At 45.3% G+C, this 136,790-nt stretch overlaps 2 protein-coding genes across 2 annotated transcripts; both read left to right on the top strand.

Moving 5' to 3' along the window:
• The first annotated feature begins 1,454 nt into the window (after positions 1–1,454).
• Positions 1,455–19,638, top strand: LSM1 (LSM1 homolog, mRNA degradation associated). The gene is made up of 4 exons (XM_060250559.1): positions 1,455–1,678; positions 4,961–5,029; positions 17,855–17,970; positions 19,106–19,638. The coding sequence occupies exons 1-4, from the start codon at positions 1,474–1,476 to the stop codon at positions 19,274–19,276; spliced, it is 561 nt and encodes a 186-aa protein (XP_060106542.1). The 5' UTR covers positions 1,455–1,473; the 3' UTR covers positions 19,277–19,638.
• A 5,583-nt stretch (positions 19,639–25,221) lies between these two features.
• Positions 25,222–125,601, top strand: LOC132580446 (G protein-coupled receptor kinase 5-like). Its single transcript, XM_060251254.1, has 16 exons — positions 25,222–25,306; positions 91,805–91,900; positions 99,521–99,633; positions 110,624–110,701; positions 111,283–111,383; positions 111,662–111,754; positions 111,857–111,920; positions 114,798–114,938; positions 115,985–116,175; positions 116,906–116,943; positions 118,371–118,460; positions 119,056–119,264; positions 122,528–122,665; positions 123,479–123,616; positions 124,040–124,171; positions 125,036–125,601. The coding sequence occupies exons 1-16, from the start codon at positions 25,255–25,257 to the stop codon at positions 125,123–125,125; spliced, it is 1,764 nt and encodes a 587-aa protein (XP_060107237.1). The 5' UTR covers positions 25,222–25,254; the 3' UTR covers positions 125,126–125,601.
• The last annotated feature ends 11,189 nt before the right edge of the window (positions 125,602–136,790 follow it).

The following is a 136,790-nucleotide window of genomic DNA, read 5'->3' as shown; positions in this document are numbered from 1 at the left end:
CCTATTTATTTACTTCATTTAATACTCAAGTCAAACTGTTCACAGGTGGCTCTGCAGTCCTTCTGGTCACTCTCCCTCCTGATAATAGCTGTAGGGAAGGAGAGATACTGATAACGAAAAATTTCTCCTGAAATCTCTTCCTGGGAATAAAGTTTGGAGATACCTTCCCCCATAGTCTGAAGTGAATTCTTTTGCAATCCTTTTTCTAAACTCCCAGTTAATTTAAACTTTCCCAGTATGGAAAACACTCCAATCCTGATTGCTAGGGTTAACTTTTCTGAAACTTTTCCAGTACTATTATCATTTTACTGTTGGACCTTGCAATCCTGGAGTAACAGGACACTGGACTAACCTTGGACAGGATCACACTGGGAGTAACTGCATACAGTGTTCTAACAGTGCCATCCTAAGAGCATTTTCCTAGCAGCAAGCTCCACTGAACACAAGCAAGTAGGATTCTATGTAGCCCTGCTTACGATGGCACTACTTATGTGGTTGTGTTGTGATAATCTACCAGCACCTAGGAGTACAAACCCTTTACCACCATATGTATGTCATTTCAGAAGCAAAACTGAATCCATTTTTTTTTTGTGCTGAATGTGATTATGGGATGAGTTTATGGGTGTGTTTGCCCCGGACACACAGAAATATGCCTGGGGCCCCAGTTATGATAACCATTTCATTTCTAATCCCAATTCCCACCAGAACCTTTCTCCCCTGTCAACTATGGCTACTCCCACACATCCTTCAATGGACTGTATCATACACACTAAACAATGCAGTTTCAATACACTTGTACTTTCAAACTGGATTTTGCCCGTGCACACAGTTAAATCTGGTTGGAAAGTGTATTGAAAGTGCATTATTTAGCATGTGTGATCGCAGCCGATACTCTGCATCACAGGACCAATTCGCAGTTGTATGCCCCAAATTGGAAACACGGTGGTGTGATGTTCCATCCGAACAACAGCTCGATAGTCCACTGTGTGGGTGCCCATGTACATTTACTTGTGAGCAACAGACACACACTGAACTCCTGAAGGGGGGGCGGGCCGGATTACTTCCAAATTAACAAACCCCGGCTTGGCTTGTACATGGGGCTGATTCTTAGGCAGCAATCACACACACTAAATAATGCACTTTCCAGTTGGATTTTGCCAGTTCACACACAGTAAAATCCAGTTGGAAAGTGCACCAAAAATGGGTTGAAAGTGCATTACTTAGTTTGCGTGATCACAGCCATAAGTAAGCACGCACTCAGCTTCAGACCCCAGGAAGCTTAACCAGGCATGCAGGGGATGCGGCGCGCAGTCCGTTTCCTCCAGCATGAGCCGAGCCCCCATCGTCTTGCCCGGGGCGCGCTCCGCTCTCCGCAGCAGATGAAAATCAGCTTTGATTTCTCGCCCAGGTGGGCGTCCCCTCCGCAGCCCATATAAGCCTGGGCCTGGCGCTTTCCAGGCCTTCCGGAGCTCCATGCGCACGAACCCACCGGACGGTCGAAACCTCTCCGCCCCTTCTCCCCGCCCCGCCGGAGCATGTGCTTCCGGACTGGGCGGGGAGAGGGCAAGGGGAGGTTCCGCTTCTTCGAGGGCAGATGCTGGCGGCGGAGCTTCCGCTGCGTCCGGGGGGAAGATGAATTATATGCCCGGCACCGCGAGCCTCATCCAGGATATCGACAGTGAGTGAGCTTCTCCGCCCCCCAAATCGCGCCCCGGAGGAGCCTTTTGGATGCACCTCTTTTCCAACTGGCTGGCGCGGTTCCTCTGTGCAAGCAGAGCGCAGGGCCATCCGTTCGTTTGTCTCGGGCATCTTTAGCCTGTCCTTTCTCCAAAGGGAGCTCGGGGCGGCATGTCTGAGTCTTTCCTTCACGATTATATTGTCACAACAACCAGGTGAGGTAGGTTAGGCAAAGAAAGCCTAGTCTGACGCCTAGCTCATACATCGCTTTCTTGTACACCTTTCCAGGCTGCTACTATTCATCCTTTAAAAACAACACTTTTGTTTGCGGGGGTGGGGGGGGGGGAGATATTAGAAAATTAAGGCGTCCGTTTTCTCTTGCAAGTGATGTTTTAATGAGTGCTTGTTTAATGCCCACAGAGCTGTTAAGGAGCATTGCAAGATCTGTATTAAGTAGGTAGATTGCTTTGGCACAAAGGCAAATCCGTTTGCTTCCTATACTGGTGGAGGATGACTGTTTCCCCTTTTCAAAGGAAGGGGAAGAGCCTTTGTATAGATGAGTTGGTCTGCCAATCTGAAGCTTGCTTTTAGGCTTCTGCAATTCTCTCCACTGGAATTTGCAATTTATATCTGTTGCATTTTTGATCTGCTTTTCCTCCAAGTAAAGAAGGGAAGTGTCGGTTATGACTGGAACATCTAGTAAGCTTCATGGCCAAGTGGTGATTTGAACCCAGGTCTCCTTGCTGCAGCACTGTAATAATTCTGCATTTGGATTCTTGTGTTTTCATAGGCTTAGTTTTGGGGTAGGGCCTGTTGGAGTAGGGTTGTCAATTCTTTATCTAGCTGTTGTTGCTGTGCTGTTAATTGCAATTTGAAATGTGACAGCAGGTGAAGCTTTTCATAGAAAGTAGATCAGCATTCTAATATCACAAGCCAAGTCACTCTAAAAGGCATCGCAACAGGGGCCAGTTAGGTAACTTTTGCTATAGCTGTTGATTCATACTTTGATAAATAAGTCTTGGTACAACATAAAGACTAATGAATTGATTGTGGCATAATGCCATAATAAATTATGTAGCTTTTAAAGTACCATGGTTTGTGATAGAGAATTACTCATAAGTTTTATTTTAACTGTCAGTTTATTCATGCAGTGTTCAGAAGGCTTATGCATCCTGAATTTTGGGAAAAGGCAAAATGGGGACAGTGATTTTTACAGTGCCACATGTCAGCAAATAGGACATCTCTCCTATAAATAGGAAGAATATGGGTGGATATGTTTCATCAGATGCATAACATAGGCAGGGGCGGTAGAGATAGATAAATGTCAATTTGAACATAGTGGGAATCAGTGCTTTTGATGCTTGCTTTTAATGCCAGGATCCAACCCTGGAACTTGCAATGTGTAATAACAGTACCTCTGAGCATATATAAAATGCTCCCTACCCCACAGTCATTTTCTTCCCTATAGTGTTTCTTGTAGCTTAGACCCAAATTAATTTTTAATTTTAACGGCAGTATCACTAGATAAAATTTTATTTGATCTCCCCAGCCTGCAAAATACAACTGATGCCATGCTTGACTAGGAATAGAAAAGTCAGTATTCTGCAGTTGGGACAGAAGAGTTTGGATAGTAAAAGTAGCTTGTGTGCTGTAGTGATTAGAATGTGAGACAGTAAATGTAGCCAGTGTGCTATAGTGGTTAGAATGTCAGACTGGGAACATTTGGTTTTCAAATCCCTACTCTTGAGACACTCACAATTGCTTTAGACTAACCAGTCTTGCAGGCAGACCTGGTCAGTTTCTCAGTGTTTATTTGCTTGGGTTGGTGACTAAATGTTGGCCCACTAGCAGCAGTGGCCCATGGTGTACAGAGAAGAGCTGTAGGCAGGCATTAAGGAGCTGGCTCCTAAGTTTTAGCCAGCAGCTCTTAGATCAGGACTGTGTTTGTCCATGCCTACTGGCAGGCCTGTAGCTACAGGGGGGCCAGGCCCATCCTTTCAAACCCCCTTTCCAACTGTCTGGCCCCTCCATTGGAGGGCCCCCAATCTGTCCCTTTTGCTCACTGCCTCTCTGAACAAGTAGTAACATTGCTGCTGGTCTTTTCACTTTTTTCTCCCCCCTTCCCTAACACAATGCGCAGAGCAAGGGATGGGGGGAGTCAAGAGGTCTTGTCTTTCTGAGAGAGGGGCTCATAAGAAAGGGGTGGGGGAGCAGAGCTAGTGTGACTGCCTTGGCAAAGGAGGGGTTAGCTTGTGGAACTCAAGGCAGCTTACATTGCTGAGAGCCCAGGGCTACCAAACTGGATGGCCCTGTGCCCCCCCCCCCAACAACAAATCCTGCTGTGGGCCCCGCCAAACATTAAATCCTGGCTATGGCCCTGCTTACTGGCAGATCTGTTAGAATACATGAGGGTGGAGGTCATCACCTGGAGTGCCTTGAGATGAACACCTTGTGCATCTAGCTTCCACCAGCAGCTGCTGCTGCTGGCCATCTCTGATCTCTTATCAGACACATGCTTCTGGAGTTGGCAATCTGGGGAAGAAGGCGGGTAAGCCCAGTGCGATGAAGAGTAAGAAAGCTGCTGGGGGTACAGATCTGACTGCGGATGTTGTATCTTACAGGTGAATACTGACAAAGCTTTTTCTGGCCAACAAGCCAGCAGCAGCTGTTCCAGCTGAACTAAGTCTGGCTTTCTTTCCCTCCAGTACTATCAAACTTGGGCATGGCCAGAGGTATGACTTGAAAGGCAAGAGCCAATGGGGTTGTTAGCCCATGTGACTTGCAGCCATTGTCCTTTGGATGATCCAGCTATGGAGTCTCCTGTTATAAGACTACTTAACTAATACGCAGAATACAGAGTATTAACTTTATTATTATTATATTCTGCCCATTCCCCCATTTGGGGGCTCAGATTTCATAAAATCATAGAAGAGAAGGGACCTCCTGGAAGCTGCCGCAAGGAAGTCCTCTGTCGTGCCTTAATCAAGTTGAGCTGAAACTTCATCTTTTGCACAGTTAATTTCCATTTATAGAGGGCTTATGAAGGTTTTCCTCAAGTCATTTTGGGAAATAGTGTTCAGCTGAACAGCAAGAAGAGACACAAGCCTGTAATACCTTGGCTGGAGACGTGTTTGGTTTGGGAAGTTCTGAACTAGGGACCTCTGGCTTGGGAAAAACCCCTCACAATCACCACTAAAAAAAAAACCCTGCCTACTTGGTGCAAGTTGTATTGAGCTGATTTGCAGGTGACTTGACTACTAATCTGGATTTTTCTCTCTCCCAGAGAAACACTTGGTTCTCCTCCGAGACGGCAGAACGTTGATAGGATATTTACGAAGCATTGATCAGTTTGGTATGCTTACTTTTGCTTTTTTTTGTTTCGGTTGAAGCAGAGGGCACTGAATGTGTCCTGTAATATTTGACAACATCTCAGGATCCAAAGAAAGCAGAAAAGTATTAGCACCCCTGTCTTGGTTATGGATTTGAAGGCTGCCAAATAAACAGTGCCATTAAAAAAAAAAACTTGCCAGAGCCCTGATCTAGATAGCTCAGGCAAGCCCAATCCTGGAGGCAAAGCAGGGTTGACTCTGGCAAGTACTTGGATGGGAGGCCTCCTTGGAATACCAGAGGCTGGAGGTGTGAGCAGGCTTTATTTAGCCACCTCCCTGAATATTCTCCAGACCTTCAGTAGGAAGTCAGTCATCAGAGGTCGCCATGACTTCTAGGTGCATACGCACACTCTCATGGACACATGCATATATAAATAAGAACAAACAAACCAAAAAAGCTTGCCAGAGAGCTGCTGGGTCAAAATCAGAGGCCTGGATCCAGTTAGCTTTTGTACTGATGAGAAAGGATGGAGGCAGTGCAACCTCAAAAAGGCAATGCTGAGAATCCTGGAATCTGCAGATGTAAAGGCCATGTAGGATGAAGGCTGTAATATGGAGGAGAATTGAATAAGATTGGAAAAACTGACTGGATCTAGCCTGAGATGGTTCCCTTCCATCTGGGTATGTTATCTTCTCCCTTTCTGATCTTACTTTGGATCCTGGTCCAAATCTTCTGCCTGCTCTAAGTAAGCCACTCAAATTCTGATTCATAGCCAGGGTTTTATCCATCCTTTGTGCGTGTGCGGGCATGTGTTATTCATGGCTCATTTCCTGGGTGAGGAGGAGCTAGATTAAGACAGGCTAGAAGATGACACTATGATGTAGAGACTTGACCTAAATCAAATCTAATTGCTTTTGTCTTTGCACAATTTTGCGTTTAAGCAAATGACTGTTTGAAACTTTCAGCTGCACACTGATGCCCTTAGCTACTCAAGATGAATGCAAACTGGGAAAGCCACTGTGTTTGTAATATGATTTGGATAGAAAAGAGTCAGGCATGTAGGTGACTTGGAGATATACCCAACTGAGTTTGTTAAATGCTTTGGGAGTCTTATTGCACTTGGAAACTAGACAGGATGTTTTTATACAAGTCAGGTGGGTTCTCTGGACCTGACTCACCTTCCCTGCCACCACATGGCAGCTGTAGGAAGCTCATTTCCACAAGTGCCGAGGAGCCCAGTTTGGCTCAAAAAATGTCATGAGCGGGGAACTGAAGTTCCTTCTCTACCCACACCATGGTGGAATGTCAAATCAATCCCTGAGGCACTGGGGAAGTAAGTTATTCACAGCTGCAGTGTGGCTTCAGGAAAGGTGAGTTGTGTCAGGGGAACAACAGTCTGACTCCTGCAAAAATGTTCTGTCTAATTCAGGTTGAGTTCCCTTAGCAATTTAATACTTTGCGATGAGCAAAGGTGGAGATTTCCCTGGCTCTTGCTGGTGATTTGCATCAGTGGACCTTCAGCTTCGCCTGAAATCATGTAGTTATGCATATTAATTAATATCTAGGAAATGTGATTTCCTTAACTGTCCAAGAGATGTTTATTACCTATTCAATAACCATTGCCATTAAAATAATGTTAATTTTCAACTTGGTAAGAATCTGTCTAAAACCAGTAGTTCTGCGGGGGAGGATGTCTTCTGGGCCAGGCTGCTAGAAACAAATGCCGCTGAGGTCAGATGCGACAGGATTGTGAATGTGTTATTCCTGTTTCATAAATCCATTTCTGTAAGACTGAGCTTTTTTCCTGGCTATAGAATTGTGGAGACCTTCTGGTACCTTGGAAACTAAATAGAATTGAACACCAGATTAGTTTCTGGATTTCTCAGTAAATCTCAAGCCTGAAGAAATGGATGTGTGAAACAGGAATTACACGTTAACAATCCTGTCACAATCTACAATTTTTGGGATTTGAAGATATATTTGTTCTACTGTGAACCATACCTGTGTGAGACATTTTTATGAGACATCTGATTTATTAAAGATTTTGATATACAATACAGTCTAGTAATTTGGATCACATATACCTTTAGAGGTTTTTGGTTTGCCTATTGTTCATGTGGTTTCTCTTCTTGTTTTTCGTTTATTGGGGTGGGGGGCATTTTTATGGGTTGAAAGGCCCCCCCAAAGGATAGGTCTATCAATAGGTAATAGCTATGACAGCTAGATGAAACTTCCACATTCAGAGGTAGTGGTCTGCTGAATATCAGATGATTAGGAGAGCAACAAGCAGGGGTCATGTCCTATGGTATGGTTTTCCAGAGGATTTGGCTGGCTGCTGGGTGAAACAGGATGCCACACTAGATTGGCCATTCCGATCCATCTGTATTTCTGTTATGTAGTGTATCTTCAGTGGATTCACTCTCCCAGTTGAACTTTATCCACTTGCAAAGCCATCCCTGATGAAGGGCAAGTGAAAAAGCACAACGCATTTTGAGCATCGGTTGGCTTGTGCCTGAAGAACTGGGCTCTAGAAGAAGAAGCCTGGTTTTTAGTCCTCCGTTTTCTCTACCTTAAAGAGTCTCAAAACAGCTTTCAATATCCTTCCTTTCCTTTCCCCACAACAGACACTCTGTGAGTTAGGTGGGACTGAGAGAGCCCTGAGAGAACTGTGACTGGCTCAAGGTCCCCCAGCAGGCTTCACGTGGAGCCATGGGGAATCAAACCTGGTTCTCTAGAGCAGAATCTGCCACTCTTAACCACACTGGCTGTAGCCTCTGAAAGCTTGTGTAGGTGCTGCAAGACGACCATTTCTTAAAAGTGTGCTGCTTATTTTTAATGCAGCAACATTTTTATGCCAGAGGTAGAAATAAGGCCTGAAAATAACACAATTGTTAATGTTACCAATGTGGGTTTCCATGTTGGTATCACCAATGTGGGTTTGCACACTGCAATCACATTTTCTTAATTATACAGTTCAAGATATTTGTGGATGCAGGTTAAAATGCCACAGGTCTGGTGATCTCCTTTACCACTAGAGGGAGCCAAATGTTCTGAAATGACCTTCTCAGTTCTTTGTAGGGTGCAAGTGTGTATGGTCCAGCCAGTATTTTGTTGAAGTCTTTCAAAAAACAATTAGGAAAATCCTTGTGTAGGCTTTCTTGGGCCTTTTACCTGAGCTCTGTTCTTCACAACCATATACAAATGGCAGTCTACAGAGGAAAGCTTCATTAAGTTGCTTTTATAATATCCCAGCTTTCACCTTTTCTTTCTGGTGATGGTGCCAGTTTGGTGTAGTGGTTAAGTGCGTGGACTCTTATCTGGGAGAACCGAGTTTGATTCCCCACTCCTCCACTTGCAGCTGCTGTAATGGCCTTGGGTCAGCCATAGCTCTGGCAGAGGTTGTCCTTGAAAGGGCAGCTGCTATATGAGCCCTCTCAGCCCCACCCACCTCACAGGGTGTCTGTTGTGGGGGGAGAAGATATAGGAGATTGTAAGCCGCTCTGAGTCTCTGATTCAGGGAGAAGGGCGGGATATAAATCTGCTATTATTATTATTATTATTTTATACAAGCCTGTGGGATTTAATAGGTAAAATGTTGGAAATTGGCTCAGCAGATCTAGTTTTAAATCCTGGCTCATTAATAGAGCTCCTGATTTGTTTGCTGAACAAAAAGAACATAAGAGAAGCCATGTTGGATCAGGCCAATGGCCCATCCAGTCCAACACGCTGTATCACACAGTGGCCAAAACATACATACATATATATATACATATATATACACACACACACACACACATACATACATACACACATACACACATACATACATACTGTGGCTAATAGCAACTGATGGACCTCTGCTCCATATTTTTATCCAATCCCCGCTTGAAGCTGGCTATGCTTGTAGCTGCCACCACCTCCTGTGGCAGTGAATTCCACATGTTAATTACCCTTTGGGTGAAGAAGTACTTCCTTTTATCCATTTTAACCTGACTGCTCAGCAATTTCATTGAATGCCTACGAGTTCTTGTATTGTGAGAAAGGGAGAAAAGGACTTCTTTCTCTACTTTCTCCATCCCATGCATAATCTTGTAAACCTCTATCATGTCACCCCGCAGTCGACGTTTCTCCAAGCTAAAGAACCCCAAGCATTTTAACCTTTCTTCATAGGGGAAGTGTTCCAAGCCTTTAGTCATTCTAGTTACCCTTTTCTGGACTTTTTCCAATGCTATAATATTCTTTTTGAGGTGCGGTGACTAGAATTGTACACAGTATTCCAAATGAGACCGCACCATCGATTTATACAGGAGCATTATGATACTGGCTGATTTGTTTTCAGTTCCCTTCCTAATAATTCCCAGCATGGTGTTGGCCTTTTTTATTGCAATCGCACACTGTCTTGACATTTTCAGTGAATTATCTACCAAGACCCCAAGATCTCTCTCTTGGTCAGTCTCTGCCAGTTCACACCCCATCAACTTGTATTTGTAGCTGGGATTCTTGGCCCCAATGTGCATTACTTCGCACTTGGCTACATTGAACCTCATCTGCCACGTTGATGCCCACTCACCCAGCCTCAACAGATCCCTTTGGAGTGCCTCACAATCCTCTCTGGTTCTCACCACCTTGAACAATTTAGTGTCATCTGCAAACTTGGCCACTTCGCTGCTTACTCCCAACTCCAGATCATTAATGAACAAGTTAAAGAGCATGGGACCCAGTACTGAGCCCTGCAGCACCCCACTGCTTACCATCCTCCATTGGAAAGACTGTCCATTTATACTCGCTCTCTGCTTCCTTTTAATTAGCCAGTTTTTTATCCACAAGAGGACCTGTCCTTTTACTTCATGACTCTAGAGCTTTCTAAAGAGCCTTTGATGAGAAACTTAAGCATTATTAAGCTGCACCTTGCCAGAGACTGAGCACATTTCAGAGATCTCTGAGAGAGAGCAGATAAGAAGTGCTGTAAGGGTGAGGTTTGGCTTTCTAAACAGCTGGGGAAGTTGCAGAGAATTTGAGTTTGTGTGACTGTGATTGCTGAAAATTCTGAGTTTGTGGTTGCTGGGGAACTGCTGTTTGTTTGGTTTGAGTGGGCTGAAGGTGATTGTTGCTGATTGATTAGGAGTGGCTGTGTTCCTGGGGCAAACTGAGGCCCCACCCTCTTTGCATTATTAAGCTGCGCCTTGCCAGAGCTAAAGGGCTCTTGGCCTGGGGGCTGTGTAAGGACCAGGAACGCAGATCCCTATTTTCCTTGCGTTCCCAATAAAGTAAGTAGACCCTCCAGAAGGAGAGCCACATAAACAAACAGGATTTAAAAGGGGACTGTATATTTTTAAAAAAGCTATCATGAAGATAGAATGCCAGCAGGGGGGTGGGGGCTTTCCAGTGTTTTGCACTGAGTGTCACATGTATGACTATCTGCCCACAGGACAGAAGTCTTGGGTGTGTGCTCGATGCAAGGAGCCCCTCGTCCTCAGGGAACGAGTTCGTACCCTTGAGGCCGAGGTGACTGACCTGGAGAAGCAGAGACAGTCAGTTAGGCACTTGGAGAAGACTCTCGGGGACGTATTAGATGAGCCCCACTCTGAACATGGCAGCCCCGTTGCTACCAGGGAGCATGAGGGTCGAGAGGGAACAGGGCATCGTGTTGAGGATAAGGGGAATGCGCCCTCAGAAGGGACCTCTCCTTCAGTTGGTGAGTGGGTATCCTTTCACGCCAAGGAACCATCCCTGGGCAGGGAGAGGGGGGTTCTTGGTAGTTGGTGATTCGATCCTTAAGTAAATAGACAGCTGGGTGGCAAAACCGCGTACTGACTGTATGGTGACTTGCCTGCCTGGTGCAAAGGTAGCGGACATTTCGCGTGTAGTAGATAGGCTGATAAACAGTGCTGGGGAAGAGCCATGCTCATGGTGCATGTTGGCACCAATGATGTCGGAAAATGCAGTCGTGAGGTCCTGGTGGAAAAATTAGGCTGCTAGGCAGGAGACTTAAGGCCAGGACCTCCAAGAGCCTTCTCAGAAGTGCTACCTGTTCCACATGCAGGGCTGGAGAGACAGGCACAAATTAGAAGTCTCAATGTGTGGATGAGATGATGGTGTAGGGAGGAAGGGTTTAAGTTTGTTAGGCACTGGGATGCTTTCTGGAACAAGCGGGAGCTGTACAAAAGAGACGGTCTCCACTTGTCCCCAGATGGAACCAGGCTGCTGGCGCTTAAAATCAAAAGTGGCAGAGCAGTTTTTAAACTAAATCTTGGGGGAAAGCCGACAGGAGATGAAATATCTCTGGTTCGGGAGGACTCATCTCAAAGAGATGAAGGGTTAGCTGTTACTTTTCTATCGGGTAATGGATCATAGTTGTCCACTGAGATGGTGACAAACAGTATGGATGGTCTGCCAAAGTCTCGAGGCAGCAGAAGGAAGGTTGCGGGCCTAACTTGCCTGGGAAATTATAGATGTTTGTATACAAATGCTAGAAGTGTTCAAAGTAAAATTGGTGAGTTGGAATGTTTAGTGTTGGGGGAAAACATAGACATTGTGGGAATTTCAGAAACTTGGTGGAATGAGGAAAATCAGTGGGACACGGTGATTCCTGGATATAAGTTATATCGGAAGGATAGGGAGGGAAGGGTTGGAGGTGGGGTGGCTCTGTATGTCAGAGAGGGTATACGGTCCAGTAAGACTGAGGTCAGAGAATTAGATTCCCTTCTAGAAATGCCTTGTGTCGAAATAGAGGGCCCAAAAGGAAATTTAACTATGGGAGTTTTTATTGTCCACCAAATCAAAAGATAAAGGACGATTATAATATGATGGAAGAATTAAAGATAGTGGCTAAACATAAAAACTGTGTCGTAATAGGTGATTTTAACTACCCACAGATTGATTGGGTCAATATGTGTTCAGGTCGAGGGAAAGAGATTGAATTTCTAGACGCTCTCAATGACTGTGTTATGGAGCAGATGGTCACAGAACCTACCAGGGGTGGGGGGCGATCCTGGTCCTAAGTCCTAAGTAATGCCTGAGACTTGGTGAGAGATGTAAAAGTGATTGCACTGCTTGGGAGCAGTGACCATAACGTTATTGATTTCACCATTTGTATAAATAGGGAGTTGCCCCAAAAGACCAGCAAAACCACGTTTAACTTTAAAAGGGGTAAATTCTCTGAGATGAGGAGGCAAGTGAAGAGGAAACTGAAAGGAAAGGTAAATACAGTCAAAACCCTTGGGGAAGCTTGGAAGCTATTTAAAACTACAATCCTAGAAGCTTAGATAAAATATATACCACAAGTTAGGAAAGGCACAAACAGGTATAAGAAAAGGCCTGCATGGTTAACAAAGAAAGTAATGGAAGCTGTAAAAGGTAAGAAGGATTCTTTTAAGCGGTGGAAAGCATATTGATGAACACAAGTTATTGAGGAAGACTCAGCATGGGTTCTGTAAGGGAAGATCTTGCCTTTGAGGGTGTGAACAAACATGTGGATAAAGGGGACCCAATAGATGTTGTTTACCTTGACTTCCAGAAAGCTTTTGATACAGTTCCTGGGACAATCCAGGGTCAGTTCCCTAGCATCTCTGGTTAAAAAGATATTGAGTGTAGCAGGTGATTGAAAAGAGGCTTTTCTACACAGTGAGCATCTGCCAGTCAAAAGACTGCACTGCGCTGGGTGGATCCGGAGATAGATTCCTTTGAACATGGTTGCTTGGGAAGGGGCATAGCCTGATGGAAGCAAATGTGCTTTGCAGGCTTGGTCTCTGGCATCTTCAGTTGAAATGTCTTGCATAAATGGGTGTTGGGGAAGACCTTTTTTCTGGAGAACTGCTGATAGTGTGAATGGGTCTGTGGTCTGACTCATTGTCAGATAGTTTCAGATGTTTGCATGGCATTGAGTGAGTCTACCAGCCCTCCTGGGGTATTCACCCACAAGAATAAAAGTAGTCCGGTGAATAAAAATGAAAGTGGTCTCAAAGTAATTTGGGGTGTGGGAGGGGAGATCTGAAGCAGAAAGGGTTAGGGTGTATTGGATGTAGCTGTGCCTGTATCACTTGCAAAGAAGTCTGGGAGCTTTCAGTGCTGTAGAGATGGCATGAAGAATAAATCTGGGTCTTTTCTAAACATGAGTGATAAGGCTTGTCAGTGTTGAGGCTGATACAGGAATGAGCAAAAAATAAGCCAACACAAATGGAGAAGCCAATATTAATTGCAACCTTTTAGGAGATGGAATGAGGTTGACAACATTTTTTAGATCCTTAGACCTTCTGATTACTGGTGGCTCACAATGTCATCTTGAAAGCAGACTGGGATAATAAGGGGTGAATGTAACGTGTGGGTCTGGTTAATGGAAGCATGTAGTCATCCAAGGAAACCGGTAGTGGAATAAGTCTTTCCCCGACGCTCTATCAATATTTATAAATTAAGACATTTTATATTGACTATAAAAGCAGGCTAACGTCGTTAGAGGCCTATTAAAGTTTGAATTATGGCATCTTCCATGCAGCTGCTCTAAGGAACTTCTAAAAGGAATTTATAGTACACTGCTATTAAATAGCTATTCAGAATAGTCTCTCCCATTGCTTAAAAAAGATTGAAGCAGTGCATTGGTGTAACTGCAGAGAATAAGTGACCATCTATCCAGACATGGCGTGACTCATTTTATAGCTTGAAATATGAAATGGATACTTTTATCTAAGTGGCATTTAACATCAGTGAGGTTAGGTTGGGATCATCTGGCACATTTAAAGTATTTTTCTATTCCATTATTGTGCCTTTCCTTGTGCAGGGTAGTGTACGTGGCTCTTGGCACTTTTGTTTTATCTTCTCAACAACCCTGTGAGGTAGGCTAGGGCTGAATATCTGGCTGGCCTTAGGTCACCCTTTAGATTTTTCATGCGGAGTGTGGTATTTGAAGCCAGGTCTTTGCAGATACAAATTTAGAACTGGGCTACTCATTCTCTCCTAAGCAACTGCTTGGCATAATCTTCTGTTAAGTGCAGATTTGCTAAAAATTTTAGCAAGAGTAGATGCAAAACCCAACTGTTGCACAAAGCATCCAGAATAATTGTCTGTGTTCACGATCAGCCTTGGGCTGCCTTATCTTAAATAATCTTCCACTTTAGTTTACAAAGCAGGAGCTTCTGGCTTTCTTCAAGATAAGTGAGTTTATAATTAAGGTCTTACTTGCCAAAGATTTATGCAACGTACATAATAACGGCACACAAAAACTGCTCTGGAACTCTTAAAAGCCTTGTAAATGCTGAAGATAATGTGTCAAGATGTTCTCTTTTTGGCTGGCTAAAACTTCTTGAAAAGGTATCTAATAGGTCTTTTTAAACTCATTTTTTTTTTAAAGGCAGCGTTGCCTTGGATCATTCTATCTTAGCTGTTGGCCCTAGGAATAAGACTGAAATTTCCCTTTGAGAAATCTTTGCATCTCCACCCCCACATCAGCAGTGGGGTTTACGCATTTCCTTCTCCAGTTCTTGACTCTCAGTGGTTCAGGTCAATGAAGTTGGATGTTTGGCATGACCAGTCCCTTCCACTGTTCCTAAAATGTCTTGCAACTAATAGTCACGCCTAGCTGTATTTTCCCTTGAGGAAATGGAAGTGGATCAGTGTTTGGCCCTAGAAGTCAGATGCTCTGTTAGGCTGTTGCATCTTTGCTGTAGCTGCACTCTGAACCACTTGCCAGGAAAACCATCATAGAAGGAGGAAGCAGCCCTACAACGCCTGTGCTCTTCAGTATTGGTATCTTGCAAAGCAGTTCCCAGGACCATCCATTCCTTGCACTGCTATCTAGATGATGTCTGTAAAATGGGTGGTGACGTGACTTTATTTTTGTGCCACTTTCCCCTTGGCTCATCATGGTTTCCAAACATATCAGTAAACAAACATTCAGCCACAGGCAATTCTACGAAGGTCTGCCTTGTGCTTCCCCCCTTTATTTTATCATTTCTCACCACTGGGAACCCAAAAGAGCTTCCATCACTCTCCCAGCACCCTTTTTATCTCAACAACCCTGTGAAGCATGTTAGGCTGAGAGTGTGTGACTGGTCCATGTTTATTCAGTGGGCTTCCATGGCAGAGTGGGGATTTGAACCTGGGTCTCCCAGATCCTACTCTGACATTCTGTTGAGCCATGCTGGCTTTCTTTCTGATGGTAGAAAGGAAGGAACAGTCCTCAAACGAGATCGGTTGGTGGTCCATTCCAAAGGGATGGAGCTGCTGCTGAAAACATTTTTTTTGCCTAGCCTGAAACTCTGTAAGTGTCTCAGGTCCTGGTCAAGAGATGGTAGGTTCCACCCAGGCTTATCTGTTGGTTTATTGACAGCTCTGTCTTTGGGCAGAGGGAGACTGGGCATGAGCTTGGACTCCCTTTGACCCATTGCAGCTTGAGATCCACTTGAATCACAAGACTGCCTAACACTGAGTGAGACCATTGGTCTATCAAGGTCAGTGTTGTCTCCTCTGATTAGCGGAGCCTCCCCAAGGTCTTGTACAGTTGCATAACTTACAAAATCCTTTTAACTGGAGATGCCAGGAAGTGAACCGAAGAGAGACCTTCTGCATTCCAAGCAGATGCTCTGCCACTGAGCTGCAGCCTCTTCCCTTAAATTGCATCTAATGCTGGAGATCCCATATGGGTTGAGAGGCCCAAGAGATGCAGAAGGGATTGTTAATCTCCCCTCACCATCACTCATCTCAGTGTAAAGACTCCCACCCCAGTCTGCTTTAAACCTGCAGAAAGAAGAAAGAGAAGTACATATATTGAGACTGTCTTTTTTCTTTTCTCTGCCAGTGCTTCCCTCAGTCTGGAGGGAGCCATTTTTGTTTTAGGAAATGACATATGGGTTAGAATACCCCTCTCTCCCCAGCACTGACACACTGGTCCATATTTCCCTTCCCCATCTGCTTTCCTTTAGCAGGAACTCCTTTACATATTAGGCCGCACACCCCCGATGTAGCCAATCCTCCAAGAGCTTACAGTGCTCTTATTATAAGGCCTACGGTAAGCTCTTGGAGGACTGGCTACATCAGGGGTGTGCAGCCTAATATGCAAAGGAGTTCCTGCTACAAAAAAGCCCTTCCATCTATAGAACCAAGCACTTACTAGATAGTTGGGGAAAAAGTGATGGCATGAACATCATGTGTGGTATGGCTCTTATATGCCTTGGGTTTTCTGCAGAATGGAACTGGTTTAGCAAGCCATTAAGATTTTCTTGAGTCACTCAGAAATGCTGCAACCCTTCCCAACAAACTTGGATTCTGCCCACACCCCATTCATCCGGGAATTTCTTTTCTCATTCATGCATTGCCATTGAAACAAATGTGGGCATTAACCTCCCAAATGACTGACAAATGGAACTGTAGCAGGGAATGCAGATCCACAAGGACTTGGACAGGCTTCCAGGTACCTGCAATCTGTGTGACATTTGGGAGAGAGGAGTGAGCATCTTACAACCAGAGGCTGCACCCTTCAAGTCAAGGACAGATTAATAACTTTGCAGTGATATACAACCTGTAGGACAAGGTGGGGCAGTTGCTCTAAGGGCTGGGTGCCTGACAGCCTGCCACACTGGAGTGGGCAACATGGCCTTTCTTTATGCACTGCTTTTGTTTGTTACTCTCTTCCTTAGAGAAGCAGCAGTGATCCTTCCCCACCACTAGGGGTGCTGTGGGTCCTGCTCTAGCCTCCCCAGAGCGGAAATGACTTCGAAGACTATACCTGCCTATCTTTTCTGAATATCTGTAACCATTGCATGCTCATAAAGCTCTCGCTGCAGCTTAAATATTTATTTAAAAGAAACTAAGTACCATGAATCATAAATGAGTAAATGCTTCTTACCCCCCCCCCCCCAATTATCTATTGAAGAAGAAATAACTATACAAGCCGACTAGGTCTTGGATTGCACAAAGGTGAGATCTTGGGATCTGGGTAACTCCGAAGAGCTGGGAACAGTGTACACTCTTCAGAGAGCAAAAACACATTCAACTTTTGTCCACATTTAAGTGTATGCAAGTGTGCTCTTGGGGAGCCAGACTGAGGAACAGTTACCCAATCACTCATTGCTCTTCAACATGTACGTTTTTTAAAAAATCACAAACAGTTCAGATGTTGTGAGGAACCATGGCTCAATTAAACCACGGTTCAGCTAAACCATGATTAGTGTGATTATCCGAATGTGAGCCTCTAACTGTGGTTAGTTGGAGAGGGTCCATCCAGCCAGGATCTAGAGCCATGGTCTGAAGCCAGTTTCTTGACCTCAGTGGGTTTGTGTGTACACACACATGGCCTAACTTAATCCTGGTGTCACCCTTTCCACACTGTAGGCCAGGCTTGGGAGGCAGGGGAGAGAGAATGCAGTGATAATGGAAACTAGCATTTATCAAGGAAAGCCAGGGCTTGAGTGATCATGAAATCAAGATTCCATTTGAAGACTTAACACTAATTGAAATAAAGCCATAGCTCTGTGTTAAGTCTGTGCACAGTGGTGCTTTTACAGCATCTATTGCAGGTTTTGACATCTCTAAGAGCAAATTTTAATCTTGTCTTTTGGAGTACATTTTTATCCAGCTTTCTTTAGCAGGGCGATTCCTGTTTTATTATGCTGCTATAGACTAGCATGTCTGTAATTGCTGCTGGAACTGAACAGTAAGCAGGATCTAGCTCGAGGCCATCGTCCATCAGGGGCAGGCGCACACACTGTCAGGCGGCTCTCAGTCAACCTCTCAGAGCACCACTGAAGAAAATCATGCATTGAAGGTGGTTGTCCATGTTTGTGAGAGTTCTCATGCCTCTCCTGCTCCTGCATTTCAGTCCTTTCTCTGTTCTCTCCCCTCACCCTGGAACTTGCAGCCAACTTGGTGTTGCACCAGACAGTGGAGCGCATTCACGTGGGCAAAAAGTACGGTGACATCCCCCGCGGCATCTTTGTGGTGAGAGGCGAGAACGTTGTTCTTCTGGGAGAAATTGTAAGTAAGCAACTCCCTCACACACACACTCCTCCATTTCCCAGCTTTGTGGCTCACAGGGCTTTCCTCTGTGTCATTGGAGATGATTGGTTCTCAACTGATATTCCTGTGGTCAGTTTTTATTGGGGTGACACTGGTCCCAGGCAAAGGGAGATTTCAGATTTCCTCTTTGCTTTTTACCTGCCCTGCTTTTGTCATCAGTGTTTCTCATGGCAAGTTCACACCTTTTTTTTAAATTGCTGTGGCTGTTTTCACATAGACACTCCCCCTGGAGTGGAGTGGAACGATGTCTTTGGGAGCAGCCACATGCCATTCTGCAGTCTTTCATGAGCCAGGTTTTTCTTTATCCTCAGAATGCTCTTCCTCAAATCTGGTTTCCTGCAAAAACACAGTTGAGGTGCATTAACACACAGGGCTTTTTTTTGTAGCAGGATCTCCTTTGCATATTTGATCACACACCCCAGATGTAGCCAATCCTCCCAAGAGCTTACAGGGCTCTTAGTACAGGGCCCACTGTAAATTTCAGGAGGACTGGCTACATCAGGGAGGTGTGTCCTTTTGAATTGCAGTTCTGAGCTCTCATGTTAAATGTTTATCTGCATGGAAAACCTCTACATGCAGAAAGCTAGTGTACCAGGGTAAAAGCTAGACTTCAGTGCTCCCTCTAAGCTGAGTTAGTGTGTGAGCTAGCTCACAGGTATTTTAGCCTCCATTTTTGTCTTAGCTCAAGTGGCTCCAGAGCAAACGAATTTATGCAGTAGTCAAATCGCTCACTCACAATTTTAAGACCGTTAACTCACAAAGTAGAATTTTTGCTCACAAGACTCCATGGCTTAGAGGGAACATTGCCTCCGGAACCTGCCTTGCTATGCTAGGTCTCTATTCACTAGGAGCTCTCCTTGTAGAGAAGGGCATCCCAGGATAGGAGCCTCTAGCTGGAATTGTTTCAACCACAGTCTTGCCATCTCATTAGGACCCAGGCCTTCTTTTCCAGCCATGTCATCTGGGAAGCATTAGTGGTCCAGGGGCTTGTGAGTTGCTATGTTGCAGTTTGTGAACCAGCACAGCTGTTGGCAGTGTTCATTGCACCTTGAATATGATTTTTGAATAGGACTTGACCTTTATTTTGCCACAGGACCTAGAGAAGGAAACTGATACCCCATTGCAGCAAGTGTCCATTGAGGAGATCCTGGAAGTACAACGGGTAGAGCAACAAACGAAGCAGGAGTCGGAGAAGCTAAAAGTGCAGGCGCTGAAGGAGCGAGGCCTCTCCATCCCCCGGGCTGATACCCTCGATGAATATTAGACAGTCTGTTTGGACAGGCAGCTGCATCCGTGCAGCATTTGAACTGATGGGGTTTTGTGTTGATCTGTCCTTATGACCAAGGACTGGCGGTTGTTTTTTTTTAATTTGTGTTCTTTTTGGGGGGGGAGGGGGTGCAGGACACAAGTTAATCATGGCTTTTTGCTTTCTCATTGCAAAATCATGGTTCCTGACGACCTAAGCACTGCTGGATGTCTCATGTAAACCAAATGTTGATAGAGCAGCTATATGGCTTGGGATAAAACTTCTTTTTTTTAAGTTGACTTTCTTTATCTGTGTCACTAGAGGAGGTGGAATGACACCTCCTGACATGTAAATAAAAAAAAACCCCGCAGTGATTCAAATGCTGGTGTTGCTGAGGCTGGAACACTTTTGAGAGTCCGTGCTTGCCTTTTTCATCAAAGTGCTTTCCCTCCTCTAGCCACAGGACAATAGCTGAATATCTCTAGAACCGATGTGGCAAAGAGGCTAGTGGACACATAGACATATGAAGCTACCTTAAACTGAATTAGACGTTGGTCCATCACAGTCAGTATTGTCTACTTAAACAGGCATTGTTCCCTAGAGTCTCAGTCAGAAGTCTTTTACATCTCTTGCTGGTCCTTTGAACTGAAGATGATGGGGATTGAACGTTGACCTTCTGCATGCTAAGCAAATGCTCTGCCAATGAGCCACAGCCCCTCTCCTCAGAAGCATGCGGAGAAGAGATAATGGTAGTGGGTGGAATTGCCAGTCTGAGATGTGTCACTCTTGGGGGATGAACAGGGTTTAGTAGGTTGCAGTTTAGCAAATATCTGAGTGGCTGCATTATTATTTGATCTCATCTATGGGTGTTGCTAAGTGATAGCTCATCTCTCCTGCAGTTCCTACTGGTAATGTATGTGTTGCATTTTTAATTCTTTCCTTCCTCAAAGGAGCAATTAGCTGCTCAGCAGGGGGAAACAGTCTGATGGACAGATCTTTGGTAGTATTAAAGGGCAGGAGAATGCTGCAAAGATAGGAGTCCTGCTGGATCCAGACCATCTAGCCCAGCATCCTGTTTCCCTACCGTGGCCACTCAGGATGCCCTGGCACAGAAGCTGAGTTCCCTGTCCTTCTTGTTGGCCCTTAGCAGCTGTATTCAGAAGTACAGGGTTTCTAGATTTTTATACCTTACATGGGTATCTGAATAGGAAAAAAGTAAAACATCTTGGAAATGCTTTTATAGTAGCAGAAGCCTTTTTATCAGAAGCAATTCAAGTAGCAGTTAAGCTATTAGAGCCAGCATGGAGTAGTGGTTAAGAGCAGCAGATTCTAATCTGGAGAACTGGGCTTGATCCCCCATTCCTTCACATGAAGCCTGTCAGGTGACTTTGGGCCTGTCACAGTTCTCTCAGGGCTCACTAAGCCCCACCTACCTCACGGGGTATCTGGTGGAGAGGAAGGGAAATTGATTGTAAGCCACTTTGAGACTTTTTAAGGTAGAGAAAAGCAGGATATGAAAACCTCCTCTCCTAAATATTTCTCTTACCTTGCTTAAAGTGTTAAGCAGGGCACAGTAAATAGGTTTGTCTAGATCTAAGGAAAACTGAAGTTGCATTAAATAATTAAGGTCCATTCAATAATTCTGTTGAAAAAAGTATGTATGCTGAAGAGTCTACTCCTTCACTTGCAGCTGCTGGAATGGCCTTGGGTAAGCCATAGCTCTCATAGAGTTATCCTTGAAAGGGCGGCTTCTGACAGAGCTCTCTCAGCCCCACCCACCTCACAGGGTGTCTGTTGTGAGGGAGGAAGATAAAGGAGATTGTGAACCACTCAGATTTGGAGTAGAGGGAGGGATATAAATCCAATATCATCATCATCTTAGTTCACCTCATGATTTGGGTGGCTCTCCAGGGTACTTTTATGTAACAGGGTTAGGTAAACCTGTAAAGTATTGGTTCTGCATAGCTGGGGGAGGTCTGTGACAGTACTTGAGAAGCTTGATGATCTTCAATTTGGTGAAGGAGGGATTCTCTGGTTCTTTTCTGCCTTGTTCTCTGGCAAGCTGGTGGTGGTTGGTGCGCTCAGACAAAAAACATACCCTGAAGGGTGGATTTGTGGGCTATTTGGATGACATCACACCAGTTGATATTGTGTGTTCAAAGTGTTTTGCCTGAGGTATTCTCCCTTTCCCACATTCTAGTCTTGGAGAAACCATGCATCATTTTACAGAAGCACAGGAAAAAATGACAGCTGGCGCATCATTTCCTTAACACACAGCCTTTGTCTTGGAGTCTTTGAATTAAATGCTCATTTTTTAAATAAAAAGGCGGTTCTTCCTGCATTGCATACTATGACAAGTAAATTATGTGTCTGAAGGCAAAACCACAAGTGGATTCTTTGCTTCTGCTGTGGAGAACTGAGTTCTTTGAGCAACCACCTGTTTGGGATCGTGGCATTTTGCACTCAAAAAATTGCCCTGCCATATTTCCTGCATTGGAAGAGATTCTGGGGATATGCGTTTGGTTAAATAGTCTTTGGGGGGGGGGGGTGCACTGAATGCTTATGCGATTTAATTCAATGATAAAATAGTACAGAACAGATGTAAAAAAAAGTTCAGCATATTTCAGGAAGATCTCATTGCTCTCAAATGTCTTATTACCCTAGCTTGGGAATCTCATACTTTGCTATACAAAGACAAAAGAGCATATTTAGTTTGTAAACAGCTTTGGATCAGGCTGAAGGCATATTTCTACCGCAGCACTCTGTTGTTAATGGGCGCTCATCAGCTTCTTAGGAACCTCAGAATAAAGATACTTTGAAGATAACCATTTCCTATTATGACTTACTTTTCCCCCATCTGTTACCATTGCCCTGTACACTGCTAGCTAGCAGCAACTGAATAGATCTATCCTCCAAGAATGAACAAACTCTTTTTCTTGTTCAAGTCTTCTAAAGTAGCAGCCTCTACTTGGGGCAATGAAGATGCCTTGATTTGAGAAATGCTTCCTTATTTACTAAATTGATTGGCAATCAATTTTGCTGGAGAGTCAATACTAGAATAGCTTCTGAGTCACTCTGCTGTGAATGTGGTTCTCTTTTGCTCTGAGTTTCTGGGCTGAGCAAAAAGTGAAGTTAAATGCTTTTATGTCCCCTTGGTTTTCAGATCTCTGAGTTCCCTCTTTGAAACCAGCATCACTTAGATTTCCTGAAAATACTAAGCATTGCAATCACTGGATCTTAGGTGCACAGATCTTGACTGAGCTAAGCCCCACTATATATGTTTCACAGTGTGCAGTTTTTAAACAAGTTGGTCAAGTCAGAGAAATACATATATCACCTGATCTGTACTCTTCAAATTTTGGGATTCACCTGTCCTTAAGGATCACTAATAGCTTGTTTTAAAAAAAAAACAGTATATGACAGAAAGTTAGGTGAAGCATGTCAAAGCAACCCTTTGCTATCCAGAATTCTTAGAACAAAGTGGAATACTGGGTCAGAAAGCTGTTGAATTCAGATCACTGAATAAAAGCTGCTCAGGGTTTTGCATGTCATGTGATCTTTTAAAACTTGAAGAATGCAAGCACATCTGTACATAAACTGCTACTGTGCACAATGGTTCAGGTACCAGAGACCAGTGTAGAGGCAAAGTGCTTTCCTTTCTTTTTTACCTGTTGTTCTCCAGTCTCTTAAAGTAGCTGGACAATGTCAACAGGTAGCCATGTTAGGCCATAGTGCTGCTGAGTTGAGCTGAAGCTTTGTTAATGTAAAAATGCTGTTTCCATGTATTTCTATTAAGACTTAAAATTATGTATAATTGAATTCTTACCACTGCTTGCAATGTGCCTTGTTTCTCCCACCACCTTAAGTCTACATTAGCACCTCTTTCCATTTAAAAACATCTGCATTTCAGAGCAAGATGGAGAAGGCCCAAGTCTGCAACTTGTTTTTTCCTGTCTCTTTGGGACTCAATATTCAGTGTGCTGAAGAGTTCTGTAGAACTCAAAAGATCCCTCACTTTTTAATGTTTTGGTTGTTTCTTCTAAAGATAGGATTCCTCCTGTTGAATGCTTTTATGACTTGGCTCAATGTGCAGAATTTATAAGGACCTCACCAGAGGAAAACACAGGGTTGAACCAACTGCAAGTGTGTGGGAGATTAACTGGGCCACTGACATCAGCTCTCAGGTGCTATACCTCTTGTGAGTGTATCTGTTGTTATGGGCAGCCATAAGCCTGAGTAATTCCATCTATTAAGTTTAAGTTTTCTATAAAGGGTAACTATCAGCTTTCGTTCATAATAGGGATGTGAATGGCATTTCCAGAGTTCAAAGCACCTATATAAAATCTTCCTATAATACCAACGATAAAGCTTATTTAAACTTCCTATAATACTATCAATAAGGTTAAGGCTTATTATCTTGATAATACATATTTTTGTCCTAGAGCCCTTTGAGTTGTTGACCAGTAAGATTTGAATTGAGACCTCCCAATGCATTCACTTTTGCAGCAAAAACTACTGCTTGTTGCTGTATATTATTGCTGCTGCGGCTTCTTTTGCTCTTAAGGCCCATGACTAGATTTACCGAATTAGGTCTGAAACTTGAGCTTTGCACGTTAGCTGGAAAGTAAGCCTCTCTGAATTCCAGTGAATAGATTAGTAATCCTGTTCCTACCCACCTCCCAGAAACCAGAAGGCGTAGGAAGGCGGTAGCCACTTTAACGAATGCTTTTATATGAATGCGTATATCTGAAAGTGAAGGGGTTTTCTTATGAATGCGTATATTTGAAAGTGAAGGGGTAATGTTAGCAAAACTGCCGTTATGGGCTAAAAATGTAAACCGGATTAATGAGATTGTATGGGTTGGTGGGTGCAAAGGGTTGGGTTTCAGTCCGAAAGTGGATGTGTGTGCTGATTAGGGAGAACGCTTGCAGGGGCCTCACTCCCACCACTGTTATAATGCAGATTTTCACACTCCACTTCAGACACTATTGCAGAAGGTGGGCGAGCGACAGAGTCCCTGATTTTTTTCTCTCCTCGTCGCCTTCCTTGGAGGGGCTCCAGACTCCCATAATCGCGGAATGCCGAAGGAACTACATTTCCCAGGATGCATCCGAAATCCCATTTTTTTCTCTTTTGGGGGGAAGGTGGGTAAAGGGGATTACATAACTTCTAGAGCGTTGACACCTCTCGGGCCCGCCCCCCGCGCAACGTCACTCGGCCGGGAGCCCCGCCCCCATGGAACGTTTTGTAGCCAGTCACTTTCAGATTGCTACACTCTTGTCCTGTTCCACGCTATTTCCTGCTACTGCCTTGGGGGAGAGCAAGAGAGAATTCCGGCGCTCTTTTTCTGCCTGCCCCCTCCACGCGTGGGGAGCCGGGTTGGCTTTCCTTTAAAAATCCGGCGTAGTGAGCAAGATCCTGCTCCTAAATTTAGCCTGGGCAGCCTCAGAAGCGGGACTGGAGCATTCTTCTCTCTTCCACCCCTTCCAGCCTGGGTTATGGTGTGTTAAGGAGGAAGGGGCGTGCGGGGGCTTTTTCTTTTCCAGCGCCGCCAGCCCCCCCTCTGCCCCCCGATCTTCATCCGAGAGGCTTTCCCCCCGCGCCGGAAAGCCGTTTACAGGCTGTGTGGCTGTGGAGGGGGGGGGGAGAGAGTCTGAGAAAGGGGGCGGGTGAGGGGATCCCCCCCTCTGCCTGCATTGCATTGCGGCTGTGCTCCAAGGGGAGCGGAAGGTCTCTTCTCCCCCCCCCAACTCGCTGGCCTTGATCGTCGCGATTTCCACTTGGAAAAAGGGGGGAAAAACCACCACGGGTTTTTTTGTGATCTAGGGTGCTGCTGATTCCCCCTACCCCCCCAGCTCCCAATTGGGAAAATCACCTCGCAAGCTGGTCCTAGAGGAAAGCAGCTTTCCCCCCGCCTCCCCTGTTTGGGGCTTTTTTGCATTTTTGTCCCCGGACTCCCACCCCGTTCGCCGCCGCATCTTGCAAGCTGGATCATTATGGAGCTAGAGAACATCGTGGCCAATACAGTCCTCCTGAAAGCCCGAGAAGGTAAGAGAGCCGCCGGAGGCTTCCAGCCTCTCACTGTGAGCCTGTGCTCGGGGTGGAGGGAGGAGGCGGCGTCTCGGTCGAAGGGATCCACCTAATGGTTTCAGCAGAAAGTTTGGGGGCCCTGCCTGCCTGCATCCGGCATCTGGCCTTTACTGTGCGCGGACGGGCAGCTTGCTCGATGGGGAGAGGAGGCGGGGGGCGGGGAGAGAGAGAGAATAGCTCTGCCCTGTGAAATGCGGTTGACTGGCGAGAAAGAGGGGAGGGCGGCAGCGTGTACTCCAGCAGCGTGGTGCCGATCCGTGGGCGACGGAGCCTTCCTTTAGGGTCGCCCAATGGAAACAAGAAGAAGAAATAATAAAGGGCCATCACCACTCTGAGGGGACCGGGTAGCTCCAGAGGAGCGCTGATGCCCAAGTCAGTCCCGTTGAGTGTAATAGAGCTTCCTTCCGAGTAAGTGAGCCGACTCAAGGCTTTTGTCGTGACAGTATTTGATGGGATGAGCAACAGAAGAGAGGTTCTTTAAACCTTAAGGTGGCCTTTCCTGCTCGGATCCCTTGCTTCTAGGTATATCTTTCTTCATTCCAGGGCGTGTTGTATGGTTTCAGGATCACCCTTTTGGCCTCAGTCCCTCCACCTTTAAAATGGACATCTTACAGTGCAGTGCTATGCAGAGTTACTCCAAACTAAGCCCCTCTCCAATATCTGTGGGTTTATACTGTAATTACATGAGAAGTTCCCTTTTGATAACCTGACCTGTTGTGTCCTTGGACGTATGTCTCCTGTAAAATGTTTTGCATGTTAAAGATGAAAAATGGATTGTTTCTAGCAGATAGATTTGCTTTCCTGACTGGACTTTTTTTGTTGTTGCAAATAGAAGCAAAGGCTAGTGTTCTTCTTTGGCACCAATATGGTTCATGATGCTGGTTCCTGTAAGATGTGGTCCTGTCAGCAGAGCACGGCTGGTTAAAGCCACAGGTCAGATGCCTTAAATTGGTCAGGATGACCATAGTGAAGAGAAGTAGCCCAGGAGAAGTGTAAGCGTGCTTTCTTTAAACACACACATATACATGTAGATAGATCCAGGTGGGCAGCTGTGCTGGTCTGAAGCAGTAGAGCAAAGTAGGAGTCAAGTAAGCACCTTTAAGACCAATGAAGTTTTATTCAGAATGTAAACTTTTGTAGGCATGCTTACTTCTTCAGACCATTCCCACCTCTGAAGAAGTATGCATGCATACAAAAGCTTACATTCTGAATAGAACTTTGTTGGTCTTAAAGGTGCTACTTGACTCCTGCGTACACATGTAATTATGGCTGATGTCTGAGGACAGAGGTTTCAGATAGCTGTACAGATCAGGAATGCATTGCCATTGGCATGAGTGAGCTAGAATGTTAGCTATCCTTGCTTCCTTTAGACAGGAAGCTTGGTGCATGAGATTGCTTGCTGCTTAGCATTCATTCTTTCTCTAAAAGCTTGTAATGGGGGCGAAACGGAGAATGCCTTGCAGAGGAGTGCTTTTGATGAGCCTGGGAAAAACTAGATAAAAAAGGTGAAGTGACTTTCACCTTCTGCCAGGGCCAGGCCTGCCACTAGGCTAACTAGGGAATTGCCTAGGGCGCTGGCCTTATGGGGGCACCAAATCAGGCACCCCCATGTGATTCAGTGATGTTATCAGTGCAAGGGGGGGGGGTCCCAGAAATTAGCCTTGCCTAGGATGCCAGACAGTCTAGGGCTGGCCCTGCCTTTTGCATTTGAATTCCAGAGATCAGTCTTGACAAAATTGATATGTAGATCCAATTCAATTTGCCATGCCTAAGCATGGGTGATGTGGTGGATCTAATGGTTGGGGTTTTTTTTTCAACTCTAGGTGTCTGGAACAGATACAGATGGGTAGCCATATTGGTCTGAAACAACAGAGCAAAATTTCAGTCCAGTTGCACTTTTAAGACCAACAAAGTTTAATTCTGGCTATGAAGGCAATGGCAAACCACCCCGTAAAAAAGTCTACCATGAAAACGTGAAAGGAATGTCACCCCAGAGTCGAAAATGACTGGTGCTTGCATAGGGGACTGCCTTTGCCTTTATAGGCTTTCATGTGCATCTGGAACAGAAATCCTCACCTTGGTAGGTTTTCCGGCCCAGCAGGACATGCTGTTACTAGGTTCCAGTGCTGCACTTTATGTCTACTCGTGATGCAACAATCCACATTAGCCCAATAGGAACATTGTCCCAACCATCTGAATGAACGAAGTGCAGGAGGCAGATGTGATTCATTGCTGAAATGTTGGTTGTCCTTACATAACCTTTATTTTTTTAAAGACACTACAGTTTTGGAATTCCTAACCTTTTTGTAATTGGGCTCAGAGCCTTTCAGAATGACTAACTTCATTGGGAGTCAGAGCCATAAATTCTGTCTGGTTGCATCCCGCCAGAACAAGGAATAATTTTCTAGGTCCAAAAGATTCCTTGCCTGGAAAGCCGCAATTCAAGTGGTAGAATGGGAGCTGGGTTGAGTAGGGTGGCATCATGTCACGAGGTCTTGGACTGAACCAGAAAGCAGCAGCTAAAGCAGATTTCTACAAAAAATAGATTTTACTTTGCTTCTGTAATCCAGATAGCAGTTCTGTTCATTCATTGCCTGAATGGATGACTTGTCCTTGGGGATGTTCATGCATGACAAACTTAATGGTGATGTGAGTTCCATGTAGGGAATTGCATATACCCTTTCTTGTGACTCTTTTGCCATGTAGTCATTGTACGGGGAGCATTGATGAGCAAAGATTCCTCAGTGAACATGCTGGAAAAGAAGATACATTAGCACATTTTTGTAAGGGTTTAGAAAGTTATAAGCTGCTTCCTTGAGAAGCAAGATATGGCTACAGTTTTGCATACTAATCACTTCCTGATTAGACTACTGCAGGGCATTCTCTGTGGGGCTGCCTATAAAGACTGCTGTTTTATGGGCAGTCTTTGTAGAAACTTCCACTGGTTTAAAATTCAGCAAGAGATCTGCTGGTGGGAAATGATTATTGCTCCAGTGATAAATCAACTCCATGGGCTGGCAGATTGTCTCTGGGCAAAATTTAAAATGCTGGTGCTTTCCTTTAAAACCCTAAGGCACTGATACTCCCTCAGTGACTCTGGAGCCACATGTAGCTCTTTGACAATCCACCTGTGGATTTTCTGAGTACTGTATCCCAGTGTGGCACCTGCTCCATCATTCAGGTAAGTGGGCAGTGGCCTAGCCTGCCAGGGCGTGTAGTTGGCACTTGGTCCCAGGTTTGAAATAGTCACTGCCAGAGGAACAGGTAAGCTGGGAGCCACTCTGAGATGCAGGCCTCGTGACAGGGATGGAAGTAAATGTGTTTCTTTTGGTAGATGGTAATTGTATTCATGGCTCTCAGTGACCCACAGAGAGTAAGCACCACTGCCCTAAAGGGTCTACATCCAGGATGCCTGAGGGAATGCTAATCCAGTGACTAAAGATTCTCATTAATGACTAAAGATTTTCATTTGTTTCTCTGTATTCTAAGGTGACAAGGATGGTCAGTAAGACAGGATCTTTTCTGTTGTGGCAACTCCTCATTTGCCTGGTGTCACATCTGTTGACTTTCAGTGCCAAGTAAAAAGGCCCTCCCCTTCAGTCACAGAGTTGTTTCTGAATTCTGCTGTTATACTTTCAGTGTTGATTGATTTTCACGTCTTATACTTGACAACCATTGCTATCATAGATGTCTTTTAAATAATGTAAACTGCAATGTAAACTTTTTAGGTTGTGGATTATTCTTGGCTGAAAATATATATATATATATATATATATATATATATATATATATATATATATATATATATATATATATATATATATATATAAACATTATGTCACTGCTTTGTTGCACTCATTTTGCTTTGACTGTTTTTGAACTGTAATCTGTCCCAAAACTTTTGATTTTAGAGTACAGCAAAGAGATCCTTTTTAAATAATAAGTTTTTGACAGATCAGTGTCTCTGATCCACCCACTCCCATAACTCACCCATGAAAACAGAGAATAACAGTTTAAGTTCTAGAAATCCAGACAAATTAATGAAAGAAAGAGTTCTATTTATTACTGTGAAAGCTAAGCAGAGCCTCCATGTTTAGAGACGGTATACCTCTGAATACCAGTTGGTTGGAGACAAAGGGGAGATTGACGTCACTGTGATAGTCTGTGTTCAAGCTTCCTGAAGCAATGAGTTGGCTACTGTTGATAAAGTACAGGATGGGCTTTGTTTTGACTCAAATACATAATTTTTTAATGTTCTTAAGGATATATGGTGGATTAAAAAGGTACTCCAGAGAGCACTACTATGCCAGCCTACTCAGAATCCTACTTAGGTCTGTTCAGCGGGGGCTTACACTCAGAAAAGTATTTTCAGGATTTAATTGTTTTCTCTTAAAAAAAAAAAAAAAGGTCCCCTGTGCAGGCACCAGTCGTTTCCGACTCTGGGGTGACGTTGCATCATGACATTTTCATGGCAGACTTTTTACGGGGTGGTTTGCCATTGCCTTCCCCAGTCATCTACACTTTCCCCCCAGCAAGCTGGGTACTCATTTTACCAACTTTTTAGGAAGGCTAAGTAAACCTTGAACGGGCTACCTGAACTCAGCTTCCGCCAGGATCAAACTCAGGTCATGAGCAGAGAGCCCGGACTGCAGTACTGCAGCTTTACCACTCTGCGCCATGGGGCTTTGTTTTCTCTAGGAAGGTGAAAATATTGCAGGCCTGTGGTTAGTAAAAATCACCCCCAGCATGAAAGTTTTACAAAAGTTCCTTAATTTTAAAAAAGACCATTTATTACTGACAGAAGCCCTTGTGGGCAAGCAGACCAGTATCATTTTTTTTTTTGGCAGACAAATACTTTTCATAGTTTTATCTGTGGCCATCATTTTACAGTACTCTAGAACTATTTACCCTTGTTGTCCCTTTCAAGCATGCTGAAGGAAACTGCAGGAAACTACTGCTGGATCTGTAGTAATGGAACACCACATACTACTGGCCATATGTGAATCCTAACTGTAATGCAGGCAGGACCAGCTGTAAACATCTGGCAGGAGTGCTGTGGGTTGGAGACATTTAAAGACTTGGACCAGGATCTAAAGAGGAATGCAAAGGAAACAGAGAACAGCATGTATAAATGCAGCTGAATCATCTTGGATTGGATTCAGCCTGCTTTTCTACTCAATATCACTCTGTTCCCCTCCCTCCCCCCCAGTATTCCAGTCCCCATTCCATAAGTCTTTTGTACATGCAAGTTTCACCTTTGGTAGTCAAAGAGAAGCCCTCTTCCTTTTTCCACCAGTATAAAAGCTATCAAAGATTTCAGGTTTTCACGGCTGGTAACATCATTAGGGTTTGTAGAATCTTTTGGGATCAAGTGCCGTGTTCTACTGGAGAAAGTTTTCTACTGGAAAAACTTTCTCCAGTAGAACACGGCACTTGATCCCAAAAGATTCTACAAACCCTAAGTATAAAAGCTGGTTGGATCTAACTCAATGCCTTGTGTGATTGCTGAACAAAGGACAGTCTTTTCCCACCTGTCCTGCGATGCTATCTGTGTTTCAGGTTTATATGTGTGCACATGTTATCAAATGGCTGTCAAGTTATGATGACACCAGCAGCTTTCAAGGCAAGTGAGAAGTAGAGGCGCTTTGCCGTTGCCTTCCTCTCAAGAGTCTTCCTTAGTGGTCCCCCATCCAAGTACCAACCTTGCTTAGCTTCCAAGATCTATACCAGCGTGGCCAAACTGGCACAGGAGCCACATGCGGCTCTTTCACATATAGTGCGTGGCTCCCGGAGGTCAAGGAGGAACTTAACGCAGGCTTATTCTCAAGTAAGAATGCCTAGCATCAGGACCTCAGTCAGCCTCTGAGTGCTGACCCATAGGTAGGTGACTATATCTGCCATGTGTGAAACGGGGAGGGAGGGGAAAATAGGTAGGCTTGCAAGCTTTTCTCTACCACAGAGGTCACGTGGAGATCTAGAACAGAGGAAGAGAGCACAAGAGCTGAGGGAGCCACTGGAAGGAGGGGTGGAATTAAAGAGGGCAGTGCAGGGTTCCCCTTTAGTTTCATAGCTTTTGTAGAAGCTGTATGTACTAACCTTGGTGTCAAGGCAAAGAGAACTGCATAATGATGCAAATGGTGGTCAGTGATTTATATAGTACATGTATGTGTCCTTCTCCCACTGGTGCCAAAAAATTAGTCCTTAACCTTTCCCTATGCTGGTCTTATGATGACTGTTATTCCCAGCTTTTGGTTTTGGGGTTTTTTTAAAAAAGTCTCCTTCAAGCTTGGTTATGTTGTAAAGTGCACAGATATGTATTTTATATTTGCGTGCAAAGAAAGTATTAAAAGTTTTAATAAAGATATATGTGTAAAATTTGTTCATTTCTTGTGGCTCTCAAACGTTTATTCTATGTGGCTCTTACGTTAAGCAAGTTTGGCCACCCCTGATCTTGGTTTAGAACAGAGCTAAAGTTTATTTTGACCAGGCTGAATTTTTGTTTGACTGGGGTCTCAGAAGCTCATAAGAAAGCACCCTCACATTATTCAGGTTCTAGTGAGTCTTGTCTGTTTGGAAACAACATTGATATACAACATACATAGCAGTGGGGATGACTTCCACTGAGCAAGTCAGCACAAGGAGTAATACTCGGCTTTATGGTGTTTGATGGAAACAGCAGCTGCGTGTTCTGATTGGCTGGTGCTGGCTAAAACAAACCAACTTTGATGGGGATTTTCCAGGGTTGTAAAGGTTCCATTTTAATGGATAATGTAGATGTGCAGATCTTTTCAATGTCTTTGGTTACATTTCTCTTAAGAAAACTGGATATGCCTTTCTTTCTTCCTATGTTTCCTCAGTCACCCATCTTTGTATGTCAGGCTCTGTATAGCTCCTCTGAAACTCAGCTGTAGCTTCCATCTCTGCATCGATCTAATTTTTAGTTTAAAAAGGTAAAGGTAGTCCCCTGTGCAAGCACCAGTCATTTCTGACACTGGGGTGACGTTGCTTTCATAGTGGTAACGCTGCAGTACTGCGGTCCTAAGCTCTGCTCACGACCTGAGTTCGATCCCGGTGGAAGCTGGGTTCAGGTAGCTGGCTCGAGGTTGACTCAGCCTTCCATCCTTCTGAGGTCAGTAAAATGAGTACCCAGCTTGCTGGGGGGAAAGAGTAGTTGACTGGGGAAGGCAATGGCAAACCACCCCATAAAAAAAAGTCTAACTAGAAATGTCAGGGGAATGAATTTGGCACCTTCTATGTGCCAGGCATATAGAATAATGGAGTTGGAAGGAACCTCGAAGGTCGTCTAGTCCATCCCCCTGCACAATGTAGGAAATTTACAAATACCTCCCCCTATACACACACACACAGTGACCCCTGCTCCATACCCAGAAGATGGCAAAAGAACTTCTGGGATCCCTGGCCAAACTGGCCTGGAGAAAAATTTCTGTCTGACCTCAGTGTGGCAATCAACATTTCACTGGACATGTAAGAAAGGGTCATGAGAACTAAGCACTGGTGCAACTCTTTCTGCTCTCCTTCTCATCGACTGCCGAAGTTCACAGAATCAGCATTGTTGTCAGATGGCCATCTACTCTCTGTTTAGAAACCTCCAAAGAAGGAGAGCCCACTACCTTATGTTCTGCCACTGAGCCACAGCCCCTCCGACGAAATTTCTTCCCTCCTTACAGTGATCAGACTAGGAACATGTAGTGTTTGACGTCTGCATCAGACTGCTCTGAGCTCCTTGGAGGAAGGGTGGGATAAAAATGTATGGATTTTGGTGAAACGAGAAGGGGCAACAAAAGTCCTGAGATTTAATTCAATTAAATAGCCCTTCTCAAGTGGTAGTTCTGAATTGTAGCACTTAAGAGTTGAATAGTAAATTCTAAAGAAATCTGATATTATAAAGGAAATGTCTTGATCAGTTTCCAAAATAGAGTTTCCCAGGCAGATTCAGTGAATGAAGATTTATAGACTACAGGTGTCTATAAATCTCCTAACAGCCACACGCTCCATGGATGATTTTTTTTATCACCCTGGGACGTTAAACTACCAAAAACTTTGATAGCTTTCTAAGGTTCTTGGAAGGCTCCAGATGGAGTAGTCAAGTAGTCAAGGAGAGCCAGTTTGGTGTAGTGGTTAAGTGTGCGGACTCTTATCTGGGAGAACCGGGTTTGATTCCCCACTCCTCCACTTGCACCTGCTGGCATGGCCTTGGGTTAGCCACAGCTCTGGCAGAGGTTGTCCTTGAAAGGGCAGCTGCTGTGAGAGCCCTCTCCAGCCCCACCCACCTCACAGGGTGTCTGTTGTGCGGGGGGAAGGTAAAGGAGATTGTGAGCCGCTCTGAGACTCTTCGGAGTGGAGAGCGGGATATAAATCCAATATCTTCTTCTTCAAGTGAATCCAGACCTGTGTTCAAATCCCAGTGCAATTACACATTTGCTGGCTTTGTCCCATAAGCCATTCATTTTTTTTTTTTTTGCACCACTGAGATAAAATGAATTAGCTGATGCAGATTCTGCTTTCCCCCTCCTTGTCTCAATGGATAGGTCACTGTTACCACCAGTGCTTATCTGAGGCATGGTTATCTCTAGTTGCTGCTTATCAGTAGGCTTGAAGCTACTTAGAAATGAATGCAGCAATCAGCAATGATGTGACAGCCAAAAGAAGGCCACTGGGTTCACAAGTCTTCAGGCCATTTGCAAGCTGTGAGGAGCGATGAGCTCCATTTCATGGCTTATGTAGAGAGTGAATGAAATGAACGTTCTGAATGCTTTGCATAGCACTATGGAAACGATGAAGACTGTCTTAAGGCCATTTTGCTTTCTAGGCAGCAGGATCCTGCTTGTCCACTAAAATCGTGAAAGCAACACTATTGGATCAGGCCATTGGTCCATCTATGTCAGCATCCTGTTTCCCTTACTAGCCAGACAGATGCCCTGGAAGTCCCGGAAGCTGTGGCACAAAGGCCAAAGTTTCTATTTGTTCTTGCCCTCTAACAGCTGGTGTCCAGAGGTACACTGCATCTGAACATGGAACCTCCATTTATCCATTATGACCAATACCCATTGAAGGACATACCCTCATTGAATTCTTTTGTGTCTCGGATGGCAAAAACCAAATTAGCAGTAGATGTACTGTGCTCTGCAAAGGCCTAGATTAATTTGACTTGTTAATTGGTTTGACTGTTTATTCCTGCTGAATTGTATTTTGCCCAGAGGAGCACTCGGCTCAGCTCTCTTGGTGGCCTGTGAATATCTGTGCTGCGTAGCACAACTTGAGTGAGGCTTTCTGTGGCTTTCAGTTTTTTCCCCAAACATGTCTGGCCTGAGGGCGGTGCCTGCCCTTTAATTATGTGGGCTTGGAACACCCAGCCAGAGCTGATCAGAAGGTGACCATGCACCAGGATGTCTGAAAAGTCTTCCTCTGCCAAACGTTTTCAGAGTATCGGCGGCTCTTGTGTAACATTCAGATAATTTGAGCTTGCCTTTCTGCAGAGGCTATCACCCCTTCCCTCACCTTGTGAAGACAGCATGCACATTGTGCTGTGTAAAATAATCACACTTGCAGAAACATTAAATCCATGTATTTTTCAGCCATCACGAATTTGCATCCTTGCTTGGTTTGTAGAACTTTGTGCTTATTACCAAGCGCTGTTATGGTGATGGGCAGTGTGGAGTTTATGAGGGGAGGGGTAGAGATGCCAGTTTCAGGTCTATCCTGGGAAATGAGACAGAACCTTAATAAGACACAGGGACGAATTGGGATGCTATTCAAGAACCAAAATCCATATTTCTCAACTCTTGCAGCTACAAGTAGGGAGGTTTTGAGGCCGGTGTGATATAGTGGTCAGTATTGGTTAGCATACCAAGAAGTTCTTGGATTGATCCTGCCATTGCCCTGTGTTGGGTAGAAAGAAAGCATAGATATGTTGTAAAAAAATATTTTTAAAAATATCTAATTTTTATTCCTTAAATGAGTTGGGTGTGCAAGTTGCTCTTTTCCATTTTATCCACTCAACACCCCTGCAAGCAATGCTTTTGTGCATTGTTGCAAAGATTAAGGGGCTGATGTCCAAAACTAGAGACTGGGGGTGGAGCTGGGAGCAAGGGTGTGGCAATCACAATTGAACTCCAAAGGGAGTTTTGGCAGTCACATTTAAGGGGACCGCATGCTTTTAATTGCCTTCCCTCCATTTGAAAATAATGAAGGATAGGAGCACTTCTTTGGGGCTCATAGAATTGGACCCTCTGGTCCAATCCTTTTGAAACTTGGGGGGTGTTTTGAGGAGAGGCACTGGATGCTATGCCGAAAATTTGGTGCCTTGACCTAAACAAACAGCCCCTATAGAGCCCCAGATACTCACAGATCAATTCTCCATTATACCCTATGGGAATTGATCTCCATAGGGTATAATGGATTGCCCTGCAGACATTTCCCTCCCCTCCCTTCTTTCTGATAACCCTGAAATGGGGGGAGGATCTCCAAACCAGGGGATTCCCCTGTCCTCAGCTGGGGATTGGCAACCCTACCATGAAATCTTCATGAATATCTCAGGCTAGAGTTGGCAGCCCTACAGGTTCATTAGGATGCATCTTTTCTTCTGTGCGCTAAAAAAGGAATACTGGGGACTTCATTGTTCATTGGTGTACTGTGTATTTTATTAAAATATTTTTATCCTGGCTTTAGGCATGCTGTGCTTTTAGGGCAGTTTGGAAAAATATACAAGTTACATGAGTAGAGAGTGTGGTGTGCTGGAGATGCGAAGGCCCAGCAGGATTTTGGCATTTTTCTGCTACATATGGAACAAACCTTTAATCTGAGCCCCTGCACACACATGAGCCCATACATTTTATCTCATTTAGTGGTCAGTGTTGGATTAGGGTCTGGGAGCCCCATGTTCAAATCCCCCACTCTGTCATAGAAGTTCTCTGGATGACCTTGGGCCAGTCACACACTCTCAGCCATCATAGACTTCTTGTTGGGAAGTTAAAATTAAGGAGGGAAGAACAATATTGTTTGTCAGTTTGGGTCTCCACTGGGGAGAAAAATTGTTTAATTTGAGGTGGGTAATGGGCTTGTAGCGTGGTCTCTCAGACCCTGTAAAATGAACCCATCTCCCACCCCACCCCATGCTTGGGTCTCTTGGGTATAGCGCAGCCTATACCTGCGTTCAAACTTTATTGCTGTAGTGAAGGGCTGTTACAAAACAGGCTAAGATTATTGGTCAGAATCAACTATTTCACATACTGTCAAGTCAAGCTCATTAATGAAAACATGCACATATATTCACATGACTCAGAGGCATTAAAATAAAAACAGCATGTTTGAAGCTCCCTCTCCCCCACACATACCTTGCTCAAATTTTGTTTGATGCAATTGCAAAAAATGCCACCTTGAAAGATATCCTTTTATCTTTTACCAAGCAGGTATCTTGCAATGACCAACCAGAACATTGTGAAATTTCCCTCTTGGGAAATCATACAGTTGACCTTAAGTCATGAATTAGATCTTAATTAGATCTTGGGAGGGACGGTGGCTGAGTGGTAGAGCATCTGCTTGGGAAGCAGAAGGTCCCAGGTTCAATCCCTGGCATCTCCAAAAAAGGGTCCAGGCAAATAGGTGTGAAAACCTCAGCTTGAGACCCCGGAGAGCCGCTGCCAGTCTGAGAAGACAATACTGACTTGGATGGACCAAGGGTCTGATTCAGTATAAGGCAGCTTCATATGTTCATATATGTTCATAACCACTTTAATGTATAGACAATCTTTAATGAGGGAAGTGTTGATATCTGTCCTCTGAATATGCTGTAGGTATATGTTGGAATCTCAATTTGGTTAATATAGTTTCAGGTGAACAGCTGTGTAGGTCTGTAATAGCAGAACAAAATTTGAGTCCAGTAGCACCTTAAAGGCTAGCACAATTTTTCAGGGTATAAGCTTCCATGAGTCACAGCTCACTTTTTCAGAGATAAATAGAAGTTCCATTAGCCCTTATATTCAGCAGATATTTATTTAAAACATTTCTGTGCTGCCTTTCCAGCCAAATAGTTTCCAAGGTGGCAAATTTGAAATAAAGTGAATTTGAAATAAAGTGTGTAAACAATAATTCAATAAAAACATATACATTCTCATAACCCTACAAACTAGGGAGGGGGGCAGTAATGGTTATTGGGGGGTAGGCCAAACAGAACAAAAAAAGTCTTTATCCTCTAGTAATAGAAGGCAACAGTAGAAGGAAATTTATGAATTCCCTGGGGAATGTGCTCCAAAGATTTGGTGCTACAACCAAGAAGTCTTTTTTTCAGGTTGCTAGCCATCTTGCCTCCGATTGCAGTGGCACCCAAAGCAGGATATAAGGGTTGCTGGATAGCCATTCCTATTGGTATCTGACTAAGTGAATTTTGTCTCACAAAACCTTATACCCTGGCAAATTTTTGTTGGTCTTTGAGGTGCTACTGGATTCAAAAGTTGTTCTCAATTTTGTGAACGCTTCCTTTAAATTTGCAAAAGAGGTGTTGTGGGAATATGATTTTCCTTGTTTAATAAAAGCTTGCCAGTAAAACTGGTTATTACTTTTATTTCCCTTTCAAGCTGTATTAATTCATCCACCTGCGTTAGTGTGTCATTAGATAATGTGATATTGGATATGCCTCCCTCCCCCCCAAGCAGTATTCAGCGATGTATATATGGCCACACTGAGTGGACTGTTTCCTGTATTAGGTGGAAGAGAAGGTATTACTAATAAGCCTCATAAGTAGCCTAATGGCTGACTTCCTGTGGCACGTCAGTTGTTTCCAGATGGACAGGTTAGGAAGGTTTTGTTTTTGAATTAGAGAATTGGTAGGCCATTTTTTCCCCATCCTCCACAATTGGAAGAGGAGGAGGAGGAGGAGAAGGAGAAGGAGAAGGAGAAGGAGAAGGAGAAGGAGAAGGAGAAGGAGAAGGAGGAGAAGGAGAAGGAGAAGGAGAAGGAGGAGAAGGAGAAGGAGAAGGAGAAGGAGAAGGAGAAGGAGAAGGAGAAGGAGAAGGAGAAGGAGAAGGAGAAGGAGAAGGAGAAGGAGAAGGAGAAGGAGAAGGAGAAGGAGAAGGAGAAGGAGAAGGAGAAGGAGAAGGAGAAGGAGAAGAAGAAGAAGAAGAAGAAGAAGAAGAAGAAGAAGAAGAAGAAGAAGAAGAAGAAGAAGAAGAAGAAGATGATGATGATGATGATGATGATGATGATGATGATGATGATGATGATGATGATGATGATGATGATGATGATGATGATGATGATGATGATGATGATGATGATGATGATGATGGATTTATATCCCACCCTCCACTCCGAAGAGTCTCAGAGCGGCTCACAATCTCCTTTACCTTCCTCCCCCACAACAGACACCCTGTGAGGTGGGTGGGGCTGAGAGGGCTCTCACAGCAGCTGCCCTTTCAAGGACAACCTCTGCCAGAGCTATGGCTGACCCAAGGCCATGCCAGCAGGTGCAAGTGGAGGAGTGGGGAATCAAACCCGGTTCTCCCAGATAAGAGACTTAACCACTACACCAAACTAGCTCTCCTAGCTATATGAGATAGATATGAGAAGATATGAGAAGATGAGAAGAAAAATCCCAAAAAATAACGCTGTGAGTTGTGTTAAAAAATTACTCTCTCTCTAATGCTGGCATGAAGTTGATGTCCTGAGGTAGCAGCTTGCCCATCATACCTGAGGTAGCTCTGTGAGGTAGGCCACAGCTGTTCCCATTTTACAGGAACAGCAGTCGGAAGATTCAGGTAAGTAAATAAATAAAGAACACTGTGCCTTCCTTCCCAGTGGGGCCCCAAAGTGGCTTAACAGTCCTGTAGCCAGAAAATTTTGGGTAGAGTGACCCAGGAGACCCCATGGAGCTTTGCTGTTTCTTCCCTCCATTGGCCAGCCCACCCAGCCCCAGCTCTCTCTCGCACTCACTCTCTTGCTCTCCCCTATCGCTGACACTCTCCAGCTTTCTCTTGCTGCTGCTCTCTCACTCTCCCCCCTCTCTCACTGTCACTCTCACTCTCTCACTGCCATTCTCCCCCTTGTTGTCACTCTCTTGTTCTCGTGCTGTCTCTCCCGCTTTCACTGGCACTCTCTCATCTCACGCTGTTTTGTCTCTCTCTCTCACACTGCTGCATGCTCTCTCTTTCGCTGCTGCTCTCTCTGCTGCCGCTCTCCTCCTGCCTTTTCCTCAGTTCCTGGAGGCCCTCCAACGGAGGGGTCCTACAGAGGGAAGGGGCTTTTTTAATAGAGCAGCCTTCCCCCCCCCACCCCCCATAGATACGAGTCTGCTTATATTGCTCTCCTCGCCTCCCATTTCATCCTCACAACAACCCTGTGAGATAGGTTAGATTGAGAGAATTTGACTCACCTGAGATCACCCAGCAAGACTCCATGACAGCAGGAATTCAAACCTGGGTCCTGGTCTGACATTCCACCCACTACAGCACATTGGCTTGCCCTAGTAGGACCCCTGTTGAGTTCATGGCTGATGAAGCACCAGAACCCTGATCTGCCAACTCCCTGTCTAGTAATTACCTTATTTACCTAAAATGAAGACGGCTGTGAATGTACAATGATCTCCCCTAAAAGTTTATACATCCAAAAATGTTTTCAACTTAACTGTAGCTTGTATGTGAATGTAAGCCAACCCTCTTCCTTTTATGGCAAACCTGAGGAAAAAAACTTTGTCTTGCATATGAGCATACACAGTAGGTCATATCAATGTAAGTATTTAAATTGTTGAAAGGAGTCAGGGAAGTGACATGCCAGTCTTTCTGGTGCCTTTAAACTATCATTGCTTTTTTTTTTTTTAAAGGGTTTTATAGGATCCTAAAGCTGAAATTTGAGAACACCAACACCGATGGCTGCTGAGAGCAAGCATGGGGTATGGTGGGAGGGAGGGAATCATCTCTGCAACATTTCCTGTCTTGTGGGAGCTTTGAGGCAAACGTGACCAGCGTGTACAGCTGTGCTGATATCATGAAACATGCAGCCTGGAAAGGTGGTTCCCCCCCTTTCCTCATGTGAGCAGGTTTGTTGATACAACAGATTGGAAAATGCTTATGCCCTGCCATTTGGTGCGTAGGCTTTTTCTCCCCCTTCCCCCCAGGATAATGGTTTTATTTTATGTTCAACAGCTTGTCTGCTTTCACAGGTTACCTTTGCAGGGAGGGAAGGAGTTGATGTCTTTATTTGTGTGTTTAAATTTTGAATAACATACAAGCTCTGAATAGGAGCAACCATTGATGGGGATGAAGAAGAAGAGATTGGATTTATACCTCACCATTTACTACCTGAAGGAGTCTCAGAGTGGCTTATGATCTCCTTTCCCCTTCCCTCCCCACAACAGACACCCCTGTGAGGTAGGTGGAGCTGAGAGAGCTCTGACAGAAACTACTATTTAGAGGAACAGCTCTGTGAGAACTTGTGACTGACTCTAGGTCACACCAGCAGGTGCAAGTAGAGGAGTGGGGAATCAAACCTGGTTCTCCCAGATAAGAGTCTGCACACTTAACTGCTAGGCCAAGCTGGCTCTTCTTAACCACTACACCAGTAGGCTTGAATGCCACTGAACTGTTGTATTTATTGCACTTTCAGCCTCTGCACCTCTTGAGGTGCTTTGGCTGCCCGGTGCCTGTGGATCTCCCTCATTTTATCATCACAGTGTTGGGAGAATATGAATTGTCCAAAGTCACCTAGTAAGCTTTGTGGCAGCAGGGGGATCGAACTCATGTCTCCCATGCCTGAGGGCAAGGGTCTCCAACCTGATGCCCATGGGAGCAACCTGCTGCACATTTCATGGTGCCCACCAAGGGTTATTAGAAAGTGGGTGGGGCTGGATGGGGCTTTTGCCTCACTATGCTTCTGATTGGCCATTGGCAATTTAATTGGTTCTGCAGATTTTTAAAAAATGCTGTTTTGGCAGCTACTGCCACCACAGCACAAGAATCTTCACTATTTGACTCTTGGTAAGCTGTGGCAGCCATATTGTGACTGACTCCACCTCCTGAAGAAGCCATTTTATGACTGCGCCCACCACACTGCGTCAGAATTCCAAATATGCCCACAGGCTTTCTATGGTTAGGGATTCTCCCCCCCCCCCTTTAGGTTGATGCTTTAACCACTGGTACACACTGTTGTTTAAGTGGATGAGCTGGCGTTGGCAATGTGTTAACTCAAGTGGTTTCCTGCTCTTGTCCACCATCTCTTGAATGAGGGTTTTACTTGCAGTGGATTATCAGTGCTGTGCTCAGAGAAATGACGACAAAAATGCCACCTCCTCATGCCCATCTGCTCCATGGGTGTGCACGTGGCATCTCTCTGCAGGCGACTCACTGCAGGGAACAGCTTGTGGGAGTTCAGTGAGAGGTGAGCAAGCTGGATCCTCTCCTCTCACAGCTGCCTTCCAACTGCAGGATCTCACACAAAAGTGATGTCAAATACAGGGGGGATTCCCTGTTTTCAGCAGAGATGGGTTGCATAATTTGAAAGCCAATCACTTTGTGCGAGTTTTGGGGTTTTTTTAGGGGGCAGGGGTGCTTGCAAACTGTCATACTGAGACTAGATTAATCATAAGGCTGAATACATTAAAGATCAGGGGCTCCAAGCTAAATGGAAGTTCTAACTGTAGTCAAACTGGGTTCATTTATCACAGTGAGACCTAGCAAGGCATAGCAGTTAAAGTGTTGGAATAGGATCTGAGAGACCCAGGTTCAAATCTACACTGTACCATGGACACTTACTGGGTGAACTTGGGCCAGTCACATATTCTCAGGCTAATTGAGCTCACAGGGTTATTGTGAGGATGAAATGCAGGAAAGGAAAATGATACAGGCTGCCCCCTATTAGGGAGAAATGTACGCTATAAATGAAATAAATGCCAATAAAATAAAATCAACCATGGGAAATTCCAGTGCATAGCCATGAATGTTAATGTTTTTACAGCTCATTAACTCCTAAGCAGACGGGTCAGTTAACAAGAAAGAAAAGGGTCAGAAATGTTGGTTTTGGCCTCTTGTACATACAAGGGCCTATTTAGAGAGGCAGCTTCTCAATCCGCATCCTCTGTTTTTGTGGTGTATTGACTGTGTGTTGGTTTCTATGCAAATGGGACCTAGAATGTGTAGAGGCTAGATGTGGGGCCAGTATGTGTGGTCCAGTTCCTTCCATCTAAGAATTTATTTTAGTAGATGATTTTTCTGCACAGGGCAGATGAATGGTCTCTTACCCAAAACACAGTGGCTGCCCCACTGTCCAAAAATTTAAAAGTCCAGCAGAAGGGGAAAGTGCCCTTTGGCCAGGAATCTGTTCAGACTGGAAATGCAGTTTTTTGGGCTTGGTGAGAAATAGAATACAATAATCTTGGCTTATTTATTTAGATGAACCTTCTCTAGGGTCATTCCTCTCCCGCATCTTTGGTTGTCAGAAACAAGTTGATCAGAACTTAATTTCTAACACTTCCCCCCTCATATTTCCCCCCAAACTGTTGTTTAAAATGTGCTGCCTTACGTGTTCTGTTCTTCTAAAATCCTTACATATTTCTGTTAGTCCAGAAACATTTTTTTTCTGCATGGTCTTCTGTGGAAGAAATGGACAGAGACCAAAATGAGATGATACATGAGATAAATGTCATAATCCCTTCATCACTTGCTATGCATCTTTGGAAGGTGTGAAATAGCCTGTGGGCACTTTTCCATGTTGATGCTCCCAGAATTCCTAGAAGGGATCATCCTGTTGAGTAGGGCAGATTCTCCCAATGTCATTGGCAGAGCCTGATGTGGGTGGCTTGCCATGTAAAATCTTCTTGTTGGGCTTAGAACCAGCATGATAAAAAGGAACAATTTCAAGGTCCTGGCTGGAACTATATGAAAGTAATATTAATGGCCTTTCCAGCATGCAGAGTTTAGTCCTTTTGATGAATTTTCAAGAGGTAGCTATACTAGCCTTCTGCAGCAGTATTTTTTCAGAAAAAAAGAGTCTTGGGACATCTTTAAAGAGTTTTATTGTGGCAGGATCTTTTGTGGGTAAGCACTCACTTTATCAGATGCATGTAGTGTAGCTTGACTCAGCAGATCTACAGCTGGGGGGAATTGCAGCAGATGCAGACATGATTATATAGATGTAATTTCTCTCTCTGTCTGTTCACCTGTGCACACTTTATACTTCTATGCACACTACAGATATGTCACAGAATGCCGTCTTGTTCATGCAACATACCTTTGGAAAACAGAAGAAGAGCCCTACTGAATCAGATCTGCTCTGATTCAGCTCTGAATCAGTGGTCTATCTAGTCCAGCGTCCTGCCTCACACAGATGCCAACCAGTACATCTGGAATTCCAGCAATTAGGCATAGAGGCCATGGCTTTATCTTGCTGTTGCCTTTTGGCACTTGAGTTCAGAGTTTACTGTGTCTGTACGCGGAGGTTCTCTTTAGCTGCCATTACAGGATTCTTGAGGCACATGAAAGACTAATAGATTTCTCATATTAGAAGGTTTTTGTGTGCTGGGGTCTACTGCTAGTATTCAGAAGTTTACTGCCAATGAATATGGAGGTGTCCTTTATTCACCATGGCTAATAGCCATTGATGAATTTTCCTCTACAAAGTACATGTGATTAATAAATTATACAGTAGAAGGGAAAGAAGCTATTTTTATATAATCCATTCCAGGTCAAATGAAACACTTGTTCATTTTTTGGCATTCAATAAGTTGTGTAGCTTGTTTTTACACATATCCCTATGGAACCCAGTTGTGATGCATTCTCTCAGCTTAGAACTGAAAATTTAAGCCAATAAAAGGTGATTTGATAAACATCTTTTTTTCTTAACTGATGCAGATTTTGTCAAAAGTGAGACTTCAAATGAATAAGTGAGACTTTGAGACAGTGATGCTCTGTATTCTTGGTGCCTGGGGGGCACAGTGGGAGGACTTCTAGCCCTACTGGTGGACCTCCTGATGGCATGTGGGGTTTTTTGGCCACTGTGTGACACAGAGTGTTGGACTGGATGGGCCATTGGCCTGATCCAATATGGCTTCTCTTATGTTGTTAATTATTAACACAAACACACTGTCATTATGGCTAGTATTGTGTATAGTTTTATAAACCTCTGTCATGTTCCCCTGTAGCTATCTCTTGTCTTGACTAAAAAGTCCCACTAATTCCTCATAGGACAAGCACTCCTTCACCATGATCATCTTGGTCACCCTCTTCTGTACATTTTCCAGCTCTGCAATGTCCTTGTTGAGATGTGTTGACCAGAACTGTTCACTGAATTTCATGGCTCTGTAGAAGTGCATAGCAATATCTGCTGTTTTATTCTCAGCCTCTTGTTAGTAGAGTAAGGATTCAAATCTGGGTTTCCCAGGCCCTAGTCTGGCACTCTAACCACTACACCATGTTGATAGACCACATAGGTAGAATGTAGTCTGATAGCTGTTGAATCAGGGTTGGGCCTTGAGGGAGGTGCTTGGCATGTGTTTTTCCCCTGGCCTTGGACATCTGTTTTGAAAAGAGGCCTCTTTACCTGGTGCTAACTCCCTTCTGTCCTATTGTCAGCTGAGTTACTGCATAGTAGTTGGAGGGAGTGGCAGCTTGTCTTGGCTTATCATGGCTTCCAGCTCCGAAGGCAGCCACTTCTCAATCTCAGAGTTTCCTAGCCATCCTCTGTGTACTTTTGTTGCAAAGTAGGGACAGAGTTGGCTTTGGTCCATCGGCAGGTAGCCCTCTCTGCCAACCTCTCTCTGCGCTTCCATCCTTCTATAGTAATGGTTCCTTCTTCCTTTCACACCTCTCATTTCCCTTGGAGAGTGTAAAAGTAGAGACTTTGCCATCCAGCATTTCTCTCTCCACTCCACCCCCCCCCTTTTTAAATCCCCCCAAGCGTTTCCTTTCGGCAACTTTGTAGATTCCAGGCATTTCCCTTCCAAAGCTGTGTTTGGTGCTGGGTTTCATTTGAGCAGCGAGAAAGAAAAATAAGAAAGCGCCAGCTGTCCCGCACTCCGCTTCGTGTCTGTGTGGTGGGATCACCGTATGCTCAATGCCAGGAACATTCTTCAGGACGTCGTGGGACTCGCTGGGTTTCCTGTTGGAGAATGCAAATTGGAGAGGGAGGGCAGAAGGAGCCGGAGGCTGGTTTGGGCAGGTTACAGGGTAATATGCTACAAGGAAAAGAGTGCAGGGGGGGTGTTATTGGGGGGTTATATGGGCTCTCCTGGGGCTGTCAGGTTATGGGTAAGGGGCTGAGAGCTTTCTCTGGAGTGCCAGGCCTGGTTTTGCGGCGTGAGGGTTTGATAGTTCTGGGAATTGCAAGACTAGGCTGAGATAGGTAGAATCTAAGGGATGTGGACCAAGAGGAAGAGAAGAGGAGAATGTCTCCACAGTGATGGTGGATTAAGTTTTGTTCTTACTAGCTATTTTCCCAGTTGGAAGCAAATGTCTTTTTTTCTCTTCTTCCTCCAAGCCAGCATATTTTCAGGCCACTGTAGTGACATTTCTGGAAGGGAAATAAGGGTGTTGCAGGGTTTTGGGGAGGGGAAAAAACATGTGTTTGATTTGAGTCACCAGAGACAGGACTCGTGGAATGCTGTAGAGTGCAGTTGGTGGCAGATACCAGAGTAAAGATTCCCTTTGAGGAAGAGGGGGGGGGGGGGTTGAACACAAGAGTGGCAGAAGTTTTTGCAATAGACTTAAGGTAAATGAGCCCTGGAAACAGCTATAGTTAGGCCACCATTAGATTCTCTCTGGCTGTCGAGACAGGAAAACAGAAACAGGCAAGTTAGAGCTGCATATGGATGCACGCTAGCCTGGAAGTAGGTGTAATGCAACTCCATGGGACTTACATTTGAGAAAACAAGGATATAATGGTAACTGTGTCCTTGTGGTGCAGTGCTGGATAGGAAATTAGGTGCGTTGCTACATATTTTTAAAAGGATAAATGTTAACCTCCAGCTTACTCCCCGCCAGTCCCTTCAGCTCTATGCATGCTTACTCAGAAGTCTCACTATTTCTGGTTGACCTTACTGTACCACATTTTAATACCACCAAGGAGAACAGTGTGGCGTACATCAGGGGTGGCCAACAGTAGCTTGCCAGATGTTTTTTTGCCTACAACTCCCATCAGCCCCAGCCATTGGCCATGCTGGCTGGGGCTGATGGGAGTTGTAGGCAAAAAAAAAAAACATTTGGGGAGCTATCATTGGCCACCCCTGGCATACATGGTTCTCCCCTCCTCCCTTTTAACCTCACAACAAACCTGCAAGGTAGGCTAGGCTGACCCAGGGTCATCCAACGAGCTTCAAATCAGAATAGGAATTTGAACTCCCCAGTCTTAGAACACCACCGCTTAACCACACTGGCTCTCAAGAAAAGGGCACATAGGTTCACTTAAGGCTGGCATAGTAATCAAGCCTTTTGGCAGGCTGGAATCACTGGGAAACATCTGAACCTAAGAAGAGCTTTTGATTGTGAATAGTAGCAGCTATCACAGACTGCTGCTCTTGGAGTGGCATCAGGTCCTTCCAGATACAGTGGGCTTGTCTTCCCTGCCTTCACTTCCCTTGTATGCTAATGCCACAGGTGGAGGCTGGGCAGATTACCTACCCAACATGAGTGACAGCTGCTAGGAGTAGCTGGTGCCAAGCAGCAGGAGAGGTCAGGGGAGGTGGCCAGACAGTGGCAACCAGAACTGCCTGTCGCATACCTGTCCCTTCTGTTGTTGTTACAGCTGTGCCTGGGAGAGAGCCCAGTGAAGAGCATCCACCAAGAGCTCCAGAACCTAGAACTGGCCATGCCCATTGGCAATCCAGATAATATGTTCTGACCTAGAGGCAGAATTTTGGTTGTGGTGTAGCCTTGCAAATAGAAACACAAATGTCACTTTGTCCTCATCATAAAACAAAACTTAATTTGAGTGGCGGCAGCCCACCCTGTATGATGGGAGGGAAGGGGGCAGGCTGTTTCTCACACCTGCAGATCCCCCACTGCCTCTTGGGTACTCCTGGACAAGGGGAGTTGGGTGGTGGTGGATCACCACAGTGACAAAGGGAAGGACTGGGACTCAGTAATAGAGCAACTTCTTCTCTTACATCTCCAGTGAAAGATTTTCAGGTAGCATGTCTAGGAAATATGTTTCTCTGCCTGAGACCCTGAAGAGCTGCTGCCACTGCCCAGGGTAGAGAATAACAGGCTTGCTTCTTTTAACCTGCATCTTTTAACTTTTTGATAAATTGTGTGACAGTACACTCCCATAGGATTAGCTGCATGTACTTGGTTATCTCTGATGGTTGACAATGTAGAATAGAGTGCAACTGCATGGTACTTTCAAGTGATCTTTTCCTTTTCAGGAAAATTGAGCTAAGGCCAATAACCCTTCTGGAAAACACAGTTTGCTCCTGCAGAATGCAATTTGTGCAGCCACAAAAAGAGCTCAGAGCACCTTCATTTAAGGAAAGCCTAAAGCATTTGGGACTTTTTTTAAAAAATTTGGAAAGAAGATAACTGAACGAGGGAATATGATAAGAGACTTGTAAAATGACACATGATGGACAGAGAGCCCTTTCCCCTCCCCTCCCGGGACATTTGGAATCATGCAATGAAATTGATAGGCAAGAGATTCAGGGCAGAATGCTTCTCTAAACAATACATATGCATTTACGGAACTCATTGCCTCAGGATGTCATCATGGCCACTAGCTTGGATGGCTAGTACCAAAATCAGATAAATTTATGGAGGATGGTGATGGCTACCAGGAATTTCCATGTTCAGAGGCAGCATAACTCCAGAATTTCAGATGCTGGATTCAGTAGTAGGGGAAGGTTTGCATTTTCATGCCTTGCTTTTGCATTTCACAGAGGCATCTGGCCACTGTTGGACTAGATGGTCCTTTGGTCTGATCCAGGAGGACTCTTGTTATATTTTGATGAGTCTCCAAGAAGTAGAATACCAGGAGATGAACATGACCAGATAAGAATGAGCCAAAACCTATGCAATACAGCACTGTACCACATAGTTTCAAAACCACTGGTGGTGTGCACACCCCACCATGGAGGTATGGTGGGCAAACACAGCAGCAACCTTCAGCTGAGAAGGAAGAGGCAAGACCTGCTTCTGGCTTCTCCTTATGGCTTACGCACCTTGCTAACATGGCAAGCATTGATGATGGAACCTCTCTGCTTGCCTTGCCTATTTGCTGTGCAATCTTAGAATGGCACCCTTCAAAGCCCATTGACTTCAGTGGAGTAGACTTACAAGGGTGTAACTCTGCTTAGAACTGCACCGAGAGCCTCCCAATGAGTGCAGAGACTGGATGGCTGAGTCTCAAGGAGTTAACCATATTATGAAGTCTGGTCTTTCCCATGCGTAGTCCCTAGAAGCTGCCTGTTCCTTGAAACCCCAAAACATTGCCCAATGAGCTCCTTTTATAGAGTTATGCTCCCATTTTGCCATGTCCCTGGTCTATAGCAGAAACGTTGCACTTAATGCAAACTCCTTACCCAGCCTCATTCTCTGGGGCCTTAGAGGCCCATTCCTGCAGGTTGCCAACTACTGAAATTCTTTTTTTAAAAAATGTGTACGGCTAGCATTGCTCTTCAGATCTAGAGATCTAGAAACAAATCAGGTCCCGAACCTGCCTTAAGCAAACAGCTGAAAGGCAAATACTACTCGGGCCAGCCATGCAGAGGTGTAGCTGTTTATGCTAGCAGGGAGGAGGCAAAGGTTCATCACTGTTGGCCATCCGCTCTCTCCATAGTCTGCGTTGCTGCTTGCTTTGGCACAAGAGGAAAGAGGTTGGGAAACAGACGGGGGATGCCTGTAATTTGGACAAGGTAGATGAAGGAATCTGAGTTCCATCGGTCCTCCAGAAGGGGTGGAATCTGGTGCAACAGAGTGAGCTAAGAATGAGCTGTGATTCGGGAGGGCACCGGTTTTGAACCTTCCCTCTGTTACGAACTCACAAGATAGCCTCAGCTAAGCCACACACTCAGCTCCTGTCAGCAGTACAGAGTTTATAGCACTGGCCTGTCTTGCAGGTTTATTTCTTTGTTTATTAATTTCATTTATGATCCACTTTTCTCATTTAGATTCAAAGTAGATTACAAAGTAGTAATAGTGACTGAGACTGGCCCGATCTCATCTGATCATGAAAGCTAAATGGAGTTGGCCCTGGTCATTATCTGGTGGGCAAATTGGTCATGACCAATTCTCTCGCTAAGCTGCAGAGTCTTGTGAGCAAAAATTCTACTTTGTGAGCTACTGGCATTAAAGTTGTGAGCTACTAAATTAGTTTGCTCTGGGGCCATAAATGACAAAAATATGTGAACTGGAGGCTAAAAAACTGTGAGCTAGCTGACACTAACTCAGCTTAGAGGGAACACTGGTCCTGATATGGAGGCAGGCAACGGCAGAGCACCCCTGAATGGCTCTTGCCTTCAGAGCCCCGTGGGGTCGCCATATGTCTGCTATGACTTGATGGCAGAAAAAAAGAAAGAACAATAAAACAGGCAAAACTGACAAAGCTGCACTAATCCAGACAGTAAAGAAGTATCACAAAATTAGAGAACAAGGCACTGCACTGTTATATTATTTACAACAGTAATGAAATTGGGCTATAACTGAATTACAAAATTAAGAGGACAGTTAAAAAAACAGCATGATACACACCATGAGGAAAGGAAAGGTCCCCTGTGCAAGCACCAGTCGTTTCCGACTCTGGGGTGATGTTGCTTTCACATTTTCACAGCAGACTTTTTATGGGGTGGTTTGCCATTGCCTTTCCCAGTCATCTACACTTCCCCTCCAGCAAGCTGGGTGCTCATTTTACCGACCTCAGGAGGATGGAAGGCTGAGTCAACCTCGAGCCGGCTACTTGAAAACTCAGCTTCCACTGGGGATCGAACTCAGGTCGTGAGCAGAGCTTAGGACTGTAGTACTGCAGCTTTTAACACTCTGTGCCACAGAGCATGGGGTAAACATGCCATGAAGACCGATGTAAATTCCACAGATATAACTGCACTGACTATAACTTTATTCACTTTATACGAATACCTTCCTGAACAGTTCTGCTACTTTTAAAGTGGCCAAGTTCTAAATAATAATTTGGTAGTCTTGCTGGGGGGGAAGTGTAGATGACTGGGGAAGGCAATGGAAAACCACCCTGTAAAAAGTCTACCATGAAAACGTCGTGATGCGATGTCACCCCGGTTGGAAACTACTGATGCTTGCACAGGGGATTACCTTTAGCTTTTTAGTCTGGCTCAAGACCTGTCAGTGGGAATAGTTTCAGAGCCATGTTGATCTGCAGTAGAACAGCTAGATTTGAGTCCAGGAGCATCTTAGAGATGGATAGGATTTTCAAAGCATGAGCTTTTGAGAGTCAAAGTTCCCTTCATTGGATCTGGACTTGAATCTAATTGTCAGTGGGAAAACCATCTGGTAGTAGAATTTGGAGAGGGGGTAGGGTTGCCAGATCCCCCGGTCACTCTGGCGGGAGGATTTGGGGGGTGTTCCAGACATCCCAAAAGTGATAACATCACTCTGAAGTGACTCTATGGTGAAACTGGCTTCAAACCATAGAGTTTTTCCCTCAAACCAGAGCATCACCATGTGATGCCCCAATATGATGATATCACTTCCAGGAGGCATTATTGCATCAGGGACATTGCACAGCAACAGAGAATCCCCGAAAACCGGGCGAAACCTCACCAGGACCTGGGAACTGGCTAAGGGGGGGGGCATTTTCTGTGGGGGAGGGATTTCTCTTGCACTGCCAAAAAGTAATGTATGCAAAGTGCTTTGAATGCATATAGTACTATATAAACGCTCTGTTGTCATAAAGCCAGCTTTGTGCGCAGAAAAATGAGAACAGGTGAAGAGATTATCTATGTGCTGTGTATCTGCTCAGCAACTTTTTTATCACACTGTCTCCAAGGAAGGAGCTCAGGACAGCATGCATACTTCTGCTGTCCTTTATCCTCCCAAATATCCCTGTGAGATAGGTTAGGGGGAGAGAGAGTGACTGACCCTAGGTTACCTGCAAGTTCCAAGGCCAGGGGCTGGGCAGATACTATAACTACTGCACCACATTGAGTAGTCCTGTATTCAAATCTCACCCATACCGGAGTTCTCAGTTGGTGAGTCATTCTTCCTGAGCCTCACTCCCCCCCAAACACACACCACCCCTTCCCAACTACAAGATGAGGATAATTCTGGCTTCCATTGCAGGGTTGTTGTAAGGATTAGTACAACAAGATAACATATGTGAAGGACTCTGAAAACTCAAAACCCTTCTGTGTAAATGCTTTTTTATTCAGTTAATGCCTGTGGGAGTCAAGGAAACGGATGACATCAGCTTGCTTGTGCTGAGGTAATTCGTAAACCTTTCATTTGGTGGTGGTAGGCTTGAGTTTCTACAGAATGCAGAAATGAGTTCAGGTTTGGGAGAGAGGCAGGAAGCATAAATAAGACATTTGGGGACTGTAAGAATTCCCCCCCACACCCTTCAGGTTTTTTGTTGGCGTCAAGCAAATACTTCAGCTGACACTTACCTGACTGACCCAAGAGGGCCCATCCCTTGTTTGATGAAGGAACTGAGGCTTGAAGTCACATGTGTCTACAAGTTTTGTCTGCTGGGGGAGCTGCTGTTATCTTCATTCCTGGGCAGAACTGAAGCGTTTCCATAGTCAAGGTTTCTGCTCTGAGCTGAAGTCAGTAACTGTGGGGCAGTGTCTAAGCTTAGGCCATCCCATACTGTTGCATTGCCTTGAGAATGTCTGCCTGATGCGTGACCCACCATTGGCTGGTAAATGTCCTACTTCCAGGGAGTGTAAAAACCAGAAGGCTATTGAGGCCAGGCCATAAGACTGGAAGGACCACCTATTCACTTGCGAGCTTGCTGGCCAATTATGGCTGGCATCAGAGATTCTGCTCTGTGCCTTACCTTCTGAAGTAAAGTGGGTAGCAACCAGAGACCGGGCTTTTTCTCTAGTGGCACCTAGGATGTGGAACACTCTAGACTGAGAAATGTGTGACTGGTCCCATGATCACGCCATGGCATAATGGGGATTTGAATCTAGATCCCACAGTTTTTAGTCTAATATTCTAACTACTTTGCTGCATTGGCATGGCAACTAGCTTGACAAGTTTTAGGTGCCAGGTGAAAATCTTTTTATTGGCCCAGGCTTTGGGTTTAAGTGCCTTATGATTTCTGTAGCCCCACTCTCACACACACACCCCGCTCTGTTGAGTGCCTCTCGCTGAACCGGGAACAGCTTTGTGTGTGCGTGTGCGTTCAAATTGTGAGAGTGTCAGATGCTTCTTTAAGGTTTTCCAGACAACATGGTAAATAATATATCTTCACGAAGTAAATGCTTCATTTGGGTTCAGTGGGTCACAAATTGTGCAGGCCTAGTGTAGACCTTCCCGACATGCTTGCTAAGAAATGTACTCTGCACATGGCCAAAAACATTGCTTATTTGTGTTGTTGGTCTGATATTCCATGTCTGTGCTCGGAAACTCAAAGCAGAATCTGGTTCTGGCCTCTGAGAGAACTCTGATCTAACAACGTTTTTGATTATTTGTCTACTAATTTGATAATGGCTGTCATATGTGAATCTCTGATAGGAATAAAACATCAGGTTTGGGTTTGTTTGTTTTTTTTTAAAGTCTGCTTTAAAATCAGGCAGTGTTAGTTTCCATCTGGCAACAGATGCAGAAAAGAGGCTTCAGACTTTCATCACTCCATTCAGATATTCTACTGGATCATGAGTTGAACTTCCAAATATAAGACAAACTGTGGCTTGCTGCTGCTTGTTTGACCCCCACACATCACCCTGGTTTTATATAGATGTAATGACCTCCTAAGAGCAAAGCTTACAGGTAGAACATTAGCTGGTCGATTTAAACATCGCATCCAATCATTGTAAACACATACCTGTGATTTATAAACCCAGCTCAACTAATGGATTTTAATTTTGGGTTGGATCCAGGCAGCTTTTCAAATGGTGAATAAGGGAAGCTCACCAAAAGGCAATGCTGGGGATCATGGGGCCTACATGGACAAAACCATATGGGGGATGGGGGCTGCAGTAAAGAGAGAAGCAAGATTGAGTGAAAAAGCTGTCTGAATCCAGCCCTCTGGTTTACCAGCCAATTACAACCCATGGTTTCATTCAGGCACACTCCAAACTATAATCTTACTGGTTTATTTGGTAGATTTTGAATCACTCTTCCTTTTTTTTAAAAAAAAAAATACTCAACGGGGTTTACAGAATAAATTAAAAACAAACCTGGTTGCCACCAAATCACTTAAAATGAGTTGATGTAAACTAGTCTGAAGCAGGAACATAATAAAACTGTTTTAAACTCCATAAAAGCAAAAGGTAAAACCAGCAGATTAAAGAGCCATCAGTAGAAACTTGCATTAGAACCCAAATTAAAAGCCTGGCCGGACAGAAACATCTTAACTTCCATCATAAGAGAGAAGGGATACAGCTACTTGAAACTCTAAGGAAATGGATTCTGTTATATTGGGGCCGCCACTAAGGTGGGTGGGGGATACCAAACTGACATGCATCTATGCTAATATTTTAAGTAGGTATATCTTAAAGTATATATGAGAGCAGATGCTATTACAAATTCTTCCAGAGAAACTTCCTGATAGTTCTCCCTGGTAGAGTGGATGTGCACATGTGTTTTAGCATGTCATCTCTCTGGCTTTGGACCTGAGACTTAGGTTTGGGGGCTTATTCTCAGGAGGGCAGGTTGAATCTCAGGGCCATGAGCTTGTGCATGTGCTTGATGACTTCTTCTGTGGATGCTTGCTTATGGTGTCTAGCAAGATGAAGAAGGGGTGGGTGGCCGTGTGGTGTAGCCCAATCTTGTCAGATCTCAGAAGATTAACAGAGCTAGTACTTGGATGGGAAACCACCGAGGAAGACTTTGCCCAGGAAGGTGATGGCAAACCACCTCACCTCGAAAGCCCCTTGTTGGGGTTGCCGTAAGTTGGTTGTGATTTGATGGCACCTGTGTATGTAAGATGAAGATCTGGCACTAACAGCTTGATGGTGTGTTCTTTATCTTGCATAACTGATTTACCTGAGGGTTTTTTGTTTGCTCTGGTGGGTAGTTCCTGGTTTGAGGGATAACTTTGAATCTCTGCTGGAGATCCAGCGTGGTGTAGTGACTGCATGTTGCTGTTTTGTATCACGGGTGATGTAGGCACTTCTAGAAAAAAGTTCAACAGCATTAGCCCTGTCAGAAATTAAAGTGAGCTCTCTGTTGACCAGAGATTAGAGTGAGTGATAGGAGGAAGAGGTAGCCATCTTGATACCACCTCCTTTTCTTGTCTCTCAATAGCAAAGGATGTAGTCAGGGTAGGTTCTTTGGGTGCATTACTCACCTGGAGGACTGTTTCGCTCCATTTAAGGACTGTTCTTTAAAACAACAACCACAACCAGATTTTCACTTGTGCCATAGTAGTTTCTTTTTGAAGAATGGAGTTTAGTGTTTAGCATAGGAATGTTTCCAGTATACAACGATTTCCCCATTGACAAGGTGTATGTGTGAGTCTTTTAAAGCATATAACCTCTTTGACCTGGGGGCTTTGACCCTGACATCACTGCTTTTTATCACCCACCTGAAAATCTGGTGGGGAACATAAAAGAACATATTGCAAGTCTTCCCTAGCAAGGAAGGCTGCTGCTGTCTTGGACGCAGCCTTTCTGTCAGGGCTTGTAGCAGTGGGTATCCCTTGAAAGCAGGTCAGGCTGGTATATCACAAACCTCTTTTGACTGACTGCTTTGCTCTTGTATTTTGAAAGATACACACATAAGAGGCAGCCTTATATTGAGTCGGACCATTGGTCTATCAGGGTCAATGTTGTCCACTCTGACTGGCAGGTGCTCTCCAGAATCTTCAGTTGAGGTCTTTCACATCACATACTTCCTGATCCTTTTAAGTGGAGATACCAGGGACTGAACCTGGCACCTTTTGGCATACATGACCTGCAGCCCCTCTCAGAGTATTTGTTCATCTCAATGACCAACCAAGTCACCAATACTGTTCTCTGATATGTGCTAATTTGGAAGAGGATTTAAAAACAGATAGTATGCAAAGCATGTTTAACTCTTTTGAAAAACAGATTCCTCTGAAGGAAATGGCACCTTTGGAAGGTGAGCTCTGTGATATTGTACAAACACACCACACACACACACACACACCACTGAGGGGCTTTCTCCATCCCAAAACCTGTCCTCCCCAAGCTTTACGCCAGACCTCCAGGAATTTTCCAACCTGGAGTTGGCAACTCTCAGTTACATCCATACTGATCTTTTTCCCTTCTCCAAACTCCACCCTTCCCAGGCACTACTGTCAAATCTAGAAATTTCCTAAACTGTAGTTCTCAATACTACAGCTACTGGCCAGACCAGACAAAAAAGAAAACTTGGGTAGACAATTTGGTCCATAGTGAATCCAAAAACAGTAGGTATATAATGGCTTCCTTCTAAGACCAACCACAATAAAACAAGCAAACTTTTGAACTTGCCAGAGCTCTTCATCAGGATGAATGTTGATACTTAAAAAACGGGGGGTGGGGGGGGGGAGGAGAAAAAAAGATCTCTGAGACCATGATATTCAAGCCTCTTTGTCCACATCCTGTGTAGAATGCTTTGCTGATTTTAATGGGGCACAGTGTGTGCCTGGTATCAGGTTGCACCCTTGGCATGCCAAGAACAAGATTTAAGAAAACTGACCCCCTTCAGTTAAAAACATAGCAACCAGATCTCTCTCTGGTGCCAAATGGAATACATAGGTCCAAAAGCAAAGGGAAAATGTAGTATATTAAAGCAGAGATTATCTACAGATAATGTGGACCTTTTTCATATTTGGAGGCATGACCTGCTTCTTGCCGGTGGGGGAGTGAATACTATGTACAATCCAAATACCGTAGCATATCATGCCTATGAATCCTATTAGAAACTGTGAAAGGGCTGATTGAAGGGCTTAATTTATCATCAGTATTAACTGCAGTGAAACTGAAGTTTTATTTGAGATCAAATTTATGCTTTGCTTTGCTTAGAATGTGGGGCATAGCCACACTGTTAGCCTTAACTAATTAAGGTGATTTTGAGTGTACCTGTTTTGCATAATCTGTTCAACAAAAGATTATGCAGAGAAACCAAGATCTGTATCTTTCTTCTAGAACTTCTGAGAATCTATCAAGCATTGTGGGTGTAAGAACTATGATTTTTCTCTAGGTCAGCTTCCATAGTGGCTTACAATTTCTCTCTCTCTCGGCTTGACTTCGCGAACGAAGATTTAAGAAGGGCGCAGTAGTCCACGTCTGCTGCAGGCTCGCTGGTGGCTGACAAGACCAATGCGGGACAGGCAGATCCGGCCACAGTGGCTGCAGGGAAAAGTCTGATTTGGCTTACAATTTAGATCCATAACAATACACTATTCAGTCCCATTGGGCTGGGTCTTATCAACCTATTGTAGAGCTTTCCTTCGGTGGAAGAGGCATGTTTCCTCTGAAGGGAGGCTCCACCATTCATGGAACATGTTCCTAGAATCCAGCCCAAAGGCCACAGTTGTAAGAGAATTTTGGATAAAAATACATATTCACAAATTTCAGAAGCAGTGTTCATCTCTAAAATAATAGTATTAATTCAGCCTTTTCTCTTAAAATATTTACATAAGGCATTCAGTTACTCAGAGTACTTAGCATAATATTACTTTAGCATAATCCCTACAAGAATCCTGAGAGGTACAGTAACGTTAGTCTTTGCTCACTTGACTTCACAGTCTTATGTAACCTTGTAATTTTGTGAAACATTTTTGCTACTGTCTTAACATAAGACGAACCCTGCTGGTTCAGACCAATAGTCCATCTAGTCCAACACCCTGTCTCAAACAGTGGCCAGCCAGATCCTCTGGAGGTCTAACATCAGGCGTAGAGGCTGAGGCCTTCCACTTATGTTTCCTCTTGGCATTGGTGTTCAGAAGTTTATTGCTTCTGAATGTGGAGCTTTTCTTTGATCACCATGGCTAATAGCCACTGATAGGCTTCTCCTCCATGTATCTAATTCCATTTTGTAGACGCCAATGCCTCTTGTGTACAAATAACCTCAATAAAAATGCAAAAATATTATTACAAAATTTGTAGTAAACCAGAGAATCCAGTATCAAATCAGTCTATTCGTATATAACCCAGAAAAAGTTTTTTTTTAAGCGTGCTATAGTCTCTGTTCCAGAGCATGGATATTTTAAAGTTCCAAAAGGTCCAAAGATGATTCAAAGATCTGGTTCCAGCTTCCAGCAATGGGTAGACCAGTAATATTCCGGACCACATTTCACTGATGCTTTTTCCAGCCCAATCCAAGTCGAAATTCTTCAAACGATAGAAAGATAAACTTCCAAGATGCTTATAACACTTTAAACTTCCAGTCAGTTATTGGACACTCATAAACTCAAGTCCTCCAAAGTCTGTGTGATTAAGAATGCTGTTTCCTTATGCCTGGAATATGTGGTTTGCATGCAGGAAGCCATCAGTATTGGACTTGACAGCTCAAAGGAACACTGGCATGTATTAGCAAAGACCGTTCTCTGCCTGAGATCTCAGATGGCCACTTCCAGCAGGTGCTCACAAGACCAAGCTTGATGTACTAATAGTCCACCTTGCTATAAGGCACCATCGTATGTTCATGTAGGATGGAGTTTCAGAGGTGGAGGTTCCAGAGAAGGCCTTGTCCCCTGTGGCTACCTTCACAATCTTAGTAAATCAGAGCATACTTATCAGGGCCTCTAGTGCTGGTCTTAGTTTGGGCAGATTCATATATTTTAGCACTAGATTGTGCAGTACCTCAGCCTCCATCCTTGGACTTAGTTTGCATCCTGCCACATATCAGAGGACTGTTCTTTCAAGTCCCCCAGACTACCAAAATTTCAATTTTTGAGAGCTGGCAGTTCTTAAGAACTAGGAATTTAGGTTTTGCCTAATCTCAAAAAGAAAACAATAGCTAAAGATCTGTGATTTCTGCTCGCACCAGCAGATTTGTGTTAGGTGATCAAATCTTACATTGTGCCACCAGATTCTTTAGCCCCTGAATTTTTTTTTACTAGTCATCTGCATATTTTCCCCAATCTGCTTTACTCTAGAAGGGTTTGCTTATGCATGTTAAGGGGCATCCATATTATTAACCCGCATGTTTCAGGACTGAGGCCTAACATTAAACATATGTTTGGGGAATGAGCCTCCACTTAGATTTAAATCTCAGCAACTTGTGTAGAAGGTATAATGTTCTTTAGAGTCAGGAAATGTGTACCTCTGCTATACTTGGAGAGGAAGGTGAATGAAGTGTTCTGCATAAAGAGTACAAAAGAGCTGTATCGAGCGAGTATGGGCATGCAAAGTCCACATGGGTGTGTGAAAAGAGATGCCTTCCCTCTTCTCTTCCGGCAAATATAATTGAATCCTTCTGCATTCAACAGAAGCCCCATCACGTCCCATCATTTTGTAAACTGGTTCAGTGAAAGTTCGGGAGCTGTGGTGGCTTAGTGTGTTCCTGCTGGGAGTGCTGAGAGTCACTTTTAAACCAAGGGACCAATTCAAAAGATGCTCTCTGCCTACCTGCTTGGCACTGAAGCTTCTACAGGATGATGTTTTCGGGAAAATTGGGAGTAGAACTGGTAGAGCTGGAAAAGCTGCAGAAAAGGCAACCAAAACAATCAAGGGGTTAGAGAATCTTCTGTGCAAGGAAAGGCATGTGTGTGTGTGTGTGTGTGTGTGTGTGTACATTTAGGAAAAAGGTGGGAGACTCACTGGCTGTTCTTATGTAGCATTCGATTCAGAGAAAAAGAAATAACTTTGTAATACAATGTATGGAAATGTTGATAATGTTATGATTATATGCATATCTGTTGATGGCACACTTGTATTAGTTGTGCCGTAAGTTGCTTTATGAATGAGGTTGGTTTGTATGCAGGGTATTTATGCTTGGGCAAAAAAACTTGAATTGATTATTAAAAGAAAATTGGAGATATGTGTGGAAGAGAGGCTGTTGGCTGTGTTGTGTTGGAACTTCCATGTTCAGAGACTGTTTAACACAGGAGCAGTAGGTGAGCGCTAGTGCCTTCTTGATCTTTCTGCGGGCTTCCCAAGGGCATCTGAGCGACCACAATCAGTGACCCAGATGCAATTAGATGGACCTAGGGCATTTCTTACTTAGCTGTAGTTTGCATATGCTTTGACACTTATCACTGACTTCACAAAACCTTTCAGAAAAATGAGTTATACAAGACACCCATCTGGCCATGTGATCAGTTAAGATCACATTTGGCATCTTTGAATGGTAGTAAATTGCAGGCTGATCTCAAAATCAGCAGCATGTTGCAGCTGCCAAAGAGGCTAATGAGGTTTTTAGGTTGCATTAATAGAAGCAGAGTGTCCAAGTTACAGGAAATAACTCCACTCTATTCCATGCTAATCTGAGCACATTTAGAGTGCTGTGTTCAGTTCTGGGTACCGTTTTTGTTTTTTTTTTTAAGCGAGGAATTAGGCCTATTGGAACAGGATCCAAGGCTGGCAATGATTATGTGGTGGTGGAGTTTCCACAAGTGCTGCTTTCAATTTCTCTTCCTCAGTAGATCTGTGAGTGGGCTAGTCCATTAAATGAACTGGGGGAAGAGCCAGCTGTAAGAGTGAGTGAGGCCTAAAAACTGTTGTGCTTGCTTTTTGGGTCTTGGTTGTAGAAAAGTAGACCTGAGTAAGATTCTTAGTAGACTTTCTTAGGATACCACTGCCAGTATTCAGGAAGCCTTTCAGTTGACCCAACAGCTTTCACTTGTTGACCTTGTGCTTCTGTTTCTTCTGGTGGTATAGAGCAAGTCTTATGGTATGTTGGAAAGGCATGTAATACAACATCCTTGATACAGCTAAGCTATATAGGTCCAACCCACTGGAGATGGTTATCTTTTCATATCTTGGATTTTTCCTGTGTGGATTGAACAGGAGGTGAATTATAACAATAGCAGAACAATCAGTGATTTGTGTGTCCATCCCAAAACTGGGCATGGCCAGTACCTGGATGGGAGACCTTCCAGGAACACTGGGTAAGCCATCTTGATTCCATGATGGAAGAAAAATGGGATTTGTTGTTGTTCAGTCACACAGTCGAGTCTGACTCTTTGCGACCCCATGGACAAAGTCATGCCAGGTCCTCCTGTATTCCACCGTCCTCTGAAGTCTGCTCAAATTCATGTTAGTTACATCAGTAACGCTGTCCAGCCATGTCATCTTTTGCTGTCCCCTTCTTCTTTTGCCTTCTGTCTTTCCCAGCATCAGGATCTTCTCCAGTGAGTGAGTGCTGCCCTCTTATTTGGTGGTCAAAGTATTTGAGCTTCAGCTTCAGCATCTGGCCTTCCAGTGAACAGTCAGGGTTGATTTCTCTTAGGACTGACTGAATTGATCTTCTTGCCACCCAAGGGAGTCTCAAGATTCTTCTCCAGCACCACAGCTCAAAAGCATCTATTCTTCTGCGCTCGGCCTTCCTTATGGTCCATCTCTCACAGTCATACATTACTACTGGGAATACCATCAATTTGACTATACGGACCTTTGTTGGCAAAGATGGGATATAAATACATAAATAAAATGAATCAATCCTGTTAGGCTTCTGCCAGTCACAGCACTGCTTCACAATAGTCCTGATTCTTTGGCATCTGTACCTTCTTATTAACGTGTGCAAGAACTTGCTTGTCACAGGCATGCAAGGTATTTTTTACACATACCACTTGGACTATCAAACTTTTTGATCCCTAACCCCCTTCTAGACTTATGCAGTTTCTCTATGTGCTTAATCTATTGTCCTCTGAGAATGGCAGATCTTTTGCACGCAAAAATCCTAGATTTGATCACTGGGATCTCCATTGAAGAGAACTCAGTTAACTGTCTCTTATGGAGACCCTAAAGAAGTGCCAGTGATCAGGGCAGTCAGCCTCAAGTAAGCTGGGCCACTGTAAGAGCCAAGGTTCAGCAGCTTCATGTGTTCCGCTGTCTTCAGGCAGATCAATGGACAGCCACACACCTGCAGCCTGCTGCTCTGTGGACATAAGCGGTTTGCATGCAGGTCTGGTGCTGTGAGGAAGAAAGGGCACTGATTTCTGTCTGCTGCAGGATCTTTCCTGGAGTATCATAATACCCATTGTCCATCACATCCCCAGGGATCCATGCCACAGTTTAAGAATTGCTGATGTCCCTTAGAAATGTAATGGCTGATGCAGGGAGGAAAGAAGAGATAGGGAGACAGAATGGATGGATCTGATGTGCCGATCTTAAGAGAGGCACTTAGGGGAGGTCAGTGGAGCTGCTGGAATCTCAGCAAAGCTTTTGGAGTTGTGGAGAAAACCTGGGTTGCACCCCATGGTCCCTCTAAACTGCAGAGTCTTGTGAGAAAAAAATTCTACTTTGTGAGCTACTGGCATTAAAGTTGTGATCTACTGCATAAATTAGTGTGCTCTGGGGTCATCCTTCCTAAGCTAAGACAAAAATGTGTGAGCCGGAGGCTAAAAATCTGTGAGCTAGCTCACACTAACGCAGCTTAGAGGGAACACTGGTTGCACCCCAATATCTATTAATAGAATTGGATGTGTTGCAGAAAATGTGACTGAGATTATAATGAAAACTGGCAGCCAACAGTGCTGGGAGTTCTTTATGTTTTGGTTTTTATAACTGTGACAGTTTTGGTTAAATCTGAACTGTATTTCTCCTGCCCACTCAAATAAAAATACACACACACTGAATACAGCCTTTCTCCAGTGAGTGAGTGAGAATGTGCTTGCATTTTTAGACATGAATTGTCCCAGTATTAGTGCCAATTTGTCTATGTCTCTTTTTTGCAGAACCACTGACAATTCCTAAGAGTCAAGTACTGTATATATGCAGAAATATTGTGTGGAATAGCCCTTCCAGTTCAGAAAGCAGGGAAGGAAACATTTCACTATATGCCATCTCTTTTCTGCAGTTTAATAATTCCCTTTGCATCGATAACTGTTATGTAAGTGAGAAGGCGAGGCTAAGAACCTAGGTTTCATTGTGCACTGGGAGAAAGCTTGGTCTTGCATTTATGACATGATATAGCCCCCCTGAGCCCAGGCCTGGGTGGCCCAAGCTAGCCCAGTCTCATCAGATCTCAGAAGCTAAGCAGGGTTGTTCTGTTTAGTACTTGGATGGAAGTCCATCAGGTAAGTTCAAGGTTGCACAAGCAGGCAATGGCAAACCACCTCTGTTTGTTTCTTGCCTTGAAAACCCTACAGGGTCACTGTAAGTTGGCTATGACATGGCATCACTTTCTGCCACCATCACCATAGTCCCCTGAAGGTAGGCTTACCAGCCCCCCAGGTCCAGGCAGGGGATACCCTGATTTTGCAAGCTCTTCCCCACCATTGGCCAGCTAGCTGGTAGGGAACAATCTTACCCCAACAGCCTTGATGTGCCTTTATATCTCAACAGGACATTTTAAAAGAAGCTTGCAAACTGTGTTTGGGAATGTGTGTGCACCTTTAAATCTCTACAGGACAAAAGCTGCATGGGGGGTGAGCAGACATGAGTTACATGGCTCTTTGTGATCATTGTGTGAAATATGTGAGAGAGGAAGAGAGCACAATCCCTCTTTGTTTTGCATTTGTTTCAGCAGTCATGTGTTTAGTAAAATGGATAGTAAAGAGTTAACTAGAACCTGATTATGGGATGGAGGAAAACTTCAGCCCCTAGATTGCTCTCTTATTTACTTTCATTTTCCTGTGTTAGTCTGAAGAAGTTGGTTGAAATAAAGCAGATTGTTACATTCAGCAGCTCCTGTGAGTAAAGCAATTTATACCATTGCTCCAGTGAGATTACAAAAGTGTGGGCTTGCCAACTGTTTGTGTTTGGGAAAGGATCCATTGTTTATTTTGTCTGCTTTGTGAGTGTGTGTCCCTTAATAAAGCCATGCTACCAAAGCTTGTAAAGAGCGTTGTCAGGATATGACAAATTACACTTTCACCTGGTGGAAATGCAGCTGCTGGAGAACCCTTTGAAGTAAAAATAGAAGTCAAGGAAATGAAGACTGTATTCAGGGGAACTGCACTGCTGTATTTTAATTCATGTATTCAGGGAATTAATTTAGGGAATGGGAAAGTCTCCATGCTCCACCCCCAAAATCCCCAGGTATTTCCTGAGGTGGACCTAGCAACCCTACCTGAAGGGCTGTGTCAAATGCCTCTTTCCTGAAAGTGGCACTTGATTCAAATACTTTGATAATATTGAACACTAACTCCACATTTGGTTTCTGCACAGAGAGCCAGTGTGGTGTAGTGGTTAAGAGTGGTGAACTCTAATCTGGAGAACTGGGTTTGATTCTCCACCCCTCCACATGAAGTCAGCTGGTGGGTGGCCTTGGGTCAGTCACAGTTTTCTCTCTCAGCCCCACCTACCTCACAGGGTGTTTGGTTTGGGGAGAAGGGGAAGTGATTGTAAGCCATTGTGAGACTCCCTTGCGTAGTGAAAAACAGGGTATAACAACCCTCCCCCTCTTCCTCCTCCTCCTCCTCGAGTTTTTCAAAGGCAGTTTGATCAAACTGTAAAAATAATTATCTGTTTTCCCAGGAAAGAAACATACTGAGTGAAACTCCTTCTTTCACACACACACAATAAGATGAAAGTACTGATATTAAATATATAACTTTTTGAGCTGCTCAGAGGCATTCCCTCCTCATCCATGTTGACCCTAAACCAGCTCTTGGTATCTGGAGTGAGAGCTTCCCTCTCTGCCTTCATGCTCTCTCCGAATCATGAGCCACAGCAGATCAGGCCAGAGAGAGAGATTGCCAAGGCACCCAGAGGAAAGCAAGCTGGCCCTGGAGAATAAAGCCACCACCCCTTGCTGTTTTCATGGGTGGCTGCTACGGTGGTTTTGCTCTCTGCTCTCTTCCTGGCAGTTGCATGGGTGCTGCAAATAGAGTACAGAGGCTCCAAGGAAGGGTGGGGAGTTGTTGGAGAGGATGCACCATCTGCTTCCATTCCTGGCACAAAGTCTCCACTTCAGGGAGTCTTGCTGCTTACCTGTTCTCCAGTCCTTCCAGTGGCAGCTGTTTCACAGTGTGAGCCACCTGCCAACTACAAGCTCTCCCTGGCAAAGGCCATACCCGCTTTCCTAAAGCATGGGGTGGGTACTACTGAGAGCAGTGCTTAGAAGAGCTGCAGGGGGCATGTCAGAGAACCACAGGTGGCTCCCAAGCCACTGAATTGAGTATTGCTGTATTAGATAGTCCTAGGGTCATTCCTTCTTCTTCAATATGGGGATAACAATACCTACCTTATAGGGTTGTTGTAAGCATCACAGCAAAACAGTGTGCTTGAAATACTTTGAACATTTGAAAATGTTACGCAAATAATGTTACTGATAGCTTCAGGAAGTAAACGAGAGACCTGGCATGAAACAAGTTCCCCCGTAGACATGTGCTTAGAACAGTTTGCATTGTTGGTTGCTGATCACTTATGTTGCCATAGAGAAAATGACATATTGGCTTCTTTGCTTGTGAGTCCTGTAGTGAGAAATGATGGAGGTAGTGTTCTTAAGAGCATGGGGAAATGCACAGTTGAACACACATGGGGCTGTGTTACAACTTCACACAGATGAGGCTGGGACAAAAAGCACAGGCTTTAATTACTCTTGTTAAAGGCTGTTTTGACTTGCTTATCTTCACCTGTAGGAAGGTGAGCTTAATGGTGACCAGTGCCAACAGAAAAAAACTGCTAGAGTTTTACAGATACACTGGACCACCAAAAAGACAAACGAGTGAGTTCTAGATCAAATCAAGCCTGAATTCTCCCTAGAAGCTAAAATGTCTAAAATGAGGCTATTGTACCTTGGTCACATTGTGAGAAGACAAAAGTCACTGGAAAGGACAATAATGTAGGGAAAGTTGAAGGCAAGAAGAAAAGAGGTGCATTGATTGTATAAAGGAATCACATAGCCTTCAGCTTGCAGGATCTGAGCGATGCTGTGTCAGTGATATTTTGGAGGCCATTCATTCATAGGGCTGCCATAAGTTGACAGCACAACACACACACATGCAATGTAACAGAAGGGTAGCCGTACTGATCAGTAGTCATTTGCATCCTATTTCCAACAGCAGCCAGCCATATCCTACAGGGTAATTCAGAATGGGTAAACGTTTTATTTATATTTTATTAATAAAATATTTATAACCTACCCTTCCCTTGTGGCCCAGGGCAGCTTACAATACCAAGGTTAACAACATACAAAATGCAATAACTCTGCCATACTAGGGAAATGTCTGCAGCTTAAACCCCAATAAAAGCCTTCCTGAATTGATCTTCTTGCTGGTGTTGCATGCACAGCTTTGTATAAAAGAGCACAGTATTGCTCTGTGTTTGTTGCCATTGATTTCAATAGAGCAAAACCATTAGCAAATCATTCTTTGATGCACATTGGTTGGCGTGTTTCTCCCTCTCCCACATTATCCCTTTGTAGCTTTGTTTAGCGTTGTGCCTATTCTCAGCGGTTTTAACTCCCAGCATTGCAAATGACAAGCACCGTAACAATCAGGCTAGATGAGCATTAGTGATGCTTCAGAGTGAAGAAAAAAGACAGTAATACAGATATGGACATAGATTTTTTTTCCTATCCTGGGTTTTGTTTCCCCGTTTTAGTGATGGGAGTAGCAGTCTTGCCCTCTAGTTCAAGAGGATGCTGTAGCAGTGGTGAGGTACGAGATTACCATAGTAACAAGGGACTGGATAATAAACTCAAGAGAAAGAGCACATTGCACATTACCCATGTGCTCTAAAATTCAAGTGCCCTCCCCCTCCCCATCAACCATCTACAAGCAGAAACCTAGTGGGGACATGCGCAGTTATGCATATTTCTTCCATGTATGGAATATGTTCCTACACCCTCTATTTGCGAACGATTGGCACATATGTCTCTGTCCAGGAACTGATTGGCTCAAAATTGGCTAACTTGGCTAAGCTGCTATTGCTGTGACCTCTAAGGACCAAACTACAGGAGATGCCGGAACTCTGTGATTGGCCCTCCAAAAAAGTAGTTGGTGTGTGTGTGCTGACTTGGATTGGAAGCATGTTGCTGGGAAACGAGAGTCCAGTGTGTGATATCATGGTTAGAATGACAGACAAGGATCTGGGAGACCCAAGTTCAAATCCCCAGTCTGGAAGCTCACTTGGGTGACTTTGGACCAGTCATTCTTTCTCTCACTCAGACCAACCTGCCTCACAAGGTGGCGGTGTTTAGAATAAAAAGGAGGAGGGACAGGGGAGAATGATGTTGCAAACTCCTTTGGATCCCCTTTTGGGAAGAAAAGCAGGATAAAAACCCATCTAAATAAATAAGCCTTTCCCTGTACCTATGCCATTGCTACAATAGGAAACATCTTAACCCTACCAGGGAAAGAATATAATCACATTGTGCTTTCTTTTGCTCTTCCAGTGCTTAAAGCAGCCTGGTGTGTGTGTGAGGGGGGGGGGGGGGAGATGAAAAGGTCCTTAAGCCCCATCTGATATAGCAATGATGAGCTGCTCTTCGAATGCAAGAACCTCTGAAAGGCTGCCTTCTTTCTGGTGGACAGGAATAAGGGAAATGAGCATTGTGAGTCCATTCTGGTTATTCTGTCTTGCAAGGGATCACAGAATTGCAACTCATACAGAATTAGGAAGATCTGGCTCTTGATAACAGTTTTCCTCAAGGTGTTTTTTTAAAGAGAAATGACTCCTACTGTTCTATGCAATTTTACTTGGGAAATAACCCCACTGAACTTAGTAGGACTTACTTCAGAGTAAGCATGGTTAGGTTTGGATTGCGGTGTCTTTTATGGAGTCTGATACAAGTTCATAAAATTATTTATTAATGTTGTGAAAGGCATGGGGAAAGCCGATAAGTGGAAACTTCTTTCCCTTTCATAACACAAGCATATGGCTCACTCAGTGAAACAAATGGGGCCATAAATCCAGGACCAAGATAAGGAAGTATTTCTTCACATATTGCACAATTAATTTATAGAACCCAGATTCCAAACAATTACTTTGTGCAAACTCAAAGTTTTGTGTTTCCTAATTATCCCAAGAAATGCAAACTACAGAAAGAATGAAGTTCTGTTTCATTGTCTCAGTGTGTCTTAAAAACCCCCAACAAAATGCAGTTTTTACAGTTTTATTGGAAACCTGAATTCCAGTCCCCATGTGCTTTAAATATTTGTCAAGCTCTTGCCCGTGTGCATGCATTCCTTGGCCTTGAAACCGATTGCATGTTGTATGTATATTAGGAGAAGAAGAGATTGGCTTTATACCCCACCCTTCACTTGGCGTCTCAGAGCATCTTACAGTCCCCTTTCCCTTCTCCCCTCCACAACAGTCACCCTGTGAGGTAGGTGGGGCTGAGAGAGCTCTGACAGAAACTGCTCTTGAGAGGAACAGCTCTGAGAGAGTTATGACTGACTCAAAGTCATGCCAGCACAAGCAGGTGGAGGAGTGGGGAATAAAACCTGGTCCTCTCAAATTAGTGTCCGTGCACTTAACCTCTGGACCAAACTGTCTCACCTCAGCAATTGTGAGACACCTCCTCAGCAATTGTGCTTCATCATATTGTCAGAATAACAGTGGTTCCCCTCTGAAGTGCAAATTCAAAGGCTGAAAGCTGTGACCTGCCATTGGCTTCTGGACTGGTATGAGGAGTTGGTGTGGTTGGGCATCTTCTGGGAGAGGAGAGAGTTTCACCACCAGAAGAGATTCTTAGGCCACCTGTTCCCATCAGAAAATGAAAAGTAGGATATAAATGAAGTAACTAAATGAGTACAAATGAAGTAAACAAATTGAAGTAAACTCTCCTTGCTCCTTCTAAGCTGTTTGTGTGTGTACACAGGGGGGCAGATGAACCCTTCCTCCAAACCTGGAGCCCCCCACCCTAGCACAGAGTCAGGACTGCTCTTCTGAAAAGAAAATTGGCTTGGAGTGGATAACTTGGGAAGCACAGAGCTTTCCCTTTTTTCCTCTTCTGGCACAAGTGAAGGAGTTTACAAGACTGCAGATGGATTGCAGGCTGTCTTGGTAAGAAGGCTGACTCATCAAAGAAGCTCGTTGGAGCAGCTCCTGGGGCAGAGCTGGGCAACTGTGGGCCCTGGCAAGAGAGTCGACTGACTGACTTCCTGCTGCCATAGCCCCAGGTCCTCCATGTGGCACAAGCAGGCCTTCTAAGGAAATCTTCATATTTCCAAGGGTTAAGGGGGGGGCAACCTGAGTGGGTGGGGATGAGTAATGTGAATTTGGCTGCTTTGGCTTTGTTCCTCCCTTCCCCCTGCCCGAAATACCCCCAGCTGTTGAATGCAGGAGGACTTGTGGAGCTAAGACGACACTTTTCTAGACCTTCCCAGATTTATCAGTGGGTGAGTCTGCCTCCCAGGAGAGGAAGCAAAGCAATAGCAGATGTGGAATGGGAGCTTTGGAAGTCAGGGCCCTAGCGTAAGTGGCTGTGATTCAGAAAGACATCATTCAGATCTCATTCAGCTGCAAATTCACTGGAGCCTTTGGCAAGCCCCAGCTCAGCCCCCTCATCTGTATTGCTACTGACCTGTCTTTGAGGGCTGATGTAAGGATGTCTATAATAATGTGGATCACTTTGGGGACCCCTGGTACAGAGCTTGTAGAGTATAACCTGGCTGAGAGCTTGTATTAGAAAATGGTAGAATTTTGAGAATGGGGAACGGGTGCCATCACAAAATGGCTGCCATGGGGGATACTGGGACCAATCTCAAAACATTGGGAAGTTGCAAGCCAAGCATCCTTTTACTATGAAGTCAATTGTTTCAAGTGTGGTAGATAAAAGGCAGGCCTGGCTCTTTGCTTTGTGAAAGAAACAAGCAGGCCCTAGAAGACCTGTCAGCGGGCGCCATGTTGGAGATCAGTGCTATATACAAATGCTGACTGTCATGCTATTGGCTGTCCCAATACTTACTTTGTCACTGTCTGCTTTCTTGTTCAGGGAGGGGCTGTGGCGCAGTGATGGAGCATCTGCTTGGCATACAGACATTCCCAGGTTCAATCCCCAGTATCTCCAATTAAAAGATCTGACAGTAGGTGATGTGAAAGTCCTTGGAGAGCCACTACCAGTCTGAGTAGACAACAGTGATGTTGATGGACTAAGGGTCTGATTCAGAATAAGGCAGCTTCATGTGTTCCATCTAGCTCAGCTAGCACATAGATGTCCAAATCTATGCTAGAAATGTCATGCATGCAGCAATTAACTCTAAAGTGAGACACGTCTGTGAGAAGTCAATATACTTCACTATGTAAATATATCTTATTACTGCATATGAATTGATCCCATTTTGATCTATAGGGAATGTGCTCTGGCTGATGTTGTAATTCTTCCCTCTGTACTTGTTCTGGTCTGACTGGGTCCTCCCCCAAGGGGAGGGCCATGCTTCTGTAGTTGAGCCTTGCTTGTTAAGTGTGACTGGTTCGGTCTTTGGAATCTCCGTGTTAAAGGATCAGGTACCAGGTGACATAAAAGACCTCTGCTTGATACCCTGGAGAGCCTCTGCTGGTCAGCATAGACCCTGGTAGATGGTCACACATGACTCCTAATAATCAGAGGATGCCTTGTAAGGTCCGCTCTGGACAATGTCACTGGCAGGCATCATAATCCAAGGAGGCTATGACTGCTCCTGGACTGTCCTGGGCTTATTGACCCTTACTTGTGGCATGACAGCTGCAGCCCAGAAGAGGGAGTGGTTAGAGCAGTGGTACTTAGTGGCTCAGGAGCCACAGGTGGCTCTTTGACCTGCCACCTGTAGCTCTTCTGAGCAGCATTCCCTGACTGGCTAAATTCAGCAGTGGTGGGGAGAGACAACCCTGCATATTCAGAAGTACCCTGGAAATTAAAAGGATTGTAGTTACGCATGTAATATGCAGGACTTTTTTTGTAGCAAGAGCTCCTTTGCATATTAGGCCACACACCCCTGATGTAGCCAGTCCTCCAAGAGCTTACAAGGCTCTTAGTACAGGGCCTACTGTAAGCTCCAGGAAGATTGGCTACATCAGTGGGGTATAGCCTTATATGCAAAGGAGTTCCTGCTACAAAAAAAAAATCCCTGGTAATATGAATATTGATACTGTATTATTTAGTGGGGTAGTACCTAGGTTGATGGGAATTGTGAAAATGGACATGGAGTAAATATCGCTGAGTTAGAGGAAGCCACAGAAATGACCTCAAAGACCTTCTATTGCCATTTTTAAAGGTATTTTCACTGTAAGTCTTTTCAAGCCGAGAGGTTCCCAAACTTGCCAGGATTGTCATTTTGGCTTCCCAAACCAAAACAGTCAAGCCAGGCTGTGTTCTTTCTACTCATAACAATGGAAGGGCTTTTTGCCATAGATTGCAGCAGTTACCATACAATTTCCCCCTTCTTACATCTTCAGCAGTTTCACAACTGCCTTGTTTGTTTAAACGCGCGCACACACATCCCAACCTGTCTGCTTCCCTTTATGCATCTTGCCAAATTAGCTGTGACATCAATTGCTGATAGTTCAACTCTATCACTTGGAGGTGAGCCAGGGGACTTCCTTAATCACCCTTGGTCCGGGACAGGCAAATTTGGGTAGCGTCACAACTGACGTAGCTGGCAAGCCATTGACATGGGCCGTTAACCTGTCCCACTCCAGTGAAAACAAAAGGGACGCAGACAGAGTCATAGACAGAGGTGTTGTGTTAGTTAGGTTGGCCTTTATAAGAGGTATTACATGGATTTTCCCTCTACCTCCTTTAATGGCTTAAATGCCCTTATGCATCAACAGCTGAGAGGAAGTGCGGTATAGTAGTTAGAGTGTTGGACAAAGACTAGGAAATCCCAGGTTCAGATTCACCTTTCCATGCAACTAACTCGTTGATCTTGGGCCAGGCACTCTACCTCATGGGGTTGATGTGAAAAACTGAAAGAGGGGAGAAGGATATTTGCCACGGTGAGCTCCCTGGAGAGCTGGTGACTTTAAAATCCTGTAAACAAGTTTTTCTGCTCTGACAGAGCAGAGGAGAAAGTTCAGCTTAATGTTCGGAAAGCCAGTGTAGTGGTTAGATGTCCAGTAAGCAATATCTGTTCAGCTGTGAAGCTCACTGGGTGATTTGGGCCAGGCATTGTGTCTCACCCTAACCTACCTCACAGAGTTGTTGTGAAGGCAAAATGGCCAAAACTAGGACTATGTACGCCACTGAGAACTTCAAGGAGGAAGTGTGGAATAAAAATGTGATAGGTAAACTAGAGCTGAGTTTACACAAACAAGTTATGTTAGCATAGCTATATTTTTGCAGTGTGTTTAACTTCTAAGTTACTAAACACACACACACTTATTGTGAAGTATATGCTCACTCCTTTTTCTGGTAGTGTGCTAAGGGGTCTGTTAAAGCATCCGTTTTCTTGAACTGTCACTGAATAAGAGGGTAGACAACACATTTCCCTCATTTAGACCCAGCTCCCATTGTAGAGTGGATTTGAAGCCACAACCAGATGCAGCCAGTGTGATGCAGTGGCTGGAATAACATTCTAGGCTGGAGAATTTCTTGGTTCAAACCCCCCATTCAGCCATGATGCTCAGTGAGTGACCTCGGCATCTCTCCCTTTTCCTCTGTTTACCCCCTGTCTCTCTCTGCCTCATAGGGTTGTTGTGAGGACTAAATAGCGGTGGGTGGAACCACTATTCTGCCCTGAGCTCCCTGGACAAAAGATGCAATTAAAGTGTGATATAAGAAGTAAGAATAGACAACTGGAATTTAAACTGATGCCCAATAGGGCCATACAGACGGATACCTAGTTACTCTAAACTCTGGCACAGGGGTGGCCAAACTGCAGCTTGGGAGCCACAAGGCTCTTTCACACATATTGTGTGGCTCTCAAAGCCCCCACCACTCTGTCGACTGGCTTAGAGAAGGCATTTGTCTCTTTAAATCCTTCCTTCCTTCCTTCCCATCTTGCAGCTCTCAAACATCTGACGTTTATTCTATATAGCTCCTATGTTAAGCAAATGTGGCCAACCTGCTGTGACTTATGTCGGCACTGGCACGTTGATGAGAACCAGTGTGGAATAGACTACATCTGTACAGGAAAGGCTTAAATGAGTGAGGTAGTGATGTGTTGAGGGCAAAAATAGATCAAAAAAGAGGCTGTCACCAATGCCACTGAACATTTTCCTTCCATCCTTCTCTTACTGCTGGTGTGTACATATACCAAGTTTCTGAGCTGATGGCTATGCAGGAATTTATTTATTAATATATTTAGCTTCCTCTTTTTCTTCTCCAAAGTCAGGTATAAATATGCCAAATTTACCCAAAGCCTCTCGCAGTGTTATCTCCTATCCCTTGTTATCCTCACAACAACCCTAGGAGATGGTTTAGGTTGAGAAAGAGTGACTGGCCCAGTGAGGCTCCATAGCAGAGTGAGGGTTCAAAGCCAGGGGAACCTAATCCAACACTCTGACCTAGAGGTGTTGAACTCATTTGCTTCGAGCGACGAATCTGACATAAATGTCCCTTTGTCAGACTGGGCCATGTGTCCCATAAAACATAATGCCAGGTACTGGAGATATAAACTGAATAAAGGACAGCAGCTGGTAAGCTCCTAGTTGGTGCAGCCTCACTGCAAGGTGTCATGGGCTGGGAGGGGGGCGCAAAGGAAAACCCATCTGGGTGGACTGGAAAGCTAGCAGTGCAGGATTGGGCAGATGCTTCCATGCTGCTTGACTGCTGCAGATGAGGTTGTTCTGCCATGCTGAAGTCACAATTGGAGTGGCTCCTCCCACTTCCCCCCAAAGTCTTCTGTTTCTCCCTTGCACTACTGGCTCACGGGCCTCCTGAGATGCCTGGATTGGCCAGTTCAGCCCCTGGGCCTTACGTTTGTCACTCCTGCAACCACTTCAGTGGCATTGCAGAGTTCCTACATTTTATGTGGGGTTTCAGTCTGGAATATAAGGCCCACAGACCTGATGTGGTGTACCAAGTGGTGTGGATTGTGTATGGACAAAGCAGACCCAGATTCAAATCTTTGTTCACCTGTGAAGCACATGTGGTGGGTAGCCTTGAGCAGTTTGCTAACTCTGTTGTGTTCGATGCCACAGGCTTATTGCTGTTAAATGCGAGATGTGTTATCAGCATAAAATGCTTTACAGGAACTGCAGATCTGGTTATCAGTGAAAGCAGCTGGGGACAGACTCTTGGGGTTTGATGGATATCTTGCAAAAGAGCAAAACCCTCAGGGGAGCCTGAAAAACCAGCAGGTTCCACTGGCCTTCAGCTTTCAAGCTGACACAAAGGTAAACAGTCTACTGGCCTTCAAAAGTCTCATATTCTTGTATACCCGGTTTTGACCAGGTAGTGATATTTCCACAACAAAGGACTCAGTCTTAGCTCCCCCACCTGATAGGTCACTTCTGCTATCCAGTGCAGAAAACCAAGTCAAATATATAATGAAGGATCTGGGTGGGTTTTTTAAAAAAAAATTTCTTGAGGACCTGGCCAGAATGTCTAGTTTTTGCTAAACTTGTCACTTTCTCTGCTTGGAGAGACCAAGCAAAAAGAAGATCTTGGATACTCAGCCTCAGACATCTCCTATGCAATCTCTATCATTTTTTTCAGCCTGTGTTTTCTCCAGGGAACTCAGGGGAATGAACATAGTTCCCACCTATTTCATCCTTACAACACTTGTATGAGCTAGGATGGGAATTTGAATCTGTCTCTGCCAGGTCCCACTGTGACAGTCTACATCATGAAGACTTTTTAAAGAGTAGAGATAAAGCCAAAGCCTCATATCTTACTTTGGCCTTAGGCAGGTACCATGAATATGCTTGCCAGAATTTTAAAAATCTGCTTGCCTTTGGTGAGCATGTTTGTAGACTTGTGTGCATTACTTTATATCTGGTGAGGCTGGAAATATGGCTGTCGTATAGTGATGAATTTCTGAACTGTAAGTGCTAAGGTGGCCTCACTTTGAAAATCTAATTTCAATCAGGCAGCTGTGTTGGTCTGAAGCAACAACACAAAGTGTGAGTCCCACAAAGACTAACAAAAGTTTAATTCTGCATATAAGCGTTCATGTGCAAGCATACTTCAGATGCTCTGAAACAGACTTCCTGGGAGAGCCAGTTTGGTGTAGTGGTTAAGTGTGCGGACTCTTATCTGGGAGAACCAGGTTTGATTCCCCACTCCTCCACTTGCACCTGCTAGCATGGCCTTGGGTCAGCCATAGCTCTGGCAGAAGTTGTCCTTGAAAGGGCAGCTGCTGTGAGAGCCCTCTCCAGCCCCACCCACCTCACAGGGTGTCTGTTGTGGGGGAGGAAGGTAAAGGAGATTGTGAGCCGCTCTGAGACTCTTCGGAGTGGAGGGTGGGATATAAATCCAATATCATCTTCTTCTTCCTCAAGCCTTACTTATAGATGGGGGTGGGGTTTAGTTGCCAAGATGGGCTGGAGTCCAGTAGCACCTTAAAGACAAACAAAATTTGTGGCAGAGTATGAGCTTTCGTGACTGCCCACTTCTTCAGACAGAGTGACACAGTTACCCATCCATCTTGATCTATCAGGAAGAGCTGGTTAGAGTAATGATGCATAAGAAAGAGTGGAGGAAAATTTGAATATCGGGGAAACAGTGGATTGCTAACAAAGCTGTGTGGAAATGAGATAGAAGAACTGGTAACAAAGGGAAATGAAACTGGAACATTAAGGCTGTCTGGAAAAACACCTTGGTCATATAAAATTCAAGACAATGGGATTTCAAAAACAGTTGTCTATAGCAGTTGTCCCTTCCACCATTTTATCCTTGCAAAAACCCCCATGTAACTTAGGTAAGGCTCAAAGTTTGTGACTGGGCCAAGGTCACCCAGGAAAGCTTTTGTGGCAGATCGGGGATTCAAACCTGGTTCTCCCAAATCTTGGTCTAATACTCTTTACATCAGGTCTCAGTAGGATTCCTACATATGCAATAGTTCAGGAAGGATTTAAAAAGAGAGAAATACCTCAGTATCTAATCCTTTTCCTCCCAACTCGGTCACTGCACTTCACCATTTCATCGCCTATCCTTAAGGAATGGACCGTTCCTTGCTGTGCAAGTCCTGTGTTGTTCTAAAAATGGAGCACGTTCAAAATCTAAATAAAAGGAGGAAAGGGTGAGCATGCCTGGCAGCGTCTGCCATGCCCACCCTTTCCCCCATTTTAAAAATCAATTTGAAACATATGGAGGATTGTCATTTTTATTGGCACTCCAGACGTCTGCATTCTTATCGAGGCTTCTGCTGATGGCAGAAGTGAGGTATGAATAGCCCTTAATAAAATCCTTATCCGTCTCCATTAAAGTGCAGTGGAGGAAGGGGCCTGGAGGCTTCAGGATTTGCATGGAGGGTGACTTGGGGGGAGGGGTGGGGGAGAGGAAGAAATCTCTCCAGGAGCTGGCAAGGAGCAAGCTGCATTATTGTTCTGAATTAGGAAAAGGGAAATCAAAAGCTCATTCATTAACCACATGCTGTGAGGCTAGAGTTGAAAGCCACAGGCCAGGGTACCCAGCCAGGATACCGTTAGTTTGCATTACCCTACACCATACAAATGCAAAAATAGCATTGTGCAGGAACTCAGAACAGTATTGGTGGTTTCAATAGCTTTTCACTGCCAATTTACGTGCCCAGTTTGCTGCTCTTGAGTGCAGATCTGCTGCTGGAGTGTTTGTCTTCTAACTATTTATCTTTCCCCTTCCATCAAGGAACTCCTGGCAGTATTGCGGGCTCTTCTCACTTCTGTTTTATTCTCTCAGCATCCCTGTCAGGAGGTTAGGCTGAGGAAGCAAATGATGGGCTCCAAGTCACCCAGGTGAACTTACATTGGAAAGTGGGGGTGGGTGGGTGGGTTGGAGCCTGAGATTTTCCCGCATAGCTATTTTGCGCTGCCTTACTGCAGCTTTGCTTCCAGGAGCATCCATGTGATGCAGTATTCTATTTGTCCTGCCTCTGGGTTGCATCCAAACTAAATTTGGAGGACTTTGGCTTCGATCACACTCACTAAATAATGCACTTTTCAGCTGGATTTTGCCAGTTCACACAGTAAAATCCTGTTGGAAAGAGCATTAAAAGTAGGTTGAAAGTGCATTATTTAGTGCAGGGATGTCAAACTCATTTGTTATGAAGGCCAGATCTGAATAAATGATACCTTGTCAGGCTGGGCCATGTGTGTGGAGTAAAATGTAATGCCAGGTAGCAGAGATATAGTATGTCACAGAAGTGAGTACACCCTCTCACATCTTGTAAATATTTAAGTATATCTTTTCATGTGACAACACTGACGAAATGACACTTGGCTACAATGTAAAGTAGTGAGTCTACAGTTTGTATAACAGTGTAAAAGTGCTGTCCCCTCAAAATTACGCAACACACAGCCATTAATGTCTAAACTGCTGGCAACAAAAGTGAGTATACCCCTAAGTGATAATGTCCAAATGGGGCCCAAGTAGCCGTTTTCACTCCCTGGTGTCATGTGACTTGTTAGTGACAAGGTATCAGGTGTGAAGGGGGAGCAGGTTATCGCTCTCACTCCCTCATACTGGTCACTGGAAATTCCACATGGCACCTCATGGCAATGAACTCTGAGGATCTGAAAAAGCGAATTGTTGCTCTACATAAATATGGCCTAGGCTATAAGAAGATTGCCAAGACCCTGAAACTGAGCTGCAGTATGGTGGCCAAAACCATACAGCAGTTTAACAGGACAGGTTCCACTCAGAACAGGCCTCGCCATGGTCGACCAAAGAAGTTAAGTGCCCATGCTCAGCGTCATATCCAGAGGTTGGCTTTGGGAAATAGACGTATGAATGCTGCCAGCATTGCTACAGAGGTTGAAGGGGTGGGGGGTCAGCCTGTCAGTGCTCAGACCATACGCTGCACGCTGCATCAAACTGGTCTGCAGGGCTGTCATCCCAGAAGGAAGCCTCTTCTAAAGATGATGCACAAGAAAGCCCGCAAGCGGTTTGCTGCAGACAAGCAGACTAAGAACATGGATTTCTGGAGCCATGTCCTGTGGTCTGATGAGACCAAGATAAACTTATTTGGTTCAGATGGTGTCAAGTGTGTATGGTGGCAACCAGGTGAGGAGTACAAAGACAAGTGTGTTTTGCCAACAGTCAATCATGGTGGTGGGATGTCATGGTCTGGGGCTGCATGAGTGCTGCTGGAACTGGGGAGCTACAGTTCAGTGAGGGAACCATGAATGGCAACATGTACTGTGACATACTGAAGCAGAGCATGATCCCCTCCCTTCGGAGACTGGGCCGCAGGGCAGTATTCCGACATGATAACGACCCCAAACACGCCTCCAAAATGACCACTGCCTTGCTAAAGAAGCTAAGGGTAAAGGTGATGGACTGGCCAAGCATGTCTCCAGACCTAAACCCTATTGAGCATCTGTGGGGCATTCTGAAATGGAAGGTGGAGGTGCGCAAGGTCTCTAACATCCACCAGCTACATGACATCGTCATGGAGGAGTGGAAGAGGACTCCAGTGGCAACCTGTGAAGTTCTGGTGAACTCTATGCCCAAGAGGGTTAAGGCAGTGCTGGAAAATAATGGTGGCCACAGAAAATATTGACATCATCACTTAGGGGTGTACTCATTTTTTTTGCCAGCAGTTTAGACATTAATGGCTGTGTGTTGCGTAATTTTGAGGGGACAGCACATTTGCACTGTTATACAAGCTGTAGACTCACTACTTTACACTGTAGCCAAGTGTCATTTCTTCAGTGTTGTCTTGAAAAGATGTACTTAAATATTTAGAAAATATGAGGGGATGTACTCACTTCTGTGACATGCTGTATAAACTTTATAAAGGACCCAGATAAGCACAAAGCTTTTTTTTAAAGCTTAAATTAAAACATGCTTAAAACATTAGCACTCATTGGTCTTAAAGATGCTTTCTTTATATCTCTCCTGTGCAATCCAGGGAACTGGGCAAAGGAAGCTCTGGCTCTTTCCTTCCCTCTCTAGGAGTCCAGGAGGGGGAGGAGCCTCAGCCAATAGAAGGAAGAGAGGCTTGGCTCAGTAGCTTTGCTGTGTGACTGAGAAGAAGAATTGCAGATTTATACCCCACCCTTCTCTCTGAATCAGAGACTCAGAGTGGCTTACAATCTCCTATATATCTTCTCCCTCCACAACAGACACCCTGTGAGCTGGGTGGCGCTGAGAGGGTTCTCACAGCAGCTGCCCTTTCAAGGACAACCTCTGCAAGAGCTATGGCTACCCCAAGGCCATTCCAGCAAGTGCAAGTGGAGGAGTGGGGAATCAAACCCGGTTCTCCCAGATAAGAGTCCACACACTTAACCACTACACCAAACTGACTCTCCCCTCTTCCTCCCAAGGGAGGAGCCTCAGCCAATGGAGAAAATAGATGCTTTGCTCTGTAGCTCTTGTGCAATTGAGCAAGCCTGGCAAAGCAAGCTGTGATGCAGAAGGAAGCAAGAGAGAGGGGGACAAGCCACATGCTAAACTTTGATGGAAGTAATCCCCTATCTAAAAAAGTAAATGTGTATTAGCAATAGATTTACCAAAAACTGGAGAATGCATGTGAAATTTGTGGTTTACTAACTGTGTAATCCCACCTTTCCCCCAAAGGGATATAGAGCAACATAAACAGTTTCATCCCATCCTCATTTTTATTTTTACAAACAAGGCTATTTAGAGTGGGAGAGGGCGACTGGTCCAAGGATACCCAGTGAATTTCATAGCAAAGCCGGGGGGGGGGAGGGGTTGATCATGGGTCTTCCGGGTTGTGCTGTGACCCTCTAACTACTGCACACATTGTCTTTCCAAAATGACTGTTGGCTCTGTTCATAGTTGAACACCAGCCTCCCAGTTCCTTTCTGGCTGGCTTTGTTTTGCAGTTCTTTTCCTTGTGCTTCCTTGGCTTGTCTTTGTAGCCACTTCCATCCATACCCCCTTCCACTCTTCCCTCCAGCCTTGGTCAGCTGCGGCTCATCACTTGTTGGCTCCCTCTTGTCCCTCCATAATGAACAGAAGCTTGTTTTTGTCGTTGGGGGGTGGGGAGCGGGGCTTGGAACAAGCAGCAAACCTTTCTCTGCCTATTGCCTACCCAGCTGTCTTTCCAGACAGTAGCTGCTGGCTAGCTAATTACGTCTGTCTGCCCACTTTCAAGTTGCACCAGGTTTTATTGGTTAAAAGATGCTGGTCATGGCAAAAGGGAGGTATGTAATTTTCTGCTGATGTGCCCATTCATTTATTTTTTTGCCTCCTTTGTTTCCACAATGGTTTGGGGAGACAGGCCTTGGGCTACTAGACTTTTGGAGAGCTGTGGCCTCAACAAACCTGCATCTCCTGCTCTGTCCCCCACCCCCAGTAACCCCAGAGGGATAACTGTGTTAGTGTGTAGCCCCAGTGGGGTATCTGTGTTAGTGTGTAGTAGCAAACTGAATTGGGATGCCAGTGGTACCTTAAGGACTACCAGCATTTATTCTAGCATGAACTTTCAGAAGTTAGAGCATGGTTCATCGAACACAAGTACTGTGGGGTTGAAAAGACATGTGGTGCATTATGACTGAGTTTGGGGCTTGCCTGTGCCCTTCAAGAAGCAGCAGCCTATGAAGAGAAGCGGGGCTGGCAGGGAAGCAAGCACTGAGTGTGATGTCACATCCTGTGTCTTTTTTTCAGTGACACAGTACTGGTGAGACATGGTTCAAAATGCAAGTCAATGGCAGCCATTTGCCCTCCCATTCCAGTAGGATCATGGTCTTCAAGCCATGGGTTGGGACCCTTGGTGGGGTTTGCGAAGACCCAGCTGAGTCGTGTGCCAGCTTTGGTGTAGTAGTTAAGGTGTCTGGCTAGGATCTGGGAGACCTGGGTTCGAATCCCTCCCATATCATGACACTGGCTCAGTGACCTCCGCCAGTTGTACTCTCTCAGCCTAACACACCTCACAGGACTGTTGTGAGGGTGGAGAAGAGAAAACCAATGCATGCCTCCCTGATCTCCTTGAAGGAAAGGCAAGATAAAAATGCAGTAGTGACAGCAGTAAGGTAAAGTCCAGCCAACAGAGGAGAGGACACCATTCTTCTTTCGAACAGCCTGGCTCGGAGAACACCCCTGTGAATGCTTGCCCTTGACTTTTAAAAAAAACAACCCCACCAAAACCCATTCCTAGCAGTTGATCCTCCATGTGCACTTGGAAACCCCACCCCCTAGTGCAACCATAACCCAGGTTCCTCCTCTTCCTGTCATATTCTTGTAGCTCAAGTGGGTCTCATGCTTTTGCTTTGGGGTTGTCAGTCAATCCCATGTCTGAAAATACTGAAGACCAGTGCCATAGGGCATCATCTGGCCACTCTTTCCGTACTGCTAGATGTCTGATCAATTGGCATGCAGACAGGGATCAGGATTGGTGGGATGACCACTGAGTATAAAAGCATTCTTTCTGCTGCCTAAGAGAAAGCTTTTAAGCAATGGAAAGAGTGCTGTTATATTCTCGTCCCTTGGGAGAACGGAACAATTGGACAGAGTTAGAGAGGGCTGAAGCCAGGCTGCAGTTTGCCCAGACTATATTACCTCAAATGGCAAATAAAAAACCTTTATTATGCCTGTTGTTTAAGACTGCACTTAAAGCAGACTTTCCATATTCTGGTAGATCCAAGCGGGCAGCCGTGTTGGTCTGAAGCAGTTGAACAAAGCAGGAGTCAAGTGCGCCTTTAAGACCAACCAATTTTTATTTAGAACGTAAGCTTTCCTGTGCTCTTAAGCACACTTCATCAGACGAGGCATCCAGCACACTGAGCAAAGCCATACATAGCAGAGCAAAGCCATACATAGCTGGTAGGCAGTGGCCCAGAATGCAACATGGTATTCCATGTTCTGGTTTCTTTAGTGTAGCAATGATGGAGCTCACTAAATGCATTCTTACAGGTAGGGGGCGGGATTGCTTTCAGTATCGGATTTAGAAGGGTGTTTGTCTGGCAGGCAGAACATATCTGCACTTTTACTTAATGCTTTGAACTGCCATCCTAGAAGAGGTGCAGCTTGTTCTTTTTATCTGCGCCCTCCCATTTTGTAGTTTGCATAATATTTTCAGATGGCAGAATTCACCTCCTGAGAATGGCATCTTTTCCCTTTTTTTTTAAATTTCAAGGCAGGGTGATTTTTTCCTGAATGGAAACTGCACCATATGTCTACAGTTATAATTTGTGCACACATTATGCACCCCGTAACACGCCTATTCCTTTTCTGTGTGTCTGCATCATCATCCAAATCAAAGACACTGACCGCTTCAAAAGATTCATCAGCATAAGGGTCCTCCTCTCTCCATGTTCTAAAATGATTTCCATTGTCTTTAAAACATAGGTGAACACTCTCTGTTAAGTGGTAGGGAAGTTTATTTATTTATCTATCAGATTTATATCCCGCCCTCCCCTGACAGGCTCAGGGCAGCTAACAACAGTTTAAAAACACTAGCAATTAACAAACATATCATATTAAGAACAAACTATATAATAAAACTTTTCCATATATATTAAAAGTCCAAGATGGCAAGTTTCTAATTTCCATAATATTAGTTCAGTTAGATTGTCGGTGCTGTAAGGTAATAGCCACCTCCCCCTGGGGAATATCTGCGGCAAGGAGGAGTAGAAGTGGGTATGTTTGATCAGGGTTTAGGGTTTCAGAAGGGAGCCATAGCTCACTGGTAGAGAGCATCTGCTTTGCATGTAGAAGGTCCCAGGTTCAATACCTGGCATCAGGATGTAGGTGATCTGAAAGACCTTGCCCTGCAAACCCTAAGAGTCATTGCCAATCAGAGTAGACTACACTGACCTTGACAGACAAATCTAACTCAGTATAGGGAAGGCTTCATTTTTGCTTTCCATATCATTGGGTGTTTCCACATGGGTTCTTCTAGTTGGTTCTGATCCCATACTGCTTCGGTTTATCCCCTTCAGTTTATCCACATTTTTGGTGTGTGCTTTTGATTTTCAGTTTGTTCCTCCCCCCTTTTCTGGTTCTTTTGAAAGCACTTTTATCTAAAGATTTTCTGGAGGATATTTTTTTTGGTATTTTTGTGTGTATGTGTGTACCTGGAAGTCATGACAAGCTCTGGTGACTGACCCCTACTGGGGGCCTGGAGGATATTCAGAGAAGTAGCTGAATAAAGCCTGCCCCCATCTTCAGCCTCTGGTATTCCAAGGAGGTCTCCCATCCAAGTACTTGCCAAAGTCGGCCCTGCTTAGCTTCCAAGATCTGACGAAATCAAGCTTGCCTGAGCTATCCAGGTCAGAACAAGAAGATAATTTTGAGTTTGCTTTTTCCTCGTGTGTGATGTTTCTGTTGTGTTCTTTGTCCCGGCCACTCCCATCACGTCTGTCCCACTGTTCGATGATTGGACTGTTGTGGTCAAGCCACTCCTTTTCCTCCTCCCACCCTGAAGATAAGTGATTTGTTTTTTTTAAGCACTAAAATATCAATATATTGCTGGAGTGTTGTAACAATATTTTTATTGTTAAATACCTCAGTATTTATTGATACTTTAGTACCATTTGGGGGGGGGGGCTGTGATGCCATAGATGACACATCACCAATGATGGCTGCACCCTCCCTTGAAAATCCACAACATTGAAGGCATGCGCAGACGATGATACACTGACTCCACAAGTGAAAATGCCCAGGGAGGTCAGACATGCAGAACAACCTCTGCTCTGGTTAGATCTTCCCTAGAGTATTGTGTTCAGTTTTGGGTACCACAATTTAAGAAGGATATGGACAAGCTGGAACATGTCCAGAGGAGGGCAACAGAGATGGTGAAGGGTCTAGAGACCAAGTCCTACTAGGAAAGGCTGAAGAAGCTGGTATGTTTAGCCTGGAGAGGAGACTACTGGGAGGTGATATGATCACCATCTTCAAGTACTTAAAGGTGTGGAGTTGTTTTCTGTTGCCCCATAAGAACATAAGAGAAGCCATGTTAGATCAGGCCAATGGCCCATCCAGTCCAACATTCTGTGTCACACAGCGGCCAAATATATATATATATATATATATATATATATATATATATATACACACACACACACACACACACACTGTGGCTAATAGCCACTGATGGACCTCTGCTCCATATTTTTATCTAACCCCTTCTTGAAGGTGGCTATGCTTGTGGACGCCACCACCTCCTGTGGCAGTGAATTCCACATGTTAATCACCCTTTGGGTGAAAAAGTACTTCCTTTTATCCGTTTTAACCTGTCTGCTCAGCAATTTCATCGAATGCCCACGAGTTCTTGTATTGTGAGAAAGGGAGAAAAGTACTTCTTTCTCTACTTTCTCCATCCCATGCATTATCTTGTAAACTTCTATCATGTCACCCCTCAGTCGACGTTTCTCCAAGCTAAAGAGCCCTAAGCGTTTCAACCTTTCTTCATAGGGAAGGTGTTCCAGCCCTTTAATCATTTTAGTTGCCCTTTTCTGAACTTTCTCCAATGCTATAATATCCTTTTTGAGGTGCGGCGACCAGAACTGCACACAGTACTCCAAATGAGACCGCACCATCGATTTATACAGAGGCATTATGATACTGGCTGATTTGTTTTCAATTCCCTTCCTAATAATTCCCAGCATGGTGTTGGCCTTTTTTATTGCAAACGCACACTGTCTTGACATTTTCAGTGAATTATCTACCATGACCCCAAGATCTCTCTCTTGGTCTGTCTCTGCCAGTTCACACCCCATCAACTTGTATTTGTAGCTGGGATTCTTGGCCCCAATGTGCATTACTTTGCACTTGGCCACATTTGCACTTGGCCATAAGAACAAACCAGAACTAATGGATTGAAATTAAATCAGAAGAGTTTTCAGCTCAACATTAGGAAGGACTTCCTGACAGTGAGAGCAGTTCCTCAGTGGAACAGCTTCCTTGGGAGATGGTGGACTCTCCTTTGGAGGTGTTTAAGCAAAGATTAGATGGCCATTTGATGGCACTGCTGACTCTCTGAATTTAGGGGGAGGTATTTGTGAATTTCCTGCATTGTGCAGGGGGTTGGACTAGATGGCCATGGAGGTCCTTTCCATCTCTTTATTTCTATTATTCTAACTATGCCTAAACTAATTCTGATGCTTGTGGATTGACTAAAAAGCAAAAAATCAGGAGTAAGCAGGGTTGTCACTGTCTGGGACATTTCAGAGACTGCAGCACTGGGGAGAAGCACGGCTGGTGGAGCTCCTGGCTGGTTGTCTCACAGAGACTGGTGGAGCGGAAAAGAAGGTGGAAAATGCCCCAATCCCAAACAGAGCCGGTTAGGGGAAAAGCAGGGCTCCTGCAAGTCATATGCAATTGGAGGGGCTGTGGCGCCAAGTCCTTAGACCATTTCCCACCTTGGCAGCACAGACTGTGGTGCCCTGGCTGGGAACTTTGGCACTTGAGAGATACAGTGCACCATGGTTCTGGTGGTGTGCAGTGGCAGGCTTTGCACTTTGCAGCATGGAGTGGAGCCCAGCTTGCCAAGCCCAACTGGAGGTGGTGGAAAGAGCTGCACAGAGAGGGAGAGGGGGTGCCCACTGCCCTGTGGCCAGGTGGCACCCCAGGCAATGACTTTCCTGGTCTACTTGGTAGTACCAGCCCCTGGAATAAATTGACCATGCGGAAAAGCCCATCATTATTTTGTACATCACTTAACGTAATACAAAATAAAGTCAAAGCCCAGTTCTGTCTTACAGACAGGTTTGTTCCTGTATAAACTTTCAGGTTGGCGCTCACACCATCGAATGCATAGGAGTGTAAATCTCCTATGGCAGAAAGAGAAGCCGGTTCCAAACATGATTCAATCCAAACAGTAATCAGTTTACTCAGCATGCGAATGAGACACTTCCAACTGTTGTCAAGTCAAAATGTAAAATCTAGCACAGGATGCAGATGCAAGAGGAAGTTACAGATGTATAGCTGAGATAATCAACACCTGTAATGGGTGGGAAATGCAAGATATTAACACCTGTCATGACTAAAGAAAAGCCAGATCTAGCTAGGAGTGTGCAATTTTTTTACCGGTATGTTTTGGTTCAGGTCTATTGGACCCCCCCCAAATTTGGTATTTCCAAAAAAAATCCCGGATACCAATACGGGCTGGTATTCAGATCCCCCAGGGTTTTGGGTTTTGTTTTGTTTTCTTTTTTTTGGGGGGGGAGGGGGTCCGATAGACCCAAAAAGAAAAATACCAGTAAAAAAAAAAAGCCATCCTGACCCTGGGACTAGCTTCACTTTTCCTGCAGCATGGTTTAAACCATGCTGCAGGAGAATCTGGCCCCAGGATCTGCATCTAGTAGGGAGCTCTCTCCCCAGTGCACACAGACCTAGCTGGGAGGGCTTCTTCTGCAGTGTGGTTTAAACTGGGCTGCACGAGAAGCCAGCCGCAAGCCAAACCAGTGGGGAACAGTCTGCTCCCTCAGGCTGTCTTCTGCAGTCCCTTTAAACTTTAAATGGATTGCAGGAGAAGCCCGACAAACAATTCCTCCCTCCTCTGCTGTTGTCAGATCTACTGGCTACCGGTAATTCCTGAATCTATCTGGAATTTCTCCCCCACACCACCATTTTTCTGAGAAAACCCTGATACATTTGGGAAGCCAGAATATACCCAGAAAATTTTTTGGGTATGTTTTTGGCTCAGGTAGATCCAAATGCACACCCTGCTAAGTCCCTGCTCAGAGAGTGTGTTAAACTCTGTGAATTCAGCAATTTCCCTTTGAATTTCCTCTGTAGGAGAATAGTGATTTTATGATCAGCAACAAAATACTTTGGAAAATTACAGTGTTCATTCACAAGTTGTGCATGACTCAGATGTTTTCATTTCATGCATGACTTTTTGGAATTGCCACACTCACACACCCGGCCCAGATCTGCAATTTTTTTGTCTGGTTGCACATTTTAAAAGAACCCTAGTACAAAGTAAAGGCTAGTTGGGCTTGAACTGTATTCCTGCCATGCATCCTGGGCTGCAGCAAAAGCTAGCCAGGTTGACTGTCCGTCCACAGCCCTCTCCCATCCCAGCTCACATTATAGGCTTGCCAACCTCCAGGTGGGGCCTGGAGATCTCCTCAAATTACAGGTGATCGCTAGACAACAATCAGTTCCCCAAGAGAAAATGGCTGCTTTGGAGGGTGGACTCTGTGACATTATACCCTGCTGAGCACAAAATCTCCAGGAGTTCCCTAACCTGGAGTTGGTAGTCGGAGCAATAGTAGCATGAGTAGTGTAATTGCCTTTAGCAAGGCGGAAGAGGTGGAGAACACAATCTATGAAATATCCTTTACCGGGACCAACCCAATGACACAAAATAGTGTGCAAGCTTTCAAGATCACCAGAACACTTCATTAGGCCAAATGTTACAAGTAAAAAGGGCGGCAGCAGGGTTTTTTTATGACCCTCTCATGTAGATCTGCCAACTCCCAGGGGAGGCCTGAATTTCTTCCTGAATTATAACTTACCTCCAGAGTACAGAGAACAATTCCCCTGGGGAAAATATCCATTTCAGAGAGCAAAATCAATGGTATATCATAGATTCTAGGCAAAAACATTTCTCTAATACCCCCCCCCCCTTCCACAGGGACCACTGCCAAATCTCTAGTAATGCCTCAAGCCAGAATTGTCAACCCTATGCCAGAATATGGTGGGACTGGTAGGGAAAAAGGATTTCAGGCTGTTCCTGGCCAAGGGCCATAAAAGCAAGGGGCAGTAAAACAATTTAAATCCATAGCAACAGTGCCCTCCAGTTTGTTTCCCCATAACTGATGAAATTTAAGTCCCTTTCAGAGGGGCAGCGGCCTTGAGAGCCGCAGCAGCAGAAAAAAGAGGGTAGCTTAATGCTCTCCTGCGTGGTATTTGCTGAGAGCCAGTTCCAGCTCTGACGCTCGGCCTATTCATGTAGGAGGAAGTGAATTGATTCCAGCAGGAAGTTCTTGCCCGGCCTACTCCCTGGAGAGCCTTGGAGACAGAAAGGGCTCTCTCGAAGTTTTGTGTGGGGATGCAGCCTGCTTGGACGTACTTCTGGGTTGCCTTGTGGGGTCTTCCTTGCTTCCTGTTTGCTTACCTTGACGTCACCATTCCTGAGATGACATTTGGTCAATGGGAGAGGTTGTTTCTGGCTGACAACCAGCCTCGGGCAGTCAGCAGGAGTGCTGATGTCACAGACCCACAGGGATTACTTCATAATCGAAGCATTTAAGGCCTCCCTGTGAATGAGAAGAGAAGGGAAAGGCAAAGGAGCAAAAGGAGGAAACAATCTCAGCCGTTCCAAATATCTTTTTTTCCCAGTGAGCACCGAGAAAGCCTCACACCAGCAAGCAAACCTCAGTGACGTTCACCTGTGTCAGGCATATTTGGCATCTAGATTGCTCCAATCCTTCTCTTGGAAGAAATCTATATTATTTTGCAGAACGATGTTTGAGTCCAGTGGCACCTTGAAGACCAACTGAGTTTTAAAGGTGCCACTGGACTCCAACTTTATTATGCTGCATCAGAACAACACGGCTTCTCACCTGAATCTATATTATTTTGTGTTCTTCTGAATTTTTATTATAAAGCTCAGAATCTTCTTTAAAAATAATCATGGTGGAGTAATTGAGCAGCTGGATTTGAGTCCCAACAAAATTTTCGGGGCGTGAGCTTTCAAGAGGTGAAGTTCCCTTCAGACTCCTGAAAGTTCATATCCAAAATTGTGATCTCTGAGGTGCTACTGGACATGAACTTAGCCGTATTACTGCTCACCAGCACAGCTACCCTCTGACACTCTCAGTGTGGATGATGAATCCAAAAATCTGTCACGTGACAAGACTTTTCAGTCCTCTCCCTCTGATAAATAACTTTTTTATCATGGGGCGGGGGGACTAAAGCAGCACGCAGTCCTTGGTGGGTGGCTGCCCTGTGTCACTTGGAACCTTCACGCACACATACACGCCCTGGATGTTGTTTTCACCAGGTATTGGTTTGGACCCAGAGGAAGGACTCTCCAGAGGTAGAATGGGATTTTCTTGCCACCTTGGTCTTGCTGTAGTCCAACGTTCTTTCCAAAATGTTGATCTTGGGGGACAGGGGAACCCCAGGAACAGCACCGGGGTAAATTTGTAGTGGGAGGATTCCATTATTGGAAATGTACTATTGGATTCTGCCCACTGGTTCATATAGATGTTAGTTGTTTGCAGCAATGAAGACTAGATACACACTCAGCATTTCTAGTGTGCTTGTTTAAATAATAATAGTTCCTCGGTGGCCTCTCACCCAGGAGCAGGATAGCAAGGTTGCCATTTCATGTGCCATGACCCTCGCAGGGTGGTTGTGAGAATACAGTTGGATACAAATGCAATAGATAAATGTCCTGCTTAGAATCTCCAGATCTGTGTATTAAAAGGCAAGGGGGAGGACCGTGTGCTATGAGTGCAAATGTTGTCACTAACTTCCCTGGGAACAGGTCATGGTCTCCAGCGAATTCAGAAAACGGCAGTGGCTGCCTTGTGCCAGGGGTTGCATTGTGCCAGCACACACATGGGTTTGTGCTCAGCCCCAAGCCTGGGGTGGATGATCAAGAAGCCAGCCAGCAAGATAAGGAAGCCAAATGACTGTTAGCTGCCGAGGCTGGAGGACGAAGCATTGTTCTCAGAGGAAGTGGGAACCACCTCTGGTCTCCGACTTGTAGACTCTGCTCGGAAAGCACAGTCCCTTGTCATGGCAGCCCAGCCGACTCACCAAGGTCACAGAAAGGCCATCTGTGAGGGGAAAAGGCCTGGCCTCACTGGTCACAAAAGCAGAGACGGAACAAACCTGACTGCAGATCAGAAGAACAGAAACCCTAAGATGGGGTTTTCAGGTTGTATGATGGTGAGCAGGACAGCTTGTGGCAGAGGGGTACATACACCGTGGGTTGGGAAATTCCTGGAGATTTGGGAGTGGATCCTGGGGACTGCAGAGTTTGGGGAGTGGGGGGACCTCTGCAGAGTACAATGTGATAGTGTCCAACCTCCAAAGCAGCCATGCTCTCCAGGGGAATTGATCTTTGAGGTCTGGAGATCAGTTGTCATTCCAGGAGATCGCCAGACCCCACCTGAAGAAGACTGTAGATTTATACCCCCACCATTCTCTCTGAATCAGAGTCTCAGAGTGGCTCACAATCTCCTTTACCTTCCTCCCCCACAACAGACCCCCCTGTGAGGTAGGTGGGACTGAGACAGCTCTCATGGAAGCTGCTGTTTTAAGAACAACTCTGCGAGAGCTATGGCTGACCCAAGGCCATTCCAGCAGCTGCAAGTGGAGGAGCGGGGAATCAAATCCAGTTCTCCCAGATAAGAGTCCATGCGCTTAACCACTACACCAGACTGGAGGTTGCCAATCCTATGTCCATCCAAAGGCTTGTGGTTCTACGCCATTTCCCCCTCGCCAGTGGACTTTCCAGAGGGAGCCAGACTTCCAGTATATATTTGCCTAGCACTGTTTCCAGTTCTTCCCCCTCAACAGTTGCATTTATCTAATTCTAACCATCCAATATATACTGGTTAGAATTAGATAAATCTGCCCACGAAGCAGCTTTATATGGAGTCACGCCATCAGTCTGTCCAGCTGAGTATTCTCTACTGACAGGCAGCGACTCTCCATGCTCTCGGGGCAAAGAGAGACTTGGATGAACTGCAGCTAACAGAGATTCTTTAAACCGGAGACATTGGGGATTGCACTGGGGGCCTCCTGTGAGCAAAGGAGGCACCCTGCAAATTAGGCGGAGCCCCAGAAGTGGGGAGAGGGGAGCTCTGCCCTGAGCTTCTTGGAGGAAGGGCAGCATAAATATGTGAGGTGTTTGAGTGCTTGCGGGTGTTGCTGGAAATGATAGAAAAATAGAGTCTTGATAAGAGATTGCAGTTGCCTGGTGTGAAGCATCAGCATGGAATTTTGACAGTTTCAAAAGGGAAAGTCTAAAGATGGCCCTATTTTAGCAGTGCTTATGGTTCATGAGAAGGCATTGACCTTCAAGTGGAAGTCTCATGCTTCTCCCTTTAACAATTCTCTAAAATCACCTCCATGCAATGCCCACCATTGCTTGCACCATTGCTATAATATGTAGACCAGCGTCACAGAGTGGTATTTCTGCACCAGGTGTAACATTACCATGGTAGTCTTCACCATGAACTAGAACTTGCTAGGCCCCTTTTGTGTGTTAGGTTTCTGCTGTTCCTATTGCATGTACTGGGAGAGCCCTCCAAGTGCAGTCATCACCTCTGCACACATGGCTGGAAAGGGTAACATCAGTATTTTGCAGCATAAGTATGCATAGATCTACATTCTGGAACATTTTCAAGTGGTGTGAAAGTCAGGGTGATACTTAGAGTGCCATCAAAACAGTCTTCCATCCAGGCTCTCACCTGCCTTGTACTTACTTAGCTTCAGCAGCATTGCTTTCTCATGTGCCTATAGATTAGGGGTCCCCAGTGTGGCACTGACCCCTTTGCTGGCACCCGCCAACCGTTTTAAAAAAGTGGGTGGGCTATTGACCTTTGGTGATTTGATCGGCTGTGCAGATTGTTTAAAAAATTGTTTTGGCAGCAGCTGCCACCACAACACAAGGGTTTTTACTGTATGAGTGAAGATAAGCTGCAGCAATCATTTTGTAGGTGGCTCTGCCTCCTGAGGCAGCCATTTTATGGCAGCCATTTTGTGGCTATACCCATCGTGCTGTATCAGAATTCCAAAAGTGCCCACAGGCTCAAAAAGGTTTGGGAACCCTGCTATAGATCATCCCTAAGGACCTATCTATGATTAACGTGTTACTTTCTTCTGCTGCTGCTGTAATTGTTATTGTTTTGTCCCATATGTTTGACTTTTATTCCACCCTTCCTCCAGGTAGCTGTCAGGCAAGTGCTTGTGGGACTCCCATCCCCATTTTATCCTCATGTCAGTCTTCTGAAGTAAGCTAGATTGAGAAAGAGTGGCTAGTCCAGTGTCACCCATTGAGCTTCATGGCTGAGTGGAATTTGAATTTGGCTCTCTAGTATCTGAGTCTGGTTCACTAACCACTACATCATTCTAGGACTGTATCCAGATGTCACTTTTGGTGTAAAATTGTATTGGAGACCAGGCTGAAAAATGGTCCAGAACAGTGTTTCCTAACCTGTGGGTTGGGGCCCAACAGTGAGTCACAGGCCATCCTTCCCTAACGGCCAGTCCTGTCTTCTGAATTTTTCTCTTTCTTTCCTCTTCCTCCCTGTCATCTTTTCACATTCTCTTCATTTATACCTCCCCAAGCTCCTTGGAGGACACAGCAAATGTAGACCGTAAATAAAACTATGGAAGGAGGTTATAATTCCACAGTTAATCCCTTCCTCCCTTCTTTTTCTGTGTTTTTCAGGAGGTGGGGGAAAACGGAAAGGGAGGAGCAAGAAATGGAGATTGATCCTCAAGTTCCCACACATCAGCCAGTGCGATGACCTCCGGAAAAGCCTGGGTGAGTGATGAAACCAGGCCTGGCAGATCCATGTAGCCTGCTGGCAAAACCGACTGTTACTCACAGGAGCAGGTGGTGTTGCAAGAACCTGCCAAACCTGCTTACCAGAGAACTTGGACACCATGCCATGTGCTGACAAGGAAGGAACTAAGCACCAAAAAGATGACTCAGGTGCTCCTGCTTGACTTTTGGCAGGATCCTACCAGTAGGGTGTCATTTCAGTAGCTTCCTGTGGGGAAAGGATCACACTGATAGCGTTTTCTACTTCAGGACAATACAATTAAAGTGGGAAACTGAGAAAGAGGAGAAGTTTTAGAGCTCTGGTAGGATCATAGCAATGTGTTGGAGAAAGGGTTTGGACCAATTTGGCAAAGTCCAGTTTCTTTTCTGAGGGCTTAGTTATTTATTTAGAAATGTATACCCTGCTTTTCTCCCTAGCATTGAGATTCCATGCCAGAACAGGGATTCAAACCTGGGCCTCCCAGATTGTGATCTGTCACTGTAACCACTACACCATGCTGTCTTCCTTTGCACTGTCCATGTGCTTTCAAACTAGGGCATCATGAGGCAGCCTGGCTCATTTCATTTTGTTTCAGTATGCATTCTGCCTTTCCCCTCAGGATCTATGGCTGGTATACATGGAGGTTAGCTGCTCCATCCTCACAACAACCTTGTGTGGTTGGCTAGATTTAAGCATGAACCACAAGCACTCAGCGTGTTTTGTAGCTGAATAACAGTTGGAGGTTCTTGTTTCGATACCCGCCCCCCCCCCTCCCCCAACTACAGCACAGTGGTTGTCAGAACTAGCTTAAAGCACAAGATCAGAGACCCAGTCGGAACCAGATCTCTCACTCACTCTGTGATAACCCCATTCCTGAGGGCAATCCAGGAGACATAGCTGGGTTTTCTTGGAGTCTGGTGTCTGTGTTGTTCAACTGGCTTTTAACAGGCAGGGTTGCGAGTCAGGCTGGAAGTCTGAAAAATGTGCTAGTGTAGCGTCGTGACTCAGAGACGGGGCTATGAATTGGGAAGTCCTTGTTTTGAATATTGCCTCAGCTGTGATCTCACTTTGTGGCTTCAAACAAGTTCCCTTCCTCCAGTTTCCCATCTCCCATGTGCAGTACAGGGATCATAACGCTTGCTGTTGGAAGGATTCCGATGAGATAATGGATGTGGATTGCTTTGTACTCTGGAGGTACTGCTGCTGCTGTTAGGAGGTGATGTGTCAGAGAGGGGGAGAGATCTCCTCCTTCTCTCACCCTCTGAGAAGGGATGCTTTTTATGTACAGAAGCCTTTGAGGGTGTGAGGCCCCCTCCTCCTCCACCTTCAGCCTGAAGTGTTACAGACCAGAATTCAGGTTTGCAAACTCATGAAATCCAATGACTTCTTGGGTTACTTTTCCCTGCGTGAGTTCCTGATGCTAGTCAGGCGATGTTGTGCTTCAAGTGGTCCTCAAGTTACAAAGGCTTGTGTCTTCTGGCTGTTTTCATGAGACATGTTTTGATTAAAGGAATGCCAAAAGTATGTGTGTTGGTGGGGAAGAAACTGCCCAAGGGAGAGCCTCCCCCCCCTCCCCAATTGGTTCATGTGGCGTACAGTTAGTGGATGTACAAGGCTGTGCCTGTCTGACCTTTCACCTTTGACCTTTGGGGCAGAGGCTTATAGAGTCAGACAGGAAGTCTATTTGCCTACTTGGTAAATTGGCCTTCAGAAAGGTGCAGTAGAAAGGTGCTGAAATAAACTGAAATAAACAAGACCAATGCGGGACAGGCAGGTCCGGCCACAGTGGCTGCAGGGAAAAGTCTGATTTGGGGTTGGTGCTGTAGCAGTACGATTCTTCCTCAATCTCCTTTTGTCCTCAAGATCAGCTTTGCGTGCGTTCTCAAAGGAAGAGGCAGCCTGGTGGATGGTGTGCCTCCATGCTTTGCGATCTGAGGCTAGGTCAGACCACTGGTGATGGTTGATGCGACAGGTACCAAGGGATTTCTTCAAGGAGTCCTTGTACCTCTTCTTTGGTGCCCCTCTATTTCGATGGCCGGTGGAAAGTTCGCCATACAGGGCAATCTTGGGAAGGCGGTGGTTTTCCATCCTAGAGATATGCCCTGCCCAGCGCAGCTGCGTCTTCAACAGCAATGCCTCGATGCTTGTAACCTCCGCCCGCTTGAGGACTTCAGTGTTGGTCACAAAGTCACTCCAGTGGATGTTGAGGATGATGCGAAGGCAGCGCTGATGAAAGCGCTCAAGGAGTCACAGATGATGACGGTATAAAACCCATGATTCGGAGCCGTAGATGAGGGTTGTCATCACAACCGTTTTGTAAACATTGATCTTTGTGCCTTTCTTACTGCACCTTTCTTAAATCTTCGTTCTACTACTGCACCTTTCTTAAATCTTCGTTCACGAAGTCAAGCCGAGAGAGAGAGAGAAATTGGCCTTCACAGTTTGTGACAAATTTGGTGTAGTTAGGTGTAGTGGTTAAGTGTGCGGACTCTTGTCTGGGAGAGGGTGTGATTCCCCACTCCTCCACTTGCAGCTGGTGGAATGGCCTCGGGTCAGCTCACACAAAGTTGTCCTTGAAAGGGAGAGCTCTCTCAGCCGCACCTAACTCACAGGATGTTTGTTGTGGGGGAGGAAGGTAAAGGAGATTGTGAGTTGCTCTGAGATTTAGAGTGGAGGGCAGGATACAAACCCAGTGTCGTCTTCTTATCATCATTCTGTGCTACATGCTAAATTATCAATGCAATCCTGAGCATGTATACTTGGAAGTAAGCCCCACTGAGTTCAACAGGATTAACTCCCAAGGAAGCATGCATAGTATTTCCAATCTTTACCATGTTTATTATGTTGATATTTCATGTGCTGAATACATTATATAGTTGTCCCCTCCTTTGGGAGGGTGCCAGAAGGCGACCCCAAGACTATGTGCTGTCGCAACACATAGACTGCAGCTCAAAGAAATGCCTTCAGCTGCCACAGTGGGTACACCCAGTGGCTGAGGCGGCACACAGACAGAGGACAAATTGACTTGTGTTCTGATTCCTCCTTGCAGACTTTGAATAAGCCTGCTCTTCTCCTAGGCCTCTCTGAGAACTATCTGTGACTCTTAGCCCTCTGGATGCATTGCAGATTGCTCCCTGGGGCGCATGCTGAGTTGCAAGGCAGCTCCTGCTGCTGCCTCTGAGAACTGTGTTTACCGAGGGGCCAAAGAGCACAGCTTCCTACTTGGCAAAGGGGGAAGGGCAGATTGACTGGCTAAAACAGGAATGGACAGTAGAGCAAGTAGCCCCAGCATGTCCCGGGTGGCAAGTGAGGTCGCAGCTTGGGAATGTGGAGTGTGCAGCTGAGCACAGTATGGGGCTGGCCTCTTTGACATCTGGGAGGGGCCTTTTCTGAGAAAAGTCAGCCATGTTGGCTTTTACACATGACCCACGGACATCTATATGGGAGGGAAGGTGGGCCTTATGGCTTTTGAAGAGTTAACTTTTTGTATGCCTCTCTCCCCTCCCCAGCACCCGGGATTGCTGATATTTTAAGGTTTGTTCCTTCCCTAGAGATCCTGATGACACCAACGGGGCATGTTCTGAGGTTATTTTGTTCTGGATGGTAGGAGCCTTAAGCCTGCTTCACACATTCCAGGGAATGAGGAGGCAGAGATCTGAAAGGCAATGGAATGAACTGCACTCTTTCATATGGCAGGATCACATTCCGGAATGCTCCCCTATGTTAAAAACTCCCCAGCTAATAGAAAATCCAACACAGCAAACTATTCCCTTGTGACACTAGTTGTCTAGTTGCACTAGGCACATGAAGCAGGAAGCTTCTGAATCTAACCAGTGCCCAGATTAGAGACTTTATAGGTCTCCAATCCATAGGTTCCAACTGTTGAAACCACCAACAGATGGACTGTGAAGGAGTACATCCAGGATTCTTCCCTCACCATCTCTGCAGTTAAGTTCCCCAGTTTTCTCTCAGGCCTCAGTTTCGTCAGGAAGGCTCCATTCATGGTTATCTGTGCTGTCCAAGTTATTTTGTTGGAGTGTATATCCAGGCTGATACCCCTTAGGCAAGGTCGTTATGTTTCACCTGCTTACGCTACCAGCAGCTAGAAGGTGATGGGGGTAGGACTGGAGGGCTGGCATCTGGCACATGTCTCCATCATCTCTACTGACAGCCCATCTCAGGGTTGAGCCAGGTTGCAGCAGACGTTGCAGCATTTTGTGAAGCTTTCATGTATTGCACAGGGGACACAAGGAACCAAAGGAGCTGTGCATCTCACTGTCTTTTAATTAAACATGTGATAGCTATTAATCCGCTTTGGGATCCAAACTGGTGGAAAAGCTGGGGATAAACTTCCAAATGATTCCTCTGAATGCAGCCCTGAGTTCTACAAGGGGGGGAAACGTGGAATATAAATCTGGTGGTGTGGGGATTTAAAAAAAAAAATTATTCAAAATAATCCAAATTCTGCACAAAGACAGCTGACTCTTGTACGCTGTATGCATCATGTGTAGTAATGAAACTTGCACCCATGTGCTTAATTTTGCAAAAGCGATGCATTCTCGCACTAGTTACGGTGAAGAAGTGAGCAGCCACGCAAGACGCTGAAAGAAGGCAATTGTCCTCTGGATGACTGGAAATTCCACTGATCCCCACCCTGCAGTTGGTGACGTTTCGCCAGATGTTGCCTCCCTGCTTCCCTGCCGGTTTCCATAGTCATGAGGGCAAGAAACATGGGCAGAGTTGCCAAATGATAATGAGCACCACACCATACACAAATTGCTGATGCTCTGAATATATCCAGCGTATCAAGATTAGCGTCCCAATGAAATCATTAGGGAATTACAAGTCATACATATCTGCACAAGCAAGTTTTACAAGTGTGTTACCACGGGCACTATTTTCGCATCTGTTTACATGTACATCTCAATATCACAGCTGTTTTCTCATCCACCGTTATGTCCACATCCTCAACAGGAATCCACTAGTCATCCGGTTTCAATGGCTTTCTTTATCAGCTGAACACAAAGTTAGAGACTGATGGATTTCCTGTCTCTGATACTGTAGGAATATCACTACTGCTGAGTACACTAACTACTCCCGCAGGATAAAATCTCTAGGCTCTTGGAGTCCTTGCGTTGGTGAGGCCAGCTGCAGTTTAAAGTGTGTTCTCTGCTGTTGTGAAAATAATACATGTGGTAATATACTTGTATAACATGTTTGTGTAAACGCATTCTTTATTTCACTTGTAATTTGCACATTATGTTGCTTGGACTCTTCACTCTGATACATTGAATATGGTCTCTGAACATCTCCCATTTTTGTACAGTGTGGTACTCATTTGCAATCACGCAACTTTGGCCTTATACCTTGAGTTCCTTTCTGCTTGATGAGAAACAAAGGCAAGCATGTTCAAGAGGCTGGATGCTGCACCTGCTATCATGCATGAAGCTTCCTTTTACTGAATCGGACCCTCGGTCCATCAAGATCAGCATTGTCTATTCAGATTGGCAGCAGGTCTCCAGGGTCTTCAGTAGTGGTCTTACACCTCACCTACTACCTGGTCCTGTCAACTGGAGATTCTGGGGACTGAACCTGGGACCACTATATGCCAGGCAGATGCTCTATTACTCAGCTACAGCCTCTTTCAGATTCCTTGTGTGGGGTAAACACATAGAGAATATACTTGACTGTGCCTAGGTTCTCTTCTGTTGAGATTTCTGTTTGACCACTGCAATAACAGTTTAGCCTTCAGTGTCTTAGACTCAGCATGGGTTCTGTAAGGGAAGATCTTGCCTCTAACCTGTTACATTTCTTTGAGGGGGTGAACAAACATGGACAAAGGAGACCCGATATATGTTGTTTACCTTGACTTCCAGAAAGCTTTTGATAAAGTTCCTCATCAAAGGCTCCCTAGTAAGCTCGAGAGTCATGGAGTAAAAGGACAGGTCCTCTTGTGGATCAAAAATTAGCTAATTAATAGGAAGCAGAGAGTGAGTATAAATGGGCAGTCTTAGCAGTGGAGGACGGTAAGCAGTGGGGTGCTGCAGGGCTCAGTACTGGGTCCCATGCTCTTTAACTTGTTCATAAATGATTTGGAGTTGAGAGTGAGCAGTGAAGTGGCCAAGTTTGCAGATGGCACTAAATTGTTCAGGGTGGTGAGAACCAGAGAGGATTGTGAGGAACTCCAAAGGGATCTGTTGAGGCTGGGTGAGTGGGCGTCAACGTGGCAGATGAGGTTCAATGTGGCCAAGTGCGAAGTAATGCACATTGGGGCCAAGAATCCCAGCTACAAATACAAGTTGATGGGGTGTGAACTGGCAGAGACTGACCAAGAGAGAGATCTTGAGGTCGTGGTAGATAACTCACTGAAAATGTCAAAACAGTGTGCAATTGCAATAAAAAAGGCCAACACCATGCTGGGAATTATTAGGAAGGGAAATGAAAACAAATCAGCCGGTATCATAATGCCCCTGTATAAATCGATGGTGCGGTCTCATTTGGAATACTGTGTGCAATTCTGGTCACCGCACCTCAAAAAGAATATTATACCATTGGAAAAAGTGCAGAAAAGGGCAACTAGAATGATTAAAGGTTTGGAACACTTTCCCTATGAAGAAAGGTTAAAACGCTTGGGGCTCTTTAGCTTGGAGAAACGTCAACTGCGGGGTGACATGATAGAGGTTTACAAGATTATGCATGGGATAGAGAAGGTAGAGAAAGAAGTACTTTTCTCCCTTTCTCACAATACAAGAACTCGTGGGCATTCAATGAAATTGCTGAGCAGTCGGGTTCGAACAGATAAAAGGAGGTACTTCTTCATCCAAAGGGTGATTAACATGTAGAATTCACTGCCACAGGAGGTGGTGGCAGCTACAAGCATAGCCAGCTTCAAGAGGGGGTTAGATAAAAATATGGAGCAGAGGTCCCATCAGTGGCTATTAGCCACAGTGTGTGTGTGTATATATAAAATTTTTGGCCACTGTGTGACACAGAGTGTTGGACTGGATGGGCCATTGGCCTGATCCAACATGGCTTCTCTTATGTTCTTACGTCCCTCCGCTTCTCTTTCAGAGTTGGTGGATGTAGAAAGCATATGCAGCTTCTCTCAGCATTCCCTACAACTGTATATTACTGGTCCCTCTGGCCCATCACTTTCTACTTATAACTAGCAGCTGCTCTCCAAAGGTCTTTGGCCGGGAAGCATTCCTTCCAAACCCTGGCAGGAACCCTTCCTGGCCTTGCCACTTGTGAGCCTTTTAAACCAAAATTATAGGGACTGAGTCTGAGACCTTCAGTGGGCAAAACATCAGCTGTACCGCTGAGCCGTGTCCACCATCTCCCTTGATGGTCCCACTGATGGCTTTGTCACCCTCAAGTGAGGATCTCTCAGGGGTCTTAGAGAGAAGAACTCCTTTGCATAATAGACCACACACCCTTGATGTAGCCAATCCTCCCAAGAGCTTACAGGGCTCTTAGTACAGGGCCTATTGTAAACTCTGGGAGGATTGGCTACATCAGGGGTGTGTGGCCTAATATGCAAAGGAGTTCCTGCTACAAAAAAGCCCTGTGTGTCCATCCACGTAGGAGGTAATCAATTCCTTCCTTCTCTTCCTTTGCAGAACGAGACTACAGTAGCCTGTGTGACAAGCAGCCCATCGGCAGACTGCTTTTCCGGCAGTTCTGTGAGACTCGAGTGGAACTGTTCCGGTGCATCCACTTCCTCGATGCTGTGGTAAGGCAAGGGCTACATCCAGAGAGTCCAGGAAGCCTACTGGGGATGTGTGGCTTAATGATGGCAGGGAAACTATGTGTATGTATGTTAGCTCCTCTAGTCCCTAGAGAGGGGGCCTGGTTGGGGGCAGGCAGAACATCTGAACATAAGAAACTGCCTTATAATGAATCAGACCTCTAGTCCATCAAAGGCAGTGTTGTCTACTCAGACCGGCAACAGCTTTCGAAGGCCTCTGTCAGAGGTCTTTTCACATCATCTCCTACCTGATCCTTTTGGCTGGAGATGCTGGGGATTGAACCTGTGGCCTTCTGCATGCAAAGCAGAAGCTCTGCCACTGTGTCACAGCCCCTCCCACAGCTGCTCTCACATCTTCTCTCCTCCTCTCCACTGAGCTTCAGTTAGTTCCAGCTGAATAAAAGAGTTTCAGTATCCGCGGAAAGCAGTCCCTCAAAAAAAAAAAGGAAGTGTTGCATTTATTTATTGTGGACGCAGAGTAAGCCCATACAGTCAACAGGATGGGACATCCAGTAAGCAGTGTAATAGGATTAGGCTTGCAGAAATCCAAGACAAAGCTGGGGAAAAACCTTAAGAGTTAACATGACACGTTAAATTACATAGCACAGGGTAATACATACAGCAACAGGTAGTGTGTACTATACATTGTGGTATAGTTTGCAATTTCTTTCCCTTCTTTAAAGTTCCTTTATGAACTATAATGTTACCTATGCTATTCCATCCTATTATTCTGGGTAAGAACACTTTAGGATCAGGAAGTAATTTTCCTCTAGGCCAGATTGGCCAGATTTCCTGGGGTTTTTTTAACCTTCCTCTGGGCATAAAGCTGGGGTCACTGGGGGAACTGGGGGTGAGGAAGGTAGTTGTGAATTTCCTGCATTGCACAGGGGGTTGGACTAGATGACTCTCGAGTTTCCCTTCCAGCTCTCTCTTTCTATGTTTCTAATGAAACACCAACATAGAGAGACAGAATAGTGTGTAGTGGTTAGGGCGTTGGACTAAGACAGGGGTGGCCAAATTGTGGCTCAGGAGCCACATGTGACTCTTGCACACATATTGTGCAGCTCTCAGAGCCCCCACTGCCCTGTCAGCTGGTTTGGAGAAGGCATTTGTCTCTTTAAATCACTTTTTCATGCCAGCCAGCAGCTTGGAGAATGCATTTAAAGTTACTTTCTTTCCACTCTCCTTCCCTCCTCCCCATCTATCTTAACAGTTTGCTGTTGGTTGCAGCTTTAGAATACAACACAAGAGTTGTGATACAGACTGAATGAGGTTAGGCAGTGCTCGAGATGCAAAAGCCAATTCAGGCTTCACCAAAAGATGACTAATCAGGGAAGCAAACAGTAGCTGTTTCCCTCTGAAAAAGTAAAAGCCAGCAGCCATTCAACTCTGGATATATGGATTCCTCATTAAAGCTGAAAGCAGAAGCCCATGGCAGCCCTTGTGTTTGCAGAGCTGGAGCTTAGTTTGAGAAGCCTCACTAGCTAAAAAGCCAATAAAAGCCAGATTGGGCAGTATGACCTAGTGATCACAGGATATGGACACACACACCCCATGAGCAGTCTCATCATTAGATTGGAGGTCAAAAGTTCTTTGTGTGAATCAGCATGGGAATGCATGTTTAATTTGGGCATGGTGTGCACTTGATTTTTCTTTATGCACATGTTGAGTAATTCTCATCACACACTCAGTGCATGTACAATTCAACATGTGGTTCTAAAGCCCACATTTACGCAGGTGTTGGTCCCCAGTTTCCTTTGTAAAGAAAGTTGGCTCTTTCTTACCCACAGAGTACACATATGTATACAGGATGCACATGCATTCACGATAACTTCTAAAGTGGCTGGCCCCTGTGCAGATAGTGTAAACTGCAGATCCAGGCCACCGTGATGCAAGGTAGGGGGTGTCTGCAGACTTGAGAGGGAATCCCCTGGTCTGCAGAAAATAAGGACTTGGTAATAAATGAACCAAAAGAAACACGCACACCCCAAAGCCTAATTCTAAATCTGGAAAGCATGGGAAGTTGAAGGCAGGAATTGGGGGTGGGGGGTGGGGGGGGGTCTGTCTGCTGAGATCTTAGAGAATTCTGGTTTGAGAGGAAGATTTCCAAATTGTCCCTCACCTGCCGTTGCCTCCTTGCTGGCCCTCCTGTCTTGTCTTGGCTGTACCTTTAAGGCATTTTTCTGAGGGGAGCAGAAAGCTCTGAAACATTGATTGTGGGCACTCCATGAACTCACTTCCAGCTTCAGTTTCCATATCTTCTTATTAATGTGTTGTTAATTCTGAGATTGCCCTCTTCCTCTGAAAAGCTTAAAGCTGGCGTTTAGACCAATCACAACTGTTGTTCTTTGTTTTTGTGGTAGAGTGAGCTGAGATAGTGAGATTTCCAAAGACCACTCAGGAAGTTTCAGAGCAGAGATTGGAGCCTGAGGTTCCCACATGCAAAGGCAATACTCTAGCAATGTACCCCTCATGCTGGTTTTTGCCTAAAGTTGGGGGTAGGGGGGTGGGGAAGCTGCTCAGCTGGTCAAGTCCCCAGCATTTGCTAAAAAAGAGGCAGGCAGAATCCTTGCAAAGTTTTCTGCTTTTCCTGGGGCTTTTTTCCTATTTTATTCTTTCCCAGTTTGTTCCACTGCCTCGTTGAAGGCTCGCAAGGGGAAAAGTGACTGTTTAGTACAAGAGAGAACTGAATTCCTGAAGAGCGACTTTTCCGCTGGGAGAGGAGAGTGTGTTTCACAGCCTGTTCTAAAGTCAACGGTGCAAAAATTCCATCCAGCTGACGTGTAATTTTAAAAGTCAGCCCTTCATCTGAAATAATATCCTAGTGTTTTCATGAGTTTTTCTCCCCCCTTCCTCCCCCTGCCTTTTTCCCCCTTTCAAAAGTTTCCAGGTTCTGGAAGCATTTTGCACGCAGTCAAGCAAATTTGTTGCTCCAGGGGTCAAGTCAACTCATTTGAGCTGGGCGCATTTTTTTTTTTTTTAAAAAAATTTTTTTGCAAGCTAATGCTAAGTTCTGATCCGAAATCCATTTGCTCCTGCTCTGCGTTCCTTTGGCACCAGAAGGCAATTTTCAATGCCATTTTTAAAGAGGGGAACGCAAGCCGCTTAAACCGATCTGTGTTTCCCATTACCCAACTGTTTATGCAATCAAATGCGGTGCTCTCTCTCTCTCTCTGCGGATTGAAAGGCGCGCCTTGAACCCACTTCAGATCTGCATGGAGCGGGAGGCCTCCCCCAGGGCTGCCAGAAAATTTAAGCCAGCATACAAAAGGGTTTAAGCCTTTTGCTTATTTGCATAAGCCTGCTGGACACAAATGACAGGAATGCCAATCTCGTCAGATGGCTGTTAAATGGGAAACACATGCTTGAAAAAAGATCCTTGGTCAGGCTGTGGCTGTTTGAACTGGCTGAAGATGTTGTTCAGACTGAGCGTTGTAAAGCACGGCTTGGAATCTAGCTGAGGGCTAAAGAACAAGGGGTATCATAGGCCTGCGATGGAGACCCCAGACGTGTTGCAGGGGCCCCTTGTGGGGTGGGGAGCATTTTGAGTCAGGGAAGTGGCATAGTGTCCGTGGGGAAGCTGAACTTCCTGTTTCCCAGCTTCCTCCCAGTCCAGAGTAAGATCCCAAGCCAGTCTACAGCTGTCTTTTAGAAACAAAGCATTAGGTAGTAGATTTGGCAACATTTAGGTGGTGCCTAGAGATCACTTGGAATGACAAGTGATCTCTACATGAAAAAAATCAGTTCCTTTGGAGAAAATAGCTGCATTGACAGATGGCCTCTATGGCATTATATGCCACCAAGGTCTCTCCCCTCCCCAAACCACACCTTCTCTAGACTCCACCCTCAACTCACCAGGAATTTCCCAACCCAGAGCTGGCCAGCAACCTTATTGGGTGTTCCAACCCATGGGATTCTAGTGTCAGGTGGGGTTTGACCCTGCTAGACATTTGTGATCTTTCTGTCTGCTACTTCAATAGTAGCCTTGGGGGATTGGGAACCTCCACCTTCTCATTTCTCTAAGATTGGCCCATCTGAGACATGTATGTCCCCCCTCTTCCTCCAAGAAATGCAATGCAACACACATGGTTCTTCCTTCTACCATTTTATCCTCACACCAACTTTGCAAGGTAGATTGAGAGAAAGAATGGTGTGTGTGTGTGTGTGTAGGACTGGCCCAAATCCATCCAATAGATTTCATAGCATAGTTAAGTTGCAAACCTACTTTCGATTTATTGACATTCATTACAGAAATTTCATGGTCAGTGCTTTGAGCCTAAAACCCAGAGGAAAACATGAAATGGCTGGGTATTGCAAGCTTTTTTACATAAATTGCTTCATGTGCTGGTCAGCCTAAGGAAAAAAATAGAGACTTTGCTCTGTAGCTCCTGTTCGATTGAGCAAGATTGGCAAAGCAAGCTGTGATGCAGAAAGAACCAAGAGAGAGAGAAAGGAGGCAGATGAGAGTGAGTTGCTCGCAGACTTGATAAGAGCCCTCCCAGGACCTGATTTTGCTCCCTTGGGCCACATGTTTGACACCCCTGATCTAGAGTGACCCAAGTCCAAACCTCCACTCTGCCATGAAGTTCTGTAATTGACCCTGGTCAGGCCACCAGCTCCTAACCTAGTCTAACCTCACAGGGTTGTTGTGAGGATACAGTGGCAGAGGAGAGGAAAACTGTGTGCCTTCTCTTAAGCTCCTTGGAGGCAAGAAGGATAATCATGTAATAAAGAATTCAACATTTCACTTGCCAATCAATGCCATTTGGGCTTTTGGGGGAGGGAGGGGTTGCATCAAACAAAAGTTCCTACAAAGCAGGCATTTGTGCATCCATGAAACACACATCAATTATTGAGAATACACAGGGAGTCAAATTTACACCTACAGGATATTAATTCTGGGTTTTCCTGAGTTCCCTTGCTCATTGTGTCTGTTCTTCACATGTGAGATTAATCCTTGGGCCTCATGCTTCTCAGGACATCAGAGGTGTGTGTATGTATGTGTATTTCATACATATATTCACTCAGGGATTTGTGACTATCCCTACGAATCATTCTTCCCTTGGCTGTTTTGTGGCTCAGGAAATGCAGGATCTGTAACAAACCAGTCTTAGGGCTTCTTTCAGTCCTCTTGGAGACTCTCCCTGTCTGTTTCTGAGCTTTGTGTGGGACTCGCTACATGGGGAGCTCTCAGCAAAGCACCCCAGCGATCGAAGCTGGTTCAAGGAACTTCCTTTTGCCCCCTCGGGAGCTGCTGCACATTCCTTCCAATCTGATTCTCATGGCCGTCACCCAATGGCCTTTTCATTAAGGAAAACACAGAAGTCACTTGAGCCTTTGAGAATAGTAATGACCCATGAGCCATTCCATCTCTGTCCACCCGCTGGCTTCCTATTTTGGTGCTTCTTGTTTTTGAGAAAGGGGTGTGTGTATATAGTTTTTTTTTCTTTTTTTAAACACCTGCCCCACCCTTATCCACGGATTGGCTATTCCTCCAGTTCTGGCTCCCTGCTATTGGCTTAAGTGGTCAAATAGCCAGCTTCATACCTAACTTCATGGCATTCTTCCGCTGAGGTCAGTCCTATCCAGTGTGTGCCAGGCCAATTAACCCTTCACCTGCTGCTCATCCTTACCACTTCAGGGGTCCTTGTCTTGTTTCTCTGGTCTCCTAGCACCAAGCCTTGTTCCAAAACATTTGAGAGGGGACCTGCAGGTCAGATTTTTATAGCAGCAGTGTGCTTCTCTTGGGGTCAGGCAAACAGCTTGCATCCTGTGGAAAACAGGCAGAAAGGAGGGTGTAGACAGGAGAAAGACAAAAGAAATCTGTGGGGGTAAAGGGGAACTCATGCAGAGTTTTCAAATCCTAGACCATAAAGTTTGGCCCAGTGCCTTGGGCAAGGGTCTGAGCATGTTGAATAGCCAGATGGGGAAGGACAGGGATGGAGATAGATCCGCCTGGGAAGTGTTTGTTGGTAATTAATTCTAGGGGCGGCAGTTTGAGAGGAGGGCAGAAGCCAGATTGTTGGAGGTCAAAAGAGGAGCTGGAAGAGAGAAGGGCCAGATGGTGGGAGTAAACAGCACATTCCAAAAGTTTGGAGGCAAAGCAAGGAGAGTGAATGAATGTATGGAACCGCTTTGGACTCTCACTGGTGAAAACTCTCCTTGACGTCAGGCAGAGAAAGTTCTTTCCCAACACTTCCTACCCAAAATCCTTTAGCTGATAGATGCCAAAGATTGAACTGGCAAACGGTGCGCTGTACCTCTGAACCATGGTTATCTCAAAAGGTCATCAGATCTCAAGAAGCTAATCAGGGCCGATCCTGGCAAGTATTTGGAAGGGAGACCTCCAGAGAATACCAGAAGTCAAAAGGCAAAGGCAGACTATCAAGCTGCTTTTCTGAATGTTCTCCATGCCCCAGTAGGAGTCTCCAGAGGCTGCCATGACTTCCAGGCACGGGCACACACACAAAATGCCAACAACAACACAAAACCCTTAAGTGTAGGCCTCTCGTAGCCCAGCTCCAGGGATGGTAACAGAGCGGTGTGGGTAAAATGAAAAGGAGTTTTTTTTTCTTTTAGAATGGAGGATATTGTATGTTTGAATGCATTCCAGAAAAAGACCACAAGAAAGAGATTGATTGAAGAAAAGGCAGCCATTAATTGAGAGAGGATTTAAGGGAACCCAAGGAAGGATCAGATGCTAGAAAGGAGAAAGACTAACATCCAGCATCTATGAATCTTCCTTCTTTCTCCTCAGCAGCATTCTTCCTATCTTCTGTATTTTTTCCTGCCTTTCCTCCAAGGAGCTCTTGAGTGGCGTACATGGGTTTCATTTCACTATTTAACCTCACAACCACCCTGTGAGGTAGACTACAGTAAAATAATCTAACTGACCTCAGGGCACCTAGTGGGATTCATGGTAGTGTGGGCATCTGAACCCAGTTCTCCCAGGTCCTAGTCTGGCATTTCAAACACATCACACTGGCTCTTTTTGGGTTTGCTATCAAATAGTCATTTATTTTGGATTTTGATTTCACTGTGTGGCTTTGGGAGCCAATTCTTGGCTGGAGATAGATCAAGATGGGTAACCATGTCAGTCTGTCTGTAGCAGTAGGAAGGGGCAAGAGTCCAGTAGCACCTTAAAGACTAACAAAATTTGTGGCAGGGTGTAAGCTTTTGTGAGTCACTACTCACGTCTTCAGATACTTCTTCATATCTGAAGGAGGAAGAGGGACTCACAAAACCTCATACCCTGCCACAAATTTTGTTTGTCTTTATGGTGCTACTGGACTCTTGCTCTTATCTGGAGGGAGGATACAAATATAACCTGTAAACAGGGTAATCCTGAGGAGAAAGTTTAGAAGAATGTGAAGGAAGGAGGGACAGGAGTGGAATGTGCAGTCATTTGGAAGAAAGGACTAGAGAGATCGCTTTTAAATTTATTTACTTGCTTCATTTTATGGCCCACCTTTCTTCCCCAATGGGGTCACAAAGCAGCACAGGTCATTCTCTTTTTCATTTTTCCTCACAACAACCCAGTGAGATAGATTAGGCTAGGAGTATGTGACTGGCCCAGGGTCACTCAATGAGTTTCCATGAAAGAGAGAATTCAAACCTGGGTCCCCAAGATCCTAGCCTGACACTCTGAAGAAGAAGAAGAAGAAGAAGATATTGGATTTATATCCCGCCCTCCACTCTGAAGAGTCTCAGAGCGGCTCACAATCTCCTTTACCTTCTTCCCCCACAACAGACACCCTGTGAGGTGGGTGGGGCTGGAGAGGGCTCTCACAGCAGCTGCCCTTTCAAGGACAACCTCTGCCAGGGCTATGGCTGACCCAAGACCATGCCAGCAGGTGCAAGTGGAGGAGTGGGGAATCAAACCCGGTTCTCCCAGATAAGAGTCCGCACACTTAACCACTACACCAAGCTGGCTCTCCCAGGAAGTCTGTTTCAGAGCATCTGAAGTATGCTTGCACATGAACGCTTATATGCAGAATTAAACTTTTGTTAGTCTTTGTGGGACTCACACTTTGTGTTGTTGCTTCAGACCAACACAGCTGCCTGATTGAAATTAGATTTTCAAAGTGAGGCCACCTTAGCACTTACAGTTCAGAAATTCATCACTATACGACAGCCATATTTCCAGCCTCACCAGATATAAAGTAATGCACACAAGTCTACAAACATGCTCACCAAAGGCAAGCAGATTTTTAAAATTCTGGCAAGCATATTCATGGTACCTGCCTAAGGCCAAAGAAAGATATGAGGCTTTGGCTTTATCTCTACTCTTTAAAAAGTCATCATTCTGAGCGACTTGTTTGTCATATTTCTATCAGTGGCAGCCTGTGTGGCATCTCACTGGGGAACTATGAATGGGGAGGGGGATCCAGCAGCATCCTTATGGGGAAGGGTGGCAGCAAAGGCACCAGAACAGCTATTGCAAAACATGCAGGTGCCCTACTATGGAAGTATCCTGCAGTGCCCTCAGAATGAGTGCAGGTGCTTAGATCCCTGGTCTGCATGCAGTGCTGCCACACAGCAAGCATGAGTTTTCACAATGCCACAGTAGCAGACCGAGAGCCTCCATCCCCTCTTTCTGATCCAGAGTCTCCTCCCTTAAAGATATCAGATCCCCCTACCCTTTCGGCAGCACTGAGTTGCCATGGTTGGTACAATCCTCCAGTGCAAGCTGCTACTGTTTGTCTGTGGCCTTTCTTTCACGAAGCATGAGGGGGCATCTGCAGGGTGCTCTGGTTGCCTCCCAACCAGCCACTGGCAAGTCCCAGACCTGCTTGGTTTCCTGTGTCTTCAGACCCAGCTCTGCCAAAGGGGAGTGCAAAGTAGATCCCCCCAAAAGAATTGCTCCTGAGCTTCATCTGACCTTCTCCACCTAAGGCGGGGATTTCTGTCCTCTTTGTGACTGGGCCAGCCTTACCGTATAACTCCCTCAGATATCTATCTGTTTTATCCTGAAGTCTGGACATTGCGGACCTGGGTTGCTTCTGTCCTGGGACGATTTCTCCATTTTCCTCCAATGGCTGCTGCTGCTGCGCACAAGTGGGTGGGGAGGATTCTCCGCACTGTCCTCTTGCACTTTCCATCCCTCCATCGCTGCTAGAGTGCTTTCTCGCTGGCTGCTTTTTAAAAAAACTGGCAGTAGGTATATTATTATAGTGTAACAAAGCTATAATGCTGTATCTTCTGGTGGTGGAAAGTGCTATCCGCTCATAACTGATTTATGGCGACCCCGTAGGATTTTCAAGACGAGAGACAATCCGAGGTGGTTTGCCATTGCCTGCCTCTGCATAGGAACCCTTGACTCCCTCGGTAGCCTTCCATCCAGCACTAACCAAGGCCAACCCTGCTTAGCTTCCGAGATCTGGTGAAATCAGGCTAGCCGAGGCCATCCAGGTCAGGGCATACATCAGCTACGGATTTTAAAAGCTAGCGAAAAAAGAAAGCCTACTGGTGTTTAGAGGAGCATGGCAGACAGGAGAGGAAATGGCACTGGATGTGGAAAGCTGCACCTTCCTTGTCCACCTGTACCCCAAAGCCACTTGGAGTATAACCTTCCTAACAAGATCATTCCAAAGCAGGTTTCTGGAAAAAAAAATCACAAAATGGGGAGAAACCTGGAAGGGGGACAACCGCACAACAATGTTCCTCTCCCCCTCCCCCCCCTCCCAATGTGCTGCAGTTCGGGGGTGGATGAGAGATAGAGGGCATCTCTGCGTGGATTCAACCCTGGTTCAGTGTGAAGGATTTCAGGCCAGTGCTAAAAGAGAGGGGGCCCAAATACATATTATCTCTAATTCTCTTCTTCCCTCCCTTCATTATGACGCTAGCTGAGGACCACAGCATTGCCTGCTGCACTGGATAGCAGGAACATGGAACATTTCCCCAGGTGCCGCCCTCCTCAGCATAAAGAGTTGCCTGCCGCAGCATCCTTGACCCAAGTGGCTGTTGTTCTGGCTCTCCAAGGAGGCGGGACGTGCCTAATGGTTGCTAGGTAGCCTTGGGGAAGCTTTCTCTGGAGCAGGGATGTTGTCAAACACAATGGTGCCAGTTCAGTTCCATTATTTCCATTTCGCATTTGCTTCTCGTTTATGCCATTAGAACTCGATGAATCTTCCCTCTTAAAATGTTATTTTATTTGTGCATCAGTTATTTACTGTGTAGCGATTGTACATGTAAATGGAGTGATCCCATGTAAAGGGATCTTAAAACTGCATAAAGGAAACAATTGGCCCATCAGTGCTAACGGTGGACCCAAACCTTGTCACATTTTTATCCTGTCCTTCCTCCAAGGTGCTCAGGGGGGCATACATAGTATTCCTGTCTCTGTGAGGGAAGGAGGGAGGAACTGGCCCAAAATTACTGGCGAGGTTTACAGCTGAGTGGGCATTTTAATCCAGCTCTCCTCGGTCCTAGTTCGACACTCTAACCACTCTACCCCATTGGTTGTCTATGACAGTGTCTGGAAAGAAAAATAATTGGAAAAGAGTACATTCCTCCATCCCTAGTATTATGGATTCACCTCAGAGCTCTCTGGGGAATGTGCCCTACAAGTGTCCATTGACTGCAACATGGCTGCTTTCTTCCCTCTTCCTCTCTGAAGCACAGCTGTGGAGAAATCATAAAATAAAAGCCACAGCAGTTGTGGGAGACAAATGGAACCAAAATCTGGCCATTTACCTTCAAGGGATAGTTCTTGGTGGGCTGCTGCTGCCCTTGGAAGGCTACTGGCGGCTCAGGCCAAGCCAAATTGAGCAACTCCAGCAGTGCTGGAAAAAAGCACTGCAGGGAGTACTGATCTGGCACTCATAATCGGTGTCAGCTTGCTAGAGGAGCCAACAGTGCCACTGACCACTAAGGTTTTCTTGCTTCTGGGCTGTTTTAACATCCCTGCTTGCCCCTGCAGGGGATGATTCCCTGGCAGGCCTGCTCAGTCAATCTCCCTCTTCTTTTTCCACAGGCAGAATATGAGCTTTCCCCAGATGAGAAGCGCAAGGAGATGGGAGAAGAGATCATCCGCAGGTTCTTCAACAACAAGGTAAGTTGCTGGCTTCTCTGACAGCTGCAACCGATGAGTCTGGCCTGTTTGTCATGCAAGTTTGCTGCGCCCCCTGCTGGCTATTTGGGATACACAGCCTCATCCTTAATGCAATGTTTTTGTAATGGACAATACCAGCTTATGCAGAGTTACTCCAGTTTGTCTGTTGGGCTTAAGCTAGAGTAAATTTGCATAGGATTGCATTGTGAAAATGAAAATCTAGGTCTCTTGTGGCTGACAAGCAGCTCTCCAGGGTCCCTCTGCTTGCAGCTTAAGACATTTAACTGCAGGCGTCAGGAATTGAATATAGGATCTGCTGCATATAAAATCAGCTCCACCACAGAGTCATGGCTCTTCTTGTCTCATGACATATTTGAGGACTGTGTCTTTGTGTGCCTTATGCATGCATGTGTTGGGAACATTGCAGTTATCTTGACTGTGTCCATATTTAATGGTAGAAAGAGTGCTTTTTTTTTTTTTTGCTTTGCTTTGCAATATTAATCTGAAGAGTACTCAGTATGTTGTTTGAGCTTTCTGTTGTGATCTCTGCCATCCATAACTGTGTTTCCTTTTTGTCTTAGTCCCTAGACTATATAGCCGAGGTCAGCGAAACCCTTATGAACGAATGCAAGGAGAACCTGCAGAGAAGTTCCTGCAAAGATCTCTTCAGCAACTGCATGCAGTGAGTTCTGAGCTTGGTAGAACTTCAGGACAGGGTACCAGGTGTGGCCGGTCACTGAGCCCCATGTTGTATATGCAAGGGCAGTTTGGACTGCACTGCATTAGATAATAGATGGAGGGTCACAGTTTGGCAGGGATACTGAGCAGGTGAGAAATAGGTTCTTTCATAAAAAGGGAGACACAATTCCAGCAGGCCTGATCATTTGTGGCGGGGAGCGGGGCTATGGAGCTGACCCCTGGGAACAAGCTGCTGGATCTGAACTCTTGTCTTTTGCACAGCCGTCTGCACGAGTACCTGAGTGGAGCCCCTTTCACGAATTACCAGGACAGCATGTACTTCGACAGGTTCCTCCAGTGGAAATACCTGGAGAGGTAAAGCCATGTTCTCCATCTTCAGCCTCTATCTGGGGGCTTTGCCAGACTGATCCCCATAGGGTCAGACTTCCAGTAAGCGATTCAAATTTGTCGTTTTAGACAATCGGTGACCAAAGACACTTTCAGGCAATACCGGATTCTTGGAAAAGGTGGCTTCGGAGAGGTAAGTGACCGCAATAGCCAGGGGTGCTTCTCTGGTGGTGGCATCTGTAGTATCGTAAAACTGCAAAACACAGAGGCAACAGGTCAATAAAATAGCAGTGTGAAATCAGATGCGCATTAAAGGCTGCAGAGTTGAATAAATCAGTGCGATTGATTACAAATCTTTCAGTTGATCAAAAGGCATCAGTCAGCATCAACAGTCCCCCCACGCCAATAATGTTTACTATTCTTCATGTAAGGATTTGTAGCTCTACAGCTGGCAGGTAGTAGCAGTTGCTGGGTTATATTACTTTAGACGGGCATCAGACATATTCATGGATAAACCCATCAGTGGCTAAGTAGAACCTCCATTTTCAGAAGTACTGTACCTGTGAATTTCAGATATTGAGGGATAAATGGTGGGTGGAGGCTATGCTCTGTGTGCTGAATTTTCACTGGCCTTTCAGCTGTTCACTGTGAGAAACAAGATGCTGGACTCTACAGGCCATTGCTCTGATTCCGCAGGCTCTCCTTTGGGATCTTGAGACACGCTTCTTCTCCGTCAGTGTAGAAGAAGAATATTTCTTCTAAAATGCTGAAACTCATGCATCATTTCCCCCTGCCCTTCTGAACTACTGCTTTAGTTAAACACAGATGTGTTCTGATTTAATTAAGAAACTCATCATCATGTGATCTTAATCAACTCACCCTTTGTTAATGTAGAACATCTAACCGTTCTTCCTTTCTGATCAAACTCTGAAATGTGAAGGCTGCAGCATGGAAACTGAGTTTTTTTTACACAGTTTTTGTTAAAATACTATTACCCTGTTGTGGATAACCCTCATTATTTTACTAGTATGTTATTTTTTACTAAAAAAAAGTGAAAAAGAAGAATCCAAATAAGATAAATACAATAAAAAATAGAAATGTAAAAAAGAAATATAACTGCTTCTGTATTTCCAAAGGGCAATTCAGAAACTGTAACACATCGTTATTATTGATTTATTGCATTTTTACCGCAAGAAACCAATTCAAGTATCTGCTTCAATATCTTTTTTAAAAGGTGCTTGAGGAGGAAGTTCTCAGTAAGATCTCGGTCCAGACATGATGGGGGGGGGGGAGTTTTGGGAGGAGAGGGGAGGTGATTTCTGCTGATTCCTACAGCAGGAGGAGAGAACTGTGGAGAAATTGCCCCCTGATCTTCCAAAAATTTAACTATACTTAAGTTTTCAGAAAAAAGTGTGGTTGAAAGCAAACCCCTGGGGACATAAACATGGTCTTTCAGGAAGAAAGTGTTTTAAATCTAGGCTGCTCCCCAGCGCATTGATTTTTCTCAGCCCGGTGCAAGCTTTTAACACAACCGAGCCTTGCTGCCTGCTCTTCAAATTACTGATTTCATCTTATCTAGTATGTTAAAGTGTTATTTGGTATCAAAGGTAGTGTCCCCTTTCAAGCAGAGATGCACCATAAATGAAAACAACAACTCTTAATATGCTAGAGGGATACCATATAATAATAAAGGACCTTTAATGGTCTGACTCAGCAAATGTGCTGTCTTCTTGTGGTGCTGAGCTGCATTTCTTATTTTGGAGCACTTCAGCTGGCAAAAATATACCCACCCTTATGCTTTGGGTCTAGCGTGCAGGAAGATTTGCTTAAAGCTTTTCCCCACCTGCCATTTCCCTGCTCCAGTTCCTTCTCCCTTGCAGCTTCTCCCTCCCCACATTTCTGACATTCTCCAGAAACACGCAAAAATGGAGATTATTTTAATAAAAGGAATGGACTTGAAATATTAATGTCCACAAAAACTTTTAGGTAATTAGATTGTATAATTTATTGCTTGCATTGCATTTTTAAAAATTGCAGTGCGTTCTAATCCTGATAATTCAGTATGATTGCCAGTTCTGTGGTATATATTATGATGCTGTTTTATTGCATTGTTTTTAAATTTTGCAATCTGCCTTGGGTCTCAGTGGGAAAAAAGAACTAGAGAAGAAATTTATTTATGAATAAAGGAGGAGGATTTAAAAATTCCTGTTTGCAAAGACAATGGTAGGATGCAGTATGAAATGCCAGTTTGCTAGACAGGGGTTACTGTGTAATGTGTAACCTGACCATGAGGTTTTCTGATGTGGGGAACATGACTTCCATGAGGCTTCTGGTGCTTTCATTAGAAGACATATAAGATCTGCTGTTTGCACTTAGGCTTCCCAATCCCCAGGTCCCAGTGGGGGATTTCCCGGTTTTACAGGCTTCCCCCCTCCCCCAGCCACCTGGCCTGCGGGGGAAGCCCCACCCCCACAGCCTTTATGCAGCTCCATGAACGATTCCCATAGGAAATGATGGGGAATTGATCTGCAGGTATCGGGGGCTCTGCGGGGGCTGTTTTTTGAGGTAGAGGCGCCAAATTTTCAGTATAGCATCTAGTGCCTCTCCCCAAAATACCTCCCAAGTTTCAAAAGGATTGAACCAGGGGGTCCAATTCTATGAGCCCCAAAAGAAGGTGCCCCTATCCATTATTTTCTATGGAAGGAAGGCATTTTAAAAGGTGTGCTGTCCCTTTAAATGTGATGGCCAGAACTCCCTTGGAGTTCAGTGATGCTTGTCACACCCTTGCTCATGGCTCCACCCCCAAAGTCCCCAGATATTTCTTGAATTGGACTTGGCAACCCTATTTGCACTTGTTCAAAGCGAGTTGCTGAGGTGTTTGGTTTCCCCTTTCTGGAAAGCAGCACAGCAGCGGCCTTGGACCCACTTGGCAGATGAACAAACTTCTTGAGTATTCTGCAAGTGCCATCATGAGTACCAGACCTTTCTTTTGGACACGCTAAGCTCTCTGCTGGTCCCCAGACGCCATGAGTTCTCTTTCTTAGTAAGCTCACCCTTTCTTGTCCCTCAGGTTTGCGCATGCCAGGTGCGAGCTACGGGGAAGATGTATGCTTGCAAGAAACTGGAGAAGAAGCGCATCAAGAAGCGGAAAGGGGAGGCCATGGCTCTGAATGAGAAGCAGATTCTAGAGAAGGTCAACAGCCGGTTTGTGGTGAGTGTCCACCCAGACCCACTGATGATCCCACTACCCAGAGTCCTTGTGGTGTGGTGGCTGGGCTAGGACAGGAGATCCAGGTTTGAATTCCTGCTCTGCTGTGGAAGCTTGCTGGGTGACCTTGCGCCAGTCAAACACTTTCAGCCTCAGCTTCCTCACAGAGCTGTTGTGAGGATAAAATGGAGGAGGGGAGAATGTTATGTTGTAAGGTGCTGTGTGGATTATAAATGACAGAGCTTTTTTGTAGTAGGAGCTCCTTTGCATATTAGGCCTCACACCCCTGATGTAGCCAATCCTCCTAGAGCTTACAGTAGGCCCTGTACTAAGAGCCCTGTAAGCTCTTGGAGGATTGGCTACATCAGGGGTCTGTGGCCTAATATGCAAAACAGTTCTTCCTACAAAAAAGCCCTGATAAATGAAGTAAATAAATAAATCTGAGACAGGCTGAATTCCAATTGGAGGGATTCTTGCTTTTTTGAAATGTCTTCCCTGCATCTTCTTCTCTGGCATGCCCTTCCCCATGCCAATCTTTCCCATGTTGTCCTTGGAGCTGCTTGGAGGACTTGCTCGAAAACCTCAGTTAGTTCAGAACAAAGCAACCAAGCCTTTGTGGACTGAATGTATTTAGCCAATATTCTGTGTCAGAATTCCAAAGGTGCCCGCAGGCTCAAAAAAGATTGGGAACTCCTGCTTTAGATTTTGTAAGCCTGCTTGTGGACTGTTCTTACATCAAAAGTCAGAGTCAAAATATCATTCAATACCCTCCAACTCTATTTAAAGCCAGTTTGGTGTAATAGTTAAGTGCGTGGACTCTAATATGGGAGAACCAGGTTTGATTCCCCACTCCTCCACATGCAGCTTCTGGAGTGACCTTGAGTCAGTCATACCTCTCTCAGAGTTGTCCTTTCAAAGGCAGTTCTTGGAGAGCTCTCTCAGCCCCACCTACCTGACAGGATGGGAAAGGAGAGTGTAAGCTGCCCTGGGACTCCAAGTGAAGGGTGGGGTATAAATCCAGTATCATCATCTTCTCTTCCTGCTTACAGGTTAGCTTGGCCTATGCCTATGAGACCAAGGATGCCCTCTGCTTGGTCCTCACCATCATGAATGGCGGAGACTTGAAGTTCCACATCTACAATATGGGCAATCCTGGGTTCGACAATGAACGAGTCACCTTCTACGCTGCAGAGATTTGCTGCGGCCTTGAACATTTGCACAGGGAGGGCATTGTATACAGGTGAGAGGAGGACGCCCTTTGCCAATCCCAGGGAATCAGGAGCTTGGGGAGTTCCAGCAGAAGGTGGGGATGGGAACTTTTTCCATCCAGCCTCCATTCAAAAACATTGCAAAAGTAGGCATCAAGGAGGAAGCTGAAATGGAATCAGTATGAAGTATCAGTCAGAGTGTCAAAGAAGGATCTGGAAGGTTCAAATCCCTGCTGTGCTCTTGGAGCTTGCTGGTGACCTTGGTCCAGTCACATGCTCTCAGCCTGGTCTACCTCACAGGGCTGTTGTGAGGATAAAACAGAGAAGGAGAGACTGTCACATTGTAAGCTGCTTTAGGTTCCCATTGGGGAGAAAGGCGGAACTGAATTGAATAAGTAAATCCTTTTCCCTCCCCCCCATCATTGGGGAGAAAGGCAGCATATAACTGAAGTAAGTAAGTAAATAAATAAGCCCTTTGCCTCCCTGTCCTAGTTTTCTGTGTCAGAGGAACTTGTGCGTGTGTGCATGCACACATGTGAGAAACCTTTAGCCACAGAACCTCACTTTCACATGGCATCTGAGGTGGTACAGTCCACCCTCAGGTTTACTACCTCATCCAGTTTTTGTGAGAACCAGTAAGCTCTTTCTAGAGGTTCTTATCCCCCCCCCCCCCGCCAAATATATTCAGAAGAGGCCAAGAGCATGGCCACTTAGGCCGGCCCCTGCTTCTCATTCTGGTTTTTGTCTGTATCTTCTCTGCAGGGACTTGAAACCAGAGAACATTCTTCTTGATGATGATGGTGAGTGTTGGATTCTGGGCGTATCAGAGGTTGGGAGGAGGGGAGCTCTGCTTTGGCTGCTTCTGGGGCTCTCAGCCTCACTCCTTCACTGCTAGTTTGCTCAGCATCACACTGGAGAGATGTGCGAGTAAGGCAGCTGGAGTAGGAGCTCTGTATGCTGTCTGGAATCAAAACTTCGAGCCCACTCCATCTGTCAAGGTAGTCTAGGAGCCGAGGACATCTGGAACCTTTTCTCTTGCTTCTGGTCGTGTTCCTCTGCCTCTGGATCGCTCTCATCTTTCCACCAGTGTGCAAAGTATGGGTGACCATATAAACCTGTGTTATGCTGAGGACCACATAGATGACCCAGCCTGGTGTAGTGAGAGGTTATGGTGCTGGATTAGGATTTGAGAGACTCATCTTCAAATTTCCCATTGTGCCCATGCAAGTTCACTGGGTGACTTGGGACAGTTGTGGTTTTTTTCCCTAGTCCACTGGGCTGTTGTGGGTGTAAAATAGAAGGGAGATTGTTGTACACGGACACCCAAGCTCCTTGGAGGAACAGTGGAATGAAATGTACTAAAAAATAAAATGCTTCGGAGATCTGCAAATGGCTCAGAGATCCCCAGCATCTTTAATTGATTAATAGCAGGCACAGGGTGTGTGTGTTGATTTGTATTAGAGTTGTCACACAAGGAGAAAGCATTTTCACCTGTTCCTTTAGTACCATTTTTGGGTGGTGGCCAATGTTCCCTCTAAGCTGCAGAGTCTTGTTAGCAAAAAAATCTACTTTGTGAGCTATTGGCATTAAAGTTGTGAGCTACTGGCATTAAAGTTGTGAGCCACTGCATAAAGTAGGGTGCTCTGGGGTTATCCTTCCTGAGCTAAGACAAAAATGTGTGAGTTGGAGGCTAAAATCTGTGAGCTAGCTGATGCTAACTCAGCTTTGAGGGAACACTGGTGGTAGTGGTGCTTGCACTTTTGGGGGAGACATACAGGCTATGAAATAAGACAGCCTCCCATGTTTACCCTAACGACACAAATTGCACTTCTGAGGGAGAGGGGGAGACTGAGGTAAAGAAATCCAGTTTGTATAAGAATGGGTTAAACCTTCTCTTCCACTGCACTGTGGCCGCAGTCTGAACTGCTCTCCCACTCATATCCTTGACAGACCTGCTATTTACCAAAGAAAACCACTCAGGAGTTTCATTCACTGATCTCTCAATATATCATCTAATTTGGCCCTGTGTCAGATTGCCCCACCCAGTATTGTCTTCTCTGACTGAATGCAGCTCTCCAGGGTCTCTTGCAGAGAACAGTCTTACTGGAGGTTCCAGGGACTGATAACCTTCTGCATACATACATACTTCACCACCAAATCATTGGTTCTCCTCCATCCACCGGGCCAGAGAACACATTACACCCTCTCTCTTCCTTTTTCCCTGAAGGTCATATCCGGATCTCAGACCTGGGGCTGGCCATCAAGATCCCGGAGGGTGAGACCATCCGTGGCCGCGTAGGAACTGTTGGCTACATGGGTGCGTATTGATGGGAAATCCACCTGGGGTAGCCTGGCACAACCCCTTCTGGTTGCCAGCTGAAGACAATCTTGACCACTCATGGTTGGAGGACACTTGTGTTTGAAGCCATGATACTCAAGAGGCCTGAGTTGAAGGCCTACTTGGCCATGAGCTGTGGAATCCATCTCTGGAAGTCTTTGCAAATATAATCTAATCCAAACATTTTGGGCCTAATATGCAGAGGTTGATTACCATAACTGAGGAAAGATGGAAATGTGCAATCCCATTATCTGCTTTATTATCTCTTTATATGTCCTAGGGCTGAGAGCTGACTGAACTATAAGGAAATAAATTTTGTTCCTAAATTTTTAAAAAACAGAAATTGTGTTGGTTTATTTGGGGATCCATGCAGACAGCCCAGCTGAAGTGTGGATTGAGGGACAGGAAAAGGGAATCAGGATTTAATCTGTCAGCAGCGTGCATTGTGGGAACAGCAAATGTTGAAGGAAGGAGGATTCATCATCTCGTACCACCCTCCATACTTTTCCTGTGCTGTGGCAAACTTGTAGTTTGTTGGCAGCTCTGACAGAGCTCTCGTCTGTTCTCCCCTCAGCTCCTGAGGTGATTAACAATGAGCGCTACTCCTTCAGTCCTGATTGGTGGGGACTGGGCTGCCTTATCTACGAGATGATTGAAGGCCAGTCACCCTTCCGGGCCCGCAAGGAGCGGGTGAAGCGGGAGGAAGTGGAGAAGCGGGTACAGGAGGAACAGGAGCAGTACTCGGAGAAGTTCTCAGAAGACGCCAAGGCCATCTGCAAGGCGGTGAGGACCGGAAAGGGTGTCTCCCTGTCAGATATGTTTTTAACTTTCCTGTTCTCCATGGAGCTCAGGATGACCTATCTTCTTCTCTCTCCCCAACTTTGGGCCTCACAACAACCTTGTGAGGTAGGCTGGGCTAAAGGAGAGTGAATGGCCCAAGGTCACCCAGTGAGCTTCAATGGCAGAACAAGAATTTCAACCTGGGATCTTAGTCCAATACTCTTAACCACTACAGTATGCTGGCTAGAGACTCTATAGATGTTGTTCACCAAGTCAGCATAGGACCAGCTGATGACAACCCACTGCATTGTGTTTGTTTAAATATTTATGCCCCCATCATCAGCAGTGCTTTTGAGATACCTTCTATACAAGATGAAAAAACACCCAGAGCAACAAAAGACATTTGAACAAACAGACCCAGGTAAATAGTGTCGCTTCACCAACCAAGAGTAATCCCTAACTCAGAGATCAGTCAAACAAAAATTAACAATAATCGGGGGGGGGGGGGAGGTATTTTTGTGAGCATTTAGCACTCAAATATGGGACATGGAATGGTATGGTATAGTCCGATCTTATCAGACCTCGGAAGCTAAATAGGGTCTGTACCTATCTGAGAGGCCACCAAGGAAGACTCTGCAGAGGAAGGAAAGGGCAAACCACCTCTCCTACTCATGTGCCTTGAAAGTGTTTTAAAGCTGGTTAGGACCTGACAGCACATGCATGCATACGTAATGCAGAAACTTGTCCACAGGTGAATGATCAAGATGAGAGATTTCCTGATGTTCTCACAATTTTAAAATCACTGATCATCGTTTTGACATTTTTATATGGCGTAGAATTTGTTGTAAACTGACTCAAGCAAGGTTTTATTTTCTGGAGACACAGCAAAGAAGTCATAAATAAATTGTTGAAATGGCGCAGCAGAAAAGTTCCTGTCCTCCATGGGGCGGGACTGTGGCTCAGTGGCAGAACATCTGCTTTACCATCAAAAGGTCCTCAGTTCAGCATCTCCAGTTAAAAGGATCAGATAGGGGGCGATAATGAAAGACCATTCTCTACCTGGAGAGCCACTGCCAGTCATAGTTACACGTGCGTGTAAAGTGCTGTCAAGTGGCAGCTGACTTATAGCAACCCCAGAAGGGGCTTTCAGGGCAAGTGAGAAGCTGAGGTGGCTGGCCATTGTCTTCCGAAGCCAGTTTGGTGTAGTGGTTAAGAGTGGCAAACTCTAATCTGAAGAATCGGGTTTGATTTGTCACTCCTCCACATGCAGCCAGCTGGGTGACTTTGGGTCAGTCACAATTCTCTCAAAGCTGTTCTCTCCAGAGCAGTTCTCTCAGAGCTCTCTCAGCCCCTCCTACCTCACAGGGTGTCTATTGTGGGGAGAGGAAGGGAAGGATATTGTAAGCTGCTCTGAGATGCTAAGTGAAGGGTAGGGTATAAATCCAGCTATTTTTCTTCTTTGTAGTCTTAAGTTTGGGCAATGCCATGCTGCCTTCCCTCTGTCTGTTAGATCAGTGGCCCCTAACCTTTTTGGCACCAGGGACCAGTTTTGTGGAAGAGAATTTTTCCACAGGCCAGTGGTTTTGCACCCCAGGCTGCCCCTTACCCATGCCCCATCCCTGCCCCCCATGGAGGTCTTTAAATGGAGGGGGGGGGAGACTGGGGCTGTTTCTTCTGCCTCCTCACTAGGTGGCCAGGTGACAGAAGTGGACAATCTGCCTCCCCCTCCTTTTTAAAGACCCTGCCAATCAGCTGATCAGAGGGGGCCTATAATGAGGGGTAGTCTAAGGTCACAGTAGCGCTGCCCCTTCAGCCAGCTCAGGATCCAGGTGGACAAAAGAGGTGGTGTGGCCTTGCTCCGCGACCCAGTTGCTAGCAGGCCATGGACCTGTACTGGTCCACGGACCAGTGGTTGGGGACCCCTGCGTTAGGTAAACCTTGGTAAACCAATGGTCTGGTTCAGTACAAAATAACTGCACATGCTCCCATCTTGTTTCAGCAGTTGAAGGAATATACTTTGTTTACAGATCATAGCCAGTGAGCAGGTTTATACAGACAGTCCTTTAAATATTTTGATTCTTGATAGATTAGGTGCCAGCACTGGGAATGACAAGAAGTGAAACTGGATGGGGAATCCAGCACGGCTTTTTCAGTGGTGAACACGAGTGATTTCAAAATTAATGTTTCACCCTTGCAGAAGCACAGAAAGGCACCGTGAGATCCAAGGCCTAATGTGTGCAAGTGGGGTCTGGTGATGCAGTCTTAACCAGGGCTTTTTTTGTAGCAGGAACTCCTTTACATATTTGACCATACACCCTTCTAATGTAGCCTATCCTCCAAGAGCTTACAATAGGCCCTGTAAGCTCCAGGAGGATTGGCTGCATCCGGGGTCTGTGGCCTAATATGCAAAGGAGTTCCTACTACAAAAAAAGCCCCACTTAACCCAAATTATGCTGTAAACAGCACCCTCTCTCAGCCAATGCTGTTCCAATCCCACCAACAGAATGGCGGCTTCCACAGGCTTAGAAGGGTCCACGTGCGCCCACACATTAGAGCAGGGCTTTTTTTGTAGCAGGAACTCATGTATGCCCAGCCCTGTATTTCCAACAGTGACATGAAGCTGCTTATCTCCTCCTTTCCTCTAGTTTATCCTTACCACAGCCCTGTGAGGTAGGTTCGACTGAGAAGGCGTGATTGGCCCAAGCTTCCCTGGCTGAGTGGGGATTCAGAACTGGGTCTCCCTGGTCCTAATCTATGAAGATCGTTTCCAACGGTAGCCCCATTGGTCTGCAGTGGAACAGCTAGGATCAAGTTCAGTTGCATCTTAGAGATCAACCAGATTTGCAGGGTGGAAGCTTTTGGGAGTCAAAGCTGCCTTCAGATACAAGCAGGAATGGACTCAGGGATCTCCACTCAAATCTGACCAAGGGAGGTCTGACTCTCAGAAGCTCTGAAAAATTATGTTGGTCTCTAAGTGCTACTGGACTTGAATCCTAATCCAGCACTCCAACCATGATCCCACGCTGGCTCTCAAGTACCAGCGAATCATGTTTCCACCCACTATAAAATATGCACAGCCAGGGGCAGCCAAAAGAGCAAGATGTGGTCCGATGAAGGAATAAAGTTAGGATGAATGGCTCAGGGTCCTTAGTGTTTCATGGGCCAAGCTGAGAGGATCCAGGTGCCTGCGGCTTCTGCCTGAGAGGCTGTTCTTTCGATCTCTTCAGAATCTATCCTGCCCCCCTTTCCCCTCCCTCTCTCTCCAGCTGCTGACCAAAGATCCCAAGCACCGGCTTGGATGCAAGGCCGATGGGGCAGTCCAAGTGAAGCTGCACCCCTTCTTCAAGACCATCAACTTCAAGCGGCTGGAAGCAGGGATCATGAAACCCTCCTTCGTGCCAGATGTAAGTTGAGGCCAAGAGGAGGTGGACGTGGCTGGTGCATGTGGCGAGATGCGGGTGACAGCTGTAGAAGGACTCTGTTTGTGGACATGGTGGAGAGAGCCAGTGCATGGAGAGCTGAGGGCAAGAACATTGACTCTACCCCTCGCACATGACTGTGCACTGCCTCTTCCTTATCTACACATTAGCCACACAGCACATATAGGTTGCCTTCTTCCTCCCCATGATTCGGAATAATTAGGAACCAATGATCCTGATCCTGGGGTGGACTTTGTACACAGATGGGCACTGAGCCTACTGGTGGTGAACATGTGTAGTAGGGGTGGTGGTGGAGGAGGACAAGCGCTCTTCGTTCTCTGCATTCATTGGTTCTATATACAGATATGTTGTGTGTATAGTGCCGGTGCTTTCTCCCCAGTGCATTTATTGAAGCTGGCACTTGGCAAATTTAAGGAAATCTCTGTCTTTCATTAACTCATAGAAGTATCAGCTCACAATCTAAAATAGAGCACAGGGGGAGACAAAAGAGAGAGAGAAGGAAGCTAGAGGCACAAGGGTCAACAAAGCAGGAGTATGCACTCAGGTTGTACCTCCTGAATCCTCATCCCTGAGCAAAACTGAGCCTCAGAATCGTTCAGTGGCTTCTATGAAAGAAGGAAGATAGAGAAGCAATGTTGCATATGCATTCTAGGAGACAGAAGGGGCAGTAAGGGGGAAATACATGGGTCATTGGATGGAGCAGGAAGCTTGCACTCTCAAAGACACAGCTTGATGTGCGAAACTTGCAAAAAACGTATCTGTTGGTCTATCCTACAGCCCCGGGCCGTATACTGCAAAGATGTCTTGGACATTGAACAATTCTCCACAGTGAAGGGAGTCAACTTGGACCAAACTGACAATGACTTCTATGTTAAATTCACCACGGGCAGCGTCCCCATCCCCTGGCAGAATGAGGTGAGGATTTTGGGGCCGCTGGCATGCAGTTCCTTGTATCTGGGTTTATGCTCCAATTGGAACTCTAGTTCCATTTTCTCCTGACAGCCCATTTGCTGACTCCTCTGTCATATCTCTTCTGCTTCAATGCTCATCCTCCTCAGGGCTGGCCTAAAAGGCTGTTGGCTTGGATCCTTTAACTTTGATCTGCTTTCACTTCTCTCTGGTCACTATGGAGCGTACTTCCTCTCATGCTCAGCACTTGTGCAACACCAGCATTTTTCAAAGAGCCCACAAGTGCCTATCACAAGAGGAATGCACTCCACAGCAAAGGACTGCATCTCAGCAGAAACAGAAAAGCTCATGTGGAACTAAGTCATGGGATCCAAGTTCCATGCCATCACCTTCCCACACTGAGAGCATAACCTTTTTACTGTTCTTTAGATGATCGAGACCGAGTGCTTTAAAGATCTGAATGTCTTTGGACCAAACGGCACCCGCTCCCCAGATCTGGACTGGAAGCAGCTCCCTGATCCTCCCAAACGTAGCCTGCTGCAGCGGCTCTTCCGACGAAATGTAAGGCCCAGCATTATGATCTTGCTCAACTCTATGATGTTTTCTCTCCACATTTGGCATGATGAGAGACATTCCTTCTAGCAGCAAGGTTTTCTCCCTCAAGCTGTGGTCTGAGCTCTGCCTCTCACTGCCCTCCCTCTGCTCAAGCTATACCTCAGATTTGTGTCTCTCCTCAATGGGTTTGACTTTTTTACGGTCTCCCCCCGCAATCACATTTATCCTTTTAAATGTTTACTTGTTGCTCCATCACCTGTCCTTGGCCCAGTGTCATAGATTCTTTTCTGATGCCCTGTTCTCTGTGCCCCACACCTGCTGGGGTAAAGCGATTGATGACAAAAGACAGGGCTTTTTCAGTGGTGGCACCACAGCTTTGGAATGGCCTTGAAGCTCACCAGGCTCCCCTTTCAGCATTAGGCCAATACATTTCTTTTTACTCAGGCTATTCCATCCTTTTTCAGCGGTTACTGTGGCCTGTTTCTAGCTTGGGGACTGTTTTATGAATGTCCTTTTAGGCTGCTAAATCTCGTTTTATGCTGTTTATGCCTGTCTTGGTTTTATGGGCTTATAGATCATTTTTATGCTGTTGTATTATTTTTCTGGATTTGACCTGTGAGCTGCCTCAAGCACGTCTCTTGAAGGGGTATCGTAAACATTTTCTAAACAAATGAGCAACTAATACATGAGGCAGACACAGCTCAAGATTTGTGATGAGAACTTCCCCCCTCAGTTCTCAGCCACTGTTGCTAAGCATTCTGAGATACCCCCTCAGCCTGAGTTGTTTGCATGACTGCTTCTGATTGTGATGGCTGCTGGCTGAGCTCCTGTTCTCTGCTCACGCGTCACATCTCTTACATTTTTCCACAGCCCAGTGACTTCACCATCAGCACCAACGCACACTCCAACCTGTCAGCGGCTCCTTCACCAGGACGGCCCATGGCCCAGGCTCCTTCCTGACCATTGGCTTGGAGGCCCCCTGGAGCCACTGCCTTTCCGTTGCCTTCTCAGGGTTGCCTTAGGCACAGAACAGAAATCCGGACATCCCTGTCCTGCTGCTGGCCTCCATTACTCTCTAGGAACCAGGGAACGCAGCCTTCGGAGTGCCAGGATAGCTGAGTGCGCTGGCCAGAAATTCTCACTGCCTCCCAGTGCCAGCATGGATTGTGGCTCAGGACTCTCATATGATTCTGTTTCCAAGAGACTGGGCTGCTCTTGGATGGGATCTTTCTTCCTCTTTCGCACTCTGATCCAGTGGAGACACGCTCGAATCCAGGTCACAGCTGCCCTTCAGTCTCTCTCTGCCAGGGGCCTTCACCAGCCACGTGATACTGTCAGTTGTGGTGTTTTGGGAGGAGGTGTTTGTTTCTTGGTGATGCCTCAAAGGTGACATCCAGAGTACAAAAATGGGCAGAGGGATGACAGCTGAGGGTGAACGTTGTTTGGGAAATGGGATGTCTGCCTCTTGCAGCAACCTGTGGTCATACAGCTTGAGAGAGGGATGTCCAGCTAAAACACATCCTTTGGGTTCCTACGGGGCTTTTTTTCAGAAATAATAACCCACCCACCCACCCCCGCCTTCTTATCCAGAGCCTGGGATATATGCTGAAGAAAAGGAAAGCCCTGGGGCCATTTCAAACACAGGGAGGAGGCAGGGGTGTGAGGTCAAAGGTGGACACTTCTAGCTGCCATGAGGGAGAAATGCCTGGGGGAGTGCTGAGAGGATCGGCAGAGAGTAAAAGGAGCCCTGGAGTGAGGTTGGCTGTGGGCTGCACTTCAGAGCTCATCAAAAGAAAAGGGTTGGATGAGTGAATGGCTTTCAAACTGTCATCCCTCAAAACCTTCCTCCAGCTTGCAACATGGAGCTCATTTGTTATTTTCCCCCCATCTGCTATATTATTTTACATTGACTAGATCTCTCCAGTCCTTTTCTTGTTATCTCCTGTTCTTTCTGTCTCTCTTTTGGTTTCTCCTTTTTCTTTCTCATTGCTCTTTTCAAATGGAGGTTGTGAGCAATACTAGTGCAATTCATCTATGGTCAGAGCACAGCTCACCAGTCTAATGCCAAAGTCTTAGCGGGCTGCTGGTTATCTGTGTTTGTGATTATTGTAAGCCTCACCAATTATGCAGAGTGAAAGGATAAATGAGGGACAGAATTATGGATTCTGCCACTTTAAACTGCAGGCTTGGGAGGCTTGGTGCAAAAAGTTTTGTTTATTGGTAGATCACTTTGACTGAAGAAGGTGTCAGGCTCCAGTCTCTGGCTTTATCAGTGAAAAAGATCTTACGATGTCACCAGTGGAAGCCATTTCATGTGTCCATCTCAGGATAGGGGATGTGGTGTTTCAAGTGTATTTACAGAGCAGGGGATGGGAAAAGAAGACCACAAAGTTCCAAAGCTTGAGTTGCAAAATTACCATTTTCTTTACCCTGAAATGCTCAAAATCTATTTCTATCCTTAAAAAAAGAAACTGGACCACTCCAGTTTGTTTGCAGGGGCAGGGTAGGTCTTGGGCTTGGCCCTCAAGTGATGGCACTGGCAGATGTCAAAGTCTGATCCAAAACTGGATGTGCCGCAGGAATGGGCCAGGCATCAGGTTCCCAGCCTCCAGGCAGGACCTGGCATTCTCCCAGAATTGCAGCTGAGTTCCAAATAGCAGAAAACAGTTCATCTGGGAGAAATGGCAGCTCTGGGCGGCAGACTCTGTGATATCATATGCCCACTGGACTCCTTCCCATCCTAAACTCCATCTTGTCCAGGCAGCACCCCCAGATCTCCAGAAATTTCCCAAACCAGAGCTGGCAGCCCTAGGCACAAGCAGGACTGGTGCCGTCACGTGGACAGTGTCATCTCCAAAGCTGCCTTGGAGGTGTGGTGAAATTCTCAGAGGCATCTGAGGTTAGGCCTGGCCTGCCCCAGGGTCTTTGCTTTCCACAGTAGATGGCAAGGCAGCCAGATCCAGCATGTTGTGCTAAAGGCCATTGCTGGCTGGGGAGGCCAGTGGGAAGATGGGTCTATTTTTACTTGGAGTTTCTCCTTGTGTCTTATCATAAGCGGTTGTGTGACCTACTGCTAGAAGGGGCTGCTCCATGCCCGGGGCTTGGTTTTATCATTTTCCACTTTTCAAATAGCAACAGATCTGGCCTTGGGGGAGGAAGGGTGACCCTGGACCTTGGCAGGGACTCCCCAGACCAGCCTCTCCATGGTTAGCCTTGGGCACGACAATCTCTTTCTGAAGTCATTCAGCTCCCAGCTGCAAAATAGAAACTCCTGGCTCTGTTAGCAGTCCTGAACTGAGTCAGGCTAAAAAAGACAGTGAGCTTTGCCTTTTGAGCATAGTATGGCTCTTCTTTCTCCAACTCCCAAATGGAGACGTTGCCCTCCCGGTGTTTCTGATGCTTTTTGGCAGGGAAAGACTGACGTCTGTTGCTCTCTTGGCTGATAGAAGTATGTGTGTGGGGGGGAGAATGGCTGTGCCATTTACTTACGAGAGAAACCTTCCCCTCTTTGGAAGGGTGGACACTATGTCCTCCTCAGGCTCTGCCTCCAAATCCCCAGGAGTTTTCTAAGGTGGAGCTGGCAACCATATGTGTTCAGCAAGATCTTCTGCAGTTCATCCCAGGAGAAACTGCGATGACCAGAGTGGGCATGCTTTAAAGATATATACACAAGTGACTCTTAGGATCAGACTCCAGGAAGCCTTTCTGTCTGGCTGCTGGCTAGAGGGCTAGGAAACACAGCCAATGCCCCCCTGAGCTGTTTCACTTTGCCCAGACTGAAAGCTACCTTTGCTCCCCTTTTTTGTCCCATGAGCTTGGCAGTAGGCCCATCGCTGACCAAAGCAGTGCCCCCCCCACCCCCGCTCCAGCTAGAAATGGAAGATGCCTTCTGTGAGAAGTACATGGAGGAAACAGTGCATCTGTGCTGCATGGGGCACTTCTAGGCTTTCACCCTCCCGGTGGGGACTAGAGATGTTCCAGAATTAGAATCGAGTGCCATGCAACAGAGATCAGTTCTCCTGAAGAAAAAGGCTGCTTTGGAGGATGGACTCTGGCATTATACCCCATTGAAGACCCTTCTCCACCCCCTCCCCCAAGGCTCCATCCCCCAAATCTCCATCCCAGAATTGGTAACCCTAGACCCTGGTGGGGCCAACTGAGGTTAAAGTCATTTGATAGATCTGAATGGTTCCATTGCACACAATAGGTGGGTGTGCTTATTGGGAGATGCTCGAGGGCATTTCTGCTGAGGGCCGTAGATGGGCCATGTGTGTCACCCGCTGGGCTTAAAATGGCCAGGGAGGCAGCACTGGCAAGGGAGAAGCAAACTCAAGGTCTTCTTTATAAATGCTTGCCTACCCCCTACATGCATTAGTGTCACAAAATAAAGTAGAGAGCCAGTTTGGTGTAGCAGTTAAGAATGGACTTTAATCTGGAGAACTGGATTTGATTCCCCACTCCTCCACATGCAGCTGCTGGGTGAACTCACAGTTATCTCAGACCTGTTATCTCAAGAGCAGTTCTCTCAGCTCCATCTACCTCACAGGGTTTCTGTTGTGGGAGGGGAAGGGAAGAAGATTGTAAGCCACTCTGAGACTTTGGATGAAGGGCAAGTTATAAATCCAATCTCCTCCTCTTCCTCCTCCTCTTCTGATGGGATTGGGATCTCGGTGTTTGTCTTGGGACAAGAACTTCCACCTCTGTTTTGGGAGTTGATCCTGAGGAGGGTGAGTGTTGGGGTGGGAGGAGCGGGATCTCAGTGGAGTATTATGTCATAGAGTCCACCTTCCAGAGCAGCCATTTTCTCCAGGTTAACTGATCTCTGTAATTTGGAGATGTGTTGTAGTCTCAAGAGATCTCCAACCACCACCTGGAGATTGGTAACCCCACATATAAGGGGGAAATGCGTTTGGCATTGCTTCTCTTGTTACTGGAGTGCTTCAAGGATTGAATTCTTGAGCTCAGTTGCTGAAACACTGGAAGATATAGAGGCACTCTGTTGTTCTGTAGTTGGTTACCTGATACTGAGTGTTGTCTCTGGAGATTGTGTTTTTAAGAGCAGTTGATACAAATACAGACTGAAAATATTATTCTCCATCTCAAAGGGTAGAATAAATAGTTTCAGATTCCTTAAGACTGATCTTACCCTAGTGGGGAAGGCTAAGGTATGTCCATAAGTTCCTCAGTGAGGCATCTGGGTGGAACAAAAACTATTTTAAATAGGAAAATATGAAAGACCAGAGTTATATATAGCTCCTTTCATTTTGCCTTCTTAAATTTGGAGGGTTTTTAAAATGCAAAAGCGCAACCCCTCCCCTGCCTCAGTCTGATATGGTGCAGTGTGTTCTGACTCTCCCGCATGTGTGAACCGAGCCTTAGACAAGGCCCAGGTAGCTCCCATTGGACTGAAAGGGAAATCTGTTTTTTACCGTGTTTTCTGTTGCTGTCACAAAATGTGGTGATTGGGCAAAGCCTTGCAGATGTTCACCTTCACAAGACAATCAGAGACCTCAAAATGTGTCAGAGTTTGGACATAAGTTCACACAGCCCCTCTTGACAATGATAATAATAGACAAGCTTCGAGACCAGCGGGGTAATGGCTGAACAGTTTTAGGTTCATAAACCAGAATCCCTCCTAGGCCAGTCATTGCCATTCCCCCGCACCCCATTTTCCTAAGTAAGGGATTTTTTAAAAAGCCATTGGTTGAAATTTTCAGCCAAAGGGAGGGGGAATGTCTCCCTTCAGAGAGCCAGTTAAGTGTAGTGGTTAAGTGCACGGACTCTTATCTGGGAGAACCGGGTTTGATTCCCCACTCCTCCACTTGCACCTGCTGGAATGGCCTTGGGTTCACAGGAGTTGTCCTTGAAAGGGCAGCTGCTGTTAAAGGCTCTCTCAGCCCCACCTACCTCACTGGGTGTCTGTTGGGGGGTGGGGAGGTAGAGGAGATTGTGACTGCTCTGAGACTCTGACTTTCAGAGTATAGGGTGGGATATAAATCCAATTTCTTCTTCTTCTTCATGTTTCTGAAAGGCTAAGCTGGTTATGTGGGCCCCCACAGAGGCGTAGAATCAGGTATGGTGCATCAAAGGGAGCACGTGAGGACGTTTCATCCTATCCTGGCCTTCCCAGTCATATGGGTGGTTCTGTTTTGTAGTGATGGACCATCTTTTCTCTGTGGAGAAAATCTTTTGTCGTATGGGTGTGGTGATTCCAAGCCAGATGGAAACTCCACCTCATAAAAGGACAAGTATATTTTTGTAAGGGTTTTTTTCTCCCTGTCTCTTCTTTTGCATTGATGTATTGACATTGGTTTTGTTGCTGATTTTTTAAAAAACAAAAACAACCACACTGTTAATTTCTGATTCTGAAGCATTTTGGTTTACATTTTTAAGCTTTTTGGTTTTGTACATTTGTAAATATTTATATGTTGAATGCCTGGATGTACATTTTTAAGCTTTAAAAGCTGCAAGCCAAGCCATGTGGTAATGTTACCCAGACGTGTCAGGGATATTTTTTTATTGGGGATTGTTGGGCGGTTGAGGGGGGGAGGCTTTATCTTTATCCCAGTCAAAGGGGAGTGGGGAGGAAAGGGCCTCAGATCAACTAGGTTTTCTTTCCTTATTTTAAAATTTAATTTACTGAGCTATATATACTTGGGTTATTTTTCCCCCCATTTACTTATCCCCAGGGCTGTGTGTACTCCACACTGAAAAGAAATTAAAAAAAAAAACCCTGCACCAATCAAAGCTGACTTCTGTGTCATGTGTTGAGTATGCGAAGGAAACTTTTTGCATGCCTTTGATCTTCTGCATGGTTGTCTTCTTGCTAAGAAGGAGGTATGAAGCCTATCTTTACAGCCTTGTGCACTGGACTAGAAACTTGCCTTAAAAAAAAAAAGATTCTCAGGAAACAGAATTCAATAGCTGATATCAATTTCTGTTGTATGAGATTGTAGAATATGCTGGGCTGGGCATGAAGAAGGAGGGTTTGTGTCTTTCTGATAAGTTTCACATTTCTATGTCTCCCCCTTTATTTTATTAGCTTTGTATTTACTAATTAAAATACTGCAGCATTTTTTTTAAAAAGTCACATATCAGAAACCAAAATTTTCCAACATTGGATACCCAACGAGGCAAGACTAAGTGACTCTAGAGACTTACCTAAAAGAAAGGTGTCCACCACCAGTATGAAGAGAACAAGGGAGAGTGTTCATCAAGCTTCACAGGTAAGGGCAGTCCACAGTCTTGGTATCACAACCAAAAAGGCCATCATATTCCATTATTGAATTCATGTATACCCTCCCAGTAACTTACAGCATTCTCCTCTCCTCCATTTTATCCTCACAACAACCATAATAGGTCACCCACCAAACTTCTAATGGTAGTGATCACCAAGCACAGCCTTGCTATAACTTGGCATCGGCGCAGAATTATAAAGTGTACCAATCCAATCCTTTCCAGTTTTTCCAGAGAATCACACTCAAAAGATGGATGACGGGACTGATACCAAGCCTATCTCTGCCCCAATTCCTTTTTTCCCCCTCTCCTTTTCCTATAATTTTCCATATATAAATATAGAGTAGGCTGGCTTTCCTCTTGATGGCATCCAAAGAAGCGAACTCTGCCTCATGAATGCTCATGCTGAAATAACTGCTGTCAATCTTCAAGGTTCTCTTATGTTGGGAGAAGTCAGTGCTTTCACTTGCATCTCCTCTGACATTATCAGTCCTAAAGACCTCAGACTAGTGTTCTAAGTCATGGATCTGCCATCCCAGGATCAGCCAGTTTGTGTGCTCCACTTTTTTTGACTCCCCCAATCCTAGCAGAGACCTAAAGAAGCAGCCATTCTGTTCATGTTTGCATCTGAACAACTCCGGGGCCTAAACGATGCTGACAAAAATGATGTAGGGAAAAGTCACCAGCAAAGGAATTATGATGTAACACAGGCAAAGTCCAGGGCCGCAATCACATCCTGCTTTCTTTAGGCATACCAGCTGAACACTGATGCCAACCTTGCTTCCATCCCAATCCAGAAAATTGAAGGACTGCTGGGCAAGTCTGCCAACTGGGTGATGGTCTGAGGCGCTAGGCAAATGTATTTTAGCCCTCTTCCCCATACCTAGCCCTATGCAAATGTTCTGAAGCTCTCCTAGTTGCAGTAGAGACCAACCATTTGCAGGGGCCCAAATCTCCTTTTGCAGATGATTAAGAAAGCTACATGCATCCTGTCTTTATCTTGCATGGGATCAACCATACTCTTCTATAGAAGCTCTGCCAGAACTGACCCACAGATTCTCAGAATACTTCATTCTTTACTTCATTTAAATGTCACCTTTCCCCCCCAAAGTGGGTCCCATTGTTCTCCTCCATGTTATCCTCACAACAACCCTGTGAGGTAGATTAGGCTGAGAGTATGCGTGGCCCAGAATCACCTGGCAAGCTTCCATGGCAGAGCAAGAAGCTGAACCTGCCTCCTAGTCCTACACCCCACTGGCTCTCAAAAACAAAAGCCAACCTTTTTTCTCTCCCCAGTATCCACCCTAAGATTTTGGTGATGCCCAAGACACAACAGCAACAAAAGACCCCTGGGTGCTGGATCACAACACAAATACAACTGTTCCAGCATCGAGGTTCCCAGAGGGGCCAAGTAGATAAGCCAGAAAGCCTACAAAATCAGGACACAGAAGCCATTCTCCCTCCTATGGCGCCTGAGCAGCTGGCATGTGGACGTATGCTGCCTCTGAACATGGAAGTTCCATTCACCCATCATTAAGGAAATAAGAGATTGGATTTATATCCCACCCTTCGCTTCTCAAAGGAGTCTCAGAGCGGCATACAATCTCCTTTCCCTTCCCCTCCCCTCCCCACAACAGACATCCGGTGAGGTAGGTGGAGCTGAGAATCTAACAGAAACTGCTCTTGAGAGCAGCTCTGTGAGAACTTGTGACTGACTCAAGGTCACATCAGCAAGTGCATGTAGAGAAGTGGAGAGTCAAACCCGGTTCTCCCAGATAAGAGTCTGTGTGTTTAACCACTACACCAAACCGGCTTGCCTCCAGAGAGCCATTGATGGCTCCATGAATTCAAATTCTCCATGAATTCAAACAACTCAGTCAGCAACACCAGGGTCCTATTATTGCATTATATGATTACACAGATGAGGGGATGAATCCAATCAGCTTTTCCATCCTATTTGACCCAAAAGGCCATTCTGGGAATCATGGGATTCTGTATATGGGATGAGAAGAAGATGGGATTGAGTGAAAAAGCTGGCTGGATCCAAGCCAAGGAATTGAGAAGCGAGGAAATCCCCGAGACAGCTGCAACGACATATTTATTAACAAGCATTTCAGAACTGCTGCTGCTGTTCCAAGTCTGTCAGTCAGTTCTCTAGTAATCCCCCCTCCCCCAGCTCTGTTTCAGCAATGAAATCTGAGCATGTGGCACCCAATATACAGTTGGGCAGTGCTTGCCATTCTGGGGCCTGGGCATGCCAACTCAGAATGTGCCAGTAACACAAGGGGGTTCCTCCAGGGTGTGTCCCATCAAAACAACAGACCTGAAAAAACAGTTTATGCTTTTTTTATTTCTTAGGCAGACTCGTCTAAAATCTCTCTAGGTGAGTGGAGTCAAGCAATAAGGCTGTGGAATACCAGTGTTCTGCAGTGGTTAGAATGCTGGACTAGATTCAAATCCTGCTTCAGACATGAAGGTCACTGGATGAGGTTGAAACAGTCACTTTCAGCCTAACCAACCTCACAGGGGTTATGAGGCTAAAGTGAAGATGCTGTGATCAGTATATGCCATGAGAGAGAGGGGAGGGGCAGGCAACGGCCAGCAGGAAAAACTAGGACAGGATTCCCTTCTGGGAGAATTTTGTCAAATGTGATTTTTCTCCTCAGAGTGTTGCAGTGAGGAATGATGCTGAACCCAAAGTCCCTTTCTGTCCCAGTCCCTCTCAGGACTAGAAGTTGGCAACCTTGTGAGTTGGTGCTCATTGTACTTATACCACTCCTATTAAGAAATCAACCTCTATTACACATACTGAGTGACTCTCACAGCCCCCATTGCCCCATTGGCTGGTTTGGAGAAGGCATTTATCTCTTTAAATAACTTCTCCATGCGAAGCCAGGCAGCCGCTCGGAGAATACATTTCAAGTTAAAGTTGCTTTCTTTCTACCTCTCTCCCCAATCTATTTTCCTTCCTTCCTTCCCTCCCTCCCGCATCTGATGTTCATGTCTTGTGGCTCTCAAACATCTTATGTTTATTCTATGTGGCTCTTGCATTAAGCAATTCTGGCCACCCCTGCTCTGTTATAAAATAAACATTAAACAGAATGTTACAGTTGTCAGAGATCAACTGGAGCACAAGGGGGCCCCATAGGTCAGCAGTACGGAAAACAGCATTGTGCCGTCTTTAAGGCTAACATTAAGGCATGGGCAGCCCATGCGGCAGAACAAGGGCTTTGCATCTTGAGGAGACAGGCTGTTGCACCACTTTAAAGTACTGAATATATATTTTTAAAAGGTTTCCCCTTGTTTTGTTTGGTTTTTAAAGCATGCTTTCATGCACGTGAAAATGATCATTTTATAGAGAAAGGCCCAAAGAAATGTGCTTTATTGAACTCATAGAACAAAGTGGGAGTCCAGGGGCACCTTTGAGACCACCAAACTTTTATTCAAAGTGTGAGCTGCCATGTGCATGCACACTTCCTCAGACAAAGTGAAAAGAAACTTACTAGTCCATACATACAAGGCAAAGGTTGAACAGCAAATTAGCATACAATATAATGAAACGTTTTAGCAGATTAAAACAGAAATAACAAGCTAAGTTTATAAGGTCATCATTGTTTAGATTCAATTCTAGGGGAAACAGTGAGTCAAATAAACATGTCAGCATTGGCTATAAATGTGTAAATATATATATTCTTCTTAACTACGGAGTGTTATTAAGCAATGATGACTTTATAAACTTATTCCTGTTTGCATCTGTTAAAACATTCCTATCTGCAGTCTGAAGTGGTACAGTCTATGCTATTTCCAGGTCAGGACTGTTGCCTCAGCTTGTTGCATGTGCAGACACAGCGAGAGAGTTTCTCATACAAGCCTTAATTCATGATTAGAGCTGCCTGTCTATAATATCCCAGGTTAGGATCTGAAGCGAGGCAGCCCGTGAACAGCCCCAAGAGATGCAGCACTTTCGTGAGCAGAAGCAGGGAAAGGCCCGACGGGGGGCTCTAGGACAGGGAAAGGGCAGGCCAGGGCAAAGATGAGGGTTGCCAGGGTAGGGTGGGAAATACCTTGAAATTTGGGGGGTGGAGCCTGAAGAGGGTGGGGTTTGGAGAGGGGAGAGGAGGGGCTTCAGTGGGTTATAAAGCCATAGAATCCATCTTCCAAAGGGGCCATTTTTGGCAGGTAAACTGATCTTAGTCATCTGGAGATCAATTGTAATCGTGAGAGATCTCCAGGTGCTACTTGGAGGCTGGCAACATAGAGCTGGCCAATATTAGCTTCCTTGGGAGCAAAGTCTGCCTTGGGAATAGTGACCTCCAAGAGTATAAAGGTCTACTCAGGGGTGAGCACAGAATCCCAGGGATATGGGGGTATGAGGAATGGGGAATCCTTACTCTTCCCTGTATTTCAGTGGTGGTGTTACCCTAAGCAGAGTTGAAATCAATGGGCTTAGAAGAGCATAACTGTTTAGGATTGCACTGTGATGGATCTGGGGCATGTTGTTCTCATTTGGCCTATTTCATAGGACTGTTGGAAGGGTGAGCTAGAAGAGGGGAGAACTGGAGCACCTGGGAGGAAATGTGGGAAGTAAAAAGATGAACAGTGCAGTCCTCTCTCTGTGTGTAAAGTGCTGTCAGCTCACCATCGACTTATGGTGACCCCAGCCAGGGGCTTTCAAGGCAAGTAAGAATCAGAGGTGGTTGGCCATTGCCTTCCTCTGCAGAATCTTCCCTGGTGGTCTCCTTTCCAAGAACAAACCCTGCTTAACTTCTGAGCTCTGGTGAGATGGGGGGGATGTCATGTTGCCTTTCCTCCCAGTGCAATCCTAAGGAGAGTTATATCCTTCTCCATCCCTTTAAGTCAATGACTTTAAAAAGCTATAACTGTCCTTAGGCTTGTGCCGGGAATCACTGAAGCACTAACAGAGAACAAGTAATGCAACTGAGCATACTAAAAAAATAAGCCCACAACAACAAATGCATCAGAGCAATTACAAGCCAAACGAAAGAGTGACATTACAAATCGGGATTGTGATACACGACTAAAACCTCATAGGCTGGATGTCCATTCAAATATCTCTGGGAAGAAATTCCCTAAATGGGGTGCCACCACTGCAAAGACCCTTGTGCCAAATCAGCACCCTCTTGACCTCTTCCTGCACGCCCACTTCCATGCACTTAGCTATTCTATTGACCACTTCCATTGAAACCAATGGGATTTTCTTCTGACCAGATACGTTTAAGATCCAGCTGTCAATGCTGTGGTCCTTAAAAGCTGCAAGGTATGTATCCACTACAGTTTATGGGAATGTTATCATAGGACAGGGATAGAGAAATAAAAATGCATGGGGGTTTGGATAGCGACTGCAGCTGATCGCCCCCAGGAGATGCTC

The sequence above is a fragment of the Heteronotia binoei genome, chromosome 12 (genome assembly GCF_032191835.1).
Source record: "Heteronotia binoei isolate CCM8104 ecotype False Entrance Well chromosome 12, APGP_CSIRO_Hbin_v1, whole genome shotgun sequence".
In the NCBI taxonomy this organism is placed as follows: domain Eukaryota; kingdom Metazoa; phylum Chordata; class Lepidosauria; order Squamata; family Gekkonidae; genus Heteronotia; species Heteronotia binoei.
Note: the sequence above shows the minus strand (reverse complement) of the source record. Positions and strands in the feature narration are given on the sequence as shown.

Bases quoted from the DNA above. Each gene is read 5' to 3' on its own strand.
- LSM1 (XM_060250559.1), top strand. From the start codon at position 1,474: ATGCGCACGAACCCACCGGACGGTCGAAACCTCTCCGCCCCTTCTCCC. The intron at 1,679-4,960 runs GTGAGTGAGCTT...TCTCTCTCCCAG, and splicing joins CCTCATCCAGGATATCGACA to AGAAACACTTGGTTCTCCTC. The intron at 17,971-19,105 runs GTAAGTAAGCAA...ATTTTGCCACAG, and splicing joins TTGTTCTTCTGGGAGAAATT to GACCTAGAGAAGGAAACTGA.
- LOC132580446 (XM_060251254.1), top strand. From the start codon at position 25,255: ATGGAGCTAGAGAACATCGTGGCCAATACAGTCCTCCTGAAAGCCCGA. The intron at 99,634-110,623 runs GTAAGGCAAGGG...CTTTTTCCACAG, and splicing joins TCCACTTCCTCGATGCTGTG to GCAGAATATGAGCTTTCCCC. The intron at 118,461-119,055 runs GTGCGTATTGAT...TTCTCCCCTCAG, and splicing joins AGGAACTGTTGGCTACATGG to CTCCTGAGGTGATTAACAAT.